This window comes from Salvia hispanica, chromosome 4 (assembly GCF_029641045.1).
Source record: "Salvia hispanica isolate PSC_SH4W2 chromosome 4, Shi_PSC_v1, whole genome shotgun sequence".
In the NCBI taxonomy this organism is placed as follows: Eukaryota; Viridiplantae; Streptophyta; class Magnoliopsida; order Lamiales; family Lamiaceae; genus Salvia; species Salvia hispanica.
The window spans coordinates 36,111,486-36,253,277 of NC_142695.1; the positions used below are offsets into that span (position 1 = coordinate 36,111,486).

Genomic DNA, 141,792 nt, shown 5'->3' on the forward strand with positions numbered 1-141,792 from the left:
GAGGTGAGTTATACTCGGACTGGGATGGTGAATATGGCAGTCTATGTGCCTTTGAAACACAACAAGAATGTCATAAAATAGTACTAGTTTTCATTGAATCAAAAGGCAGATTACATCTGTTGAGAATTGTTTTAACAATTTCAAAAGTAGGATGACCTAGTCTCCTATGCCACAACTCTAGATCTACAACAGAAGATGAACTATTGCTGGAAGAAGAAAAAACAGTTGGGCTGAAGTTGGCGGAGAACACAATAGGTGCTCCTGTTGCTTGATTGAAGGAAGAGTTGGAGCTATCGCTTCTCTTGATTGAATTGGAAACTGGATGATGGAAAAGAAATTGATAGAGACCTTTGTCAAGTGTTCCCCTGAGCACAATTTCCTTGGTGAATTGATCCTTGACAAAACAAAGAGTAGGATGAAATTCAAAAAATACATTATTATCCTTAGCAAACTGAGATACACTTAAGAGATTTTTAGTGATATTTGGGACATGAAGGAGATTTTTGAGGAGAAGTTTCCTAGATATAGATGAGGAATCTGGAGTAAAAGAAGCTTCACCAACATTAGCAATCTTGACACCAATACCATTTCCAAGAATAAGTTTCTTACCTCCTATGTACTCAGCACTAATGTTCAGATTGTTAAGATCATTTGAGACATGATTAGTCGCCCCTGAATCTGGATACCAACAGGTTGAACCACTTGCATCTTAGTTGTATTCTGAATGGTTTCCAGCAGAGTGCACCGAGAGAGGTGGTGAAGAGAGAATCCTTGACTGTACCAGATTTGCAGAGGGGTTTGAGTAGGATTGTTGCTGCTGAAAATTGAACTTGAGCAGGAGCCAAATTTTGTTCAAAACGATGCCAGCATTTATTTGCAGAGTGGTCAGGCTTCTCACAAAGTTGGCATATCACTTTTCCTCTGCCGTAGCTACGTCTACCTCGACCACCTCTACCTCCTCTGCTATAATATCCTCTTCCTCCGTGGGCTTGTGTAGATCCATCTCTTCTTTGAGTAGACTACTGAGTCAGGTTCAACAAAGGCTGAGAACCTTCCATGCTCCCTGTGACAGCTTGATTTCTGGTAGCCTCCATCCTTGACTCGAAGGTAAGAAGCAAGGCACAAACATCCGGAACAGTCCAGGGGTCACTTCTCGAAGAGATGGAGCAAACAACAGGATCATAATCCTGCCCAAGTCCTCCAAGGAGATGAAGAATTTGCTCTTGTTCTGAGATTTTAGCCTACAGATCCCAACAAATCAAAGTTTGTTTTCATCTTTGCAATGTACTTCGACATAGGGAGCGAATCCTTCTTCATGGTATGAATTTGCTGCTTGTATTGCATCATTTTGGCTGTTGAGCAGCTGGAGTAGTTCGATTCCAGAGCATGCCAAATATCTTTTGTGGTTTTCAAACCAACAACATGAACTAGAGAGCTATCGGACAGCGATGAAAGAAGCCATCCAACAAGACGTTGATCTTGCCTTCTCCATGTAAGAAATTCTGGATTTGGAATTGGGGATCCTTCTGTTGGTCCTGATATCATCATCGGCGGGATGCCCGCTCCGTCGGCGAGATAGGACTCCAAACCATAGCCCCAGATCATTATCTCAAATTGCTGATGCCACATGAGAAAATTTGTATCTGTCAACTTCACTGAGATCGGAGGAATTAGGGATAAAATAGGAAAATTAGAGATTTGTGAAGAGAAGTGGCGTTTGAATCGTTGGATTCCGCCATTTTTGGAAACTAAGTTCCAGGATCAAAGTCTCGCTCTAATACCATAAAAAGAAAGAGAACAAGACATAATTGCAGATCAATTCAATGGTAAGCTTTAGCTTGAAGAAGGGGATTTCATTAAGAACTAGATAACAATACATAACATCCCTATATATATCAGCTAGTGAATTCACAACCCTAAAAGCATCTGACAACAAAACTCTATCCAAGTCAATTTTGTTTCTTTATGGCTCGTGCTGCCACGTCTCTCCAGCTTGGAGTGTGGTCCTCACCAACAGCTGGAGTAGCCTTGGATGTTTCTGCTTGGGGAGCAGATCTTTGTACTTGCTTATCCTTCATGTATGGAGCTGCACAAGCATCTTCAGCTATTCCGCTAACATGGCAAGCACGTGTAGCTCGATGCGAAAGGTTTCTGCGGCGGCAAACAAGCATTTGATAACTTCTTCTAGTGGCAGCTCTTTCTCGCTCTCATGTAAATCCGATTTTTCCATCTGCATAGCATGAAATCCATACTTTCGTTTGCTAAAACTGACACATACACCAGGATTGAATGCGCGCAAAATGAGCACTTTGATCATCCTAAATATATCATTGTCTTCCTCATCTTTACTCCCCACTAAACCTTTCGGTCCCATCTCATTTTCTTTCCCATATCTTCAACAATGTTCTTCTCTCCCACAACATCATGAGAACAAGGCACAACTTTCTTTATCAAACCATACTCATCAACATTTTGCAGATTCGTATGACGCTCCTTTGACCTTGAGCTCGTGACAGCAGCTTGCGGAAGACGATTAGAAGCCAACAATGGAGCTTTCTCCGGCAGAGATTGCAAGGGCTGAGAAGGTCCCGGAGCGGAGTAGGGCAGCAGCTTCAAGGGCGGTGGAGGACTCGGCTGCTGTGGCTGGCGATCTGATCTAGGCAGCATTGGCGGCGGTTGGTAGTCTTGGTGGGGCTGCTTTGCGACAATAGTTGCTGGTTGGGGCAGATTCGAATATCGGACGGCAGCTGCAACGGGCGGCGGCGCTACTGAATTGCAGTGGCTCGCCATGCTCGAGCGTTGTAGTAAACCCGACGTCTGAAAAGAAACCATTGTACTTCTCGATGGAGGATATTCTATCTTCCGAAGCGACGGAGAACTATATGGTCGATCAAGATCGGGCTGTTGTGACGATCGGGACTTGCTCACCCGGAAATCAGCGGCATCGACACGAGCGTCCATCCTGTCAAACGTCTCCAATTTTGTGTGAATTGGGTCCTTCGCTGTGGTGGCTGGACCATAATCTGAATATCCTCGCGATGCACGGCGAGGCGGTGGTTCTCAACAAGAGGGCTGTCGCGACTGTGGTAGGTCGTGGCCAATTAAACTATTGATCATACCCGCCTATTAGGTGACGATGTTGTTGAAATCCTGATGGGTGGTGAGAGAAAATATAATTTTATAATTGATGTAAGAGAGAATTTTTTCTAAAAGAGGAAATGTGATATTTTTTGTGGAAAAAACTAAAAATGAAAGGATGACATCTACTATTGGACGGAAGAAGTAGTAGAGTTAGTTCATCAACTTAAATTAAAGACAACGACTAATAATATTTCATTATCATTATTGATGATTATTCAAAATCGTGTACGTCAGAATACATCAAAGGGGCATCTAACCCTCGTGTAATTGATCAATTGCGTACCCAATCCAAACAACATTAAAATGTTAAAATAAGTAAAACAAAAGGAAAGAAAACTGGCCACGTGTCGCGTGGATAGCCGTGGATGTGCAAGCATCGACCAACTTCGAATTTACTTATCCAATATTCCAAGACTAAGTGTCAACCGACGGTCGTCCACCTCTCTCTCTGCAGATGTCGGAATGGGTCTCAAGAATCACAGAAACCTTGATTTCTGCGGCCAGTCTACCCGTCTTCTTATTGCTAGACATTCTCGACGTCGTAATGTGCTTAATCTTCAGACTCCTCGACGGACTCTTGGAAGGTAGAAACTCTTCATGCTACTGTCACTCTGACATAACTCAACCACCAGATTCCGAGAGTCAGCTATCGGAAAGCCTTCATGGGAGAAAAAACATAGTTAGGGAAATGGCAGGGTTGCTCAAATTTCCAGTATTTCTTACTAAAAAGAGGACGGCGCGGGCGAGAAGCACCAATAGATGGTCTGACTGTGGCTGTGAATCTTGCCTTTCATGGATGAATCACAAACAAACTCATTCCACCCTTCATCTTCTTGTCAAACAACCACAAAGAGGTATCAAAGATTTCTTTCTTCCTTTTTCGGAAAATTGTGATGCTTCTGACAATTAGCCATCAAGTGATGATGCACAAGTTTCCCTTTGGCAGATATTAATGTGAGTGAGAATGTGATATTCATACATGGTTTCCTCTCATCGTCTTCGCTTTGGAAAGAGACCGTTTTCCTCAACCTATCCGAACACTCAAGGCGAAACTACAGACTGTTTGCAGTAGATTTACTGGGATTTGGAAGAAGCCCGAAGCCCCAAGATTGCCTGTACACGTTGAGGGATCACGTTGAAATGATCGAGAGATCTGTGATCGTTCCGTTTGAACTGGACTCGTTTCACCTAGTTGCACACTCCATGGGTTGTGTGATTGCACTAGCATTGGCTGCAAAACACTCTGCTTCAGTAAAATCAATCACTTTGGTAGCTCCTGTGAGTTATCCTTCTCCTCTTCTTACACCAGGAAAATCATCTCTGCTGCTCTCTAAGCCCTTGCTATTCTCTTCCTGAGTCACAGCCTTACTTTTCTGCTTCGAGTGGAGATGTTACTGCACAAGCTCTCAAACGCATTGCTGCAAGGCGGGTGTGGCCGCCTTTGCTGTTCTTCTCCGCCTTCATGTCGTGGTACGAGCACTTGGGCAGATGCATGTGCTTCCTCCTGTGCTGGAATCACAGATTGTGGGAGCGGATTCTGATGCTGGTAACACGAAGAAGGTATAATACATAATACATGTGAGCCCACAAGGTGAAATCAAGACTGTTGACTGGTTTTTCTGTTTCCTTCTATATCTAGGGACCTTCACTTTCTGATGACGGATGTGACGCGCCATACTCATCATTCGGCCTGGCACACGATGCACAATGTTGTCTGTGGTGGGGCGAGGTTCTTGGACGGTTACCTGGAGGTGCTGAGGGAAGCCGGGGCTAGGATCCGTGTTGTGCAGGGGAGGAAGGATGAGGTTGTGCCTGTGGAATGCAGCTTGAATTTGAAGATGAAGGATCCAGAGATAGAGCTTCAAATCACACCAAATTCAGATCATAGTAGTGTGATCCTGGGCAGAGCTGAGGAGTTTACTAGGGATTTAGAGAGGTTTTGGGCATCATGATTGAACCAAATTTCTCTTCAAGAAAATTGTTTCAATAACTAACATTACTTTCTGACAAAATTGATAATATTCAGTCGCTTGATGCCCGATGGGCTGCCAAAGTGACTATATGGAGTACAATACAATCACATGCATGTACTGAAATTTGCCTGTTTACAAAATAAATGATTCAAAACAAATAGAAAGATAACTACAATATACTAACTTCATTTCCTTTTATAACTATGCAAGCATGCAGCAGCATATGTTAAAATTGACAACTCGCTGAATTTAACTGCTCTCGCCGTCCTTCTTCAATGGATTATTAGGGATAATAGGAAGATTTCTTCTGTATTGCTGATTTGTCAGCCGCCGTTCGAGGGGCGTTTTCCTCTTGCTCACGACGAATCTGTTAACACCCTTCCGCATTGGCATTATTGAGGGGAAGTCTTCATCTGGGATCTGACTTAGCTCTGAGATATCCTTTATCTGAGCTACACGTTTGAACCACCTTTCGGCTTTCGCTTCCTCTGACATGTCCAGCAGATCTGGTTCTGTGACAGCTGACCCCTCCAAGCTAGGACCGCTCCAGCCAGTCCGGACATTCTCATTTTTAGGCAGCTGAGACGAAGCTCCTCCATGTCCAGCTACGGAAGCATTCCCGTCTCCAGAATATCCACCAGTTTGTGTATTAGTGTTCATGGTGTCAGAAGCGAAAGAATTTTGGACCGTGCCCCCACTATACTGTTTCGAATAATCACCACCAAATTGTGCAGCACTGGTTTCACTAGTATACACAGAGTTCCCTGAGCTCCTTGCTTTTTGATCATTCCTGGAAACAGTACTTGAATCTGCCATTCCAGGCTTTGCATCCAATTTATCAGTCTGTACCATTGATTGAGTAAAAGATGTATCACCAACAGTACTTTCTGGTGAATCTGGACCGCTAGACTGCTCTGTGCCTTTGTTTGCAAAATAGCCAGGAGGGAAGGGAACGAAAGGTACAAAATTAGTATTATTTGCCTGATCCATTGCTACCTGTCTTTTGTACTGTGGAGAAGTAAGTGACCGGTCTTTTTTTTTACCTACCACGAACCGGTTCTCTCCCTTCCGCATTGGCATTATCTCAGGGAAGTCATCATCTGAAACTGCACTTGGGAAATCCTTGGCATTTTGCAGTTCAGCCATCCTCTTGAACCATCTTTCTGACTTTTCAGTTTGCTCTCTCTCACTACTCTGGATGTCAGTCTGACTTGCCGAGTCCTTTGAAAACTGATTATTCCCAGATAAACCCTGAGGCATGCTGCTTATAGATTTCCTGTTCCTGCCATCTGATAAGGCTGTACCGTTAGCTTCTACTGGTACTTTATTTCCATTATCCATCTCCGGAGTTTGATGTCTCCTAGAGGGTGTATCTGGCGGTGGTGGGCCTGGTGGCACAAAAGAAACAGTATTTGCATGGTTGCTCCCTGGATATCGAATTTCTGAAGGTCCTGACAGAGATGGAGAGTTTGACCCAATACTTGGAGAGTTACTATTATTAAACAACAGAGCACCAGGTTTTCGACAGTCACATCTCAAACAAGCTACATTCCTTCCATAATTAAAGAAACTGCATCTGCAACAAAGCACATTGACAATACTCACTCTCAACGAAGAGGTTTGAATTGCTATAAACTGATCCTTCAGCATATACAGAACATTAAATAATGCTTACTGAGGGCATTCCCACTCTCCGCCAGCTAGTTGTCTCTTTGGTCTGGGTTCTTCACATTCAAGACATTTAATGTTTCTAGCAAAATTCATAAAATCACACCTGCAAAAAAAGGATGTTAATAAAAAGGTACTCCAATAACCAAAAAATTATACATATTTTGATGGGAAATTTAAAAACCACAAGGCTAATTTTCCATTTTAAAGCAGAAGATGGTAAACGTCACCGATAGTGGGGTAAATCATAACAAAATCAGATGAAGTAGCAAGATGAGATTTTACATATTTTGCTGTCTTTTTCTTTTAAATTCTTAAAAAATTGACCGCAGATGAATCCTACAAAAATCCCTACCATCTTTTTAATACTCAAAAGAGAATACTGTTAATAAAGCACTTATATCATGATCTAATGAAAGAATAGAGGATGTGCGCACTTCTGACATATCCAGTCGCCTCTCTTCATTTCAATATTTTGTCCATAAGGATTTTTGGCGTGTCTATCACTGCCCGGAAACTGATTTCCTGAAGCAGCCATGTGTCCTGTTGGATCTCCACCACATACTGCAACCATTTCAAGTAACAGATTCCGCACTGATGAATCAACAAGTTCCCTACTATACAGCCCATTTCTCTCAGAGGACGCTGTAGGGTTGCTTGCATAACTTATTATATACTTCATTAGATCAGTCAATCTTGCTTTATCAACTTCTACTACCTGCCATTTAAGAAAACAAAAACTAAATCAACCATTTTCTACTATGACCTAGGAAAAGGAGACAAATAAAGTAAACAATAAGCACTAACTATAATCCACGAGCAGTATAAGATAACATGCTAAATATAATTCTAGTCCACAAGTATGAATGGCTAGCCACCAATGCTTAGACAGACAATTTCTATTGAACAAGCAAAGCATTCTGTATTACATAGGCCACAACAAGAATCAATAAAACGAATCCAGAATGTTAGTAGCAACATAACACAGAGAGCAACTGTAATTCTATAAAACAATTTAGAGCACTAGCATCAGCTGATGAAAAAAGAAAAAGGGTACACTTCACATACATTGCTGCCATCAGTTCCCAAAAAAGCCCTCATCCTTCTTGCCGTGTCAAGTGCACTTTTGAACAAAAATGGAGTTCCATTTGACACAACAGCTTCAATATTCTTCCTCGAAAGCAATCTGTTTCAAATTGTCAAAATCGGACTTTTAGCTGGGAGGGAAAGTGCAAAATCACCATAAACTGCACTACTAAAGTAGTAGCAGCTAATCGCATTTCCGCACCCTAGATTAAACTTATAGTTACAGTCCTCATATACGCAGTAGCCAATCAAATTTGCGCATCAGAATACACGTTTAAATGTGAAAACAGAAGGATAAAAAGAGGAATACACACACCCGATAAGATCTGGTCGGGCACGAGAGAAAGCAAAGCACGCGGCGGCGGCGTTAACAAAATCGTCGCTCAATTTCTCATATACCACAAACGCGTCCTCCGGCGGAATTTTGTCGCCGTGAGGGGCAGAATGTCCATGTTCACTCGATATATAATTGAGAAAATTGGTCCATTCCGGCCACGGGTGGTGGAGGGGCTGCTGCTGCGGCTGAGCCGCGGAAGATTGAAGTGAGTACGTGTGATTGCTCGACTGAGAGTGGAAGCAGCTCGCCGGATGAGGAGTTAGGGTTTTCAATTTGGAAGGAGAAGAGCGTCTGTGGAGACGAAGCGGAGTGATGGAAAGAGAGGAGATACGGCGGTGGAGAAGGATAAGCGATGGGCGGAGGGGTGGGAAAGGGGCGGTGAGGAGTGTCATGAACCTGGTGGCGCCGCCCATGCCGGCGGTGGAGATTGCCGTGATAGAAGACGTGGTTTTGATTACGACTAGCAGGATTTTACTCGGGTTTTAGATTTGCACTCTTCCATCTTCCTTCTATGATAAATTTCACTTTCACCTTTTCATTATTCGGAATTCGCGTTTTTGGCCCCAGAAAAGCCATAAGTAAGACAAAAATAGCAAAATCTATACATATATAAATGGAGAGTTTTGGGGGTATTTATGAAATTATCAACGGGAATTTTGGGGGTATTTTTGAAATTACAATACTTGATGCTAGAATGAAATTCTATTTACAACGCACCAATGGTTGTACATTTAGCAGTGAATAAATAAAGTTGTACTTTCAATTTTATGCTCAATATTTATATAATGTAGATTTTAGTATTTGGTAGAAATTGTTTATAAAATTGTTTATACACGTTATTTGAATACAAAAAAACTACTCCATTATATTGATGAATGTGAAAAGTATTTGCATGATATGAAGAGATTATGATAAGCATTCATAGATTACATGCTTATTTATGTTATTCTCTCCTTCGATGTAAGATTACAATGAAAAATACAAGTTTATTTACCAATGTGATATAAAATTATGCTAAAAAATGATCAAAAACCAATCACATTGTTTTATGCTTCTGCTCCATCATATTATTTGTGTGTCTTGGCTCTCAAAGAAATGATCAAAATGATTGGTCACCATTTTGTATAATTATGAGAAGGCATGTGAACCGTTTTTGCAAATTAATTTAGGCAATACAAAAGGATATGAGTTGTGCTTATACGTAATCATGATGGATATATTTTTTTTTTTAATATAGCTTCAGCATTTTATATGAAAAATTGTCGGATGGAAGTTTAAAAATATGAAAATTAGGCGTTGCATACTAATTGTCCAAAATATAACTCTCATATCAACATTTGTCATGGCATTTTAGCCATTACTCCATATTAATTACTCAAAAAATAACTCCCATCATTATTGTGTGCATCAAATGCACATCTTAGACGTGGTGAATGTGAAAAGTTTGAGAAAAGCCTCATGGTTCATTTTTTGCCTATAAATATGACATTTGATCTATCCACACATACCTACTTCATCTTTTTGTTCTTCCCACGAGTAGCAAGGTTGATACCATGAAACTATTCCACACCTTGCTTGATGATCTACAACTAACGAAAACTAATTCGATTATCAAAGTCCGTTGTATCCATGTCTATGAAGTTGTCGTTCCTAGAGACAAAACCAATATCGTGAGTTTAGAATGTGTGCTTCGTGATCGAATGGTATGTTGTTTTGTGCTTTTTAGTTATGTTTTTGCAAGTTATATGAAATCATTAGCTATGGACTTTTTTTGTATTCAGGGCATAAGGATTCAAGCAACTATTCCACGAATTCTACACGCCAAGATTTGGTGAACTGAACCCATACATCACAAGCAACTATTAATATTCATTGCTAAAAGTTTGAAACACGTTTACAAACAACAAATAATACCAAGCCCTTTCATTTCGTTAAAAGTGGCGATCAAGTGCCAACCAACATTATCAGTTTCAAAAATTCACTAAATTATCAGCCTTTTCTTCTTCCACATATTTAGGGCATTAATTTTCTATACTCCTTCCAACTTCTTTCCCTCTCTATAAATTTTCATGAATTTGTCCACTATGTTCGTCTCAGTTCTCCTTGCCATTGTGCTAGAGTCCTCCATCGTGATTCTGGGAAGAAAACCGGAGACGAGTTAGATGGGTAATGAGTTGGTACTGTTTACATACCTTATGATCAATTCTTTTTTGGATATTGAAACGTTGGGTAGAAGGGAAGAGGAGAAGCTCTGAAACTTAAAAGAAGTCGAAGAACATAAAGAGACTCCAGAGGCGTGGTTGAAGAAGAGACTCAAAACTGCTTATATTTTAGGCTATGAACTTATTATTCGTTCCATGAGTTAAAGGTGGCTGGAATTCAAGGGCATGGACCCAATAAGTTGGGCTTGATATTTAGCTAATGTAATTGGTTAGATTATAGTACTAAGTAATTTGTAAAAATGCATTTTACATACTATTACTGAGTTCCAAGGTTTAATAAATATGTTTTAACGGCCTTAGTATAAATTAATGAAATCTCAGTTAATAATAGTATTATACATTTATGCATCATTATTGTCAATATACTCTTACTGGCATGATCGAGTCTTTTCCATTGTATCAAAAGTTTTAAATATTAGATAATAATATCGTGTAATATTTAATGCACAATAATAATGATGATAATTAATTTTTTTAATTCAATCCAATATGTAATATAACTTAAACCTATATTATTTTTTTAATTTTAATGTTTAAAATGATTTCATTTAAATTTTTATGAGTTATATAAAAGTGGAGTTTAAGAAAATAAAAAGTCATTATGATTTTTTTTGTTACAATTAAGGTAGTGAAAAGGTTTTATTTATATTTGTGATAATTATGAGAAGTAGAGATGAAAAGGTTTTTGAAAATAAATTGACGAGAGGTGGAAGTAAAAAGTTTTTTTGAAAATAAATTGATTACCTATTAAAAGTTTTCAAGTTAAATAGTAGTACATCACTGCTAAAGTACTAATCAAACGTCTGTTAATATTAATTTTTTTTATTATTATTGTAGTAATAATTTGGGGAAGTAGAAATGTCTGTTAATATTAATTTTTTATTATTATTATTGTAGTAATAATTTGGGGAAGTAGAAATGAAAAGGTTTTGGAGGTGAAAAGGTTTTTTTTGGTTCGCGTAATAATGGAGAGAAGTGAAAAGGTTTTAGAAGAGGTGATGAAATGAAAAGATTTTGCAAAGAGATATCAATATTTTTTGTAATATTAAAGTGATAATATAGAGCAGTAGTGATAATATAGAGCAATACAGTAGAAAAATTATTAGAAAGAAAATTTATATTTATTAAAATAAGAAAAAATGGTAGTGATAATATAGAGCAATACAGTAGAAATGTCTAATTTAAGTGATCCAAAATTATGGTTACATAAATTAGTAACATAAACAAAAATATAACGGGCAATAATATGGAGAATGCTTAAATTTGATGAATAGCCTAATAGTTCATCTCAATAACTTAAACCATATACGAGGTACTAATCAAATTAATAATAGTGTAAATACTGAAAAGGACTAAATCCAAATATGTAAAACGAACAGGTTGGAGTTTTGAGGGAAATTATCATTAAATGTCATATAATTGCAATAAAATCACGTCATAAGTAAAGGGAAGTCAGAATGATTTTAAGTTTAGGGTTTAGTTTTGGGGTATTTTTGGAAATGTCATTTTAAATTAGATATTATTATTTACATGAAACTATTTTTTTTTTTGGCTAAATTGTCGTAAATATTTACCTTTGAACAAACGCGAAGAATCTTTACGTAGGGAAGAAAGAATAACGCAGCACATTATTTCAGGGCATAATGAATATGTATATTTTCTTTTACAATCTACCCCATATATTTTATGATTAATAGGCTATTGTATATTTTCTTTTACTAACTAATTTTTCCATAATAAATAAGCCATCATACATTAGTTTCAATTATTTAGTTCATTTCATTTTAATTGATTCTTTTAATTATTTATTTCTTTAAAGTTATTAGATTTATCAAATAGTTAACTTATTTAATAATTTATTAACTTAATGTATTTGATTCATTTTGAGTTTTTATGTTCTTCATAATTTTATTAAATTATTTATTTCCCCCAAATTAAAATAAGTGATCAATAAAGTAAAATCGAACTGGGATGGAGGATAATTTTATTGATGTTTGGCTCATTTGTTGGTCATGATGAGTATATTTTAAAATTAAGGGTTTAGGATTTAAATTTCAAGGTTTGAGTTTTTAGTTTATAGGGTCACTATATTGCAATGAAATGAAGCTCGACTAGAAAGTGTCTCACCAGTGCAATCTTAAATTATAACAGTAGCTTTTGATAAACAATATCTCATTACGAGAAGTAAACAAACATATCTTAATATATTTTTATTATTAAATACATTTTTAATTTTAGTTCAAAATAAAGGATGAGATTAAAAATACGGATGTAACTATAATTTGATAGAACTATAATAAGTCGTGCATAGCACGAGTGTAATACTAGTTAATTTTTAAAATTTCTCTCTTGAGCTTGTTTTTTTAATATATAAACTTTTGAAAATGACATCAATTTTAATATAAAATTGATAAAATAAAATAGGAAGATAAATGAATAAAATAAAAAAGAGAAGATAGAAAAAATCGTGAAATTAGTAGTATTACTTAGTAGACTTAGGGTGTATTTCCTAAATAGAAAGTTTTTATTTATAGGAAATGAAAAAAAAAAAGAAAGAAATTCTATTTTAGAAAACCAGAAAATTCTTAATTAGTTTCACCTAATTTATATAAAGGATTAATTATACAAATTGTTATTAATCTATAATACTTGTACTTATGGATTTTGGGATATTTTGTCTTAAAATATAAAAAAGTGAAAATGAACGAGTATGAGATTATACTTATAAATTTATGGACTAATTAGAATAGTTTTTCATGAATTTGCAAACTTAATAGTTTAAAAGAAGCAATATAATAAAGAGTGAACTACAAAAATAGTCCCTGGACTATGTGTTTATCTCGTCAATGAATCCTGGATTTTAAAAATATCCCAAGATAACCCTGGACTAAGCGTTTATCTCGAAAATGGCCATTTTTCACTGTTTCGTGACGAAAATACCCTTTTTGGGGATTTTGGGGGGTTTGGACAATTTAGTCTTTTTACATTTTAAATCTGATATTATTTCAGTTATGTACTAAATCTGATATTATTTCAAAATTATCATTCTTCTTCCCTTTTGGCATCCTTCACTTTGTTTCTTTATTTCAATATTAGATTTAATTTTATAAAATTTAAATTTAAATTTTGATTTTTAAATATCAATAAATTTTTTAAATTATTAAAATTACTATTAAATAACAAATTAATAGTTTTAATCCATATTTGATAGTGTCTAATATTTAATCAATAAGTTACGACGACGCCTTAGTTTTAATCAATATTTAATAGTTTTAATCATAAATAGATCATATAACACGATTCAGTCAACTTCATTAATATTTTTAGTCAAATTCTCCTATACATTAGATGCATATTTATTTCGGAATGGATCGTGTTATATGATCTATTTATGATTAAAACTATTAAATATTGATTAAATCTAAGGTGTCGTCGTACCTTATTGATTAAATATTAGATACTATCAAATATTGATTAAAACTATTAATTTGTTATTTAATAGTAGTAATTTTAATAATTAAAAAATTTATTGATATTTAAAATCAAAATTTTAAATTTAATTTTATAAAATAAAATCTAATATTGAAATAAAGAAATAAAGTGAAGGATGAGGGAAGAAAAATGATAATTTTAAAATAATATCATATTTAGTACATAGCTGAAATAATATCAGATTTAAAATGTAAAAATACCAAATTGTCCAAACCCTCCAAAATCCCCTAAAAGGGTACTTTCGTCACAAAACCCCTAATAATAATAATAATAATAGTAATGTGCAAGTTTATAGTTTTAAATTATGTGAATAAATGTGACTTTAAATAATTATATGATAAAATAGTATGTTTTCCTGGATATTAGAATAAACAGAACAATATTAAAAAAACATGCTCATCTCACGTTATTCATATTATCAATATAAAATAAATTTTAACATTTTGTGTACAAAATATTGTAATTATCTCACTGTATTTCTCATTTCTATTTCATAGGAGTAGTCCATAATTAAAAATAAGTACAATTAAGAATTAAGATACGATAAATGCGTTGACAGCCACAATCTCCAGCCACACTTGTGTTCTTGTTGTTTCCTTTTTCAAGTACTACTATGAGAAACTACCACTCTCTCTTCTCTATCTACCCAACTTCATCTTCTATCATTGCAGCTGCAGTTGCAGTGCCGTAGAGTAGACACTCCCACTCACTCCCTCCCTCGATTGAGCAGAGAATGTACACGTCACCGTCCTCAGATTAGAAGAAGAAATGGCTGCATTAATCTGTTTTCCTCCATCTCTCTCATCTCTTTCTACGAATACAATTCCCAAATTATCCACTCCATCATCCTTCTCAAACACCAGATGCTTTTTTCCACACAAAGCCCCTTGCCTCTCCAATTTTGTTGCCAGGTACTCTCCACTCTTATACCAACATGTTATCCCTCGATTTTATTTTCCAGTTACCCAGAGCATTTATGGTCAAGTATGATTATGTAACATCGTCGACTATCTTTGTCAAATTAGGGCTTATAATTGGGGCAATTCCGAATATGATGATGATGATAATGGCAAGTATACAAAAGAAGATTATGACAGCATTGAGATTGAAATAGTGAAGACTGGCAACAACAGCCGGAGAATTAGATCAAAAGTAAGGATCCAAGCCAGCCTACAGGCTGTTTGGGATATATTGACTGATTATGAAGGCTTAGCAGACTTCATTCCTGGCCTAGCAGTCAGCAAGTTGCTTGAGAAGACCGATAATTTTGTTCGCCTTTTTCAGGTATTCACTTCATTTCTTACGAATATCAAATTATTTTCCACAAAATTTGCATCATTCACATTGCTTCATATACTTGGAATTATACCTATCATCGTTTATGTTATGTAACAATTGATGCTGCCATCTAACAGATTGGTCAGCAGAATTTAGCTTTTGGGCTCAAATTCGACGCAAAAGGTACTATTGACTGTGTTGAGAAGGATCTTGAAATTCTTCCAATTGGGCAGAGGCGTGATATTGAGTTCAAGATGGTTGAAGGTGATTTCCAGATCTTTCAAGGAAAGTGGTCTGTTGAACAGGTTGATATATGTTTGCATTCATTTTCTATGTGATTCTGACCCTCGTCTCGTTTAGTATAAATTGTGTTATGGTCATCATCAAGTTCGGACATTTCATATGTAATGATTGATTTGGGAGTCTTTACACCTTTCGACTTCTTCATCAGGTGAAGTCTAAGGCTGGAGATTTGCAAAGTCATTCTGTTGATGACATAGAATACCAAACGACACTTGTATATGTTGTTGATGTGAAACCTAAGGTGTGGTTGCCTGTGCGCCTTGTAGAGGGTAGACTCTGCACGGAGATAAGAACAAACCTGTCATGCATACGCGAAGAAGCCGAGAAAGCATTTCAGAGTGCAAATTCTGTTACTATAGAAGATTGATATTTCTGGTGTTTCAGTCTGGTAGTTATACTCTTACTAGTAATTTTCGATATACAAGCCGTGAGTTAGTCGTGGAGCTCTTAAATGGTGTTTTTCTTCCTGTTTTATGCAAGTTTTCATTCAATGGTGTAGGAATCAATGAATTGAGAAATTGATGATGCCTCAGTCATCAAGTTTTGTCTCCAAATAGCTCCAGCATCAGCTGCAGTAAGTTCTAGTTTGGACCTTTTTTCACTGACTCCTTTCTCTGAGGAAATCACTTAATCAATGTGACTCTTCTTGCTGCGCAGGAGTTGGGTCATTGCAAAAAATAAGGGCATGCAGTCGTTGTCTCGTTTTGCTTCGCCTACTAAGGGTTTCGAAGGAAGGAGCTCAGTACATAAGAAGAATGCATTCCTGAACTCTCTTGACCAATTTGACAGTGTTGCCTATTGCATCCTCTCAAAGTTTTACTTTTGTCAATTTTTGGTTTCAGTCATCTACATTGAGATACTATGTTAGAATATGAAATTTCATTGTAAATTCATATACATAAATGGAAAAGAGTGAACTTCAAAAATGGTCCCTGGACTATGGGTTTATCTCGAAAATGGTCCCTGGACTTTAAAAATATCACCAGTAGTCCCTGGACTAAGGGATAATATCAAAAATAGTATTTTGAGACGAAAATGCCCTTTTGAGGGGTTTTGAAGGGTTTGGGCAATTTGGTCTTTTTACACTTTTAACATTTTAAATCTGATATTATTTTAGTTATGTACTAAATCTGATATTATTTCAAAATTATCATTCTTCATCCCTTTTGTCATCCTTCACTTTGTTTCTTTATTTCAATATTAGATTTAATTTTACAAAATTAAATTTTAAATTTCAATTTTTAAATAGCAATAAATTTTTTTAATTAAAACTATTAATTCATGGACACTATAAATATTGATTGAAACTATTAATTTTTGTTATTTAATATAATATTAAGCTGAATTGAAGAAGTACAGAAAAATAATATTAATCGTGATGGAAAAATAAGAGCTATTCTATTTAGCCTTCGTTCGGTTGTTATAATTGCTTGTGATTGAATATTATGAAGTCGACTAAAAAATTTGTATATGAGTATTTTTGTTGAAATTTTCTAGTCATTTTGATTGATTGTTTTCAAATAAATAAACGAAAATTATATTAGTTTTACATTAGACGCATATTTATTTCAGAATAAATCATGTTATATTGTCTATTTATGATTAAAGCTATTAAATATTGATTAAAACTAAGACGTTATATCTTATTGATTAAATATTAGACACTATCAAATATTGATTATGACTAATAATTTTTGTTATTTAATAATTTTTATAATTAAAAAAATTATTGATATTCAAAAACTGAAATTTAAAATTTAATTTTGTAAAATTAAATCTAATATTGAAATAAAGAAACAAAGTGAAGGATGACAAAAGAGAAGAAGAATGATAATTTTGAAATAATATCAGATTTAGTACATAACTAAAATAATATCAGATTTAAAATGTTAAAAGTGTAAAAAGACCAAATTGCCCAAACCCCCAAAACCCCTCAAAAGGGCATTTTCGTCTCAAAATATCGTTTTTGATATTAACCCTTAGTCCAGGGACTACTGGTGATATTTTTAAAGTCCAGGGACCATTTTCGAGATAAACCCATAATCCAGGGACCATTTTTGAAGTTCACTCAATGGAAAATAATTTGTCCAGGCTTTGTGGCGACTTCAACTTTAGTAGAGTTTCGATGTTGAGATGGAAAGTTCAACAGTCATTTAATTAACAAAAATGATGAAAATGTTATTACAAATTAATGACCTACTTTTTCTACTGCATATTTTAAAAATACATCTGTGCTGATAGTATTTTCTGCTACGTTAGATTACCCTCAATATGACAATCTCTACCATATACATAAACTTGAGGTTGAGGTAGTAAAAGAATGTGAAAAAAAGCCCTGCAGGTACAGTCGATGATGCTCCATCTACCACTGGCGCCGCCATGATAAACCGCCTCTGACAGTGCTGCTCGTTGCAATATAGTCCTCAGTCGAATCTGACCCGCTTCCAACAGATTCATCTGAGCTGCTCTCTGTTGACCGGAGATGTATTCTATCTGCATTTTCCACAACCCAATCAGTGAATTCGGGAGATGATGCCAACTCTGCTACAGCCTGCCGTGTGGTTCGCTCTGTGAAATCCTTCCATTCTTCCTGGGAATATTTCTTTTTGTTGGGCGTCTTGTGGAAAGTTGAGTAGTAGTCAACTGAACTGGATGGAGTTGCAACATCTGCAGCAAACAATAAATAGGGCAAATAACTCACTTTTGACAATGTAGGTACGCTACTAGTAAGATATGAAGAATGATCAAATAGAGTTCCATTGTGCCTTTCTAGTTCTACATCCATCCAGCCTTTGGAATTATAGTCAGATGAAACAAAGAAAAACAGATTAAAGCTACTAAGCTCCAACAACAGGTACCTTTCACAGGAGAAAACGTATATGTTGGTGAACCCTTGTAACTTTTCCATAAACTTCCTCGAGGAGTTGTGGTTCCAGACCTTCTCAGGAATTCAGCACGTCTAGTCTGTCTTAATCTTACACCTCTTCTTCTTGGAGGACTCCAGTTTGGTGAAAATGTTGAATCACTGCACCACAAGTGCACGGTTAGAATAAGCTGTGGGTGGATAGAACCAGCAGTAAAAATCATTGTTTTCTTCTCTATTCGAAAGCAAATACATGATCAAAGTCATGGTGATCAAAGGATTGCATAACAATGTCAATGACTAATATGCTACCAAACGTCCATTAAGCCCAACCTTTATAAAGCGTTTATCATGAAAACCTACTAAAAAGCTGATTTGTAAATACAGTCTGTCAAGAAGAAAAATACGTACGTAACTAACTAATAGAAGCCACGCAGTGTTTACCTGAAGCCATGCCAGTTAAAGTAAGTGAAGCAAAAGTAACACCCCAAAAGTGACATCAGCAGTCCCATTACCATTGGAATATCAAGTGAGCTCTGAGATTCAAATAAAAGAAAATTGTTAAAAGCTGGAATCATCTTCCAGAAAAACAGGCAGTATACGACAACAGAAATTTCCAGCTCAAATGCAGAATTATAAAATATGAGACTTAACGTACTAGGCTACCAATAATTACAAAGCTCGAGAAACTGTAAAAAGGAAGATGGCATCAGTGATGTTATACGAGAAGTTAATCTAGCATAATGAAAAGATTATATGGAAAAGTCCAATCAACAAGCTGATTAAATGAACTAGAATATTGAAGTCAGAAAGGTGTCTACTCGTTTACAGAACTCAAATAGTGATAGAAAGTAGTGAAAAGATGATGAGTTGGTTATAACATTATAGCTGATATTATATTATTGTTAAGATTAAAAGTTATCAAATGATTGTTACTTATGTCATATGCTCTGATGTAAAAAAAAGGAGCAACTACTCAATACTGTAGCAGATGCATTGATCAAAAATTTTAGGATAATATAAAATAACCTGGAAAATGAAAGTCACAGCTACTACACGTAGAGCCCATTTCACAAATTGGGCTACGCCAACATCCACACTTCCATCATCAGCAACAACAAATTTCCCAACAAGCCAATAGCCAAATGCAGCCCCAGCCAGTACAAATCCAACTAGCAAAAATACAAGCACCTGTAGACAGAAAAATTCCTGTCAAAATACCTGAAACATATAATCTGGATAACCTAAAATAGTGGGTTCGGTATTTTCATTGAAATCTCTCTTGTGTCGATACCCAAAAGATGTAACATGGCGGGATCTGGATAGATAAACTTACAGCGTTGTGCATCTCTTGATTGATGCCAATGTGGAAAAGAAAGGCATTGACAAATATAGACAATCTGTTCAGCAAAAAGGTCCCTGCTCCAAGCTGAAATACATTTCCTTAGTATCAGATGCAGATAAATGTTTATGCCAAAAGAAAATGAGAGCAAATAGCAATCAGGAATACTTACTGCCAAACCACAAATGGTCTTATAGAAAACATTTTTACCAATTGGCAACAATTTCCTTCCCTGCACAAGAATGAACAATAAGAGACGACCAGAACCTTAGAAACTTCCCTAAAATTTGACAGGTTACTGATAAAAAGGATAATTCAGGCATGAAATGCCTTTTTTAGAACTTACACTAGTGAAGAAGGTACCTGGAAGAGAACGATTATGACAACAAGACAAACTCCAATGGCCATTGAGCTGCTGTAGTAAAATGGAACCCAGCTACTAACAATTGGTGCAAGCAGCAATAAAACGAAACCAATAGCCAGACAAATTAACCGCCATTTATGGAACTCTGCCCATAGGAAACACAAAAACATCAAGAAAATGAGTATAGTGGTATGTGACAGTCACAACCACACACATGATGATGATGAAGACAAAATAGTACTCCTACAATGTGTGGAAGCAAAGTAAGCCTGACCTAATTCGGTGCTGACGGTAACTGAACCAAACAAGTTGTCAACAAACTTCACATCAATGAATCCATCTTCATATGGGGAAATTGCAGTGCTCCATATGCCACTATGGATACCATCCCAGTTATCATTCTCACATTTGCACAATCCAAGTGAAGCATTTCTGCAGAAGATATTACATGTGGGGTTAAGTAGGCATCCGATCAGATTATGGAATAGTTGTCTCAATTTAAACCGACCTGTGTAAACATATTTGAATTTTCTTGTGGGATCTCTCGTGTATGTTATCTGATGGGACCAAAGTGATCCTGTGGGCACTAGAATAACTCCCAAGTTTCAGTCTTGATAGACCAGAAACATTGACACGAGCACAACGCACAATTTCTTTAGATAGAACCGAGTCAATCAGCACTCCAGGAGTGGCATTTACTACTTGACGATTTTCCACGTTACTTCCTGAAAGTACAACAAAAGAATATCAGATAACATTTCATGGATTTTTTATGTAAATATAACCAAAAATCATAGATAACATAACCCTTGAAAATCTACATTAAATTTTCATCAATGGAGAAGTTAAACATGGACATAACTAGCACCTTGAGAGCTATACACAATCCCGATAGCTTTACAGCATCCAGAACTTTATTCAAAACCGTTAAGATATCCAAAACCCTGTTTACCAAAACAGTTCCAAAGCAAAGCAAGAGTGCTTGCCATCTTCCAAAATCAAAGGACGGGCTATATAAATAATGAACTTACTGAACTGAAACAAGAACTGATCCAATCCTAAAACCCATGAAATATTTTCCCCATATCGTAATCTCCTCCAGATCAAAGACGGTGAACTCCCAAAAAGGAACACAAAATAGCAGGAAAATTACAAATAAACAAAGGAAAAAGACAATAACGCAAAGAAATTTAACAAATTGAAACCCCATAATACACCTAATCACCTACACCCATTTTTTCTAGCTTAATTTGCACGCATTATCACAAACTACAAGTTCGCCCCCAACATTACCACTCAGTGACGCGCCGCTGGGAACTAAACCAGTTTCGCAAACCCGTGTCGAACACAATTTCCACAAAACTAAAATAAATACAAAAATAAAAGCGAATTCGGCGAGAAAAAGTTACCGGAGATTGCTTCCACGTCGGCGGCGCCTGAAGCGACGAAGACCGAAGCCAAAATAAGCAGTATGGCGGCGGAAGTGGTACCGGCCATAATTTCTTACTCCTTGGCGACGAAGGAGAAAGGAGAAGAAGATCGGAAGACTCGAATATAAGCGCGCGCTAAATTCCAGACTATTTATTGCTGGATTTGCATACTGTGGGCATTTTGGTAATATTGAGTTCTGCTAGGGTCGGGGAGAAATATAGAAAGTTTGGGGGTAAGGCGGTTGTGTTCTTGGTCGGAGAAGTATTTAAAATTATGAATCGTGGTCAAATTTTGGTATTTCCCACGAACTTTAAAGTTGGTAAATATCACGAACTTTATATTTTGTTTGTTATTTATCATGACAGTCCAAATAAGATATCGTCAGCAAAAATCTTATTATATGTGGGACAACCGTGAAATGTTTATGATATTTTAGATTACTTTTCAGGTTCATGACAAATAGGATAAAAAGCTACGTAGAAAATTACATTGATTTCGTAGTGTCAAGTAGGATAAAAAATGCACGAAAGTTGGTTGGATATGGTGATTGACTTGCCATGGAAAATACCAACAAACAAAATGTAAAGTTGGTGTGATGTTTTAGGTCAATTTTAAAGTTCATGGAAAATATCAAAATTTGACCAAAGTTCATGATTTTAGGGACCATTATCCCTTTTTTATTCTTGGAATTTTTATTCAAAATTTTAAAGAATGAATAGGAAAGATTGCTAAATAAATAAATATGGACTATTTCTATATTTTGTTTTGGGAGGGGGGCGAAATGTTTTGAAGAAAATAAGTATATTTTCTGTTTCCTTTATTCTCCTATTTATATTAAGTCACTTATTGGGTCCAGATAAGGATCTATGGAAAGTTTTGGATATGACATCCCTCAACTAGCTTTTTACTAATTAAATTGAACCCACAATTTAATATAAGCTTATATTTGAATATTACGAGCAACCACTATGGAAGTAATATTGTACTGCCCATCCAAATCCGAAATTATAAATAATCCGGGTTTCCATTGTTTGTCATTCATTTCCCGCGCTTAAGATGTAAACATCCATTAATTAATTAGTGTCTGCTATATACTTAATTAATTAACATCTTATTAATTTCAAGAGTGGACTTAGCAAGAAACACTTATTTATTATTCATAGAGTAATCAAACTCCAACTAGCTAGGTTCCAAATAATAAAGCCTTATTTCGAGCTCCTCTTGAGGACGTTATCAAACGAGACTCACCTCGCGCACGATTCAACATAATAGCAATCATAGCACCGCTAGATATTAATCACCACTACCCAATATACCTGGATGATTGGGTTGTGAAAAAACCCCACCATTTGGTAAATCAAAGTAGTGCATAATCAAATACCTTATGCTCAATATTAATGTACATTGATTAAGAAATAATTATCAAGACCTCGTCTTTCAGTAGATAGCATAAAGACTTGTCTCGCTGTTAGATTCAATTCAGTGCTCTACTACATGAATGTCATCTTATTTCATTAAGGCTTAGAAATATGCAGACTTCATTACAATCTTTCACGATAGGTAGTCTAAGCCTATCTGAGTTGTGAAATTATTGTTTTTCTTTGTTCAGAACTGACCGTGTTACCTTAAAGTGGACGACGCCTACAACCGGTCTACTAAAACAAAGACTTAGACTTTGTTAAGTTACTTATACATTTAAACATGCAATAAACATCCATTAAATGTAAAACATAACAACATTACTACAAAAACAATCTGTTTTATTCCTTGGAAAATAAAATAAGAGTTTTTACAGTATTCAATAACTCGAAAGGTGATTTCTAGTATACAAACTCTAACAATATGTAAAATCATTATGACGATAAAGATTTATTATTACTCCCTCCGTCCACAAACAATAGATCTATTATAGTTCGGCACGAGTTTTAATGTAGAATTGGTAAAGTAAGAGAGATGAGAAGAAAAAGTAGGTAAAGTAAGAGAGATAGGGAGAAAAAGTGAGTAAAGTATGAGAGATAAACTTTTTATTTTTAGAAAGTGATCTATTTTTTGTGGACGTCCCAAAATGACAAAAGTGATCTATTTTTTGTGGACGGAGGAAGTATAATAGAATTGCATCATTTAAAACTACTACTCCCTCCGTCCTAGCCTAAGTGAGATTTATTCCATTTTGGTACGTCCCAACCTAATTGAGACGTTTTTTTTTTGGCAACAATCAACTAACTCCTCTCACCTACTTTATTCTCTCATCTCTCCTACTTTATCCTCTCTCTTAGTTTATTCCTTCTTTTTCTTTCTTACTTTATTATTTCTCTTACTTTATTCTCTTTCTCTTTCTTACTTTACTCTCTCTCTTAGAGCATCTCCAACGTCGGACGTCCCAGCGGGCCTTGGACCGGCGTGTTCGACGTCCGTCGGGGACGTCCGCCACTAGGTGCGGTAGGGATGGTGTCACGCCCGCATTTTCTAAGGATAGAAAATACGGTTGATCGCGACTAGGGGAGGGTTAAAGAAGCGAGAAAGAAAGGGGAAAATAACGAAACTCGACCATAGCTCAAAATAAATGGAATAGCTCGAATAAAATCAGAGTATTATCTCAACAATCAACAACTCCAAATGAAACTATCTTAACGATACACGAACTTAAAAGAAACAACATTCAGCGGAAGCATTCGAGAGAAGAATAATATTATGTACGAAGACATAATATATTCAGAACATTTAAAAGCAAACACAAATCTTCACCAGCTCTACTCAATACCCACCGCGCTCGTCAGAGCTCAACCTGCACATTTTAAAAAAAAAATGCAGGGCTGAGTACTTGATGCGCTCAGTGGACTCATGCCGAAAACATTTTATAAAAAGTATTTATCATGACACCATTGAGTGCCCTCAGGGTTCTAACTTTAAAAATACCCGAGACACTAAACTCATTTCCATTGTAAAATTCGACTTCAGTCATTTTCCCATAGATGTCTACCATATCTGATCCATTGATGACAAGGAATGTGGCCACATTCCAAGTCACTAGACCGGCCGACCCAAAAGACGGCTCACGATCCCCATTGGTGTACACTAGCCTGAGTAGAGACTCACTCCCTAGTCATACCCGAATTCGATTATCCATAGATGGCAAAAGCCACAACAGATAGGTTCCATAGATAAAACAAAACACGGCATGACAAATATTCATTTTCACATAAAAATATACTTAGGGCATTGCCCTTATTTAAAAAGAAAGCTCACCTTGTTCTCTTAAATCCTCAACTCGTCTTTCTGTTCCGTTCTCAAATAGCTTGCAAAAATTCACCCTTTTTATGGAAGAACATAATATGCAAAAATTAGACTTTGCAAAAAGAACTTAATTTAAAAACGATGCATGCATCCTACGTGTGTGTGCTCAAATTATTCTTCGTTCTTTCACAGAGTTGAACATATATATTCTCGCACAATCAGTCCAACGCCTACTCGAAATTATTTCATTAGCCCAGCAGAAGTTACTAAACACAAACTAGCTACAAAACGATTTTAAACAGAAACTTTCCAACCCTATTTGTTTAATCTAAGAGGCTCAACTCATGAAATTTAGATGGCCTAATAGATAAATGAAACTTGCAAAAGGAAAAGAAAGAAAAGTAATTAAAAGACTAAAGCTAAATCTCCCTGCCGTCATGTATATACTCCCTATCCATTGCAAAACAATTAAAAGAAAGAAAAGTAATACTGCAAACTCCCGGCCATCACAAACGCATTTGTCTCACTCTTTTCTTATACCTCACACCCCAAAATCTCTCTCCTACACTACGGCCGCCGCCGTTTCTTACCAAAATTCACGACGACTTCAGCGTCGCTGCTTCTGTCACGCCGTCTCCATCACGCTGCAATCCAGCCGCTGCCCGTGAGACCAATCGATGATGTCCGCCTCCCCCTTTTCCCCTTTAATTCTTCTAAATATCTTTATTTAAATTCTATTTGTTCTGGCAGGGGTTCATGTTGAATTAGTTTCAAACAAAAGGGCCAAAGATTATATCTTGGGAGCAATTACAGATTATTTAAGGAATTATTCAACAAGTTTCAAGGATGAACTAAATTCTCGTGAAGGAACTACCGTGAATGATATGCCGTGGAATTAGGGAAAAGAAAATACCTTTGCTGCAAGGAGGGAACTTAAAATTTGTAGGAAAACAACTTGATGAAACTCTCGGCTCTCCCTCACTCCATCTATTTCTTCTCAACTTGTGGAAGGGTAGAAATCTGCAGTAGATTGGTGGCTTCTCTCTCAGATTTTTAGATGTGGTAGAATCGTGAATTCGTGGGATATGTGTAGGCAAAACTGATAGATATGGTTGGCGGATAGATATAACAAATTTTATAAAGATTGTTTTGTTTGTTGGAGAGATTTTAGGGAGTGGAGATGTTGATGAAACCGTGAGAAGAAAAAAACGGTTCCAAATAAAATTGGGCTGCAAAGAAATAAAGACTTGGTTCTGGGCCTCAAAATGCATTCAAACTAATTTAATGAATTGGGCTTGCAAAAGAATTATTTTCTAAGTCTATATGTAAATTCATTTTCCATCGTCGAAAACACATGTCTCGTTCTTTGGTTTTCCATTCACATCTTTCTCATTGGTCGTAAGTCGAGTCCTTCAAACGTTTATAGAACTTGGGTTTTAATAAAATAAAAAAATTGTACAAAAGATGTCTTTGAGAACAAATAAACAGGTAGAAAAAGTCGGGATGTTACAGATGGACGCGGACGTCCGTAGCGGACAAGGGAGATCCGCGGCATTCGCGGGACGTCCGTCGCGACGGCAGGCGAACGTCCGCCATTGTGGCATACCGACGGACGTCCGCGGCGGACGTCCCGATGCGATTTTTAATTTTTTTTATATTTTTTTTTACAAACTCTATATATACGGCTCGTTGAACTTTATTTCATTCGCACCACTTGTGTTAACAAGTTTCTCTCTCTCTACGTTTCTATTATTATTATGGCAAGTGGTAGTGGTGGTGGTGGTGGTGGTGGTGGTAGTGGTGCGGGTGGTAGCGGTGCTGGTGACTAGCGCCAGATCGTTAGGGATGGGCCGCGGGCTGTTACGTCTAGGGAGATAAATCGGGTGTTACAAGCGGCCATGAAGCAACAACAACAGTCGGCGGTACCTCGACCCATCCGTCGTCGAACTACAGTACCTCGGGACCGCATCGCTGCACACCATCGGTTGTACGCGGACTATTTTGCTCCGGAGCCACGGTATGGGGACAACTTATTCCCCCGACGTTTTAGGATGAGTCATCCTATGTTTCTTCGTATAGTTAGCGCTTTAGAGCGTCGATACGAATATTTCAGGATGAGAGAGGATGCGGTTGGTAAACCCGGCTACACGCCCATTCAGAAGTGCACTGCCGCAATCAGGCAGCTGGCATACGGAGGTGCGGCCGACATGTTCGACGAGTACCTCCACATCGGCGAGTCGACTGCCCGCGAATGTCTGGAGTTTTTTTGTCAAGGCGTTAGGGAGATATTCGGGGATACCTCTTCGGAAGCCTACCCCCCAAGACTGCCAGGATTTGATGACTATGCACGGGAGTCAGCATGGGTTTCCGAGAATGTTGGGCAGCATAGACTGTATGCATTGGGAATGGAAGAACTGCCCATCCGCCTGGAAAGGGTTGTACACAACCGGTTTCAAGAGCAAGAATCCCACGATTGTCCCTAAGGCGGTAGCTGACTACTGGATGTGGATTTGGCATGCATATTTTGGATTAGCCGGTTCGAACAGCGACATCAATGTCCTGCAGTCGTCCCCCCTTTTGAACGACCAAGAACTTGGTGTTGGTCCGGCTGTCAGTTTCGTCGCCAACGGCAACCAGCACAACATGGGTTACTATTTGGCAGATGAGATTTATCCTATGTGGCCCGTCTTCGTGAAGACGATCAGATGCGCAACAGAAGATAGGAAGAATATATTGCGAGTCGTCAGGAGGCAGCGCGCAAGGATGTGGAGCGGGCATTTGGTGTGCTCCAGAGTCGATGGGAGGTATGGAAGGGTCCATCGCGGTTGTGGTATATGGACGGGATCGTTGATGTCATGTACGCATGTATTATCATGCACAACATGATTGTCAAAGATGAAGGTCCATCACTGATTCATTGGGCCAATGACGATGATGATGGTGCCGGCCCAAGCCACGGTGTGGCCACCCCTAGTGGACGTATGGGGGTTACACCATGAAGGGGCCGAACGGGTGCGTGCGTTTGCCGACATGCGCCAACGACAAGCCCATATTCAACTCCGGAACGATATAATTGAAGAGCTATGGTTGCGTCGGGTCATTGTTGATATGTCCACTTTGTTAATTTGTTTAAGTTGTTTGTTTTTTGTTGTTGTTGCTTTTTTTTTAATCTAATGAAATTATTTTTGCACTTTGTCTGTCCGTATGTGATAGGAAATTTTAATTTCGTAAATTGTTTAATTCCATAAATTGTTTAATTTGGTGAATTTGTGAATTTTTTTTATTGCGGAAAGTCCGCGCGGGAAGTCCATGTGATGTACGCAACTGTGCAGTGGGATGTCCTTATGACGTGGCAGTGCTGTGGGAGGTTCTTATGACATGGCAGGAGGTGTTTTTGGAAAGTCCGTCGGGAAGGGCAAGGGACATCCGCCCCCACTGGAGATGCTCTTACTTTACTATCAATAATTTAATTCACTAAACCCCACTACCTAAATTCTTGTGGCAAAATAGAAACGTATCGCTTAGGCCGGGCGGAGGGAGTATTATTCTTTTCTGTCCCACAACATTGGTCATGTTTTGACTCGAAACGAGTTTTTAGAAATGTACAGTAATAGAAAATAAGTTTAAAATATTAATGGAATATGAGTCTTGTTTTTATATACTTATTATTTTTTATAATAAAAGGTGAATAAAAATAAATTAGTAAAATGTGAGGTCCACTATAAAAAAAGGTAATAACAATGAGATAGATGGATATCTATCTATACTACTTAAAAGTGACAGTTTGTTAAAATTACTATAACACCCTTTTTGGAGGGAAAATGAGAAACTGATGTGTAATTATTTCTTTTTAATTGTTATTGAGTTTTTTAATAAAATTGTGCAGATTCTAAACAAAAAGAGAGAGGAAGACACGTCAGACATAGAGGCACAAATATGATTGGACAAAAAATTGGTCCAATGAAACATTAGCTTCTAAGAAGATGGAACATTTGTATAAACACACCATTAACTGAATAGTGAATGTGCATTTTTTGGACTGATTTTTTTTATTTTTGATTGTTGATTGCAGAACTGCAGAGCTCTTGGAATCAGGCAATAGCTCTGACGGTGTCGGCGGCTAGGCAGTGCAAACGATAGCTCCGAACATAGAGAAAGAGAGATGGAGGCTGAACATTTGTGTAGGATTTGTAGGATTATTAATTATGAATTTATGTACATATTGTTTGGGCTTCAGTTAGGCCTTTTTAGGAGTAAAGTGGGTTTAGTGGGTTGGATCTAATGGAGGATTTTAGATTTAAATAATTTGTAATTGTAAATTTTTATTTAAATAGAATTTTAGTTTGGCTGTTGGGTTCTATTATTATGTATTTTAAATTTTTATGTTCAATGGCTTTGTAAATATATTTTTTAAAATTAATTTTTTTATTAACTAATTAAATTTATATATAATTAGTATTGAAGTTATGACAATATAAGTTTAATATTAAATTTGTAATATTAAAAAATAAATATATTGAGGTAGACAAATGATAATATGGTGTCGTGTTAGATTAATTATGAAAATAAACATAATATATTTAGAAGAAATATGTTAGTTGAAACACCTTATTTAGTTACGGTATAAATATTTTTCTAAGTATATTATGAATTGAGGAAATACCCTATTTAAAATAATTTATTTTAGTAACAAGGTTTCGATATTCACTATGTGTTACTCCCTCCGTCCCGTCTCAAGTGAGGCACTTCTTTTGGGCACAGGATTTTAGGTAGTGTTGTTTAGTGTGGTAAGAGGGATTGGTAATAAAGTAGATTAAGTGATGTGATAGATTATTTTTAAACTTTTATTTTACTCTATATATTGGTTCATTTAAAATTATATAGTGGTAATTTTAATTTTAATAATTTAATTTAAAATTTTGAATGCTCTAAATTTACTGATTATAAATCCAAAATTAATTACACCACTTAGCACTCTAAAACTCAAAAATAATCATATGAAATGATGAATTACTTGCAATATTTTAAATTCAGCTATTGTTTTTATGCAACTTGTACTCCAAAACTCAGAATAAAAAATGGAATGATGGATAACAATATTTTTAAATGAGCTGCATGGTTTTTACAGCGCCTATACTCCAAATTCCAAAACTCAATTTAAAGACTGAAATGATTGGCGGCAGATTTGACTTTATTTACGGCAAAAATGGGCGCCACTTTCCCCTCCAAGTTTGAATTTGGTTTTTCCAGAACTCAGATCTGGTTTGAATTCAAGCACAACCTGCCCGCTTCTACTGGAAATTTGTAGCTCAGCCCGCCTGTCTGGGTGTGGTCGCCGGAATGAGGGAGATTGTGGGTTTATCCACCCACCTTCGGGTGGTCGCCGGAAAATATGAAGATAGATGAGAGAGAAGGGTTGGGATGGGGGTGGTCGCCGGAAAATATGGCTTAAAGATGAGAGAGAAGGGTTGGGGTGGGGGTGGTCGCCGGAAAATATGGAAGAAAGATGAGAGAGAAGGGTTGGGTTGGGGTTGGGAGAGAGAGAGAGAAGGGTTGAGGTGGGAAGAGAGAGAGACGGTTGATTGAAATTAAAGTTAATGGTAATAAGGGGGTAATTAGATTTGTAATTAGGTGGTCTAATTTAATGCTTAAAATCTCTAATTTTATCTATAAAAGGAAATGAATCATGTTAGTTGGGACAACTCAAAAAGGAAAGTGAATCACTTGAGGTGGGACGGAGGGAGTATTTATTACTCCCTCCGTCCCGGCTAAGATGACACATTGTTTAGTCGGCACGGGGTTTTAGGAGTTATTGGTTAAAGTGTTTAATTGGAGAGAGAGATGGTGGGTATAGTATTAAAGTAGAGAGATAAAGAAAGATGGATATTTTAATAGGAGTGAGAAAAAGTGGTTGAGTGTATTAATTGGAGAGAGAAAATTACCAAAAAAGGAAATGTGTCATCTTAGTTGGGACAAACTAAAAAGGAAAACGTGTCATCTTAAGCGGGACGGAGGGAGTAGTATTATTTAAAATTATTTAATATTTCTTATTTCAATTCCAAATTATTAATTTAATTATATTTCATTGTCTTCGATCCTATCAATATTTTTTTTGTGTGTAGCTAATGTTGGTAGTTCCGTTCAAAGTCTCATAGTTATAAGTGATGTTGTTCTTGATAACACAATTCATGTATTGTAAATAACATTAATTTACATTCGTCGACTTTAAATCAAGATGGAGGTATTTTTTTATTTATGTATCCAGATTCCTAATATGACATCTATTCCTGGAAGTCCTACATTAGTTGGTGTTCTCTGAAGACTCGAAAAGTACTCACTATGCAGAAAAATATACGGGCATATAATTTAATTTGGATTTTTCATCTTTGATTTTTAGTCGCACTTTTTCCTTTATTTGTATTATATATCTTATTTTAACTAACTCATTCTGTCAAAATCAGGTTAAAACCGTTTAAAAATTGATGGAATTATTAGTGTATGACCAATTATGATCCGAGCTGAAATGTTTAGGATGCAAAAATTCAAAAGATAAAGTATAGGACCAAAACCATGAAATGGGTATATGTTCAGGACCAGTTCTGGCCTTTAGTCTTTATTTTATTTTACTCCACTCATATTATAAAATAAATTGTATAAAATCGTTTTTCGAATGTGAAAATATTTCATTTTAGAGTGGATTTGTGGTGCGTTCTTTTGGTTTAGCTGAGATACATTCTGTTGAGTTTTTGAATAACTTAAAGTGTTCAGGTACACCTAATTATGAATTGTTGCTGAAAGTTGGTACTCATGTGATGATGCTAAGGAATATAGATCACTTGAATGGATTATGTAATGGCACAAGATTGCTAATCACACAATTAGGTGATTATGTTTTGGAGGCACAAGTGTTGGCTGGCCATAATGGTGGGTATAAAGTTTTGATCACTCGAATATCTTTAATTTCTTCTGATCCAAGGTTGCCTTGACTGTGTCGTATGCAATGACAATTAACAAAAGTCAAGGTTAATCTTTGGCTCATGTTGGGTAATTCTTACGAAAACTAGTCTTCAGTCATGGACAATTGTTTGTTGATATATCTAGAGTTACGAGTCATGCAGGTCTGAAGAGAGGGAGAAAACCCAAAAAAAGAGTGTTGTTTACAAACCCAAAATATGATGCAGATTCTAGACAGAGTTTGACACTTTTCATTTTTGTCAGTCCACAAAATGTAGATTCTTATTTGTTGTACAAATATTTTTTTGTTGTTGTTTATAATATTACAAATATTTACTACCTCCGTCCCCTAAATTTTTACATACTTTGACCCAGTACGGGTTTTAAGAAATGTAATGGAAAATTAGTTGAAAAAGTTGGTGGGATGTGGGTCCTACTTTTAAAGTATTAGTTTTATAATAAAATGTGAGTATAAATGAGTTAGTGGAATATGAGGTCCACTACCAAAAATAGTAAAAGTGAAGTGTGTCAAATTTTAAGGGACGGACCAAAATGGTAAATTGTGTCAAAATTTGGTGGACGGAGGTAGTATTTTAATTAGTTCTTATCTGTAAATATATTTTTATACTCATTTATTCTATATTCTTTATTTTAAGTTAATATATCTTCATTATTTAAAAATTTTTTATTATGTGTATAGCACATACGTTAACACCGGTAAAAATAAATAACAAACTTCCTGGGGGCAATATAATAATATCGAATTGTGTATATTGTGTTTCTGAGCGGTTGGACACCCGTTTTAGATCTTCTCTTTTTTTAATCTTTCTCTAAGTAATTTTTTGGTCTTTTCTTTTTTTCTAATATTTTCATTAGCTTGCAGATTTTATATTCACAACAATTTTATAAAAGAATTTATTCTCATGCTTTTAGAATGAAACTGTCATCTTCATTTAAGAAATTGTTCTCCGTTCACCATTCCTTTAAAAGAAATTGTCATCTTTTCTGTTACTATGCATTGTTCCCTATTTAAATGTCCAAGTCAATCTAATTATTTTTGCACCACCCTCAAACCTAAAATCCTGAATTCGCACCCGGTGTGTCTAATTTTTGATGAGAAGGAAATTTTTGATGAGGAAATTTTTCGTCGATATTTTTTGTTATGAGAAGGAAATTTTTGATGATTTATGGTGATTCAATAAGTGAATATATTTATAGGAAAAAAAGTTGTTGTATGAAAAAATTAATGGGATGAATGTGTGGGAATAAGAAAGGGCTGGGAATACAAATATATATAACGAAATCAATATGTATCAACTGTATATACCGATTTAAATAATAGTACTTCCTCCGTCCCATAAATATACGTGCACTTTCCATTTTCGTCCATTCCACAAAAATATATGCATTCCATTTTTAAAAAGTTATCAATTTAATAATTTAGGTCTCACTATTCACTAACACTAACTACAAATCTCCTTCTCTTAATTTATCATACCATTCACCTCTTCTCTCTTACTTTACTAATATTGGCTTAATTCTCGTGTCATCTCCATTGCCCATATTTTTATGGGACGTAGGGGGTATAATTTAATATTTTGGATTAAATCCATAAATATATCCATTAATTTTTAAATTATTTATAAATTTATTTATATTTTTTGGGTATAAAGTATACGAAACGCTACGGTATAACTGTATAGTGTACAGAAGTTTGGTATCTGTCATATACGATATATCAAAGTTCAGTACGATATATCGAAATAACGATACGGTCACGATAGTGATATTCCATACTAAAAGTTTGGTATACCATAATTTGATATATACTGAAACTTTCGATACGGTAACGGTATGAAATTCTACCATATCGATATTTTCAGTAACAGTATGAAATTATTCTCTACATCATTAACTTACTTTACTCTCTCTCAATTTTAACTATTTATTACTCCATCCGTCTCTGAAAATTTGTCACCTATTTTCTTTTTCGTCCGTCCGTAAAAATTAGTCACCTTTCACTTTCACCATTTTTTGTAGTGGATCACGTATTCCACTAACTCATTCTCACTCACATTTTATTATAAAACTAATATAAAAAAATAGGACCCACATACCACTAACTTTTTCAACCCACTTTCTATTATATTTCTTAAAATCCGTGCCGGATCAAATGGTGACAAATTATAGGGACGGAGGGAGTATCATTTTTCTAAAATGAATGTTTAAAATGAAACACCTCTACTAAAGTGAACAGAGAGAGTATTTAAACTATTAACCTTATTATACAATTATTATTTAATTTATATTAATATATTACATTTTAAAATAATAGAATGTCTCGTGCATCTTTTGGTGAAATACTACTAGTTAAACTAAAGCAATACACATATATTACTACTACGCTTGGCAATTTTAATTTACGTAGTCAGAACAAATTAAATGATCATATTCTTATGATGTTTAATTCTATGTCAAACATTTAGATGATTATTATTACGTGCAATACATACAATTTATCGAAGAGAAAAAACATTGGTGGGCCTGTTACTCTATATTTGCAAATAATAGTCAGTAGATTTGAAAAGTACATCCATTTTGTTAAGAAGCTTGGAAATGCGCTCAGCATCTTGCAATGCATGGGTTGTCAGTAGGGTCACGTGGGCCTAACATGGCCCATTACACATTTTGCTTGTGAAATTTTTTAAGTCAAATTTCCATCAAAATTTGCAAATAAATCATTTAATAAAAAAATATCAATATAAATTTTACAAGTAAATGATGTCGGTTTAATGAGGTGTGTGTCACATTTAGTTTTGACGAATATTCCATTCGTGAAACATCATACAACAATATTTGATGTATTTATAATTCATACTTTTTAAAATTTATGTGTAAAACTAAAATACAACTTCGTGTATTTAAGTGCAAATAATCTTATTTTCGATTATCAAATAGTTAAAATCAAACTTTAGCATTTATAAAAAAAAAATTGAAACCATATTAGAGAAATTTTCAATAAAAAGTGGAGTGAACTACAAAAATGGTCCCTGGACTATGGGGTTATCTCATAAATGGTCCCTGGACTTTAAACATATCACCAGCAGTCTCTGGACTAAGGGTTAATATAAAAAACGGTCCTTTTGCACTGTTTCAAGACGAAAATGCCCTTTTGAGGGGTTTGGGGGGCTTTGGGCAATTTGGTCTTTTTATACTTTTAACATTTTAAATCTGATATTATTTCAGTTACGTACTAAATTTAATATTATTTCAAAATTATCATTCTTCTTCCCTTTTGTCATCTTTCACTTTGTTTCTTTATTTCAATATTAGATTTTTTACAAAATTAAATTTTAAATTTCAGTCTTTAAATATCAATAAATTTTTTAAATTGTAAAAATTATTAAATAACAAAAATTAATAGTATAAATAATATTTGATAGTGTCTAATATTTAATCAATAAGACATGACAACGCCTTAGTTTTAATCAATATTTAATAGCTTTAATCATAAATAGATCATATAACACGATTTATTTTGAAATAAATATACATCTAATGTAAGACTAATAAAATTTTCATATATTAATTTGAAAACAATCAAAATTACTAGAAAATTTCAACAAAAATACTCCTATATAAAATTTTTAGTCAACTTCATAATATTCTATCACAATAAGATATGATAGTGTCTTATATTTAATCAATAAGATATGACAACGCCTTAGTTTTAATCAATATTTAATAGCTTTAATCATAAATAGATCATATAACACGATTTATTTTGAAATAAATATACATCTAATGTAAGACTAATATAATTTTCATATATTAATTTGAAAACATTCAAAACTACTAGAAAATTTCAACAAAAATACTCCTATATAAATATTTTAGTCAACTTCATAATATTCTATCACAAGCAATTATAACAACCGAACGGAGGCTAAATAGAATAGCTCTTATTTTTCCATCATGATTAATACTCCCTCCGTCCTAAGGAAGATGACCCCTTTCTTGGGCGGCACGGGATTTTATGCAACTTTATTTTGTGTGTTAAATGGAGAGAGTAAAGTAAGAGAGAGAGGATAAAGTAGAGATAAAGGGGTTTCCATTTTAAGTAATGAGTCATCTTGGTTGGGACAAACCAAAAAGGAAAGTGGGTCATCTTTAATGGGACGGAGGGAGTATTATTTTTTCAATTCAGCTGAACATTATATTAAATAACAAAAATTAATAGTTTTAATCAATAGTCCATGAATTAATAGTTTTAATTAAAAAAATTTATTGATATTTAAAAATCAAAATTTAAAAATTTAAAATTTAAAATTTAATTTTATAAATTAAATCTAATATTGAAATAAAGAAACAAAGTGTAGGATGACAAAAGGGAGAATGATAATTTTGAAATAATATCAGATTTAGTACATAACTGAAATAATATCAGATTTAAAATGTTAAAAGTGTAAAAAGATCAAATTGTCAAAACTCTCCAAAACCCCTCAAAAGGGCATTTTCGTCTCAAAACAGTGTAAAAGGACCTTTTTGATATTAACCCTTAGTCCAGGGACTGCTGGTGATATTTTTAAAGTCCAGGGATCATTTTTATGAGATAACCCCATAGTCCAAGGACCATTTTTGTAGTTCACTCTGAAAAGTGGAACCGAAGTCTTAACCAAAACTGAAAACGAAACAAAATATAGCCACTAAATTCCAGACTATTTATTGCTGGATTTGCGTACTGTGGCAATTTTTGTAATATTTACTTGTGCAGGGGTCGGGGAGAAAATATATAGTTTGGGATTAGGCGGTTGATAATTTTTTTCTATTCTTCAAATTTACTTATTTTCAAAATCCTAAATTTATTTTCATAATTAGAATATCATTAAATGCAAGGATTACCAAGGCAAATAAGGTTAGACAGTTCTAGCTTATGCTAATAGCGTTATGTTAAAATGACAACACCTCTTAAAGTGACACCATATCACCGCGTATCCAGCAATATTATAAACGCTACACAACAATCTATAGATTGTTGTATAGCGTGTTGGATATTGTTGGCCGAGAAAATAATGTTGTATACAGTGTTGTATATTGCTGGCCAAGATTTTTGGAATGATGGTATGGTGTTATTTTAAGATGTGTTGTCATTTTAACGCACCCCTATATATATATATATAGGGATGTACTAAAATGACAACACTTTTTATTATGACACCATACCACCATTCTCAACCATAGGATCTGGAAATCGGACCATTGTCATGCTGCCATGTAGCAACTAATTTCAATTAAAAAAAAAATAGAAAAATAGGGTAAATGGTAATTTTGACATTGGTTATTCTCACCCCCACAATTCACGTTTTTTCCTTATTCAACAAATTTTGTTTTAGATTTCTTCCAAAATCTGGTGATGTTATTCCAGATTTCTTCCAGATTTCTCACCCGCCAAAATCGAGAGATGATATTCACGCGATCCAAATCTGGTGATGATATTCCTCAAGTTCATTAATTCCATCTTCAATTGTCAACAATTTAATTCCAATTGCAACAAATTTTATTCAGTTTCAGCATTTTTGGTTCCACAATTTGCAGTTCCATAACTGATCGAAGACGATTCTGCCTTCTTTCAGCTCCATAATTTTCACCCGACTGCAAATTGCAGACGACATGGCAACTGATTCGATTATCAGTTTTGATTTGGATGGGTTTTCCAGAAGGTGAGCAATTATATGTTGTAGACGTTTAATTTTATGTGTTCGATGATTATTGGTCAATTTTGTTAGGTTCTATCTTTCTTTGATTAGAACTTGTTTAGTTGAGTATGTTCCTATTTGTGTTGAGATTACATGTTATTTGCTATGAATTGAGTGTTTTTTTGTTTATGAGCCTACTGATTATTGTTAAAATTCGTTTTAGTTCGCTTTTGATTAAGTTCTTGTGGTCATATATTGTTTTTTACAAGATTGCTGCATTATATGGTACATGTTGCAGTCCACCATATGGTCAATTGCAGTTTCGGGAAACAGTTCTGCAAGCTGATTGGTGTCCATGAAGGAGAAGGTTGTGAAGTTGATGGCGAAACCATTGCGTCGGTGTGGAAAGTGCGGAGAAATGTGTCCCCGTGACTATAAATTTCGGCAGCCAAAAGGAATAAGAGAACACTTAGTTCGTTTTGAAGTACTTGAAGATTGTAGTCGTATTTGTTTTTACCTTACCAGATTGCAAGTTAAAGTCATGAATATTACATTGTTACCACGTAGTGTTTGCAGTTAACATATTACATTATTGAATTTGTTCATGTTGTTGTAACTCGAAATGATTGCAAATTTGTTCTCACTATATTATTTACTATTGCTTTGTGGTGTGCAGTATTATGTGAATTTACATTAGTACTTGCACGATACAATACAATTAATTGGTAATTTTATACTATTGGTCAAACACTGTATTCCTATTAATTGGTTATTGCATCCTAATGAATTCAATTTTGCAAGCGCTATAATTGCAGCGCAATGCTTCACATATTGTAGTACAAAATAGAAAATATTGTTGTTTATTCTTTGACTACCTTAAGCATCCAAAAGTTATAGAATTACAGGATATCAAACAAGTACGAAACAAAGAACATTCAAATTACATCACCAATATTGGCTACACCAAAATAAAACCGACTTGTTTTAAGTAAGAGTAGTTACCAAATCAAAATATCAATCAAATCATCTACACAAAAAACCAATAAAGAAACCAAACTCTATGTTTGAAGAAGAGAAAAAGTTCAATAATTGGTTACTATTTGTGGTAGTTCGTGACCATCTTCTCAACATCTATTAGTCTTTCTCCTCCTCGAAGTACTTTGATGTAATACTCATGACATAGTCAATTACATGAATGCCGTTGTTGTACAATATTGTTGTATTGTACGGTATTTGCCACAAAGCAGCTGGAAGGATTTTGATTTCTTGTTTGTTAGGTAGCATTTCCATTCGCTGACCTTCGTTCCCATATATGTCTCTATATGACATGAAATGCAAATCTCGTAACATAAAACTGCAAGATTTAGTTTAGTAGCAACACATAAGTTAGACACTTGAATATGGGTGCACTTCATATACAATACTAACAATCATTCAACCAATGATGCACATTACAAAACACACGATGCACTGCAATATTGTAAATGATGCACTGTAATATTTGGTGATAAACAATACTGCAATATTGTAAATGATACACTGCAATATATAACTAGCAATACTGCAATATCAGTATCACATATATAACCAGCACAACTCAGTATAGTTTGGGCATGCAACGAAACAAATTTGTAACAACACTATATATGAAACTAGAATTTTCCAAGATGCACATCACAATACACATGAATGGAAGATAGTGTATAATGATGCCCTGCAATATTTGGTGATAAACAATACTGCAATATTGTAAATGATGTACTGCAATGTATAACTAGCAATACTGCAATATAAGTATATCAAATCAATAAAGCAATGCAGCGGAAATAATAAAGCAAGCGAGCAAACAACAACCAACCAAACTACACTATTCTTATATTTGCAAAAGTGTTTTTAATCAAAGTATATTGTTCTTATGCAGATCATGTCACAAAGTACTGCAATATGGTATGAATTAGTATGCAACATTAGCTATGGTTGAGTTTTCCTACCTAAACCACCAGGTCCTCTCCGACTTGACTTGACTCTCCAGATCCAGTCTCAATTATCTCTATTCCACCATCTGAATTTTTGTTCACTTCCTTGTAAGCAATCGTTTATCAAATAGCAAGAATCGTATATCACATAACAAACAACACATAAACCAAAACAATTTTGAAAAATCGTTGAACACAAATTTGAACTAAGATCGTTAATTAGGGTTTCAGAAATCATGAACTACCAAAAACTTTGGAGATAACTACCAAAAATCAACAATCCACCAAGCGAAAACGCGATACAATTGTAGAACTCGCCGCGATACATAGAAAATTCGACAAAAAACTGAAAAAGAAAACTAAAAGCATAGAGAGGCGAATCGAAATTTTACTTAGGCGTAATCAAAGAAACGTAGTGCCGCTGAACGTACTTCACAATTTTCAAGCAAATCTCTTCGATTCGCCATCAAAATTCAGTTCTACGCACCGATCGTCGGTGAAATTAGAATTTCGACGATTTCTCTTCGAATCGCCGTCGCCATCAACCGCAGTCAACAATCACCAAGTTTTCCCCTTCGAATCGCCGCTGGAAGTTGATTATTCAAGCATGTGAATGGAGAATCTGGATGTGCTTGGGTTTCAGAATGATGGAATGGATTTTGGAGTAGTAAGGATGGAAAGCATCGCGATTGGTAATTGACTCAATTTCCAAATCTGATTCTGATTTCAATTTTAGGAATTGACAAATATACCCCCACCTGTAATATTCAATATGTTAGACTGCAATCCGTATTCTATTTCAACAATTGAATCCTAGGCGTCCATCTTATAGATCTAAGGGCTAGGATTAGTTGTATGTTGTTACTCTAAACATGGTGGCACCCTAATGCTCCTCTATATATATATCATTAATTCAAGTTCAATAATATAGAGGTATCAGGCATACGCATTACGGAAATTAGCTTAGATAATTGCAGTATATAATGATATACTGTGGTATTTAAATAAGTCTCCATGATTTAACATTTTCACTACTAATATATCGCACACAAATTATAAGGCCCAATGTTTTGTGGTTAAATAATTAATGCTCAAGGCCCACCACTTAGTGCTTGTTTGTAGAGGTGTCAAGTGGACCGGGCCAGTCTAGCCCGGACTGGGCCCAATGAGGCCAGATGATAATTAGGCCCAGCCCACCCCTGGCCCAGGATAGGAACGGGTTGTGCCGGGCCTTGTTTTGTTTTGCATATATGAGCCCAGCCTAGCTCGGGCCCAGCTAGCAAGTGGGCTGGGCCTGATCCAAGCCAAGTGTATATATTTTTATAATAAAAGAGAAACAAATGATAGTCTTCATAATTTAATATGCAAAAATTACAAATTCATAAAGCTTAGCTAAATATACCATGTAGCTAAAATATATCATGTTAGATCTACCAATCTAACACTATTTATTATATACATATACGAATAAAAATTTAACTAATTCATTACTATAATTATGGAATTATTTTTGATAGAGATAAACCAATTAACAATTAATCTCTATAATTATGCAAATCTATTTTAATTCTATAATTCACAAATTTGTAAAGAGAGATTAGTTAACTTTTCACATATTAATCTTGAATTCATAAAATACAGTATATACTAAGTATAAGCATATGGGATAGAATTCATAAAATATATACTAAGTGTAATCCTATGGGATAGATTTAATACTAATTAGATAAGTGAGTTTGATAGGGACTCCACGTCACGCATGAGCCAACCGTCATCACCAATTCCGACGAGAAGCTCCGCCATGCCGGACGACGCGGAAGAAGACGTGCCACGCAAGGAAGTCGAGAAAAAGAGTGGAAGGAAAGAAAGGTCCAAAAGGGAAGCTTCCAATCCAGCCGATACAGAGGCTATGTATCACACTAATAAAGGAAGAGAATATCTAGTTTAGTTAATTATTAATGTTTCTTTATTTTGAACGATATCTTTTATGTTTAGAATAGATTTGTGTCAATCTTCTTGGGTTTTCTTCTTGATTCTTTCCCGAGTCGTAAATCCGAATCAAGCAGGGGGAATTCTATATATTATAGAATTCCCATAGATCAAGTATTGAGAATTAAAGTAATAAAAAACACTTTTTCTCAAACCTTGGCTCTCGAAACCCTAGCACTTCAACTAGGTGTGTTTATAATATTTTCCGATCAATCTTCGTCGTACGCGTACGAGAGGTTCTATCGATGCAAAAAGAGCACGCGTACGACGGAGATTGGTCCCAAGCAACTTGTTTGGTGTTCAACCTTTGAATGCTAACGAGAGTGGTTCCAAGCAACTTATTGGTAATGGGTGTATGAGCATGGATAACGGGCACAACGCAAGTGATATGGACGGTATTTTTGTGGATATAAAACCTGCGAATGACAGTCTCATTGACCAACTTATGGCGTCATCACTTTGTGGATATGGACGGTAGTGAGGCATTGAATATTACTTATGGCGTCATCACAACCGACAATATTGAGGACGACGAGTGTGACAAGGAGCACTCTACACCTGTTCAAGCTCTTACCGAGGCTGATTTCTGCACCGATTCACTTTCTCAGTTGAGAATATCACCTCCGGCGGCAGGGAATACGAATGTGTTGCAAAATATAGTGATTGATGTGGCAGCGGATTCTGGTGTTGCTCACGAGAAAATCGTGTCCACGCTGGAATCGGTGGACGATATTATCCCCGGCGCCACACGCGGCCCCAATTATGGAGTTGTTCGTCTTATTAATCTGACACAATCTGTAAAGCATCGACAATATGGGGCACGTCCTACACTTTCCTATGTGAGTACTATGAAATCTTTGCCAAATTAACAATATTTGTTTTGTTTTGGTGGTCGACACTTGTTCATATTGGTGAAAGCACTCATTTGCGATGCCCGATTGACCCCCCGCGCGACGGCGCACTTCTATTGGGCGGAAATCCTATCATGCTTCGAAATTGTGTGGCTGAACCCGACGAAGATTTCATAAAGGTACCGAACGTTGTTCGTCAGCAATGTGATCCATCATACTACACGATTTATATGAGAAAAACAAGTGAATATACTTCTCATGAGGATGAGCATGGGACTCTATGTTTGGTGTGTTCCGTGTTCGAACAAGGTAAGGACCGGTTCTGGTGTTCTAGGGAATTATTCTAAACCCTAGTAATGGGGTATTATTCAAGTTTCAGTTGTTTAAGGTACAAGATTTGCATTCTCTAGACCTCATTGGATTTGGTGTGGTGAGTGTTTATTCTGATGCTTTATGCTACAACAAGTCTGAGTTATTGCTGAAAATAGGCTTTATTTGGGGAGATTATTGCATTCCCAGTTGAACAATGAGACAAAGAGTTGGTATGTTACTTGGTTAGCTCCTTCAAATGAATGTGCTATTTATGAGACTTGGAGGCATTTTGGGAGCTGTAAAACTCAAGCTTTGGAGATGTGTTTTTATTTAAGAAATTCTAGAGATGGATTTCAAGAAAAAGGGGATGATATTTGTGTTCATGGAAATGGAGCTCGAACTATTAGGACGCTAGGGGATAATACCTCAAATTGTGGGAATGCTGGAGGTCCTTTGCCCTTTACAGAAATGGGTGAATTCTGCCACAAGCAAGTTCATCCCACCAATATTTTGAAGTGATTATGGCCGAGTGCGGATGACTTATGGACTACTAATCGGTGTTTTCTGGGATAGTGGTGGTACGCAGACACCAAGATTGTTCCAAGTGTTCCATCCACCGCCTCTACTTTTTCTCCAGCCCTCATATTCGATAGTATATTTTCCCGTTTTATCGCAAAGGAAGATTCCGCCTTTCCAGGATAGAGTAGCAACTGCTATGACTGATCTTCATATGGTAGATGGTGTCGTTCTCTTACCTCCTTTGATCAAGGTCAACCAAAATGCTCTATTAGGTTGTTTTTGTGAGGAATTTCAATATCTCAAAGTAAGGAAATATGGCGAGGGTATCCAAGTTGAAGACAATGTGAAACTCTCCGTCTGTCCATGTGACCAGCACTATCTAGGACACCCCATGGCAGCGATGTTAGATCAATGTTTCTATGGACCTTTTGTTGTCATCTGGTGTAATGGGACAGTAGCCTACTGGTCACAGCTACTACCACGACATTTTTGATACCTTCGCCTTGTGGACAAGGCGATTTTTATGGGAGGGGGAGTTGATAGGGACTCCACGTCATGCCGCCATCACCAATTCTGACGAGCAACTCTGCCATGCCGGATGACGCGGAAGAAGACGTGCCACGCAAGGAAGTCGAGAAGAAGAGTGGAAGGAAAGAAAGGCCCAAAAGGGAAGCTTCCAATCCAGCCGATACAGAGGCTATGTATCACACTAATAAAGGAAGAAATATCTAGTTTAGTTAATTATTAATGTTTCTTTATTTTGAACGATATCTTTTATGTTTAGAATAGATTTGTGTCAATCTTCTTGGGTTTTCTTCTTGATTCTTTCCCGAGTCGTAAGTCCGAATCAAGCAGGGGGAATTCGATATATTATAGAATTCTCATAGATCGAGTCTTGAGAATTAAAGTAATAAAAAACACGTTTTCAAACCTTGGCTATCGAAACCCTAGCACTTCAACTAGGTGTGTTTATCATATTTTCCGATCAATCTCCGTCGTACGCGTGCTCTTTTTGCATCGATAGAACCTCTCGTTCTATCAGAGTCGTACTGGGCCGGGCCTGGGTTTTTAAAACAACCCAATTGGAGCCCGATTAAACTACTAAGGTTATTGATTAGATTATTAATCTCTGACTTAACAAAATATTTGTGTGTTAGCTAAGATATTAAAAAATGAGGCTCATGTTAAATAAACTCAGCCCACTTGGCCCGTGTAAAAAAAGCAATTTTTATTCTAATCAAGTAAAGTTGGTGTATTTGGGCCAATACCCTCAGATAGTGAAATACGGCCCTATTTTGCCTTCTACTCCCTCCGTCCCGGCTAAGATGACACATTCCTTAGCCGACACGAGATTTTAGGAGTAATTGGTTAATGTGTTTAATTAGAGAGAGAAAAGGTGGCTGGAAGTATTAAAAGAAAGAGAAAGAAATGTGAATATTTTAATAGGGGTGAGAAAAAGTGGTTGAGTGTATTAATTGGAGAGAGAAAGTTTCCAAAAAAAGGAAACATGTCATCTTGGTTGGGACAAACTAAAAAGGAAAACGTGTCATCTTAAGCAAGACAGAGGGAGTAATTAAGTAACTAATTTATAATCAATAACAATTTAATTTAATTTAATTGATCAGGAATAATGATGCAAACAAATTTACTTTCAACCTCCAAAAAATCAGAATAATGAATATAGCTTAAATAATCATAAGACGATGTAATAATTAATTCGGATTACCGGAAAGAGGCATCGGCCTTGGAGACGGCCAATCAACTGCGCCATTTATCTACATTTCGTTATGTATATGTTATAAATAAATGTGAAATCAAAATTTAAGATGATAATCCAAAAAATCTATTAAATGTTTTAGCAATTTAGAACATGCTTTGGCAGGAATCTAAATGTTCAAATCAAAAATTGAAAGAAATAATCAAAGTTTCAGAGCTCAATCTAACAAACCAAACTTGCCCTTATTTCAAATAATATTATGCACGATAAAAAGTGAGAAAAAAGAAAAAGAGAGAGAAAAACGGAACAACTCATATGTTGGCTCTCTCTCATACCCTTAGATGGTGTTCGGTTAATAGATTAAAAAGGTGGGAGAGAAGACTGATGGGACAAATTTAATCGCAGGGGTAGGGCCAAGATAAATTGTTGCGAGATTTGTGAGAAATAAATACTATCAAGATGGGCCATGACTAATGTGACGCGCGCCGACGGGCCGAGCGACAAAGCTATCTTAGCAACCGAACGACGGATTATTCGCCGAGAGAGATTAAGTTGGGTGTAGTAGGGGCAACCGAACGACCACTTAATCTCCAAGTTTACTTATACCCTTAAACAGAAAAAAAAGAGAGAGAAACAAACAAAAACAGAAAAAATCATTCAAGAGGGTTTCTTACACCCTTAATCTCCAAGTTTTTTTGTTGGCTCTCTCTTCAAAAAGAACAGCTCCTATGTTGTAACCTAAAATTGGAGGTTAGATAACATTATTCACATAAGAGAGAAAAATGCAGTGTAAAAAGAGGTTTTCTTATACCTCAGGAGGTGGAAGAAGGAAGAGAAAATGGAAAGAAGGATGGAAGAATGAAGAGAAAGACTGATGGCTTCTAATGGAAGTAGGGGTAGGAAATTATACCAAAATACCGGAATACCGGACTTACTGTATCGAAAAAATACCGATAATACCAATTTTTCGGTATACCGTAGTTTTTGGTACGGTATCATATCGTGCCGAAAGATTCAGTACGGTAATGGTATTAGATTTCCTATACCGTTGTATACTGGTATATGCCGGTATATGCTACCAGCATATACCGGCATACCGACACTTTGGTATACCACGGTATACCGGTATACCGATTGATTATTATATATGTAAACATACATATATATGTTATATTTGTACTAAAATTTATAAAGAATGACTGTATGAACAAGATTTGATTGTGATGAAGTTTAATTGCTTTGGATTTTTTGAATTAGTTGAACACTAGAATATTTTTTGAATATTAGAGCCATGTAAGCGTCGCTTGTTAGGATTGTCGGCGTCGGCAACATTAGTGTGATATTGTTCGATTTGGGTCAAGCCCGCACAGATTTGTTTTTGGTTCACTCCCAGAAGGCCTCAAACTAATTGGAATTGGACATGAATTATATACACCTTCCAACTTCCCTCGTATTTCCGATGTGGAATAGGTTTGTACTCAACAAACCTCTCCCTCAAACTGAGACCACATCGAGACACATATATTACGGGCTCGACTCAGACTTGTCAAGATCGTTGGCCCACCTCGAACTTGGGTCTCTCAGACCAGACCCGACGCGCAGTGAAAATATAACCGGTCATAGATCTAAATCTATCTTCTTAGCTTCAAGTACTTCTCCAATCTACTCCTCATTTCCACACTTCCCCACACATTCAGAGCTATAGGTTCCATGTCTTGCATGCATCCTCTCTAGCATAATATTAGATAAAATCAATTAAAATTTTATATTAAATTATACACATAACAAACTACTTACTTGTTCATGTGTTCCTATAATGCCTGATGCACTCGGATCCGTTGTTGAGCCGGTAAACTTTTTGTTTTTACCAATTGCTCGAAACTTAGTTATCTTTCCATATACCACTCGTTCGAACCAGGGTCTGATCTCATCAACGAAATGATAGTTATTAAACTGTAACTGGTTGACCAAATAAGATCATACTAGCCATCGTCTTGGACAGACAAGTTGATAAACCTCCCAAAGTGATGGGAGTTCCTACAGGTGCGTCCAAATCTACAATAAAATATAAAATAAATAATTATAAAATATAAATAATAATGTATAAAACTAAAAATTAAAAAATGTCACTTCAATACTTACTGGCAGTGCAAGTCCATAGTACAAGTAAAAATGGGCACTGACTCCATGCTTCAGATACTCTTTCTCGATAAAAAACTTTAGATAGAGATACATCTTTGAAAAAGACCCAATCCTCCATTATATAATCAGCGTATTCTGCAACCATCTAAAATTGTACGTGTGACTTTAAAAAACATGAAATTTTATAAGCTATTACTAATATTTAATTGAAAAAGTAACTTACCACATTAAATTTTCCCCATTCAGCAATTGGGGCTATTTTAGGTTTATCTCTTGCCATAGCATCCTTGAAATCTTGAGATTTTTCATCTCTAATCTTATGAACCTCGAGTTTGATTTTAGTCATAGACCATGAACATAAAACTTAACTTCCAATTGTTCTATTGGGGAATCCGATACTGAATGAGGCAAACACAAGGAGAATTGCAATTGCATAGGTGCAGTGGTGGGATAATATGTGTCTAAAAAGGATCCGGCGGATCTAGGGAATCATGTTTAGCGCGCAAGGAAGTACCTATCGACTGACAAATAAAAAAAAGTTTTAATTTAACTATTTTAGACTTTAATTTAACTCTATTTTTTCAATTTAATCAAATAATGGAGTATCGAATTGCAGCCCTATATAAAGTGTTAACAACTCGGAAAACAAATATTATAATTAAAAAAGAAAATCATACGATAGATGTCAATAGAGACCGAAATCAATAATCAACAACTAATAACAAAATGTCAATAACTTGTAGTACATGTTAATAACTAAAAAACAACTCTGATTGTTGTTGACATGGCTTGTACGTGTAGTTGAAATGACTTAAATTGTTGTTGACATGTTTTCTATGTGTAGTTGACATGGCTTGTACGTGTAGTTGACATAGTATGTAACATAGTTGACATGGCTTGTACGTGTAGTTGACACGATATGTACGTAGTTGACATGACTTGTATGTGCCGTTGACACGATGTGCACCATAGTTGACATAATTATATTAGTTGTTGACATGTCTAGTATATATAGTTGACATGATTTTTTTTTTATTGCAATTAACCTTAAAAACATGAATTGTAATTGTAATTACCCGTCTAGGCAGGACTGTGGCAGCCTGGACGACCTCATCGTCGAGGAGCATTGAGGCAAGCCTGACTCCAACTTGTATTGAAATGTCAACAACTTATAACCAAATGTCAACAACTTGTATACAGTGTGTACAACTCAGAAAACAAATCTTAAAATTAAAAAAGAAAATCATACAATAGATGTCAATTGAGAGCAAAATCAAATACCAACAACTAATAAGGAAATGTTAATAACTTGTAGTATATGTTAACAACTAAAAAACAACTCTGATCGTTGTTGACATGACTTGTATGTTTAGTTGACATGACTTATAATGTTGTTGACATGTTTTCTACGTGTAGTTGACATGGTTTGTACGTGTAGTTGACATAGTATGTAACATAGTTGGCATGACTTGTACGTGTAATTGACACGATATGTATCGTAGTTGACATGACTTGTATGTGCCGTTGACACGATGTGCACCATAGTTGACATAATTATATTAGTTGTTGGCATGGCTAGTATATATAGTTGACATGATTTTTAATTGTAATTAACCTTAAAAACATGAATTGTAATTGTAATTACCCGTCTAGGCAGGACTGGGGCAGCTGGACGACCTCATCGTCGAGGAGCACGGAGGCAAGCCTGACTCCAACTTGTATTGAAATGTCAACAACTTATAACCAAATGTCAACATCTTGTATAAAGTGTGTACAACTCAGAAGACAAATCTTAAAATTAAAAAAGAAAATCATACAATAGATGTCAATAGAGAGCAAAATCAAATATCAACAACTAATAATAAAATGTAAACAACTAAAAAAAAAACTCTGATTGTTAAAAAAGAACAATTATGTCTACTTTCTGCCACAACTTCTGGCATTATGATCAGTCACTTTATGACACTTTCCACAACGCCTATGAAGTTTATTTGTTTTTTCAATTGCTTTCTCTATGCTCGACTTAATCCTGCTTTTCTTGTCACTTGCACCTCCCTTTGTACTAACCACATTTGGAGCATGTGCAGTTATTTCTTCAAGTACATCAATACCATATATATTCTTGATTGAATCATTTTTATCAACTGATGAAGATCCTGTAGTGTCATCAGTAAAAATTTGAGGACCAATACGCCCAAGCAAATTATCCAAGCAATCAGATGATTTTTATTCTTAAAAGCGCATTGATATAGACCAAAGTAACGTCCATGACACCTGTTACCAATATGTAGTTTGTCATCTTCGTTAGAACCTGCAAACTTATAACATGTCAATATCCTGTATAAATTATATGAACAGTAAATCTGTAACATGTCAACATACTATAGTTTATGTCAACAAAACTGAAATATACAAAACAAGAGTGTTTTTGTTAGATACATTTTTCAGATAAAAAATCCCATGTCAACAACCTATACAACATATGCCAAATAAACTGAAATATAGGAAATAATTCATATACCTTTGTCAGACGCACTTTCATCACTCGTGAGACCATGAACTGCCTTCAACAATTCACTTTTCAGCCACCGGTTACCAACATACTTCTCTGGAATATTGTTGACATCTTTGTTTCTGAGGAGGAAGGAAAGGTGGCTGCATAGATAACCACACCTTACAAATAGTTTACACTCACAATCATATGACTCAGTCTCTATCTCATGTATAACTGTGAAGGTCTTCTTTCTAGCATCAGAAACTTTAAATACCTCGATGTTCTCCAAAGTGGACATGCTAATCATCCGACAACTCTTATCAGCCTCAGAAATCAATTCTTGTAGCACTCTAAATATCCTATCCGTGTATACAGATCTCAATTGCTTCTCAAATGCTAAATCAGTGGCATATTTTGGAAAGATTATAGAATCATAATAGTCAAGCCTTTCAGTTTGATTCCTTTGAGCATTAATGATATTATTATACTGAAGAGTGAAGTCAGCAAAATTAAACAACATCATAAAACCTTACCTAGATATTAATGTTATCTTATTTTCAGCCTGAAAATTTAATCTCAATATTAGTTATCATGCTATATCAAATCCACGCTATAATACGAGTCTATACCATATATTACCATTAAGCTTGGCTTTAATTTATCGTAGTCAGAACTAATTAAATGATCTTACTGTAATTTATAAGTACAATAGTACAACTTGGTGGGCCTGTTACTTCTTATTTATAAATTATAGTCAGTAGATTTGAAAACATTGTGTTCATCCATTTTGTTATCATATTATGAAAACTTGGAAATGTGCCCAGCATCTTGCAATGCATAGGTTGTCAGTAGGGTAACGTAGGCCTAACATAACCCATTGTATTAATTTTCTTGTAAATGTACTAAAACTAAATTCACAAGTAAATATATTTAAAACAAAGATAGCAATGCTTAAATTTCATCACATTGCAGTATTGCACAATATATTTCATCATAAAATAGCATGCCATGCCTTTAAATTCATGAATTTAATTTCGATTTCTGAACATCCGTGACCAAAAGCAAAATATGCCAAAGCTCGCGTATAAATTTTACAAGTAATGATGTCGGTTTAATGAGGTGTGTGTCAAGTATTTAAGTGCAAATAATTTTATTTTCAATTATCAAGTAGTAGTCAAAATCAAACTTTGGCATTTATCAATCATTTTTATTTTCAAACCATATTAGAGAAATTTTGAACAAAAAAGTGGAATTGAAGTTTTAAACCAAAACTGAATACGAAACATATATGCCACTAAAAAGGAAAAGTATTAGTTGTATTGTCCAAAAGAAAGGGAACAAATATTATATCGATATTCAAGGAATTACAATATAGTTTCCTAATGACAATTGAATATAGTACTAATATATGATTCATAATAACAATATAATAACAGTGGGTTTACCATGTACCCAATTTCGCACGCCCCTCTATTGTTATTTATTAAATCAAATCAATAAAACATAGAACTTTTCCGTATTTCCCTCCATCGTAATTAAATGTTGAAACATTAATGTGATATGATTATTTGAACTAAATGAAGGCATATAATTCTGTGAATCGACGCATAAAGGTTTTGCATCCTTCCGTCCGGAATTAATTGTACATAGATTAGTTGTAACATGATTCTGGAATTAATTGTAACATGATTCTGGAATTAAAAGTAGACTTTCAACTAAAAAAAATACTACTCCCTCCGTTTCATAGTAATATGGGCGTTTTTCCATTTCCGTCCGTTCCATAGTAATAGAGTCATTTCTCTTTTTAGTAAAAGTCAACACATTTTTCCACACCCACTTTACTCTCTCTTACTTTTTTCTATCTCCATCTCTCTACCTTTTTCATTTTTCACTTTATTCTCTCTTTACTTAACTCGCCTAACACAATTTTTCTTAATCTCCGTGCCGAAAAGTTTTGCCTCCATCACTATGGAACGGAGGGAGTACTAAATTGTGTTAATCGATGGATAAAGGTTTTGCATATTATTTAAATCAATTTAGTACTCTTTCCTTCTGTCCGGGAGTAAATGTAGAAAGATTAGTGTAGTAATATGATTTAACTTTTAACTAAATTAAAATTAATAATTATGCGAATCGACACAAAAAGGTTTTGCATATTATTTCCAAATTAATTTAATTTAAATTATTCATATTGTTATTTCCAAATTAATTTAATTTAAATTATTCATATTGGACGACACATATATTCAGATCAATTTAATTTAAGTTATTTAATGTCCATATATTATAGTTTTGTCTTCAATTTCAAATTGTTGTGTTTTAATACTAGTATTAATAATGGTTTATTAAGACATATATTCAGTTTTTACATTTAATTTCAACTTTAGTTAATTAAGAACTGAATATTGTATTTGATAATTTTGCAAACGGTATATATAACTTTTTTAACTTCAAGTTTGGTTATAAGTATTGATTACTGGAGTATTAAGTATAATAACTTTATTTTAAAATATACTCAAATTTTGACACTATTTAGCTATATTTAATTTTCTATTTTTCGATGAATCAAGTGCATGTAGTACTTATTTTATTTCTTCTCATTCATGTTTAAATATGGTGTCATTGTATAAAATACGTTCCACACTTTTTTAATTATGTCGAAATTAAGGCACTTTACTTTACTACACTCAAAGTACAAAAACTTAATTTTTTTTTTTTTTTGGTTTCAAGTCTATGGACCACTCTAAAAGAAGCAAGAGTAGATACTTAATTATTTAAAGTCGACACGAGCATAAATATATTTTTTCTATTAATTTTTATACTACTTAGACTTAGATTAAGATAAATAGATCAATTTTTTGAATGGGGAAATGGATTTACCATCCCAATTAGTACTATGGTTTGTAATAAATTTGCATTTAGAAGAAAAACACCAAACATCATTTTCCCTTAAACACTACTTATAAATTGTAATTAAGCAACTAAGCACACTTTAATAAAAATGAGTTATGACTTAAATGTTGAGTAATTTGATCAGAATTGGAGCCAAACATTGCATCCATGATCCATCCCAATTCGGAGTCAACAACGTTTCGTGTCTTTTCCTTTTCTTCAATATTCCGGAATTCTTGTAATAAGAAAATTTAAATACTAATGAAGAGGGGATTAATTCTTTAATTTTTTTTAATCGCAGTTTCAATAAAATTGCAAAAGAGGGCTTGTTTTTTAGAGCTGCTGTTTAGTGATAGGCACGCCTGTCAAGCAACTCATCATCATCATTCCCTCCACTTCTATCTTTCTCTTTTATCACACAGAATTCGCCGTTTCTCGGAATTCTTTTGTTTTTCTTTCAGTATTCTTGAGGACCCATCTTTTTGGGGGATTTTTCGCTTTAGTTGAGTTGTTAGATTGGATCTGTTAGTATTCGTTTCAAGTTGGCTCTTCAAATTCTACAACCAGAGATAAAAAGAAGGTAATTAATTAGCTTAATTGAATCTCTCTCTTTTTCCTCTACTTCATTTGGCGGTTTCAGTGAAGTTATTTGATGTCTGAATGAATGTGGGCGTTTTAATTGATGATAAAAATTGAGTCTTGGTGACCGGGGAAGCTGCTGCGTGATAGTATTAGTAATGATGCATTGGAGACTGTGATATTTGATGTTTTGAGTGTCCGAAATCCGAATGTTAGCTGTTTTGTTTGCTGAATCGATAAGGAAAAAGGTTTGTCTTTACTCGATGTGGAGGCATAAATTCATGATTCAGTGAGTCCCAAAAAATTGGAGAATCGAGAAAGTGGTGGAAAGCATTCGTCTGGTACCAACTCAATTTATAATTTTTTTTGTGTTGTCTTTTTTGATGGGAGTGCAGAAGAATTGATTTAGTTTAGTTTGCATCCTCTGCAAATTGGATTGGGATGAACGTTGTAGCTGAAAATATGGTGTATGGAATATTTCGAGAGTTGTCGACTTATATGATGCGAAAGCACAGAAGCATAGGTCAAGTTTAGTTGATTATGGATTTGTGCAGCATACCTGCAAGGGAAAGCACCGTTAGTTAGCCTATAGAAGAAAACTGTCATTTCAATGTCGGATGTAAGTGTTGTAACTTATGGTGTTGAACACTTATTGAACAGCAGAATCCTTGGTAAGTTTTGAATGCTGCATAGCTGAAGACAGTGTGTTGAGGAGAGTAGCTATTCTCAGCCGATGACAGAAGGGCTTAAAGCTTGGAGAAAGTGCATTAGTTTGTCAATAGATTTTGGATTGAAGCCCACAATCTCTGGCCTTTAGATACTTTCAAAGTAGTCAATTTATTGATTCCTCATTTTGTTATGGGTGAGCCTTTCGAACTTATTTTCATGATTTCCAGAAAAGGCTCTGTGGTTAGCATGAAAGATTTGGACTAAGATCTTATTCGGTATATTTCTGATGACGATTTTGCCATATCTTTTGTATGTTTCGCTGGTTGCTTTGCCTATGTTATTACTATTTTGCTAATAGCTAATTATTATAAAGTTAAATTCAGAATAATCATGTGCTATGTCGTTTGCTAGTTCCAGCACTTCTCATGTTCTTGTTTTGATCAGGCTTCTCAGTAGTTAGTTCTCTAATGCGAGCAAAATCATGCTTTTAGAAGGAAAACTGTCGCGTTTTTCAGTTTCTTAGGTGCCAAACCTTGTAATGCAGTCGTATTCTGCCACTTTGGCTTTTCTGTACATATATTTAGCAGTGACCACAAGCAGATTTTATATTCTTTTTCAGGTTGAGTTTGTGAATCTACAACGTTATACTAGTTGCAGGAACAATATGGCTGTTTCAATGAAAAACTTAGATCCGGCATTCCAGGGTGCCGGACAGAAGGCGTATCCTCATGTTAATGTTTCATTCTCCCCTTAAAATACTTATATTGATTTTGCTAATCTGCAACATTAACAATATGTCCTAGTCTGAATTCCTGTTAAGTTTTCTTCTGTTGAATATCGTATCAAGGCTCTGTACTCGTTTCTTTCCTTAACTTAGTCTAGTGGTACTGAGATATGGCGAATTGAGAATTTTCGTCCTGTTCCAGTCCCAAAATCTTCACACGGGAAATTTTGCACTGGAGATTCCTATGTGATTTTGAAGGTAGTTATGGTTCCTTATCTCACCTCAGAATACCTTAGAGTTCTCTGCATCTCAATTATTTTTATTATCTCAATCCCCATGTCTGTATGCCTGATTGCTCATCTAATTATTATTGTTAAGTGTTTAGCTAAGTTTCTTCATGTCCAATTGGGATCTTTTGCTTTTCTGTGCTATCTAATTATTATTTTCGAATGTTGAGTTATGTTTCTTCATGTCGCTAAGATGCTAGAATGCCTGTTTTCTTTAATTTTACAAAACAAAATAGCTCGTGTATTTGCTTCTGGGAAATAACATTGGCTATATTCTCAATTTTCCCTTGTATTGTTAACCGTAAACCTCAAACACTGGCATGCATATGCATTGGACTGCAAGAAAAATTCTATGTTAGATGATGCTACTTCAGTTTTTATCGAGTTTAATCTTTAAGCTCCTGTGATTGTGATTATGCCTGGCATATCTATTTTGTTCCGACCTGTTGTTCCCTTTCTGCAGACCACAGCCTTAAAAACTGGTGCCCTACACCACGATATTCATTATTGGCTCGGAAAAAGCACCAGTCAGGTAAAGTCTTTATTCTATACTCCTTTACCTCCATTACGGCATTTCCGGACAATATATTTTCTGATTCTTTAAGTATTTTCATCTGCAGGATGAAGCCGGTACTGCAGCGATCAAAACTATCGAGCTAGATGCCGCACTGGGTGGGCGTGCTGCTCAATACCGAGAAGTGCAAGGTCACGAAACAGAGAAGTTCCTTTCTTATTTCAAGCCATGCATAATACCTCAAGAAGGTGGAGTCGCCTCAGGCTTCAAGCACGCCGAGGCCGAAGAACACCAGACTCGTCTGTTTGTATGCAAGGGAAAACACGTTGTTCATGTGAAAGAGGTAACCCACCATCCCTCATCAGCTTATAATCACTAACGACTTTTCTTCTTAGTACGTACATATGCATCACTTTTTTCTTTTGTGATTGAACAGGTGCCTTTTGCTCGATCCTCACTCAACCACGACGACATTTTCATTCTTGATACAAAGTCTAAAATATATCAATTTAATGGCTCTAACTCTTGCATTCAAGAGAGGGCTAAAGCTCTGGAAGTTGTTCAGTACATTAAAGATACTTATCATGATGGAAAATGTGAAATAGCAGCTATCGGTAACTATGCCACTAATTGGTGTTTTCCATAACTGAGTTGTAGACGAATGCTTGATGCTTATTTTCTTTTTGACTGCAGATGACGGGAAATTGATGGCTGATGCTGATACTGGAGAATTTTGGGGATTCTTTGGTGGCTTTGCTCCACTCCCAAAGAAATCCTCCTCCGACGAACCCAAGAGTAACAATGCAGCTCCATCTAAGCTATTCCGGTATTTAATTTCCTCTAATAGCTGTACAATTTTTAATATTTGTCATCTTTAGGTAATTTTTATTTGAAAGTCTATGAAAATAAGCAATCTGCCTTCCGCAACCATAAATTTTTTATCATTGTGTTATGTCAAGGATCGAGAAAGAAGAGAAAATAACTATCGAGGCTGATACCTGGACAAGAGATTTACTGGACACATATTATTGCTATATCCTTGATTGTGGTAGTGAAATCTTTGTTTGGATGGGAAGAAATACTTCTCTTGATCAAAGGAAAGCTGCAAGTAATGTTGTTGATGTAAGTCCAGCTTCTTGACTTGGTTAAGATTTTTCATCTGGACTTGTAATCCAACGCTTACCTAGTACATTTTTATATCCACTTGCAGGAATTACTGAATAGTGAAGATAGACAAAAAATTCACGTGCTTCGTGTGATTGAGGGGTTTGAGACAGTGATGTTTCGCTCAAAGTTTAACTCATGGCCCCAGACGAACAGTGTGGCTGTGTCTGAAGATGGTAGAGGAAAAGTTGCAGGTCAGTGATGTGCATTTACTTAATAGTTAGTACAGAGTATTTGGGTCCTCTTCGTTGGGTTGCTTAACATCATCATGATATTCCAGAATATTTACCTTATTTATTTGTTGAGCTCTTATCATTTGGTTCCGATTTTTATGCGTCTAGCACTTCTGAAGCGGCAAGGGATTAACGTGAAGGGTCTCCTCAAGGCAGAAACGCCCAAGGAAGAACCTCAACCTCATATAGACTGCACCGGGAATTTACAGGTGATTTGCAAACAGACGAGGCGGGTACATTCCGTCTACAATGATCTGTATTTCTTGCTTCAGTGCTTTGAATAATTTGTTACTTTACTGCTTCTGATTTTTCAGGTTTGGCGTGTCGAAGGTGAACAAAAAACTCTTCTCTCAGCTTCTGATCTATCCAAGTTCTACAGTGGAGATTGCTATATTTTCCAATATTCTTATCCTGGTGAAGAGAAAGAAGAGCAACTAATAGGCACCTGGATCGGGAAGCTCAGTGTCGAGGTGGAGCATTCATATAGGCAAAAATATACCAATATCCCGATTATATTATTGATGGAAATTTCAACATATTGAATGTATGTATTTATTAATAGAATTACTGATAATGCAAATCTTGCTCTGTAGGAAGATAGGGCATCGGCGACTTCGCAGGCAACCAAGATGGTCGAGGCTCTCAAATTCCTACCCACTCAGGCACATTACCTTTTCTTAATAATTCTATTATGATTTTACTCGTCAATGCTACTTTCTGTCTCCAACACTCGTATTAACCGTTCAATTTTGTGCTTCACTAGGCTCGCATCTATGAAGGAAGTGAACCAATCCAGTTCTTTGCGATATTTCAGATCTTTATCGTCTTCAAGGTCTGGGAGTTCATCACCATAAACACAGAGACTTATAGTACCTTTTATCCGTATTATTTCTTGTGTAGGCCGTGAAATAATTTTATCTTCATTTTACCAGGGCGGTCTTAGTAAGGGCTACAAGAATTACCTAGCCGAGAAGGAACTTCCTGATGATACATACAAGGAGGAAGGACTCGCATTATTTCGGGTTCAGGGAAGTGGACCTGAAAATATGCAATCAATTCAAGTCGAACCAGTAAGTCCCGTGCTACATTTTCTTTCATGTGCTTTTTTCAGTTTCTACCTCTTCTTTATCCCTGGCCTAGGCGACACACATTCATTTTTTGACTGATTTAGGTGGCTTCTTCATTGAATTCCTCCTACTGCTACATACTGCATAGCGGGCCCACTGTGTTTACATGGTCGGGGAGTCTCACAACACCCGAAGCCCAGGAACTTGTCGAAAGGCAGCTGGATCTTATAAAGGTTTGAAACTTGCATAAGAATGTTTTGTTCAGTTGCATAGAAATTTTTATTGGGTTTTTTGTTTATTGGGAAAAACCTTTTGCAGCCAAACACGCAGTCCAAACTGCAGAAGGAAGGTGCTGAGTCCGAGCAGTTTTGGGACTTGTTAGGCGGAAAGTCAGAATACCCGAGCCAGAAGCTTGCTAGAGAAGCAGAGAGCGATCCTCATCTATTCTCGTGCACCTTGACAAAGGGTATGCTGTCTGGATTTTACAACCGTAGTTTATTTTGGTCCTTGTGAATCCATCTAACTTAATTTGTTTTCTCTTTTCATGATTTCGGCTACTAATGTCAGGAGATCTCAAGGTACACAAAATTTCATGGCTATATAGAGGAAACAAAAATTGAAGTTTGACTAGTATTTTGATGTGTTAATGAGAAACCACTGGATATATGAGAGTCGATCACAAACTATGTTGCAGGTGACGGAGGTGTACAACTTTGACCAGGATGATCTGATGACCGAAGATATATTCATTCTCGACTGCCATGCCGATACTTACGTTTGGGTTGGGCAACAAGTGGACACGAAGAATAAGTTAAATGCTTTAAGTATCGCAGATGTAAGCTGTTACTCGATCATTATGAAGTTTGGATCTTTCTTCTCGTTGTACTGAAAACCATTGATACTTTATTACTTCCTACAGAAATTTGTGGAGCGTGATTTTCTTCATGAGACATTATCACTTCAAGCTCCAGTGTATATTGTTATGGAAGGAGGCGAACCACCATTTTTCACGCGTTTTTTCTCTTGGGACTCCTCAAAATCTGCAGTATGTTATCCCGCTTTATGTAGACACCTTAGTTCGAATTTGCTCTTCGCCTTACACTCACTTAACTTGTATGGTTACAGATGCACGGTAATTCTTTCCAGAGAAAGTTTAGAATCCTTAAGAATGGAGGCGCTCCGCTGTTGGATGTAAGCAGTTTTTCCCTCTCCTTTGGTCTCTTTTTTGCTAATGATGTGGTTTAAGCTATATTAATAGTATTTAAGAGACAAATTTTTTGTTCTTCCCATCACAGAAACCCAAAAGGAGAACTCCGGTCTCGTACGGGGGGAGGTCTGCTGCACCAGAGAAATCACAGCGTTCAAGAAGCATGTCATTTAGCCCCGAGAGAGTTCGTGTACGAGGCAGATCTCCGGCATTCAATGCTCTGGCTGCGAATTTTGAGAACGCCAATGCAAGAAATATGTCAACTCCTCCTCCAATGGTAAGAAAGGTATATCCCAAGTCTGTGACACCTGATTCTGGGAAAAACGCCCCGAGATCGTCATCTATAGCTGCCTTGAGTTCGAGTTTCGAACAACCGCCACCTGCTCGTCAAGTCTTATTACCTCGTTCGAATAAAGGTACGTCTTCTAGAGTTTTTAAGAATCATTGTTGCTTTCTTTCTCCAGAGATGTTGGTTGAAATGTTTCTTCCTTGGCATTGAAGCGAGCCCCGAGGCACCTAAACCTAAGCCCGAGCCACTATCAAGGCAGAACTCCGTAGAACCGAGCCCAAAGACTAAGCCAGAACCCATACAGGAAGATGTGAAGGAAATTGAAGCTGAGGACGAGGAAGGACTCACTGTGTATCCCTATGAGCGTCTCAAGACGACGTCGACCGATCCTGTCTCCGACATTGATCTGACAAAACGAGAGGTATGCTAGAGATGAAAATAATACAGGCTAATCCATCACAAACTTTTTGAGTAGTCTGTTGACAATTTGAAACAAAAAAAAAAACCTACCCCGTCTTTGAAAAATAGAAACTTTTGAAACATGGGTTTTAATGCACAATTGGTAAAGTAAGAGAGAAAAAAATTGGGCAAAGTAAGAAAGGATCAGAAAAGTAGTGGAAGTAGTATTAGCGGATTGTGGGGTCCACTTTCTAAATTAGAAAGTTTACAAAGTTTCTATTTTTAAGGGACGAACCAAAATGGAAATAGTTTCTATTTTTAGGGGACGGAGGCTATTCCACATTGGTGTAAAAAAAGAAATGAAACCACTGTATCACCAATCAGTTTTAGGATGAAACTCTGTGGTAATAGTCAAACAATTTTGAGCTAGTTTGATCATTTACTTACTCGTCTCCTTCCACAGACGTATCTGTCCTCGGCCGAGTTCAAAGAGCAGTTTGGGATGTCGAAGGACGCCTTTTACAAGCTTCCTAAATGGAAACAGAATAAGCTAAAGATGTCGCTCCATTTATTCTGAACACCCTCCCCCGACTTATATGGTTGCAAATTCTTACGGTATTTTTATCTCTCCGTATGCTTGCCAGATGCGGTCTTCGTTTCAGGCGCTGTTGCAATATGCCAATATTTATAGGCGTTTCGAGTTTCTAAGGGGGGACGACTCTGTCGTCTGCGATTCTTCCATGCCTGATATGAATAGTTGGATTTTTCGTGTTTGTGATTTAATTTTTTTGATATTCTTTTCGGTCCCAGGTTTGTTGTGAGCTTGCAGTTTTTATTTTTATTTAGGTTTGTATTTTTTGGGGTAACTTCTTGTTGATTGTGTTTTTCATTATTTTCGGCTATTGATTATGAGGAGAGTGAGTGGTTAGAAACCTTGCAAATGCAGAGTTTTTAAATTTTAGGATATGTAGTGACCAATTATGTCAAGTGTGTACAGTTTTTATGTAAACCACAAATCACTGATTATTTTACTGCCCAATAAAATATGTGTGTTTTCGTTTATTTATGCGATTGAAGTTTATGTTACAGGTTTCTCTTCTCCATCTCCCTATCTGCGCCAACACTTGTGCTGCTTCCACTAACTAATCCATTATTCTATGGTTTCGCTCAATTAGCATGACTAATTATCATATTATTAATTATTCATTTAGAATTAAATTGTGAAACTCAATCTCATAAATCAAACATAAGGAGTACTATATAGTGATGAGATTGTGGTAAATTATTGGAAAAAGATATTTGATCATACTTATAACATGTTCTATAATTTATAGATTTTTTTTATATATTATACTACAACAAAAAATAAGATCACATGTGTATAACAAATATATTGTTGTATTTAATTGAAGAAACCATGTCATTTTTTTCATAAATATATTGATCCTTTAGGATCTACTTTGTAATTGTTTTGATTTATTTGTCTAAACATTTATAAATTCTTTGATTTGAAAATATTTGACTTTAATGTTTTTCCATTACTAGAAAAAAAGATCGACATAAACCAAACTAACGATAAACGATGTTAATTTCAATTAAAAAGTTAGACCACACCTTCTTATTGTATATGTTCAATAATATTGAGTTTTCATAAATTAAATAAAAAATTAGATAAAAGTTAAATAAACATGATATAAATATATTATAATGATAATGTGTAATCTATTTATTTTATTATTACTAGGTGCTTATATTTTGGAAGCAAAAATACTTATAAATGATGGTGTTAGCAATATACTCCCTGTTGATATGTCGATTATCCTAATGATACAAGATTACCTTTTAAGTTTCAACTACATCATTTTCAGTTATTGTATCTCATGTAATCTATCTATACATATATAAAAGACGAGTTTTGATCTTACTTTAAAATATTTATAAATTTTGGATATAAATTTAAATAACTATAAATTTTGGGAAAAATTCATGATTATCATTGCAGTTATTCATGATTATCATTGCAGTTACAGTCATGAAGGTTAATATGGTGTAGACTCTATCATTAAAATACAAGGTTATAATTCATAGTAGGAGTAACGTATATTTAAAGAATTACCATCATTACAAATTAAATACACAAAAGTCATAAGTTTATTGGATGTGAAAGTTTTATTTTATACTATTCCATATTTTATAATATACTATTAAGTATATATAATAAAGGTTTATTGAACAATTAACATTAAAAAAATAGTAAATATTACATCGGATTTGTCTCCATGTTTAATTAATTCATAAACATGCACGCACCATACTTGAATGACAGACAAAAGTAGTGCTATGTCGTAGATCGTTAAGGAATGTTTATTAAGAATATTGACGGCCGCTACACTAATTCAAAAAATTTGTAAACATTTGTAAAAGTAATAAAATAGTGACTGCAACTATGTAATACAACTCATATGAATAGTTATATTATAATAATCCCAATAATTCATAGGAAACATAATTGATTGTTATTTGTAACGGCAATGTTTACGTTTATGATGATTTCTCAATATTTTATGTCTATAAATACGTAGCATTTTTAAGATTATAATTCACTTCTTCATTCTTTCCTCATTGCATCACATTTTTTTTTTAAAAATAAGGAATTCACCTTCCTTAACGATCTACAACATAGTACTATTTTGTCAGTCATTCAAGTATGGTGCGTGCATGTTTACGAATTAATTAAACATGGAGACAAATCCAATGTAATGTCATTGGAATGCATTTTCCACGATCCCATCATGATCTAACACCTAGCAATACCAAATCAGTCATTAGAGTCCGATGTGTGCATCCGGTGATGTAATGGCTCCAAAATTGTTTTTCATTAATAGACCCTAATCCGAAAGGTTGGAAATTTAGTCAACAAAATATTTACTATTCATTTAATTTATAAAAATGAATTGTATTCAAAGAGTCATATTCCAACCGAGAAGAATGCCAAAGAATACTAAATTTCTATAAATTTGACCATTTGGAGCAGTGAAATTCACTCACTCACCATGTTTCACATAGGTTTATATGGATAGAAACTCTCCATTTCGTAGGAACTATAAATATTGGTATTTGGTATCTAAAAATTCACTCACTTACTACTTTATTTTTCATGGATAGGCGTCTGTAGTTCCAGTTGCTCGAGTTCTTGCAAGAGGAAGGGTCGTATCTTAAGAGAGGTCTTTCGAAGGCGAAGAGTGAGCTTCTCAACCATACAAAGTCTCTACCGAAATGAAGATATTCCTAAGGGTGTGTATTATTATTTTTTTGTGTTTGTAGAATATATCCGGCTCGAGTTCTCAACCATAAAAAGCAAGAACTATACACACACAATTTTTTTGGAGAACTGCGGTTCGAAACTGAATCCACAACCGAATCAAATGGACCTTGCATAACACGGGTATGATACTAGTAATTGGATAAAATCGAAGTCAATATCAATCATATGTAGTGAATTAATAGCGAAATGGAAGTAATATAAACTAATTCAAGTACTCAATATAACAATACTAAAAGTCATAGTTATTAACAATACATTAGTACTATTATTTCATTTTGTCATTGTCGAACGTCCATCAATAAACATCTCATTTGTTTTTTACTATTTTTAGTAATGAATCTCATATTCCGTTTACATTATCTCACTCATATTTTATTAAAACTAGTAGTATTATAAAAGTTTGACTCATCTTCCACTATTATTTTCATTCAACTTTCATTAATTTTTTAAAATCCGTGTCAAGTCGAGTTGAGTTTATTATTCATGGATGGAATATGTACTCATCTGGTTACAATATAGTTCATCAGTCACACATCGCACGGGGCCTGAACTAATTCAATACAGGTACAATTAATTTACACACAATCTTCTAAAAATAAACTATATTAAACATTAAAGTTTTGTAATATAATACTCCATTCATATTTAAAAAATAGAAACATTTGAAATGGCACGGATTTTAATGTACAATTGATAAAGTAAGTGAGAAAAATTGGTAAAGTAAGAGAGAGGAAAAGGAAAATGAATAAAGTAAAAGAGAGGAAGAGAAAAAATAGTGAAAGTAAAGTTAGTGGATTGCGGGGTCCATGTCCTAAAATAGAAAAATTATAAAGTTTATATTTTTAAGGAATGACCAAAAATGGAAATAGTTGCTATTTTAAAAAACCAGAGGAGTAGTATACTACTACCTCCGTCCCCCAAATTTTGACACACTTTGACCCGGCACAGGTTTTAAGAAATGTAATAGAAAGTGAATTGAAAAAGCTGGTGGGATGTGGGTCCTACTTTTAAAGTACTCCCTCCGTCCCTGAAAATTTGTCACCTATTTCCTTTTTCATCCATCCCTAAAAATTTGTCACCTTTCACTTTTACCATTTTTGGTAGTGGACCTCATATTCCACTAACTCATTCTCACTCACATTTTATTATAAAACTAATATATAAAAGTAGGACCCACGTACCACTAACTTTTTCAACCCACTTTCTATTACATTTCTTAAAACCCGTGTCGGGTCAAATGGTGACAAATTATGGGGACGGAGGGAGTATTAGTTTATAATAAAATGTGAGTAGGAATGAGTTAGTGGAATATAGGGTTCACTACCAAAATTGGTAAAAAGTGAAGTGTGTCAAAATTTGGGGGACAGACCGAAATAGTAAACTGTGTCAAAATTTGGGGGACGGAGGTAGTAGTAAATTTTAAATATATTTTGTTTTAATATACTACCTACAAAAAGTATTTTATAGGAGTAATACTCCCTCCGTTCCATAGTAACAAAGGCGTTTCTTTTCGGCACGAAGATTAAGAAAAATTGTGTTAGGTGAATTAAGTAAAGGGAATATAACGTGGAAAATAAAAAAGGTAGAGAGATAAAGAGAGAAAAAAGTAAGAGAGAGGAAAGTAGGTGTGGAAAAATGTGTTGACTTTTACTAAAAAGGGAAATGACTTCATTACTATGGAACATACCAAAATGACAAAATGACTCTATTACTATGGAACGGAGGGAGTAGTATTTTATTGGAGTATTTTATAGGAGTATTTTATTGTTTATGCGCATATTGAATATGTACGGAGGTAAATTTCCGGCAGACTGCAATGATTAAAATACAAAGTGTTGAAGTTGAACATGCAACCATCACAGATATTTTCCACTTCCCAAGTTGAGAAGAAATGGAGTCCATGTTAATTGGATATTTCCAGAAACCAACGCTCTCGTTTCCCTTTGTAGCTGAGTTATGGTCGCTTCCTACTGGTACGTCTCAATTTCATCGTTTTTTAATTGACTCTTTTATTGGTTGGCGCCGGCCTCAGATGAATGGGTTTCATGACTTAAAATTCTCACTTTCCCTCCTTTTTTTCAATGTTATGTGCTCTAATTTTGATTTACTATTGATTTCTGTTACATTTCGTTAATGGCGTATGGGCTTTTCTTATCTTGTCCCCTTCTGAAACAAAATCGAAATAAAAATAGATTAATTCCTTTTCTTTTGGAATCTGTGGGATTTTGTTGCCAGAACTAGAATGTTATTACTGCCTATAGAGTCACAATTACTATGGAAACTAAACTTTCAAATTCGGATAGATTCAATAAGAAACTCTGATTTTGAGCTACAATTACTATGTGAAGTTAATTGGTTTCCCTGTAGCAGGGAATAATTTAGTATGCAAAGATTTCAGCACTGTAGAAAGGCTTTATGCCCTACCCGAGAGATTATGTGTGCGGAGGCGAAATTTGATGCACCAACCTGTCAAAAATATAGCTCAAAGAAGAATTACACTGAATCCAAAGGGTGATTCAAAGTATGTAGTAAATTCATCTTCATGGCATTCTCTTGAATCCGAACCTTCTAAGAGCCCTTTGGGTCCAACGCAACAAGCCTTTGATGCTTTCTACAGGTTTTCGCGGCCTCATACGGTTATAGGAACAGTTAGGTTACACGATTCTTGATTTATATTTTACTAGCACACAAGGTTTCATCCTTCAACCTGCTTTTTCTAATTTCGGGTTCTCATAATCTCTTGCCCTGAGCAGGCACTGAGCATCGTTTCAGTTCCCTCCTTGCTGTTGAAAAAGTATCAGATTTTTCTCCATTTTTTTTTGCTAGCTTGCTTGAGGTATGGTGTAGCCTTTGTAGTTAGTCATCAGTATAGCTAGTCTATATATTTCTAACCAGTGCACTATGATGTATCTTGCAGGCTATCATTGCTGCTCTGTTGATGAATATTTATATTGTTGGCTTAAATCAAATATCTGATATAGAAATTGACAAGGTTGGCTTCCAAATATATCATGAAACCATGTCTGCATAATAGAATATTTTTTTCCTTCCTCTATCTGCCAATCCTGGCTTTTGATTTGACAAAAAAGAAAATGAAAGAAGAAGATGATATCTAGATTCTATAGTGTTCACTATTTAACTCTATGGAATAAACCATGTGTTGTTTTGATTGGTAATATGGAGCGAAGGTATGATTTGAAGCAGCCTTGATTAAGTTACAAAGATTAAAGTAGCTATATTTACTTGGATAATATCCATGTCTCTGTTACCCTCTTAGCTCCAAGGATAAGCTTCTTCTAGTTAAATGGGTGGATCTTTCTCTATCAAAGACTGTTCAAACCCAATCGAAGCTCTGGTACTCGTACTTTTATAGGAAAAAATTTGATAATTGCTCAAATCTCAATAAAATTCGTTGGTATTTTCTGTCTTTTGGTTTTGAGCTCACTTGACGATGATACAGAAGGTACAAACTCTAGTTATATCATGTCAGCTATGCCCTTTTTAAGCTTCAAGGATCAGCTTCTTCTCTAAAGGACTGACAGTCATAGTAAATGGGAGGATCATTCTCTATCACGATTGTCAAAATCCCGAGGCTCATGTGCTTGTAGTTTATTAGGATAAAATCTCATATTTGAGGCTCAAATCTCAAATAACATCTTTTATTTTCTATGTTCTAGTTTTTGAGCTCACTATGTGATAATATTAAGTACAAACATAGGTTAAACTAGAACCGTCAATCCTTTTAGACCGCAGAAGCTTGAACTGTGTGTGATGCAAATTTGCAATGTGCTTTTTTCTAATGGTGAAAGTTCAATTAATTCTTTATTCCCTCATCTTAAATAATGTTCGTCATGTTAGATGAAAACTTGACATTTTCCCATGTCAGGTAAACAAACCATACCTTCTGTTGGCATCTGGAGAATATTCGCTCAAAACTGGTGTATTGATTGTATCATCGTTTGGCACCTTGGTGCGTAAATAGATTCAATTTAGTTTGCTTATGTTTAGTACTCTCTCCGTCCATGAAAAAGAGGGCACTTTATGAACGGCACGAGTTTTAATGTAGAATTGGTAAAGTAAGAGAGTAGGGAAAAAAGTAAGAGAGAAGGGAAAAAATGGAATGTGGGGTCCATATTATTAGTAAGAGAGAAGGGAAAAAAGTAAGAGAGAAGTTGTTGAAAACTTTCCTTTTTTGAATGTGCCCTATTTTTTGTAGACGGAGAGAGTATTATTTATGCCATCCAACATCTCGACAGACTAAAATTGCTGCTTTCCCATCCTCAGAGCTTTTGGCTTGGATGGGTTGTTGGTTCATGGCCTTTAGTTTGGGCCCTCTTCATCAGTTTTATGCTAGGAACTGCGTATTCTATTGATGTAAGTTGGTTTTTAATGCACATTTTCCATTCACATGCTTTATAGTATTATGCATATCAGCATACACTCTTTGCAGATACCACTTTTGAGATGGAAAAGATTCGATGCAGTTGTTGCGATGTGCATCTTTGCTTGCGAGCCGTGATCTTGCGATAAGGCTAATTTCATGCATCGGCTATGTGATGAAAAATCGCCATTTACTGGGTCTAACACATTGTTTAAGCTAGGTGTGTGAAGGAATTCGCCAGGTCCAGGAAGAACTGAAGGCAGTGGACCAGCGAAGGAAGGAGGCGAAAAGTGAGCAGAATCAAAGAAGAAAATGGCTAGACGAAGGGAGTCCGAAGCTGAGGGCAAAGAAGACTATTCACACAAAAGAGCCCCTGCTGGACCCACTTCCACGCCTATATAAGGAGGAGCATGCAACACACATGATATAGACGATATAGCATTTAGCTCTCACACACACACACACACTTGGGAAATGGGAATCTTGGGGTAGTATAGTGGTTTCATCTTCGGGAAAATTTGTGCAACACCGTCCTCAAGGAGGGCGAAGATACAATATGTTACTTGTTGTTTATCTATGAATTTTATTTTACATCATGATGGTGTTGATTCTGTGTTGATTTGTGTTGATTCTATGTTTTGAGGAGTTTGTTTCGGAGGTTGATTGTTATTCAATTTGTTGGATGTTTTGCGTACTTGATCTGGGAAATATGAGTTGATCTGTGGTTGTTGTTGTTGATCTGTGGAGAATCGGCGAATCTGTAGTTATGGAGATGATTTTGATCGGAGTTTGTCTCGGATGCTTGGATCCGGAGTGGATTTAGCATCCGAAGTGTGGATCTGAACATGGGAACTGAATTGTGCATGGATTTTGAATTTCTGCTTTCGTTTTTGCTTTACTTCATCTAGGAGATAGAGATCTAAGTTCCTGTTGGGTTTCTCGGCGTTTTTCTGACGTCCGATTTGTTGGTCGCCGTTGAGTTGCTAGCGTTGTTCTGTTTTCATCATATTTCAGTTAAATTCCGATGATGCTTTGCGTTTTGTAGGAGTTAGGCTTAGAGTTGGTTATTTTGCAGCTTTTTGGTAGTACACTTCTATTTCAGGAAAATGGTCTCCACTGCATGCATCGAGTCTGTCTAGCTAGATTAGGTAGCAATATTACTAGATCTAGGAAGTTTGTTGAGATAGTGATGATATAATGCCAAATCTGTGTTACGTGGTTGTTACCGTTTCTTAGATCTAGATATAGTTAAATTTCTTTTCCTTTGTCTAGTATAAGTTCCTCAACCACAAGTTGCGTGGCAGCAGCCATACCACCCAAAAGCCCTTTAAATGCATGATTTCGCGTCTGTCCTCGTGGGATCGATACCTATACTAATTCTAGTATACGCGGGTTGAGGGTTTTGAAGTGATATTCTGTGTGTCCAACGACCGAGATCTTTCAGCGTTCCGCGAGTTCCTAGACCTTGTGATCTAGTGGATTCTCTGGACCCAGGAAGCTTGATATTCCTTATTGTGCACGCAGTTAAAAATATCTCAGTATCATCGTGCAAATAGCTTTCTATTTGCACATCCAGGTGATGATTTTTGTTGCAGTTTTTTCTTTTCATTATGTGATTCTTGATTTGAAAATATGAGCGAGTAATTAGTTTGTTGACTTCTGATATCATAAAAGCCCCCCTCCCCACTCCCCTGCTTGTTTTAACATCATGTATCTATGCTTGTCGCTTCTGTGTCAAGCATGTCCTTTGAGGGTTTTCAGTAGTGTAAACTTTTCATTCCGAACTTCTTCAAATTATGTTGTCTGAAAGGTCATTACTCAGTGAAGTGTTTATCTGTATCTATTTCCCACTATCCATACTCCAAAGTAGGAATTTCAAGCTCTAATTCTAAGGACTGAATATGAAATAGTTCCTTTTTTTACACTTGCTTAAATCTGTGGCCAAATTCAAGTGGACGTTAAGCCTGCTATGCAAATTAGAAATGAATAGAAGGACTTGCACAAAATGATGGACTCTAGTTTCTTACCTCAACTCTGAGGAATAAGGATTAACACAATTTGTGCATTCTTGTGGTGTATTTCCGTATAATTAATTTGTATCATATCATTTCTTTAATTTTCATAGCATTTAATGTCCTTTCCTTTTCCAGACTTATGTGTTTGGATGACCAGGCACCCTAACAAAGCCTGTGATTTTTGCAACTGCATTCATGAGCTTCTTCTCCGTCATCATTGCGCTGTTTAAGGTGAATTTCTCTATGATACTGTTATCTAAGCTGCGAATTATATTGTGGTTCTTTCACATAAGAGCAAGCAACATATGCACGAAATTGTTCTAAATTTTCAAGTGTGGTTTCTCGATCAACAAATGAGACGATACCTGAAGTCTGAACTTATGCATAAGGCATATGTTAGGGAAACTTGTGTATTTCTGATGTGAAACAAGGTTGAATTGCTTTCTATTGGTGATCGCATGCGTGATATTTCTCTGCACTGAAATTTATCTCCCGACTTCCCTATTTCTGTGTATAGGATATACCCGATATTGTTGGGGACAAGATATATGGAATTCAATCATTTACAGTCCGACTTGCCCAAGAGAAGGTTAGTATATGGAATTGTTTCTCGTCCAACCATTAGATACGAGAATTTTCCAGGCTTAACTTTTTTTTTTGAGATCTCTGTGGTAGGTTTTCTGGATCTGTATTTCACTTCTTGAAATGGCATATGCCATTGCATTGTTTGTCGGAATTACATCTTGTTGCACGTGGAGCAAGTGGGTCACGGTAAGCCAACTTTTGCTAACGCTGTTCTTATTATGGGTCGATCATTTGATATGATAATCCAGGAACATGCCAATCTAGACTCAGACTGGTCAAAAGAATCGCAAATGACTACCTACTCATTGCTTTCCCATTGACATTGCTTTTAGGTCATTGGCCATACTGTGTTGGGTTATCTGCTGCGGAGCCGAGCAAAGTCTATTGATTTTAAGAGCAAGGCAGCAATAACATCCTTTTATATGTTCATATGGAAGGTAACCGATCCATTCCTTCTCTTTCTTTAGTGCAGAATGGGCTGACTACGCGCGCTAGCAACTTAAACCAAAACCTTAAAATAAGAGTCCTAACGTAAGAAAGCTTGATATTCGAGTGTGTTATCTAGTTTCAAAACTCAAGATCACACAATCCATGTTTTCGAGCTGTTGTTGAATTTTGTACGATTCTCACAAAACAGGAGTTGATGAGAGCAATTAGTTAAGCTACTATTTGTTTTTTACTCCTTCCTTCAATCTAAGCAGATATGTGACCTCTTCTTCTGCTTTGCAACTCTTTTATGCTGAGTATTTGCTCATTCCTCTGGTCCGGTGATCTTGGGGTCGTCTTTTATGGCGACAGCGGCATTGGCTGAGGCTTGGTAGACTTGATCTTCGTGTGGTTACTAGTCATAGAATATTCATAATTTACTCTGATGCCCTACTTCTCAATTATTTTTTTATGGAATTGGAGGATATTTTCATACATATTTCAATTAGATCACCCCAAAGCAAAGATACCAAAACACCCAATGGCGATTTGAATCCATTTAACAACAAACACTGACTAATGACAAATAATATTGATGCATCGAACAATTTAACAAACGATATGGAGGTTAGATATAACTATCCTTATTAAAATTGATGCAAGTGCGTATACACAAACAATATAATTGACAAACTATCCAGTATAATTCACTTGAGACGACGAACTCCACTGAAAGTTTTTTTTTTTATTTTCAGAAGGAAGAACAGATTCCAAAAAAGGAACAAAAAGTGTTAAAAACTTTCACCCACATCCTTAGTAATTAGTTCCTACTGATCTACTGGTTATTTTGTCAATAATACTACTGCTCCCTCGATTCAATAGTTTGTCAAAAAATCCAATAGTTTGTCAAAAATCAGAGGCATTATTCCAGAGTAATAGTAGATAAAATAAGGAATATTGGTCTCTAAAACTATTAGCTTCGCCCAAAATAAAATTAAGTATTGATATCAAAAATTCTATATTTTAGATACTATTAAATCCCAAACCCTAAATGCTAAGCTACTATCAAATCATAAGAATTTTATATTTTAGCTACTCATAAACATATAAACAAAAATTATAGTTAAAAACAATAACATAAAGAGTCAAAGTCGGTCGATTGAGTCTTAAGTTCTTCAATCTTCTTCTCCTTGCCTTGGACTTCCTATGATTGATCTTTGATAATATATGAATATAGACTAAAACACACATAATTTATACGATTTGCATTCAAAACAACTTAAGAACTCTTTAAAACATAGTATAAATTAGGTGTTTATAACTTACACTTGATCTGGTTTCCAGGTGGTAACTATAATTGTTGTGTACACAGAATGGTTATTGCAAGATTGAAGGGGCCTGGGTGGGGGAGGGCCAATGTTATCTTGGTATACAATGCAGTGTCCTCAACCTCATGTGAAGTTCGCCATATGCTACATCTTCTTGTATGAGAACAAGGTAAGCATCTCTACACTAGCAAATTTCGATCAAAATGCATTATTATTCAGTTTTGATTGGGACACAGCTATACATGTGTAAAAAATTGATTTTAATCTACAGATTATAAATTTGAGTATGATGACGACGAACTAATGACCTATTCCGTGTCAGTTAAAAATGACAATATCACAGGCACATCACATCATCAAGATTGTAAAATGTAAATCATGCAACCTCATAAATTTATTTGTTTGAATTTGCAAATTTACATAATTGTTTGTATAATAATGGAAAGAAGATGCTACAATGAATTTGGAAACCTATCTATAGTAGCCAAAACATTTTAAACAATATTTTTTCTGTTTATTTTGATATTCATGTTGGATGCATCTGGTCGCAACCAGCACTTCAAAAAAATGGAAAATTGTCTGTGTCACATCAAAAAATATTTACTTACTAGTACAAATAAGATTGAAATCAATTAGACTTGCCATATTTTATTAAGAATTTGACAGTTTCCCTTTTTTCTTTACAAATTTCAAAATCTCATCACTGAAACAAAAGCCCTAAAATCGAACAAACCCTAACCCCTCTCTTCTCTCTGTGTTCCTACTCGATCCGCCACCATTAATCCCCAATGAAGAAGAGAAGTCGGGAGCCCAAACCCTTAATTCCAGCTCTCGCCGCCGCCACTGGCCCCACCCTCATCAAGCACTTGGCCTCGTGCAGCACCTCCGTCAGATCTCAATCTCTGCGTCTGCTTCAGTCATGGCTCGCCGCCCAATCGCAGCAGCTCTCCGACTCCGACGTCAAGAAGCTCTGGAAAGGCCTCTTTTACTGCCTCTGGCACGCCGACAAGACCCCCAATCAGGTTGCCCTAATCGATCGTCTCATTTCTCTCTTCCATTCGCTGCAGCCCGCCGTTTCATTGGAGTTTTTCCGCGGGTTTCTGGTCACGCTTCGCCGGGAATGGCCCGGAATTGACCGGCTGCGGTTGGATAAGTTCTACTTGCTCATACGCCGTTTTGTTAAAGCCTTGTTTGGTTTGATGAGGTTGAGGAAGTGGGATTTGGGTGTTTTGAGGGAATATTTTGGGGTTCTTGAGAGTGATGCTTTGTTGGCGGATGATAACTTGCAGGGGAATGGGGTGAATTATCATCTGGCGTCTGTGTTTTTGGAGGAATTAGCGGCTCTTGGATTTCCGGTGCAGAAGGAGGTGGTTGATGTGATTTTGGGGCCATTTTTTGCGGTTTTGATGAGGGGAACTGATAAGATTTTGTTAGGGAAGGTGAAGAGTAACCTATTTGATGAGCTGGTAAAGGCGGGAACTGAACTTTTGTCGAAGAAGAAGTTGGGGGAGGGTTGCGATGAAAGCAAAGGGACTGCTTTGTTGGGTGTGGTTGCTTTGAAGATGTGTTTGTCTGGGAAACTTTATGAGGTTACTTCGTCTGTCGATTGCATTCAGGGAAATAGGAAGGTTGTATTGGGGCTGCATGAGCAGTTTTTGAAGCTGGAGAAGGAATTAGAATCATCTGGTATTGAAATTTGTATACCTGAATACAACGAAGATGATGATACAGAGGTTCCCCAGTTGATACCTGTTGATTTTGAGGATAATGTGGACGGAGGGTCTCAGGAAGGAACTACTGAGGATGTGGTTTGTGATGATCAGTTGGATAATGAAATGGAGAAGAAGAAGAGGAAGAGTAAGAAGGCTAAAAAGGGGAAAGATGGGGATGATAAGAAAAAGAAGAAAAAGAAACGAAAGGGTGTTGAGAATAAATTATCTGATGAAGCTGAACAAAATGGTGATTTGATTAGTGGCTCTGAGAATATGGAATTGGATAGTGGTTCGGGCGATATTCTAAGCAATTGCATGGAGAATGAGTTGAATGAAACCGTGATACTGAATCTTCAGAAACAGTTTGAGAAAGTTGCTGCGGAAATGGATCCTGAAAGTGGTGATGATTCAGATTCATCCCCTGTTCCTGCAATTGCTAAGAAACCTAGTAAGAGAGCAAAGAGGGCAAAGGTGGAACACGAACAGGAGCTTGGTGATGTGAACACTAATGAAACTGCAGATAGTGGAGATCATGCTGATGGAAAGAGTGCGGAGAAGAGTTGCAAGAAGGTTAGGTTTTCCATGAAGAACAACTTGGTTTGGAAGCCACAGACTCCTCTGCCTCCGGAGAGTCTAAGGTTACCTCCATCAGTTACTCCTAGGGGTAGTGCATTGAAGAAGGGGGTGCCCCCAGGACCCGTTGTGGAGATGCCACCTGCCAAGAAAAAGGCCAAGAAGAAGAAAGCTCAAAATAGATTGAAGGCGAGGCCATCAACCATGATCAAGAAGCGGAAGAGGGTGCAACCCAAATCAAGCTGATGGTGTTGCAGGTCGGGAGGATTATGTTCTTCAAGTGATTATTGCAATTTTGTTCGATTTATTTGATTTGACAATTTTGGTTATTCAAATGCATTCTACTGGTTGATTTAAGTGATGGTATTGAAGATAAACTCCTAACTTATAATGACTATTTGCGTGCTCACCTCTGTTGTATTAGACTATTAAGTTCGTTGCACTAACAGTTGATCTTATAAGAACTCATAGCTTGCTTCCAGCATTACTGCTTCCATTCAATTTTTTAGGTAATGGAGTATATACTTGGTTGATGTGCATTTTCTTGGTTGTATTACGATGTAAACATAACTGTTCTCAATGTTCATGAGCATGTTGCCGAATGATCAAAATGTTTACATGAAAAGTTTGTAATCAGAATAAGTATATCCATTGAGCCAATGTAAGGCGAAGGTCTTGAAATTGTTGTCGTCAATGCCTATCTTACCTACTCAGTCATCTTAACTTTGTAAACAACTTTCTTGAAATTTGTCATTTCTGCAGATTATTGTGACCAGCCTGTCTAACTTATGGGATTTCCATTCAGAGCTTCGCCCAGGAACTGAAATAGGAAAAAAAAGATGATAAAATACCTAGTGTTTCAAGAAAACAGTGCCAAAACTATTTTAGAAGATGTATATGTTCTACTTGCTTTATATCACTTTGTTGGTTGATGACTGTATAACCTGTTGAGTTTAATACGAGTTTGGGTGAAAGTGAAATGCCTTTATTAACATGGAACGAAGAGTATTTCTGTAGTGCAATCTTAAATTTTCCAGCTGTGCTGAAAAGATATAGAATTTGTAGAGCACAAAAGTTATGATCATATCACAAGAAGCCAAGCTCTTATGTATCAAAATACTTTAATTCAATAATGGCTACTTTCAATGAAGAATGATGTCTAAGATATTTTCTAAAATTCAAAGAATAAAGCATCAATAAAAAATTCCCATGCTCATAATCCTTTGAAGCTCTTTATGTCTCTCTATGTCTCAGTGCCAAAGCTTCGAACAAAATCCAGCCGGGATTGTCAAACACCTCTTATTCGAAACCATATCAGAGAAAGAATCAACAAGCTGCCCCGCAAGAGACTCGGGATCTTCAACAAACGTATCGATGAATACCTTCACAACGCGTGCCTCCTGTGGCGTTGCTCTCAGGCTGTACCATGTCAAGAATTTCTGGCGAAACCCCATCTCAATATGGCCCTCGCGCTCCAGCCAACGGATCACCTTCACGTAGTACTCAAAGTCCTTGTCTCCTATGCCACTGCATTCCTCATCTCTCCTCTCACCATTCCTTTTCCTTGATGTGCTCCCTGCTTGAGGCTCCGTGTCCCTCTCACCTCTCGTTTTGATGTCTTTCCAGCCAAATTTAGGCCAGCTGCCTCTGCCAGTGTCCTCTTTTGCATTCTCAAACCTGCAGGGAGTGATGGGCAGGCCGGCTTCCGAGCTGGGGACACATTCTAGGCCAGTCCGAGGAGGCGTGTTAGACCCATTGTCAGTGCTCGTGTCCTCAGCCATTTGCACATTTGAAGACTCCTTGTTGCTTTCTTTCACCAATGTGCCTGCCTCTTGTAGGCTGCAGCTGGTCTTTACCATACTGCACTCCTCGTGCAGCAGAGATATTATATCCCCAGCCATCGTCGTTGCCTCCTTCTGGCTCTGATCCGAGACGTTGCTGCAAGGGACAGTATTGTTTGTCTCGTCTTCAACAGAAGAGGGATTAGACAGACTGCTGCAGTTGGTGGTCACTGGGCTCTCACTCCTTTCCACTTCCAAGATTTTAGACTTTGGCACCTCGTCTTGAGTCTGAAACCGAAGTTCACAGAAGCCTGCCTCTTGATCCGTGTCAAGGGCAACAACCTTGAGAACATACTTCGTTGCAGAAGCTAGACCGGAAAGCAAGAACTTAGTGTTTGGTTTAAACAATCTGCAAGTAGGCTCTACAGGATAGTCCGCATCATCAGCTTTCCGATGCCACAAGGTGTATCCATCGACATCTCCCATATCTGAATCGTCCGGATTCAGAATCACCATGAGAGATGAAGCACGGATATCAGCGAACCTGACAAATTCTGGGCCAAGTACATAGCAACCTACTTTGTATAACCATGCATCAGATGGCAACTTGAAAGTATATGGGGGGGGGGGGGGGGGGGAGAGAGAGGGAGAGAGAGAAAGTACCAGAAGACATATCAGAAGCTCTGTTAGACAGCATGAAGTCTAGAGACTCCAAAGCTGAAGCACAAAGTCTCTGAATTTCTGGGCCAGATGATAGCCGGTTCACAATCCCTCGAGCCTTCTTCACAGGTAGACCGGTTAGAGGGCCTACATCTTCTTCGAGCTTTTGCACTGCTTCGTCAATGATGCTGGATAGGTGCTGATAGTGTTTGGTACCAGCAAGAATCTTCTGGCTCAAGGAGAGCCTATAGCACAGTATGTCAACACGCCTCGTATCCCTTGCCAGTACCAGTTGCTTTCTCCAAGAACTGCATAATTTCTTCTTTGGTTTTAGAACTGTTACTCATAAACTAACCCACAAATTCAATTAAAACAGAGAACAGATGCCACGGAAGTTCATAAACGAAGATGCAGATGCCTTGTGAAAACCACAAGCAGACTACTCTTGGAGGAAAGATGACACTGCAAACGATTCTCAGGTAATATTGATATTATAGTGCTGCGTATTCAATCACATAGCACATACCAGCCAACCAAGAAAACGAATAAGAAGCAAGACTATACATTTACCTGAGCAAATCATTCACCTTTCCGCAAGATACACAACAGAAGCTCCCATCGAGCCCCTTATCCTGCCTATCCTGTGAGATGCCAGAACTCTCATGCCGTAAGGCGCATTCAAGATGGCACGACATGCCACAGGACAGACCACGAAATGGAGGGTCCGCGTTGCAAATCAACCACAGGCTGGGGTCCTTGTTGTCATCATACTGATGACAAATGCAGCATGAACACCTCTTGCAGAAGACATCATTGTGATTCATTTTGGCCTTACAAGCTGAGTTCTTACAGCACATGGTATTATTATTTGAATCAATGTCGGTTGTCACAACTGCAGCACTGTTTGCAACAACCAGGTGATTTGGATGATCGGATTTCCTTTGCCTCTTGGGAGTCCTTTCACCGTTTTCTAATGAAGGATCCACTTCGGAAGCATTTGCAGTCCCAGGCTCCTGTGATATCTTTTCACGCACGATTTTCATAAGATTCTCTATTAGTTTCGACTTTGTTAATCCGGTGTACTTCCTTTCTTTCCCGAGCTCTACACAGAGGACCTGCAGTATCTCTTGGCGGCTCCACGCCTGAAACATTTCGGATGCACCCTCTGCCTCTGGCCACTTCGAAACTTCATAGATTAGCTGTCTCTTCTGCTCCATACTTAAACTTCCTGCAGTTTGGTGAATGAAATATCAATGCTGGAGCCCCAAAGCAATAAGAGATAACTAGAAATTGATAATGAAAGACAATAAAAAAGTCAACCACTAAGTGCATCTGCTTTTCAGTCTCTTAATCTATTATCTATACATGAAATGTCTGACAACAGAAAACACAAGACGAAGATCAAAGAATGAAGGAACCGTAGAGTAATCAACAAGAAAGGCCCAAAGTTTATTCCTTGTGTTGCTCATTGAGACTATATACAATGTACTGTACCACATTTGCTTGATTCTCCAACACACCTCTCTTTCCAGATCCACCAAACATCACCACAGTATCGTGTTTACATGGATGTGAAGTCAAAGGATTCCAAATAGAGGGCAACAAACAATTAAGAAATTGATTATTCGAATACTAAAAGTTAGTACAAAATCATACCACAAGTAGTTTAGAAGCACCAAACCTCCATCTTTGACTATGCAATGCACCTCCACAAACTAAAAGTAGGTAACATAATATTTTAAGCAGAAAAGCATCAACTTGTCAAGTAGGAATCCAAGATTTATTCATCGATCTCAGTTAATCTAGCACACTCCAAAATAAAAATAAAAAACAGTGAAAAAATAACAGCTGGAAATTCGTTGGCTTCTTCATCTTCATCACCGATCACTTTCCGTTCTTATTATAAGCAACCTTGGAATTATTGAGAGATGGTGATAAAAGCCAAACACACACACGCAGTAGGTATAATTCATAAATATGTATTAGTTACATTATCTGACAATCAACGGGCAAGCTATCAATAGAAAAAAAAAAAAAAAAAGCAATAATGGAGTGCGTGATGTAGCATGCCTCTCTCTCTCTCTCAAGAAAAAATCGGAAATTCATGAAAACATTTATTCACGGTTGAAATCAGAGTGATGGAACAGATCGGCGGAGAATTGAATGGCTCATTATCTGTAATTATAGAGCAAAGTAGGCTTGGCATAAAAAGTATCGAAAATGCAAAGTGAAGCAATAGCGAATGAAGGGAGAGGAGGAAGAAGAGAAGGATCTATACCTTCCAAAGCAGAAGGCTCCATAGATATAGGCGTATAGCTTAGTTGTTGTTCAACAACACATTCCAAATCCTGAAAACAAAATCGTAGCAAACAAACTCGTGGATACGTTTACGCTCACGCAGCAATGCACAGGCCCCACTCGTAGAGAGAGAGAGAGAGAGGGAGATTGCAATTACCAAGGAAAGGAGAAAAAATGAAGAAAAGATGGGCTGTTAATGGGCTTTTAGCACCGAAACATCATTTATTGTAAGACTAATTTTGTATGCTGCAGAAAGAGAGAGAGAATCAGAGTCAGATAAATGGGAAGATGGAGAAGAGAGAGAGAAAAAGTGAGGTAAAAAATACTGAAATACTAATAATACGACAGGCTAAGCTAAGCAACAGAGGAAAAAAGCGGCTGACTGTATAAATTGGATTTCCCAGTAATTATTTTTCTTATTTTACATTAGTATTTCATGCATAGAAAGTGTTGCTCAATATTATTTTCGAAGCAATGGGATTGAATGATTGAACAATTTCATTATAAACGAGTTGACCTAATTCTACGCGTATATATGAAGCTCAAATAAGTACTCTATAAAATAGTAGTAATGAATTTCAACACATATAATACTCATTAATAGGAATATTGGTATTAAAAACCATAAACAATGGATAAATTATGAGTAGTATTTTTATAATAAAATGGACTTACAGTAAATTATTAGAAGTGTAAGTACAATTTTTCCAACCAGGTTCAAATAGAAAAAATTTCGGCAACTTTTGATGCTACGTGGCTAACTGCGAAATCTATGTGGCTTAATATGAATTATACATGAAATATCGTCTTTTCGATCATAATTCTTGAGTTCGAAGTTGAATACCCCTGCTATGAAAAAATGGACTGAATTGTAAAATCTTAGAGTTATGATTTTAGAGTTCATGATTTTTAAAATTAATGCCCCAATTGATTTTTACTATATGTGTCAGAATTCAGTATTTATTTTATTTTACATCCCTTCCTTCTATTTTGTTGGAAATTTTGAGGGGGGCTGTTTTCTTTGATCCTAAATCATATCCATAGGTTTCGTTATAAAATGAAATTACGTGGTTTATCAATCTTTGCTTTTAATTAGTCAATGTTATAGATATTCGAAACGTGTTCTATTGAGATAAGTATAAGTTTGTTTTTTAGGAAAAGATAAGTAGATTTTTTGAATGGCAAGCAAAACTACAATAGTTCATAATTTAGTAGAAAAATATTCTCTACTGTTTCTTGGTAAATTTCCAATCCTCGTAGCAAACACAAGCCACCAAATTACATCCGAATTTTCCTTTTGATTGTCTTTAAATTTAAGTTTACCAAACATCAACTAGATTTCAATTAATAGTAGTTACCTATATCATGTATTGCGATTTAAGAGAAATTAAGCTTGAATATTTATTAACCAGAGTTGCACATATTAATTGACATGGCCTCACTATTTGGAGCGTGCCACAAATGTTGCAATGATTTTTATTTTAGTTTTGTTTTTAGTGACTTTGCAATTATTTTGTTATGGTAATTCAATAGCACTTTATTTCTTATGTTATCTACAATTAATGGTGTGGGGGCAATTTATATTTGTTATCGAACTGTACTATTCAATCGGCTTAAGCATGGTTGACATGTCAATATGGAGGGGTTTTTTCCATTTCTCCATCCAAAATCTTGATGGGAAATTTTAAGCTATTTGACCTCATCGTATTTTTTACACTACTATATATGCATATTAAATTATGACATAGTTATTGATCCAATAATTTTATATAAGGTCTCAGACTTTGATAATCCCGTATTTGAAAATTAAAATCCACTCATAACTGATGCTTTTCACACACCTTTTCACATTTTTTTTCATCTCACACACACGCACACACAGTGAATACAAAATTATAAAGTAGGAGTATATTATGTCACATAATTTTATTTTTGACATACACCCATTGGTTACTTTCAAAATTACTCGCAATATATCATATTATCAGTTAAATAATATAATATGTTATTATTTCAAAAAATTCTTTTATATTATTCATCATCTATATTAAATTTCGTTACAAAATTCTCTAGTAATTATGGATATGTGAAAATATGAAAAAAAATATTAAATACTACTCCATGTTAATATTCAAGGAATATTGTTATTAATAGTTAAAGAAGCGATATTGCCTTTTTCCAAACAATGTTAGCTCTTTCAAAACTACTGTACTATTTAAAACAGCCATTATATTTTATATGTATTTACAATTTCGATCACTCGTTATCTAATTAATCTATCATTATAATCTCTACTGTCTATGTTGCAGCTTCTAGCAACGTCGACACCAAAAATACACGCACACAAATATTTCTCAATATTATCTACTATTCACAATGGACATGTGAAATTGAAGACCGATGATTTCTCAATATTTCATACTCCACATGCATTTTTGTTAGTTAGTGCATAAAAACGTGACACGTCACACAAATAAGTTTCTAATTCGTCATCGAGTTTCATTACTTATCCTCATTCTGGATACAAATAATTAACATCAGTGTTGACAAATAAATCACTAGTCGGCGCCCAATCACAACCTTTTGTCTTTAATTATTATAATTGTGTTGTATTTCCTGTGGTGTTTAAATCCATGATGATCCATCAATCATACCTCGGTAAGTTTGCTTGCATTGCAATGCATGTGTCCTCGCTTCTTTTCCTGCAATATCTTGTAAAATATTTCCAACTTATATTTATTTATCTTTTAAAATAGAAGAAAATATATGCGTCTCATATTTAGTTTCCTGCAATCTCGACGTTGGCATAATATTTATGTGCATGGACAAAAAAGTACTCGATTTGTCCATAAAAATATATTTTATTTAGCATTTTGAGATATATGTGATCTAAAGTATTCCATTATTTATTTATTTTTCTCTATTTTAGATAAGTGCACCACTATCATTCAATTAATTTATTATCTCATATTCTATTATAAATTCATTATATAAAAGTGTAGTCCACATTCAACTAACTCATTTCGTCATTTTTCTTCATAATTAAAGACAAACAATTTCTTAAAGCTCGTGTCCAGTCAGAATATGACTAGAAATAATGGACGGAGGGAATACTGCGTACGTGTTAATTGAGTTATATTCAGTATTCATTGACATATGTTTCTTGAGTACTCCGTATTTTCTTGGACAATGAAAATAATACGTTTGATATCTTTAATTTTATTTAAGTTCATGCTTTACCTATTTACTCACTCTAATTTTATTATCTTTTATTTTTATTTCCTCTTCATTTAATTATTAAATTAATATTGATTTTTATTACTAGTTTTTATGCAAATATATATACTTTGGTTAGACACTTTTCATTTTGGATGAGTTAATTCATCGGTTTGGTTTGACATTATGGCAACCTTGGTAATAAACAATAATTCCATTTGCACTCTCAAGCTCCTACTCCATTTTAATAAATTTTTGGTTGATTAAGTGTTTTTATAATTTTTTATTTTATTAATTTCTTATATTGTACTAATGTATTTTAGTTTAAAGCCATGTTTGGTTGAAGGGAAAGTAAAGTTGACAAGGAAAATGAATCCCAGGAATATGATTCCTAGTAACTTTACTTTCCTGTGTTTAAAAAATATCAAGATTTTAAATTTATATTTAATTTAAACATCAAACTAAAAACATACTTATTATTTTTTATTTATAAAAAAGAATAATAATATAAAATTCTTAATAAACTATTAATTATAAATTATAATAATTATATTATTATATTTATTATTACAATAGATAGTTTAAATATGAATTATCTATCATAATATAAAATAATACATATAATCATAGTTTGAAATATTATACTCATTTATTATAATAATAATAATAATAACAATAATAATAATAATAATAATAATAATTAGGGGTGTCGAAACGGGTATCCGCGGGTATCCGCACCCGATTTTGCGAGTACCCAAACCCGAAAAATCCAAATTTTACCTACCCGAACCCGACCCGCAAGGCTAAACAGGTATCCCGAATACCCGCATCGGATACCCAAACCCGCAGCTGCGGGTACCCGCACCCGTTGAGTGCATGTTGACTGCAATGAACCACTACAATATTTATATAGATTTTGTCTAATTAATTCTCTCATACATGACCGATGTGGGATTAGCATTGTGGGAGTCATATTCATTCCATACAAGTTCACGTTAATATTTAATTAAATATTGATAAAACTTTAGCTTTACTTATTTTCTTATTTCTTATTTCAATATGAATTAATTAATTAATATATGGACAAATAATGGTGTAAATAATTTCTTTATTTCTTTATGGGAGTATTTCTTATTTCAATATGAATGAATGAATGAATTAATTAACATATGAACAAATAATGGTGTAAATAATTTCTTTATTTTAGCACTATACTCCAGTAATCATAATTCCAAGTAGAAACCCTTTAATAAAAATAATTGTAAATATTCTATGCAAAGGAAATTTCATTAAAATATTGCCAAATAGATATATATATATATATATATATATATATATATATATATATATATATTGCAAATTTTAAAGCTTAATAAGAAATATTCTTAATTAATTTGGTTTACTATGCCGAATTTTTTTTATTTATTTCATAATTCACATTAATGTTGGTTGATTGCTTTTATGATTTTTATCACAAAAATATGTATACGTATATGTATATATGTATGTAATCATAGAAGTGAACAATTGTTTGTGGTTAGAAAATTAAACCATCAATTTTTCTCGGAAACGTTTTGTTTATAATCATCTCTTCCAATGAGTTTCATATTTGCATGAATTTTCAGTTGTCCCACATCGGAGATGGAATGGATGATTGTTTGAGTTTGTGTATTATAAGTATTATAGGGTGAGTGAATGCTAGACAATTGTGTAAATAAAAGGTACAAACATTAATGAAGTTGAGTATTGTGGGTTATTCGGGTATACCCGCTAACGGGTATACCCGATATCCGATATTTTCATGCATACAGTACCCTAAACCCTGAACCCGTACCCGATTTTTTCGGGTAGCGGATATCCGATACCCGGTGGGTATCGGGTTCGGGATTACTCGATACCTGCTACCCGTTTGGTCACCCATAATAATAATATTTCCTTTATCCCGGATAATTCGTGTCACTTTGACCGGACACGGGTTTTAAGAATTATAATGAAAAGTGAGATGAAAAAGTTAGTGGAATGTGGGTCCTACTTTTATATATTAGTTTTATAATAAAATGTGGGTAGGAATGAGTTAGTGGAATACGAGGTCCACTACCAAAAATGGTAAAAGTGAAGTGGAACAAATTATGTGGGACGGGGTTTTAAGAATTGTAATGAAAAGTGAGTTGAAAAAGTTAGTGGAATGTGGGTCCTACCTTTATATATTAGTTTTATAATAAAATGTGGGTAGGAATGAGTTAGTGGAATATGAGGTCCACTACCAAAATTGGTAAAAGTGAAGTGGGACGGGCCGAAATGGAAAATTGGGACGAATTATCTGGGACGGAGGGAGTAATAATTAGTATTATAATTATAATTATAATATTTAAGGATGTTATAAGTGAATAAATTTAATAAATGAAAATTACACTATAACTTTATTGATTTAATTATTAATTTATAAAAATAATAACTATTATTTATCATACATTTTATATTATATAATTATATTTTAAATATTTTATAAATTATTAATTATTATTATGGATTATTATAAAATAAGTTATAATTATGATAATTTTAATCATAGTTATTTATTTTCTAAAATTAAGTAGTATGATTTATATTTTATATTATTTTTAAAACATTCTAAATAATAATAATAATAATAATAATAACTATACTATATTACATTATATATGTAAGAATCCTAAAACTGGAAAAAAGAATAACTAAGAAAAGCTAAGATTCAGAATCCTGGAAAATTGTACTAACTTTCCTTGTTCTCGGATTCTGATTATTTTTCCAGTTTGATTAAAAACTGAAACAAACACAAGAATTTAAAATTTAAGGAATCTGATTACTTTCCCAGACAGAATCCTGACAACCAAACATGGCCTAAGAGGTTTATATTTTTTTTATATAGTGGGATCTTTATTTAAAAAACTTCACTTGGGTCGGTTAATTAAATTTAATTTCTTTCTTTGATTTATTTTTAAATTCTTCAATTACAATAAAAATCATTGAAAAATAAAAAAATTTATTGATATTGCTCGCTATCAACTTATAAACTGTTTCTTTTTTCAATGATTTTTGAAGCAATATTCCAACTGAATTAAATTTAAAATAAATAATAAAGGAAAAATTATTAAATAACAAAAGAAAAGTAATTCTAAAGTCTGTTAGATAAAAATCTAACCAAATTAAAAATAAAAATATCAAAATCTCTTAGATCAAAATACATTAATATAGGGTCCTATTTGAACAAAAAATTATAAAAGGAACCTAATTCTTGAACGGGGTATGGATCATATTTGGGGAGAAGGAAGAGTGTAGATAGATTTAAATTTAATACTAGTAGAAATTATGTATTTGTGTTATATATATGTTGATACTACTACTCGATATAGAGTTTACATATTGTGTAGTAACATGGTATGATTTTTCTATATGGTAGGAAATCAATTTATTCAATCGATACAAATCAATTTATACTGATATTATTTTGTTTTCTTTTATTTAATGATTCCGATCTTCATTCCTTTTCTAACATTTCCCTCAAATTGAATGATGGGATCTCCAAAACTTAACTTGCATAGAATGTTAAAGGTGAAAAATGATGATAAATGTTGTGGCGGGATTTTGGGACTGGCTTTATCAGGTATTGGTGCTGAAATTTTAAAATGCTACGTGATAACTGGAAAATAAGTTGCTTAGAATTTTAAAGCTAATTTTTTTGTCCAGTATTATTGATACTCTAGCATGGTTTCGCCAACACATATAATATAAATATAATTAAAAATAAAATAAATGGACTTTAAAATAACTGTTTGAACCTTTTTAATGATAAATACCATATGAAAAATAAATTTCCATCTTCTGAAATCAGCGAAAATGAGAATTATTTAAGGGCTTCGATCCTCTTCAGTGAATAGAAACAAAAAATACGACCATATACTGTTTCCTTTCTGGTTTTATTTTTATTTCCCTTTTTACGGTTTTATTTTTTATAATTTAAGTAAGTAGACAATAGTATTCTGTAACACTTTCGTACAACAGAGAAAAAGTAACATAGGGAGTATACCAAAAGTGCTTTTAAGAAACCTATTTTAAATATATTCCTGGTTAATTTAATTTCTTATTAGCTACTTATTTTACAATTCTTTTCTGTAACAGTGAATAGAAGCTAGTTTAATGGAGTAATATTGCTAGTAATTTTTAAATATATCAAATTACTATACTTAAATCTTGGTATATACAGTTTAGTGACACGCACAAATAAATTGTGAATAAAAAAACAGTAGAAACATAAAATTTTTCAAAAAGACAATGAAAATCAAGAGAAATATGAAAAAAAAAATCATGTCTAATTCCTGCAAAATTACACCACAATTTATTGTGCAAGGCTTGATCGAAACTCCAAATAATTTTAGATTTGAATGAAACAAAATCAATAGATATACAGATCAAATTGTATATTTAAAAATTAATTTTATGATCGAGATGACTCCATAGATCTACTTTTAATCGGCATTAGTTGCCAAGTTCCATAAAAATACACTTTTTTTTATAGATATTGATTCCAAATGTATACATACTGTAGAATCCCAAAATGATAAAATACAATGAAATGAAAAATACTATCCTAATTAAATGAAAAACAATTCAATATATAAAAAGTAAGTAATTAATTTTTTTATCTATGTTTCTGGGCATTGTAATACGCCAAATTATATACTTTGGGCGTAGAGTTTGAAGGGTTACAAATTCGTTTTACAAAAGACGAATACAAAATTTAATTATTTAACCAAAAATGTGTTAAAATTGATAAGAACTTAATATATAAAACTGAAATAGAATGGAACGATTGAATATACAAATTGTATGACGATGAGCTGTGAGCGTGTGTGTATTCGGCTTTGGAGAGGATTAACGAAGACCAATTTAGTTATGTACAGGGAAAAATTGTAGTACTACTTTATCTTTTATATAGACGTTTTAGTGAAGAAAAATGAAGGTAGTGGACTTCTTTTATTTCTTTATTTCTCAATAAATTTAATTATGAATATATATTGATCCACACTACTTGAATGAAATTACATGATTTCATGAAGTACTTATCATTTCTAACTAAACTACACTAAATTTTGATTAAACAATACGAGTACTATTAATTAAAATTAAGTCTACAAAAATACATTTTAGTCCACATAAAGTATTACTTTTACATTCTAGTCCACATAAAATAGAAAAAAAATTGGGAAAATATATTTTCATTTTTTAATTTTATATCATTTTATGGCTCACAAGTATAAAATGTATAATTTTCAATTAGTTTTTAATACATTAATGTATACTCCTATCATACTTGAATATTTCAATGATAGTCTTTTACATTTTTTTGTAACAAAAGGTATTATTTTATTAGTTGTAATTTTATGTAAAAACTGAAAGCTACAGATAATAAACATATGCTAAAAAGTTTCCTTATCGCAATTTTTATTGTAAATATTATTAAACCACTACACTTACGTATATCAGAAACAATAATTTTTTAAAAAAATAAATATTGAATTTAATTAAGTGTTAGTATATAAATGAAATATGTCTTATTCTAATTAACATATTTACTAAAATAAAAATATAATTATTTTTACGTTAGTATGTTTTACTTTATCCTTATCTACTCAAAAAAAAAAATATATATAAAATACTATGCCGAATAGGAAATGTTTCATATAATATAGTGAGAAGGGAGAAGCACATTTTTTAAAATTGTACACAAGATATGAGTTTTTATTTCTGTTGAATTATTTATAATTTGTAGAAGTATTCATTTAAGTGAATGTGAATAGCAAGGTTGTTAATACTAATTTAAGTAAGTAGACAGTATGTAGTAGTCATTCTGTAACACTTTCGTACAACAGAGAAATAGTAACATATGGAGTATATTAAAAGTGCTTTTAAGAAACCTATTTTAAATATATTCCTTGTAAAATTTAATTTCTTATTAGCTACTACTTACTGTAACAGAGAATAGAAGCTAGTTTAATGGAGTAATATTGCTAGTAATTTTTAAATATATCAAAGTAGTATACTTAAATTAAAAATAAAAAATTCGATATACTAATAAATAAAAATATATAGTATTTGTGCAAATAAATAAATAATTGACGAATTTAAGTTTAGAGTAGTACAGCATATAAAAAAATGGAGTAAAGTATATTAATTAAATACGGAGTAAGAAAAAAAGAGCAAGAATACGGGGTCGTATTTGAGGGTGAATTTTTTGGTGTCAATAAACTCCATTGAATAGCTAAAGCAGCTCTCATTCCATCTGTGGAAAACAGAGTCGCTCCCGACGACGTATCCCTATTATCTCTCCTAAATCGCCTAAACCGAGAGACTCTGAATTTATACTCCACCGACCACTCCATAATTAGAGATTTTTAATTCTTTGATTTTGTAATTTGATTGCATTTGTTTTGGTTGATTACGGAAATATAGTTCGAGAAAATCATGGCACCCTCGTCGCCGCTCGATTTCGTAGCGGCGATCTTAAATGGCGATACTGAGGGTGTGGCCGCGATGGTGCTCACTACTTCCGTCGCGGTGCTCACAGGCTGCATCGTGCTGCTTGCCTGCCGCCGCACCGCCGGATCGGCCGGGAAGAAGCAGCTGCCGCCGCCTAAGCTGGTCGTGCCCAAGCCGGAGGAAGCAGACGACGACAAGACCAAAGTTTCCGTCTTCTTCGGCACACAGACTGGCACAGCTGAAGGTTTTGCAAAAGTAGGAAAATCGTGCATATTTTTGTGGATTTTAACTTTTATTTTGTGGATTTTTGCTGCATGATGTAAACGCTTTTCTATTGCCGGCAACTTTAACTGGTGCTACTTTTTGGGGAAAGACTTAGATTTACTTTTGCCGGCCGAATGATTATTTTAGTGTTGTGTTGTAGGCATTTGTGGAGGAAGCCAAAGCTAGATATCCACAGGCAAAGTTTAAAGTTATTGACTTGGTATGCTCTTGTTTTACTTTTCTATCTCCTATTTTTTTATTGCCTTGTTCTAGTAGTGCAGAATTCTGGTCTTGACTTTTTTGGATGGTGATAGGATGATTACGCTGCCGATGAAGACGAGTACGAGGAGAAGTTGAAGAAGGAGAGTTTAGCATTCTTCTTCCTCGCCTCGTAGGTTCCCTTAATATTTTAACTTGATTGCACAGTGACGGGAAAACGTTAGGATCTCTTCTGTAGAATTGTGATTTAAGTATTAATTTACTTGAGGTTTGGCTGGCTGCAGATATGGAGACGGTGAGCCTACTGACAATGCCGCGAGGTTTTACAAATGGTTTACTGAGGTAGAGCGTCTTAGCAGTGAAGGATGGATTCACTTTCACGATACAATGTTGTATTTGGGATTGATGTTGAGCATTGTTGTTGCAGTTAAAAGATAGGGAGGACTGGCTTAAGAATCTTCAGTATGGAGTGTTTGGTCTTGGGAATAGACAATACGAGCATTTCAACAAGGTATATAACTGCTAGTGGCCAACATTTGTTCAGTTGCTAGTGTCGACCATCCTTAAGTTGTACAATCATGTATATGATGGACTTTTTATTTTTCGCTCTTTAATTGTTATTGACAGATTGCGATAGTGGTAGATGACCTTATCACCGAGCAAGGTATTCTGATTCTGAGAATGTTTTTTCATTTGGATAGTTAATGGTATAATTTTTTTTTATCATGCGAGACACTCGATTAACATTCATGACAATCTCAATTGGTAGATTTATCTCCTGCAAACTATGTTTGGCATTGTTAAGTATATTGAAGCGCTGTATTCCGTTTCTTTACATATTTTAAAAAGTGAAATATTGCCTGAATTCAGGAGGAAAGAAGCTTGTCCCAGTAGGCCTTGGAGATGATGATCAATGCATAGAAGATGACTTTACTGCATGGTAATTAGATCATATAAATTGTTGGAATGATTGGACCTGGACATCTATTATGCATGTGTACGCATGTGTGTGTTTAAGATTCTTTGCTGATACAGGCGTGAATTAGTGTGGCCTGAGTTGGATAAACTGCTCCACAATGAGGATGATGCAACGGTTTCCACTCCATACACCGCTGTGGTTTTGCAGTATCGTGTTGTGCTCCATGACAAACCAGATGAATCAGTTACGGATAATGGCTCACCAAATGGTTATGCCAATGGTAACACTGTTTATGATGCTCAACATCCCTGCAGGTACTTAAAGTTTGCTTCTGTTGTCTTTTCAAAATTTTCTGCTGTAATTTAAGGATTTTTCTTCTAATATCGTTTTGCATCTTTGTTCGTTAAGGGCAAATGTTGCTGTAAAGAAAGAGCTCCATACTCCCGCATCAGATCGTTCTTGCACTCATTTGGAGTTTGACATATCAGGCACAGGACTTGTGTAAGTTTATACTACTATATTTGTTTAGTCTATACGATATTACGTTGCATATTGTAATTTCTTTTTGGCATCAACTTGACTTTTAACTTAGTTCAAGATGAGGTAGTTTAATATTTGCTTACGTACTTATTTATTCCACAGTTATGAAACAGGGGACCATGTTGGTGTCTACTGTGAGAATTTGCTTGAGAATGTCGAGGAAGCAGAAAAATTACTAAACCTGTCTCCACAAACATATTTTTCAGTTCATACCGATAACGAGGATGGCACACCACTCAGTGGAAGCTCCTTGCCACCTCCATTCCGCCCTTGCACTTTGCGAACAGCGCTAACCAAATATGCAGATCTTATGAGTATGCCCAAAAAGGTATATTGGTCACCCCTTTATTGTCCTATTTGCTAATGGATTTGAATTAAGCTCAAACATACACATGTTTTTTCCAGTCTGTGCTAGTTGCATTAGCAGAATATGCTTCCGACCAAAGTGAAGCTGATCGGCTCCGGTATCTTGCATCTCCCGATGGAAAGGTTTTTGAATTGTTCATTCGGTTGACTATTACCTTGTTATTCTACCTTGTAATTTTTTATGTTCCCACATTTTCAGGAGGAATATGCACAGTATGTAGTTGCAAGTCAAAGAAGCCTACTTGAGGTCATGTCTGATTTCCAGTCTGCCAAGCCTCCTCTAGGTGTTTTCTTTGCAGCAGTTGCTCCTCGCCTGCAGCCCAGATTTTATTCTATCTCATCCTCCCCGAAGTGAGTTCCATTTGATATTATTTTGATATAAAAGCTCAAGGCTTGCGCTGCAGTTCTAACTATATCAGCAATAGGCCGTCTTATGAGTTATAAACTGCTCAAATGAAATGTTCCTGGACATAGCGAAATTCTTCCTTGTGTGTTCTTTTCTTTGGATAATTTGTTTTATAAGTATCATCTTAGCTTCTCACCAACTTCTCAACTATCATTCAGAATTGCACCGACTAGAGTTCATGTAACTTGTGCTCTGGTTTACGACAAAACACCAACAGGACGAATCCACAAGGGTATATGCTCTACATGGATAAAGGTATTTTATTAAAGTTAAAATCTACTTCATAAAGTATATCTTCAGCAGCAGAGATGATAATAAGAAATGGATATTAGCTCTTCAAGTTTGGTTGAAAATAACTTTATTGATGAATGATGAATCGTCGTGACATTTCTAATAGCCATTCCAATCGTAATTTGTACCACTTGTTACATGAGCATACGTTCTACTGCCTCATACCTGACAATCTACCTCTTATCAGAATGCTATGCCTTTGGAGGAAAGCAGCGATTGCAGTTGGGCACCAATCTTTATTCGGAACTCTAACTTCAAACTCCCTGCTGATCCTAAACTACCGATAATAATGGTCGGCCCTGGTACCGGTTTGGCTCCGTTTAGGGGTTTCCTTCAGGTTTGTGTGAATGCATTTTGAGCTTAAACCTGCTTTTGAGGCCTAAATTCTGATTTTTCTAACTAGTGTTGTCCGGTATTTTCTACCAATATTTCAGGAAAGGTTAGCTCTAAAGGAATCTGGAGCTGAACTTGGTCCTGCAATTTTATTTTTTGGTTGCAGGAACCGTAAACTGGTCGGTTATCTACTCGGCTATTGTTAACCTCTTGTTCTTTTCTCAAAATGTTTGCCAACTAATAATTCTTTTTTACTTTCTGCAACCCTGCAGGATTTTATTTATGAAGATGAGCTGAACAGCTTTGTCAAAGCTGGAGTGATTTCTGAGCTCATAGTTGCATTTTCACGAGAGGGACCCACCAAGGAATACGTACAGCACAGAATGTCTCAAAGGGTATGCAGTCTTCGTCAAAAAATTGTCTCAAGTTTCACCCAACAATAAAACTTCAAGAGTTAAATTTCACTAACATCTAGGTTAAATCTACTGAATAATAGGCTTCAGACGTGTGGAAAATGATCTCCGATGGAGGCTATGTATACGTCTGTGGTGATGCCAAGGGAATGGCACGTGATGTACACCGAACTCTCCACACAATTGCACAAGAACAGGTTGGTTCCTCCTGAGACTTATGGTTCTGTATTTCTTGGTTATAATGTGGTCCTTGTGTTCCGTCCCTTTCTGTGGGCCGTGAGGTTGGAACTACTTTCATATCCTCTTTATACTTAGCATTTAATACGATTACCTTTCATATTCTTGATTGTGGCAGACACGCCAATGTTGTTCTTTTCATGCATACTCGTTTTGAGGTTGTGTGATATTGACAGCTAACTTAAGGAGTCAGGACTTGTTTTGAGGTTTTTTGGCCCTTTTGAATTTCTGATTTTTTAATTTTCTTTTTGGCTGGGGCATTCAAACTTTTGCTTGGCTATAGTCTATGTGCTAAAGTCGATTCATACAACTTGTTAATTTATCACATTAAGCTCAACTTCCCAAAAAGATCACCAGTGTTAAGCTTATTCATACTTACGTACTCGGTATTACAGGGTTCTCTGAGCAGCTCTGAAGCTGAGGGCAAGGTTAAAAATCTGCAAACGACAGGAAGGTACTTGCGGGATGTCTGGTGATGAGCCCCTCGCCGTGTATGTGTTGACTCGGGTAAAGAAACAAGGTCTTCATTACAGTATTGCTAATTTCTCAACTATAAAGGGAGGTAATCTGCACAGACAACTCCTTGCCTTCAGAAGATTGTTTCTACAAATTTTGTTTTTGTATGTTCTTTTTGTTTCTATTTTTGCCTCTTTAACGATTTCTTTTTTGTTTCGTATAACTAGTAGCTATAGTACAGATGTATGATATGCGATTAATGTCGACTCGATGTTAGATATAGTAACTCTTGATGAGCCACCAAGATGGCTTAGACCAAGGTTTTCTTTTTAATCTTCATTCATGTAGTATCATTTATATTTTTGGGTTAAAATGTTATCTTTCATTTTTCTTTCTTTTTTCTTGTTGATGATTGTATTTGTAACTGCATATAGTTGAAAGGGATCAAATGAAATAAAATACTAGATTTTTCTTTCACTTTTTAAATGTCTATTATGAAATGTTTTATTTCACTTTTACTAATTTTTTCAGCAACTTTAATTTACATTTGTTAATGTTAGTGACAAGTGAAAGGGACATAATTGAGACATTTAGTGATGGATAGGAGAGTTATACAGAATGCTAAGATGCATCTACTTATTTTCGAGGATGTTATTCATGGTCCCATTAAAAATAAATAAATATTTCTGCGTCAATCAATGTAATTTGGTTTTTTACTTTTTTATGAAGTAGATGAGTCGATGACCACTCTTCTGTCAACCGAAAAGTAAGTGAACCAAACTTCAAGAAAAAAAATACTAGGAGTACTACTCATCACCTAAATATTTATCTGTAATAGACGTTACATTTTATTAACTCTTTTCCTTTATATTATTATATTACTCCCTCCGTCCTACAAAAGATGTCACACTTGTGGGACGGCACGAGATTTTAGGAGGTTTTGTTTTGTATGTTAAATGGAGAGAAAAATATATAATTTTTATATTCATGTGAGAGAGAACTTTTTTCAAAAAGGAAAATGTGACATCTTTGTGGGACAAACTAAAAAGGAAATTGTGACATCTTTTATGAGACGGAGGGAGTATATTATAAAATTAATACATAAAAATAAGATTTATATATAACTAACTTTTTCAACTTATCCTTTACATTCTTTAAAATCTTGTCAGATCAAAGAAAGATATATATTGGGAGATAGAGAGAGTAGTATATACTCCATCCGTCCTAAGTTACTTGAGTTATATTCCATTTTGAATTATCCTAAGTTACTTGAGTCATTTGTTTTAGTTAAAAACAAAACATCTAATCTCACGTACTTTATTCTTTCTTTTACTTTACTCTCTCTGATATCTCTTACTTTATTTAACCCACTAAACACAACTTACTTAGATCACGTGCCAAAAAGAAACACCTCAAGTAACGTGAGACGGAGGGAGTACCAAATTTTGGATCGGGACTATGAAATACGTTAACATAATTTGCATACTATATACTCCCACTATAATGATATGAAACAATACTCTCTCCGTTCTGTAAATTTGTCATATTTTTGACTCAACATGAGTTTTAAGAAATGTAATGAAAGTGAGTTAAAAAAGTTAGTGTAACATGAATTCTACTTTTAGTCTTGTACACTCCTTTCGTTCAATAGTAGTAGAGTCATTTTTTCATTTTGGGTGTTCGATATCAGTAGAGTCATTTCCTTCTTAGTATAATATAACACATTTTCTCACTTTTAACTTTTCCCACTCGCTTATTTTATTATCTCTACTTTTTGCTTTCTCTTACTTTATTTTTTTGTTTAATACATTACACACTTTTTTCTTAATCTCCGTACTGGAAAGAAATGCATTCACTACTATGATAATGAAACGGAGGGAGTAATATATTAGTTTTATAATAATATTGAGTAAGCTAGTAGAATATAGGATTATTTCCAAAATTGGTATAGTGAAATGTGATAAATTGTAGGATGAAAAAAAATGGATGAAAAAAAATGGAACTAGGTAACAAATTTTCTAGGAAAGTAGATATTTCAGTATGCTGTATTGAAATCCGATAGGTATTAAAGGTTGGTCATACAAATTATGTATAAAAACAGATTAATATTTAGTCGGTATAAATTTCGGTAAGATATGCGGTAGGATAATTTTTATACATAGCATCCTGTTCCTTTCAGTTCAACCCATCTGTGGTTCCATATTTCAGCATTCAGTAGCAAAAATCACTTGGTATTATGGAACTATATGCCCACCAATATTTACAAAAAAAAAAAAAGAGAAAATTTTGCCATAATCAGAAAAGATTATTACTGCTAATATACAGTAACAGTTATCACTGTTCAACAAATCAAATAACACTTGATCAACAAGACATTTCCTTCATTTCCATAGCTACTATCAAAGTGAGAGACAGAGAGCACGACTAAGGCAAAGGGCAACACGAGCTGCGAAAGAACATGCAAATGGAACTCAAAAAACCAGAAACGAGTGTGCCGATGATCATCCCCATCTAACGATAGCAGAGCCCCATGTAAGGCCAGCTCCAAAACCAGCAGTCGCAATGGTATCACCGGCTCGGACCTTCCCGCTTCTCACAGCCTCGTCCAACGCCAATGGAATCGAGGCAGCACTCGTGTTGCCATAGTTTGCCAAATTGGATATTACTCGCTCTTGGGGAACCTCCAGGCGCGTGGCTACTGCATCGATTATTCTCTGGTTCGCCTGCATTCACCCGTTTATTAGGCCACCTACCAACTGTTCGACATGGTATAGCTATGAATGTCTGGTTTACTTGATGCGGACTACGATAAACAGATTCATACCTGATGCAGAATTAGCCAGTCTATGTCTGACACAGCAAGACCTGCCTTCTCTAGGGCCAGTTCAATCGAATGTGGAACGACACGGACAGCAAAGCGGAAGACCTCTTTACCATTCATCTCGATGAACGAGTAAGAGGAGGAGCCTTTGGGCAGGAGGCCAAGAAGTGAACCGTTTGTGCTCAACTCAGGATCTGTTTTGTCTTCCTTCATGTTGGCTTTTAAGTGCCTGAAAAACACAAGCTACGCTCATTGCGCAACTGGAAAAACACGAAATTGGTTTCTGCAAAGGGCAGGTTTCATTTACCTCTGACCTTCACCATCACTGTGCATGTCGAAAGCAAATAAACCATCTTCTTCACTATCACATGACTGCAGAAAGACGACAGCAATATCATTTTGTCGAATCGAGAGATTATTTTGAGATTGCGAGCAAGAAAGACATGCATGACACACACACCAGCCAAACCTACACAACACATGCATATCTATTAATTGGTTCGATATCAAAAGTAGAGACGTTTATCAGATAGAGACAATCGACACTCTTATATTCTATTTAGTTGCAGAAAAAGGCTTGATAATTTAACTATGGTAGTTCCACGTACATTCACAAAATAAACTTGAACTTAATTTTTACAGAGATCAAGCAAATCCCGATCTTTTGAAATAATATGAAAACAAGTAAGAATATATGAAAAAAAAGAGATAAGAATATATGAAAAAGGGATTAACCTGTAGTAGAACAGCACCAGCAGCATCACCAAACAGGATACATGATCCTCTATCTTTCCAGTCAACGTAGCGGGATAGAGCATCAGCACCAATCACAAGAACATTATTGAAGCCACCCCCTGAATTATTAATACATAAAATTTTATTCGTGTTCACAAAAACTATAGCTAACAAATAAAATTTTCGTCTCTTTCTATATTAGTAGGATTTACCTCGAATATAGCAGGAAGCTGAAACTAGGCCCAACAAGAAGCCGCTGCAGGCAGCCGTGATATCATAAGCCAGCGGATTGTTACCACAGCCAAGCGCTTTTTGAATCTGGAAATAGGTAAAAGCAGAGGAAAATCATAGACAAAAGAACAAAGAAACTTACAAAGATTTCCATAGCATGGTATATTGCTGGAAACATTACCTGAGGAGCACTCCCAAACAAGTCTTCTGGAGTTGAAGTGCACAATAGCACAAGGTCAACGTCATTGGGTTCAACCTCAGCCATCTGGAGAGCTTTCTGCGCAGCCTCTGTAGCCAGAGCTGTCAAGCTGTCTTGTCCTGAAATAGAACTCAAAAAACATAAATCTTGTTTGATAGGTAAATGTGAAATCCACAATGCACAGAATAATATGAAAGGACTTTGCAGCTACAGTAGGTACACTATCTGAGTTTCAATGTCATAATGCTAAATTCATGTTAGATTGCTAATAATCCTAGGAAGCACGGATGACATGTAAATTCCAGAATGTTCATGCTGTCTAGACTCTAGAGACCACAAAGACACCATCGAGATCATGGATCATAATATAAAAAGGTGTCTGAATCTCGCATGCTAACTTGAGACACAGCACCTCAGCCTTCAAGATTTGTTTTTAAAACGAAAATGAATGATAAGCATAGCATCTCAGCCTTCAAGATTCAAATGAGAAAGAAAATAAAAAGCAGCTTTAGAGTAGAAGAAAGTAAATGACAGAGATCCCCTTAATCACATCAGTGTTTTATTGTCCAGCCAAATCCAATGCTGTTAGTGATTTGATCTCAATATGCATGACTTTGTACAGGAGTGATTGAGCATTAAGTGGAAAAACAACTCACGAGAAAGTATTCTCCGATTTCTAATTCCAGTCCGGACAGATATCCATTCATCCGAAGTATCGACAATTTCTGAGAGATTATCATTGGATATTTGAATACTTGGTATTGAAGAGCCACATCCAACTAACTTGCACCCTTTGCTGACAAGTCTTTACAAAGAAGAATCCGCAAAATACATATGAGATATCAATTGAATTTGGAATAGTGAAAAAAGACAACTACAATACCATTATGCATAGTAAATACATTTTAAACGAAAAACAATACTACAGCACATTGCACATAAAAACTAAACTCATATCCACCAAGAGAGAATATGTATATCATAATCGACACAAGCAGCACCAATCAAGATTATTCCATAATTAGCTTTCAAAAATCAGATTGGCTTCTAAACCTCTTGAGATATCGTAGAACATGTTTTCAAATTAGTCTATGGCAGCAGACACCACATAAGACCCTACAAGAATCTCTCCTTTTCTCTCCAAAAAAGTTCATCTCTTATACATATTTATCTTTGCAACATTAGTTTCTTGGGTTATTTTCAATTAAATACTAACAAAAATGATCCAGATTCGAATCAGCCAAAACACTAACCCTACCTCATTCAAAGTTAGCACCAACAACTTCTCACTAACTAGAAACCACCAAATCTCTTCACTGAAGACTCACACTTCCCAAAATCATGAAGCTAAGAATCGAAATATTTGAGCAACTAAAGAAGAATACAAACCCACAAAAAGCAAGCATCAGAAATCTAATCTTTGGAAAGAATAAACTACCTGCGCGATAGCGGTTGAGCAGGGGAAAGCTTCTCTGCGCCCTGCGCCGCACTAAAACACAATGTTCGCCTCGAAACGCCGTCGTAGAACCAAAATGCAGATCGATAAATGCCTAATGGTGGAGAAAATCTCCTCTTCAAACTGGGAACTGTTGGAGCAACCAGCCCAGATGCATTCGCCATCAATTAATTTAATACCAAAAGAATTCGAACCCAAATAATAAAATTCAAGAGACGACGATGAATCCCAGAAAGCAAATTCACTAATCTTTCGAAGAGGAGAAAAGAACCATGTCTCTATCTGTGTATCTATATCATCACATGCAACTGCATGCTGATTCAGTCATTTTCAAGATTGAATCTTTCGACAGTGCTGAATATTGAAATAGGATTTCTGACACTTAATACAGAGTGTTCATCGCATTTTGTAAAATTACTCTTTTGCTCAACCTCGTTATCGCCTTGATTATGCTGAAATTACTACTCCCTCCGTCTCGGAGTATTAGACTCATTTCTTTTGGGCACATGATTTAAGGAATTGATATTTAAATAGTTAAAGTGGAGAGAGTAAAGTATGAGAGAGGGAAAAAGTAGGGGAGAGAAGAGAGAAAAAAGTAGGTGGGGAATAAAATAAGATAGATGCTTTTTGCTAAAAAAGGAAATGAGTCTAATATGTTGGGACATCCCAAAAAGGAAAGTTGGTCTAATACCTTGGGACGGAGGGAGTACTAACTTCTACCCTTCTACTCCCTCCGTCCCGGCTAAGATGATACATTGCTTAGCCGGCACGAGATTTTAGGAGTTAATAGTTAAAGTGTTTAATTGGAGAGAAGGTGGGTGGAAGTATTAAAGTAGAGAGATAAAGAAAGATGAATATTTTAATACGAGTGAGAAAAAGTGATTGAGTGTATTAATTGGAGAGAGAAAGTTACCAAAAAAGGAAATGTGTCATCTTAGTTGGGACAGACTAAAAAGGAAAACGTGTCATCTTAAGCGGGACGGAGGGAGTACTTGTCTTTGTCGTGTTTGCAGTGGAAATGGAAATGACTAATATACCCTTCACTAAATCAGCAGTGGCTCTGTCGCCAAAAGTATATGCGTCACTTTATAAATCAGCAAAAGCTGAGGGACTTGTCTGCAAAAACCATCGCCAGATTCATTCATCTAATCTCCGATCTGCCGACGCAAATATCGTCGGAAAATCACCTAAATCCAGCTCCGAAGACTCCTCCGCCACTCCAATCCTCACATTTCGAATTCAAGATTCTCTCCCCGGGAAAAACCAAAACCCCAACCCCCGATTCTTAGTCTCCCCCAATCTGAACCGATCGATCCACGGATGTCGTGTTTAGCCCTAGCTCTTCAACCAGTAAATGGCCCCGACATACTTCTCCAGACTCGGGAATGGTTTCCTCCTTCCCGCGCGCTCGTGGCTCTCTCCTCCTTCCGCGGCACCCGTCACTCTTTCGCCAAGCAATCCGCCGATTCATCGGCCGATTCGCTCGGCGACGACCCGCTGGCTGCCTCATCCGGTCAGGTGATTGTCGGCGCTGAGTCTCGTTATCGAGTTGTGTACCGTCTAGTTAATTCAATTTACGTGCTAGGTGTTACTACGATTGATGATTTGCATAATAATGTGTTTGAGTGCATCCATATCGTTAATCAAGCGGTTTCGGTGATTGTGACTGCGTGCCGCGGCGTCGATGTGACGCCGGAGAAATTGGGGAAGAAATACGTGGAGGTGTACATGGCTTTGGATATTGTGTTGAGGGGCGTTAGTGGCATTAGGCTTGCGGCGATGCTGGCGTCGATGCACGGCGAGGGTATAGCGAAAATGGTGCATTCGGCTGTTCAGACTGAGAGTAAGATCCGTGGAGCGGATAGCTGGGTTAACGTGGAGCCGCAGGCGGTGGACCATGAGGCTAGCGTGGTGTCGTTTTCGCAGGCATCGTTTGAGCTGCCTGCGGAGACGTTGCAGGCTGGAGATGAGGTGGCTGCCACTTTGGCGATTATCCAACCGGTTGAGGAGAAGGAGTTGCCTAAGGTTGAGGAGACTGAGGTGGAGAAGGATCCGTTTGCGGCTAGTGATAGGATTGGTAAGCCAGAAGAAATGCTGATGGAAGGGTTTAAGAAGGATAAGGATACTGGCCTGTCAGATGTAAGCAAGGCGCTGGCAGGACTCGACGTGACTAGTCTGCCTCCAGCTGCAGCTACTGAGTCCACTCATATTGGCGTGGAAGGGTTCGAAGGGCAGTATGGCGGCATTGAGTTTTCTAATGATGGGTCGACGTTGCCAGAAGATTTTGAAGGTATTAATGATGCCTGGGGTGGCGGATTGGACGCATCTGAGTTTGTGGGTACTAAGAAGATTCCAAAGGACCAGGGGCTTGGTGGTTTGGAGCTTTTGGAGACCAGTGAGCCGCCATCTGCAACTGTCGCTAAAGGTGCTGCTGCTGGGGATAGGATTGAGGATATATTGGTGAAGAAGACTGAAATGAAGGGTCCAGAGATGTATATTGTTGAAGAGATAAGTGCAGAGTTTAGAGAATCATTGCTTGCTAGAGTGGGGTTGATGGGTGTTGTGTACCTTAAGACAGTGCCTTTTAAATCCCCTTCAGACGACAAGGAAACTGAGTTTTCGTTCAAGTTGGAAGGCGCAGAAGGTATTAAGAGATTTGCAGTGGAAGGCTCTAAGGTGAGCAGCCTAGGAAATGGTTTGTTTCATGTGAGGACGGCTACATCAGAGGAACCTATACCCATTGCAAAGTACAGCTTGCAACCTCGTATGACTCCATTGCCTTTGAGGGTTCGACTAGCTAAACGTCTCAGTGGAACGTTACTTTCTATTATGGTGCAGTATGTCTCAAATCCAGACTTGCCAGCTCCCTTGAACAATGTAACGATTGTTCTCAAATTGCCCGTTGACCCGACCCTTTTGAAAGTGACGCCTAAAGCAGTGTTGAACAGGTCCGAGAGAGAACTAAAATGGCATATTGATGAGATTCCACAGAAGGGAAATCCTGGTATACTCAAGGCAAGAATGCCAGTTGATATAGGCGAAGATGATGATGGATCGGAGCTTGATATCGTCGCTTATGTCAAGTTTTCTGCTCAAGGATATAGGTCTTTGTCTGGAATCTCACTAAGACCTGCTTCTGAGGGCAAGACAGAATTCTATGAGACTGACCACAGGTATGAAAGTGGGGTTTATGTGTGCAATTGAGAATGACAACTGGCCTCTGTGTATTGAGTTTGTACCATTTTATCTTATTTGATCAGTTTTTGGTGTATGGAAACTTTCTAGCATTCTTTGTGTGTATGTGTTCTGATTCACTGTTTTATACGACCAGTTGTACCTTTATATCTTTGTTCAAATGCTTGCTTTCAGCAGCTTAAAATGAAACTAAATTGATTTGTATTTCACTGTTCAAGTTGAAGCAATGTGCTGTTTACACATGATTTTATAACACAGTAAAGATATAGAGATGTTTCTGGTGAATATTCTAGGGTAGCTAATTTATTGACTACTCTTTAGCAATGTGCAAAGAATTTGTAGAAACTGTTTCACATTTTGATCAATGTGGGATAAGCTTCTCTTCTTTGGCGAACTTGATCAGTCAACCCTTATAGCCAAGAATCATTTATCGCTAAGGTCATGTTTGGTTGGCAGGATTCTGGCTGGGAAAGTAATCTGATTCCTTAAATTTTAAATTCATGTGTTTGTTTGGATTTTTAATCAAACTGGAAAAGTAATTAGAATCCGAGAACAAGGAAAGTTAGTACAACTTTCCAGGATTCTGAATCCTAGCTTTTCTTAGGTATTCTTTTTTCTAGTTTTAGGATTCTTACATATTTAATGCAAAATAGTATAGTTTTTTTTAATTATTATTATTAGTAATTATAATGTTTTAAAAATAATTTAAAATTATAAATCATACTCCTTAATTTCACTATAGTAAATAATTATAATTAAAATTATCATAATTATAACTATATTTTATAATAATTCATGATAGTAGTTAATAATTTATTAAATAGTTAAAATATAATTATACAATATAACGCGTAATAAATAATAATAATTATATTTTATAAATTAATAATTAATCAACAAAGTCATAGTGCAATTTTAATTTATAAATTTTTTTCAATTATAATATCCATAAATATTATAATTATAATATAATAATTATTATATTTATTATTATAATAAATGAGTATAATACTTCATGTAACTACAGTTATAATTATAATTATATTTTATATATTGTGATGAATAATTCATATTTAAACTATACATCGTAATAAAAACATAATAATATAATTATTATTATTTGTAATTAATAATTTATTAAAATTTTATATTATTATTCTTTTTTATAAATAAAAAAATAATGAGTGTATTTTTAGTTTGGTGTTTAAATCATATATAAATTTAAAATCTTGATATTTTTCAAACACAGGAAAGTAAAGTTACTAGGAATCATATTCTCAGGATTCATTTTCCAAGAAATCATTTTCCTTGCCAACTTTACTTTTCCGCCAACCAAACATGGCCTAAAGGAAAAGATAATCATCTGCATTGTAAATTCAGATAAATAAAAAATCTGAGTTCTTGTACAAAGTCTAAAATGTGTTTACTACTATGTTTTCTAACCTTGCAACTTGGAGGTGTAAAAATTAGAAAATAACTTACAAATATAGGTGCCGTTTGTCATGACACATTATTATATAATTATTCATCTAAGATTAAGTTGTGAGATTATTTTAATTGAAGGGGGTGAATTTTAGTTGGAAAAGGTGCCTGTGACTTGGCTAATTTTAGTTGGAAAAGGTTCCTATGATTTGGATAATTTTAGTTGAAATGGATGACTATGACCTATTATCATAGGATTTTCCATTTAGGAAAAATTATGAGATTCAATTTCTATGAACCAAACATATAAGTAGTATTTAATCATGAGATACAACTTTCGAACGAAACAACCCATAGTGTTTGTTATTACCCCCTCCGTCCCAAGGAAGATGACCCCTTCCTTGAGTGGCACGAGAATTTATGCAAATTTATTTTATGCGTGGTGAAGAGAGTAGAGTAAGAGATGGAGAATAAAGTAGAGAGAAATGTGTTTCCATATATAGTAAAATGGGTAATTTTGGTTGGGACAAACCAAAATGAAAAATGTATCATCTTTTGTGGGACGGAAGGAGTACAAAATAAGGATCCTTTTGAACTACTCCCTTCGTCCCACAAAAGATGTCACACTTTCTCTCTTACATGAATATAAAACTTATATTTACTCTCTCCATTTAACACACAAAACAAAACCTCCTAAAATCCCGTGCCGTCCCACAAGTGTGACATCTTTTGTGGAACGGAGGGAGTACAATATCCTTGTTTATTTAGTTTTTAAAGAGAGTAAAGTACTATTTTGGTCCTAAACATATGGCCAATTTATGATTTTGGTCCAAAACATTCACTTTTTGAAAATCGAATCCAAAACATATGAAAATGCTGTCGAATAGGTCCTTTCTTTGACGGTTTCCGTCAACTGTGACGGTCAACCGTCATTTAGCCCAGTTTTGACCCAATTAGCTGACTACTGTAGTTAATTAGATTTTTTTTTTCGGATTGTTGAATGAAAATTTTGTAAATGTTAAATGAAAATTCTGAAAATTGGGTAGTATAATCGTTTTTTCCAACACTTCATTTCATTCAAATTTCTTCCCCCCTTTCTCCCGCTCCTTCTTCTTCTCCCCTCAAGAACCCTAATTTTTAATCTCCATCTTTGCAACAACCAAACACCTTCGAACATGGGGTGTTCGATGTGCAGTCGGGACTCCGTCGACAGCGACAGCGTTCGTGACTTCAAAGACCTCCGATTTAGCTACGCTTTCTGCTACTGTAAGAAGACTGCGAAGACCTCTAATTGAACCAATAAATGGGCAACAAAATACAATACAAAGTGGTCCTTCATATTCATTTTCTAAGTCGAATTGGTCTCGAACATTTACACGATAAAAAAGGCATTGTTATAGGTACTGAATCTATCTTAACACCAACAAAACTCAAACACAACCACAGCTAGTGTCGAATTACACCAACAAAACTAAAAAATCGGGGTTGCTTTCTAGGGAAGCTCGAGGGTCACCGTCTGAAGAACTAGGGTTCAATGTCCGCCTTGTTTCTTCTTCGACGTGAGAGCTAGGGTTAGAACCCACAAATCCCGACGCCGACGATGACCCTTGTTCGTTGCCTTGTTTGTTTTGCTTCGACGAATCAACTGATGGACCATCTTCGATGTCAGGCGGATGTCCATGTTTGGACTTCCTCTTCCTCGCATATGCTTTTTTCACATCGACGAGATCGTCGATGAAACGGGAGTTAGGGTAGGGCGACTTCCACCTCATGGAAACCAACAATAATCGGTCAGAATCGGGCTGTTCTTGGTCGGAATCCTAAACTAGGGCTCTTGTTCTTAGGAGAGTGAAGAGAGAGAAGATAGAAAAGAGAGAGAGCTACAGCTCATGTCCACTTAGTCATATTTTAGGTGAGTTTTGGAAGAGTTTCTTTACATATTCAAAATATTAAATATTGAATTATTTAGCAAAATAATTAACATAATATTAAGCTACTAATAATCTCATATTAAGTCTAATCGGGTCAAAATTGGGCTAAATGACGGTTGACTGTCACAGTTGACGGAAACCGTAAAAAAAGGACCTATTCAACAACATTTTCATATGTTTTGGACTCGATTTTCAAAAAATGAATGTTTTGGACCAAAATCATAAATTGGTCATATGTTTAAGACCAAAACAGTACTATACTCTTTTAAAGAATAACTCAATGTATATATGGATGTATTGAGATTATAAGATATCCTTTTCTGAAGAAATCACATACCTTATGTAATATAAGCACAATCAATCCACAAATATTGGTTTCAGAAATAGGAGAGAGAGAGAATGATAAAGTTGATTGTAAACTCAAGGCTGTCTAAATCAAACAACCTATCTACAAACAATTATCACAATTAAGGATGTCTTGTCTGCATCAATCAATAAGAAGCATTTACACGCTTTCATTGTGAACTCAAGGCTGAAGAACATCACACCACCACTTTGCACACGACTATACAACAGCCGTCTCAGAAGTTCGTTTTCTGTCCAAGATCGGATGCTGCATGTTTTACAATCTATATTCTCGGAGATATGCCTCTGAGAGGTACCTCAAACTGGGAAATCTCGGACCTCCATGTTTATCCACAGTTGAACTAAAGAAGCCGTCCCTAGCCCATCACTATTCCTACTCCATGACCTGTATGCAGGGTGCAGTCATTGTTTAATTATGTTTTGCTTAAAAGAACAACATGATTCAGTCATGAAATATTCACAATTCACAAAAGGTGTAAGAGTCAAAACAATCTGGTATGTCTGTTTTGCTACAAATTGAAAAAAGTGGTGCTACTATTGCAACGATTTTAAAACATGTCAAAAACCAAAATCAAGTCAATTTTCATCATTTTCTTTAGCAATTAACCCAATTTATTGATAAACACAAGGGGGTTAAGTCCAGGGTTCCATGCACAATTTCAGGAACTTGGTGCAAATTACCCTTTCGGGTCACACACAGATGATTTCCTTCCATCAATGGATAATTAACCTCAGATTCGTCAAACTACCATAGCATACAAAAGTTTTAAAACTGTACACATACCTCTATTAGACATGGTACTTCAGCAAGGCTTAAGTTGAGTGGAGCACGAAGGGGACTGCATGAATAACAGACGAGTCAGTGTGGTTTCTATTATCAAATTTTGCCTCAAACATTTAACTAACTAACAGAATGAAAGCTCTATGCATCTTATACTTTATAAAAGTTAAAATATGTCAATAAAGGGGTTATCGACTTTAATCATGCAAGTAAGGAGCGTCTATTACTAGTTGCTTTTGCCTTCTGCTAAAATATGTCACCTTTTGTATGTTTCCACTGGGATACATTTTATAAGAACAATACGACTAATCATAATTTTATCAAGCTTCGTCGATTACATAGATCCCCTCTTCAAATTTTACACTAGCATTATCAAGTAAGGCTTGGATTGGCTGAGATTAGTTACGGCTTCATGTATGGAGCTAGAGGCGGATGAAGCTTCTATTTAATGGACGACAATACAATATAATATCGTCTAAAGAGTGATGTACATACATTTCCATATTTTCTATGTGTATCATTCAACAGTTTCGCCATGAGCACTATCTATAGAAGTTTATATAAATAACAAGCTCACCAAATAAAAAAATGGTTAGCATCAAAGCGAGTACGAAACGTATGGATTTAACCGGCACCCCTGGTGATAGATGTTGTCTTTGATTTCCCTGGCGTCCGCAAAAGTGCTGCAAGACAGTGAACATATTTCAAGTAATTATAGCATTTCAAAAATATTTGACAGTCAAAATGGCATTGATTTCTATGGAGAACATCCATCTATCTCATAAGAAAATGTTCATATTACTAATAAATAAGGAATGAAAATTCTTTTGTGGTTTGAAGGAAACAGAGCCATTTAAGAACCATGTTAAAAAGACATGCCAAATAAAGCATTCTACAAAATGATATCTTCGACTAGCTCCTTATCATTCTTATAAAGTAAAAAATGAGATATGACCATTGGGACTTACATTATTTATCCAATTTATCAATTTCATTTGAGTGTGGCTTTTCACTTCTTTAGCTCTACAAAATATATCACCCCTTGACTTCCAAATCAAATGTTTTGAACCTTCCTCTTTAGGCATTGCTTCATTTAATTCATTGGTTTCTGTATCATCCATATCAACAACAATCTCCAAAGCGTTTCTGTCTGGCGAACTCCAGGCTTTTAGATTACTAATACTTTGATCAGCTCGGTTGCTGATTTCATTCTCTGTGTCACGAACTTTTCTCTCCTGTAGCTCAGTGGAGCAGTTTATATCCTTAACACCTGCAGGAACTCCTTCCCAACCCTGATTTTTTTGGATTTTGGTACTTACTGGAGAACCAAGACTGTTTAGTTCCTCTATATTACTTTTACAAAGTGAGTTAGTGACTGGTGATCCCACATTTATACGACCATCTTTGATCGTCTGTGATGTCCCTGGAGTTCCGGACAGAAAATGAGCTAAGTCATCAGATTCTTCCTTGTCCAAATCCACCCACTGAAATGGTTTTTTCCCTTCAACTTTCAGTGACACATTCAATGCTGTTTCAACACGATAAATTTGGTCCTCTATGGCAGAAACAAATTCCCTATGCCGGGTGATTGTAATATCATCACCCTTATTTCTGTAGCTTTGACAAACAGCTCTTTCAAACTCTTCCAACTATATAGTAACAAAGAAGATTTCGAGAAATAAAAATTGGATCAGATATATAATGGCATTCAACAATCAAACACTATCACCAAAATGACATTAAATTGTCCAACCAAAACAACAAATAAAAAGGGGAAAATAATCACCATGTAGAATACTTTACGAAATCAACGAAAGATACAAAAACAAAAAAGTATCTGACCTGCCATTTTGCAGTGCGTAAAGCCATCAGCAGCTCTCTATTAAGCTTATCTAAATGCTGTGATACCAACCCTTCTTTCCTTGATTTGAGCCATGCCCTATAAGCCGATTCCATTCTGCCAAAAGAAATAAATAAAATGGAATGCAGTTCTTTACCAGTAATTTTTCTGTTTACTTTATTTTTATCATACAAATAGCAAGAACAATAATGATATACACTTGTTATTCATTTTATAACTAAATCCAGCTCCCTTTCGAGTGAGCAGCCCCTATCCACCCCACCCCAACAGCTGAGCAGAGATACATTGTTCAGAATAGGAAAAGAGAAACTATTTCATGCTTATATCAATGAAAATTTCCACTTATTGTTTTATTCAGTTGTTGAAAAAGAATTTCAACCAACAACAGCTCACCTAACTGAACTAATATTATCTCCAACCAAAACAATTATGTGATTCAGGAAAAATAATTGAAATAAATCAAAGCTAAATAAAGAAGAAGAATATGTATGAGGTAATTTCCAGAATCTGGCTAAAACCAAAACCACAAACCCCATCACAGAAAAATAAAAATGAAAGAAAAGTAAAATCAGTGACAAATTGCGCAAGCATTCAAGAAATAAAGGACTAAACTTTACAAGATACAGTAAAAGATCCCGCAAGATAAACAAAACTCAGATCATTATACCAGTAAAAAAGGAGAAGAAATGGGAAATGGTCGGAATAATTAAGCTGAATTACACACACACACACACTTACATATCGGCAGATTGCTGAACCTCCTCAGCTGCAGAAAAGAAGGTATCTTTTTGCCATAAATCAAAGCTATTTACGACCAACATCTTTCTCTCTCAGCAAAAATTAACAAACAACAGCACCTGCAGAGCAAATTAATAGTATTACGAATGATTGTTTGATTGTGTAGTGTTTGTCTCTTCACAGAATGTCGGAGATTGTCTCCACGCTACTCTTCTTTAACGAGGGGAGGCAGAGAAGAGAGAGAGAGAGACGTATGAAGGATTCTCAGTTCTTTAAGCTTTAGCTTTATCTTTTGTTGAAGCAAGTTCTATCTGCGAAATTATTATTTGGGTGAGTCTCTGTTTATTAATTTATATTTATTGAAAGTGACATTTTTTCGCATTAAATATGTTTTCTTCGAAAAATAGATTAATCCTATCTCTGTTGACTCTTAATATGAAAAAAGGTTCATTTAGATTATAATTAATGCTAATGGTAATAATTAGGTGTAAGCAGCTGTGTTTTCTGAAACATAGTCCTATTGGATGCCAACCTTTTTATCTGCATTTTCGAGTAGATGGATCAGGTGTCTCCAGCGGCGCTCCTCCCTCTCGCCCTTCCCATGCCATGTTAGCACTAGCCCCTCCCATTTCACTGCCACATCACTCGCCCTTCTCACTGCACTAGCCCTTTCCATTCGCCCCTCCCACTAGCCCTTCCCACAATTAAATTAATTTACAATTAAATTAAAATGCACGGAATTAAAATTCGACACAAATACGAACGGGAAATACAAGTGGTGTGAATGAAATGACGTTGGAGGAGCCCTATTTATAGAGTTTTTTTTTTTTTAAAAAAAAAAAACTTAAAATGTCGGACGTCCGAGTGGGACGGGCGACCTTCGCCACAGTGGCGCCCGTCAGGTCGCCCGTCCCCGACGGACGAACGGGAAGGGCACCGTTGGAGACACCCTTACAAGCAGATTTTTTATGGAGAAAAAAGATAAATTTATCTAAAATGTACCTCTTGATTAAATTCTAATTTTATTATTTTAGCGACATAATATAATGACTAATTTATACACTATCATTTTTAAGAATTTTTTTATTAATTTATATTCTGAATTAATTAAAGCAGTATTAACATACATACTATACAATTAAATTACTATATACAATTATAAAATAATTACATAACTATATTTTGTACTAGTAGGAGTACTATATATAATTCAAATATTTTTTTTAAATTAATCATTTTATAGTTTAATTTATTCTTTTAATTTTATTTTTCTGCTATTCTTTCATAGCTTGTTTCTTATTTCGTTAAATTTTCTAAAACAAATCATCATGAGGTATAAATAGTCACAGTAACAGTTGAATCATTTATCTCAATATCTGAAAAATTAAACTATAAAAAAACTAAGAATTACCCTTATCGAAATTACATTATAAAATACTAATGATAAAGTATTTCCCTTTTGTATTATTTCCCTTGTGTTATTTTTCCTAGATCATTTAATATCCAAAAATAGATCGTTATGTGAATATTTTTTATTTTAATTAATTTTAGAGATGAGTATTTTTATATTAATGAAATATTAATCATTATTTCTTCCTTAACTATCTGGAAGGTGATAAGTAAACTGAAAATTCAATTGAAATAGAAATATTCTATTATTTTCGGAAATTATGAAAATGATAAAACTATCTCAATCTCAATTATGTAAATTTATGACTACCTTTTTTGATAATGTAATTGATCATTGGAATCCAATTCTAACGTCTTACTTAAAAATATTTGGATCAGTTGAACGATTTCCAAATGATACATTGTCATCTCATCTATAAGTCAAATTAAAATAAATACAATTTTGCATTAATGAAACATGCAATGTTTGGATTGGAAATTTAATGCATAGTTTGGAGGATGAGTCACACCAGCACCCTGCTTTAACAGTAAACAAATAACAACCATCCAATATCTCAGTCGGTATCTCACTGAGATTTAGTGGTCACGAAAGTTTTAACTAAATTAGAGTGCACATAAAATCCAATTAATATAATTGCTATGGCTAAGACCCCTTTCGAGAATTAGTAGTAAGAGGTATATTTCCACATTTTGGTAGAAACAATAACTCTAGCTCAGTTAATCCGTCCTATGTCTCAATTTAACCCTGTACAAATTTTAAAAAATTATAATAGAAAGTAGGTTGAAAAAATTAGTACTATAATATAAGTCATATTTTTATATAAATTTATATTAGTAATAATAAAATGTGAATAAAAATGAGTTAATGTAATTTAGAGTCCACTTGCTGAAAATGATAAAAATAAAATAAAATAATTAATATGGATCAGAGCAATATGAAAAATTAAGACACTTAGTGGAGGACAAGAGGAATATTTAATGGAGCAGTGCAACAAAAAAAAAATTGCCACTGACTTCATGACAAATTAAACATATCGGAAGATTGATTTATTCATTCCACTGACTTCACATATGAAAATTCTTTATCCAAATTAATCAGACGACAGCCTAAATAATTTTCAGAGTGATATGCTGCAGACGTCATTTTACACATGAAGCAATAAACAAAGCCAAATCAAGCAACCACCACCATGAGAGAGTTGAAATCAAGGGAAGCTAAATCAAGATTACTACTAACAATCTAACATGGCACCTGCTGCTACTACACTCTCTGCTTGCACACACCACATTCTAACATCTTACAGCCTGAATCGCACGATGCCAAGATCGAACACATAATTTTTCTCTGCAAGCTTTTGAACTCCGTTGCAAGCTTAACGTCCCAACCTGCACAAACAAGACGTCTCTATCAAGATCGAGTTTTTAGCACGCAACATCTTGCACGTAGTCAAATGAGAGATACAGGGACGGATCCAGGAATGTAAATAGAAGGGGGCAAAATTATATGTACAGATAATTTGAGAATTTAAGAAGGGGCAAGTATAAAGAAATTTTACAAATTTTGCAAAATTATTAAATAAAATAATATATATCAATATATTTGAGAAGGGGCATTTGCCCCATCTAGTAATACACTACATCCGTCCCTGGAGAGATACCTGTCTTCTTCATTTTCGTCACTGAGAGCTTCCATCATTCCTTCAAACGTGGAGCTCAGTTGCACAATTTCCAAACCAAACATTCTACACTCCCTCTCTCCCTAAAAATTTATCATTTATTTTTATTTTATTTCTTATTAAAAATTTTTCATCTTTCACTTTTACTTTTCATTTTTGACGAAGAAGTCTACAATTCTCATTCAAATTATATTATAAAACTAATAATATCCATATGTCGATCATACATGTAGTAACTCATATAGTGGACGGAAAGAATATAGCATTTCAAACTATTGACATTTTATGAAAAAATGCCTTTCTTGGAATTGCAAATGGATACTGTGGGCCCAATACGATATAACTTATCGCTTTCCACATGTTTGAAATAGCTATCATGAAACAGTAACTTTAATCATTGAGGAATGTTAATAATCCTGCTCACTTGATAGTATCCACTGAAATCAAACACTGAATCTTGATAGCAAAATCAATGGCAGCCTACGCAGCACTTGTTTCTCTCATGAATGATTTGGAGCTCATTCCTAATCAGTAATCACTCCACTCAGTAATCACTCCACCCATTCCTTTTCTTTTGAAATCAAACAGATTACATCTCTTTCCCAAATTGTCAATTTCTTAATCGATTTCCTTGAAACCTCTGATTCTCATGGAGAAGCTGCACAATCATTAGAGAGCCGAATCACATCCGCGACTCATAAAGCTCAAGATGTTGTCGAATCACACGTAGTCGACCAAATCCTAGCTGGCTCTACTCTTGTTGGTGGTAAATCAAGGCTTAATTATTTCTTTCTTGATCTTCAGAAAGCAATCGACGGTATGAACTTTGTCAAAAGGAAGGTGATGCAGTTCAAACCGAAAAGTGACTCAAAAGCGGCGTATTCAGCACCGAATTCATCAGCGCCTCTGAACTCCGGGAAGAATCACATGGTGGGATGTGATGATGTTGTTCTAAGGCTTGTGGAAATGCTCGTTGGAGAACCTTCCAGCCGGAGAGTCATCCCCGTCGTTGGCATACCACTCTCGCTAGAAATGTTTACGAGCATTCACTAATTCACCACCACTTTGATATTCGCCTTTGGGCTGCAATATCTCAAGATTATAGCGTACAAAATATTCTTGTTAAACTATTGTTTGGAGAAAATTCAACCTCCACCACTGGTGGAAATTTTGGGGAATTGGGAACAGAGTTGCATAAAATGTTATGGGGTAGAAGGTATTTGGTTGTGTTAGATGATATGTGGAGTATTGAAGCTTGGGAGGAGATACAAATGTTTTTGCCAGATAATGGCGATGGAAGTTGTGTTATTGTAACAACTCGGTTGTTTAACTTGGCCACTTCTCTGAGTTGTTCCCCTTTCAAGATGAGGTTTTTAGGTAATGATAAAAGTTGGGAGCTGTTTTGTGGAAAGGTGTTTGGAGATGAATATTGCCCTATTGAATTAGAGGAGATTGGGAAAAAGATAGTTGAAAGATGCGGAGGACTTCCACTGTCAATTGTTGTAATTGGGGGGCATCTTAAAAAATCATCTAGGGAGATTGAATATTGGGAGAAAGTTGCTAGTTTCATAAATCCAATTTCGAGTATAGGGGCAGATGCCGATGATCAATGCTTGAAAATAATAAGTTTGAGTTATGAGCACCTCCCTGCTTGGGAGATGCCGCAACTTAGGCATCTCGAGTTCAAGAGATTCTATCTTCCTTATCCTATTCCCAATGATCAAGAAGAAGAATGCATTGTCTTGCGGAACCTACACATACTTAAAGGAGTGGAGAACTTGAGATTGACACACAAGGTTTGCAACAGGATGCCAAACGTCAAAGTATTATCACTATTGTATGATGATGACCATTTCTCTTGTTGTGAAGCAAGCTCATATTATTGCTCTCAAAATCTTGGCCGTTTCAACATACTGGAATCACTAGAGTGTAAATTTGGGAACGGTGTTGTTTTAAGCTTCACATGTCCAACTTCACTTACGGAGTTGTGGTTACAGGATTGCCATCTTCAGTGGGAAGGTCTAAGTATGACAATTGCATCATTGCCTCATCTTCGATCTTTACGATTGGGCAAGCTGGAAGGATCCGAATGGAACCTTGTTGATGAGGAATTTTCCAGTCTTGAGTTTTTGGAGATTTCACGTTGTGAAGATTTGATTTATTGGAATGCAAATAACTCCCATTTTCCAATACTCAAGTTTCTTGATATTTTGGAATTACCCAAATTGGGTGAGATCCCTTTTGATATTGGAGAAGTACCAACACTCGAAGCTTTTAGATTGGAAGGCTGTAGCATGCGTCTTGCCATGTCGGCATGAGGATACTGATGGAACAAGAGAGTCTTGACAATCACCAGCTTCAACTCCATGTGCGTATTCCGACTGTGGAACAAGCAAACAAATTTCGTAAAACGGTGAGAAAACAGGGTCTAACAACCAATAGACTTCATGTTTACACTCGCCGGGATTAAGGCCTCCTGTGTAGTTCGTAACAAGTAGTACGATTTTAGAATAGAATATGACATTGTTCTTGTTTCTGTAACATCTTTGGCAATCTGAAAGAGCACGTTTCGTGTCTGAGCATTCACCATCTAAACAAGAATACTGCTCGCGTGGAGATTTTGCGGCATTTTGTAGTTAAGGGTGGATTTGGCAAATTGGCCGGTCGTTGTGGTTGAGTTTATTGAATACATTGTCTTTGGTTTCACCTTATTCACATGGGAGCAAGATTGAGTGGAGAGCGGCGATGAGCGGTGTGAGCCATCGTCAGTGATGGTGTGAGGTGCGCCGACCTTTTCACCTTTAGGAAAAGTTTGACGGAAGGAAGAAGAAGCGAGTGAGAAAAGAAAATTAGAAAGAAAATGATAGGAAAGATATAGATGCTAATTTTTGTACATCGTCTTGATTTTCCAACTTGATTTAGCCAGAATCCTAAATCGTGAGAAATTGACTAGAAAGTCAAAGTTCATAATCTTTTCATCACATTTCAAGATTTTAGCCACTACTAATAATAACATAAAAATCCTACGGCCTGTCCAATTTACTCATAACTTGCTGACAATGACGGATCCAGGAATTGAATTTCATGGAATCGACAACAATAGAAAATAATAATAAATACTCTCCTCATCCCTCTGTAGAGACATTTCATTTTGAGCACTCGTTTTTAAAAAAATATTATTAATAAATAGTTAAAATGGAGGGAGTTAATAATATAAAGAAAAGTCTTCTCTATATCATTTTCTCTTTTATTTTAATTTTTCTCTACTTTAATTATCATCTTTTTGAAATGAGTGTTGAAAATGAATCGTCTCTACATAGGGACGGAGGGAGTAGTTTCTTTTCTAACTTAATTTTTTGTTTTGAAAGTATTTATTTTTTTAAGATAATCACTTTGATATCAATAATTTAGAATAAATAAATTAATTAAATAAAAGTTATAAATTATTTACGCCATTTAATTAATCAAATTGCTTGAATGAAAATTTAAAATGTCTTTTTTCCTTGTAAATAAGTCTGAACTCTCCATCTCCGTCTCCCTCTCTCTTCTATTCACTTTTATTTCCGGCAAAGGGGGAAGAATTGCGGGGGGAGATTCACCGCTCAGGATCAAAGCGGAGCTCTGTGGGGTCGAAGGTGGAGTTGCACCGAATATCGGAGGTTTAGGAATGGAGTTTCTGGCAACGCTCTTTGGACGAAGGTGGGGTCAGTCGATCCCACCTGGGTCTGTCTCTGTAATCCTAGGGCTAGCTCGAATAGCCCGTCAATCAATTCGAACCAACTCAAACAGACCAGTTGTAATTTGGGATTATAAAGTTCAACCTTTATCCTTAATTTTTATCAACTTACTACTAACTAGTTCTACGAGTATTTAACATAACAAAAAAAAATGGCAGAAAGCACGCACCGTGCAAGACAAAATAATCCTATTTTAGGTGTGAGAGCATCCACAATGGGGCGGACGATGCATCGTCTCCTCCATTGCAGCAACCCGCCCTAAGCCCATTCCTTAGTCCGCGGACTATGCACACATTTTTGCATAGTCCGCCCCATTGCAGGGGGGAGGGACTATAGGGCGGACTATGGACACATTTTTCTTTTTTTTTTCTTTTTTTTTATATTTTCTTCTATATATATCACTAATTTTTTTACTTCATTTCACACATTTCACTTTACTCTCTTCCACATCTCAATTTCTCTCTAAATTCAATAATGAATTCCGACGATTTCCATATTTGCAAGCATAAAATATAAAAAATAAAAATAAATACTAACAATAGGATATGCCTTTAATTTGTGGTGTTTTTATATTTTTATTCTTGCTAATTGATATATTTGCAAACATAAAAAATAGGATTAATGAATTTTTGTAGTGAATAATAAGTAAAATGCTTAGGGCGGACTACAGTCCGCCCCATTGCAAATGGAAGAGGCGGAGGATAAAATGCTGACGTGGTTGTGTATAGGACGGGGCTTAGGGCGTCGTATAGTCCGCCCCATTGTGGATTGCCTGATCATGATAAATTAAACAGTACTGTATCGGAAGATAAATTTATTCATTCCACTGACTTCACATATTAAAATTCTTAATCCAAATTATCAGACGACTGCATAATAATTAATGTATGAGCCTAAATTATCGGACGACTGCAACTAACGCCACGGTATGGCGACAGAGAGTTGAAAATCAAGGGAAGCTAAATCAAGATTACTACTACATGGCACCTGCTGCTACACTCTCTGCTTGCACAGCTCAGATTCAAACATCTTACAGCCCGAATCGCACGATGCCAAGATCGAAGATATAATTTTTCTCTGCAAGCTTTTGAACTCCGTTGCAAGCTTAACGTCCCAACCGGCACTTTCCCTGCACAAAGAAGACGTCTCTATCAAGATCGAGTTTTTAGCACGCAACATCTTGCCTGTAGCCAAATGAGAGATACCTGTCTTCTTCATTTTCATCACTGAGAGCTTCCATCATTCCTTCAAACGTGGAGCTCAGACCACCAAGCACGTCAAGGTCAGCTTCCAAGAGTTCATGCGTCTGAAAACAGTCATGCAGGTGAATGAGAACTGACTAAGATTCTAAGAATTTTTGCAGCAATTTGAGAGTAAGCAATGGAGAAATTACAGAGGTATTTGGTTGGCACGTTGGGTTTCTAGCTCTGCGTAGATGATCCAGCAAAGGAGTCGGCAATCCATAATGAAAGATTTTGTGGTTCTTGGAGAGCCAAGTCCCGCGAACCATGTGAGAGCTCCATTTCGATGCAGGAGGTCCATCCTCAGAATCTTCGTCCTCAGCAGCATCGATATCTGATGTAGAGATGATACAGCAATTGAGTAGCAATTTAATTTCTGTCATCTCCTTCTCAACCAAAAAAAAAAAAAAACTAACATCAGAAAGGTAAACTTAAGGAAAAGTACCAAGTGGAATAATGTCGTAGGGGTTGTCGCCTCGTGGTAAGAAGCCGTAGAAAGTGAGTAGATGAGAACTGGAGAAGTTTCCATAACTAAGAAAACATTGTTCCCCTGAAAAGCATGTCCTTGATAAAGAGAATTTCAAGGAATTTGTACTTGCATCTATCCTGCCATAGTGCATTATGTGTGGGCAAGTCTATCAACAAGAGAAACGAAAAACGAGTTAAGGAACTCCCTCGAGTATCATCTTCCTATTAGAAGAAAGAACCATCTGGAACTCAAGTGATGTTGCGATGGTGACTATATTACCGAATGGTTGAGAAAGCTGGCGACGGGTATCAAGCAAGTCCTTAGCTTTCCATCAGGGAAGATAACCTTCATGCTATTTGAGTACCAGAGCTCACAAGCCCATAAAAATTGTTCCCACGTATACAACTCTGAGGGAAATACACTCGGAAAATGATCTGATAATACTGGAAATAACTCTTCGTATTGCATGCGTAGGTGCTGAAAGAGAAGAAAGTTGCCTCAAAATCTCTAGGTTATGAGAATCTATTCGATATGTTACAGATAAATTCTATCAAAGACGTTCGATTCAAGTTCAACAACTCAATTCAACCAAGCACATACTTTTCGTTCCTTTCCCACATAGTTAGGCCAAAAGCTGCTAACCAAGAACCACCAATTTTGTCACTCTTTCATATTCACAGGCATAGTTCAGCTAAATAGAGCATTAAGTTCTGAAGTCATCGCAAGTCATCGCAGGGTATATATCTATAGTCAAAAAGTCAAAGGATCGTTACCTCTTTGGCTTGTACGATCTCATCTAACAGCAACGTTCCATCTAAAGTCATGACAGCATCAATTCCAAAGCTCAATCCTGAGGTTCAGAAAATGTTCAAATTTTAATTGACATGTTACAATGCTTAAGCAGATTGGAATTAACAGAGATATTGAAGAGAATGTGTCTCCAAGCGTTCAATCAACAGAAAAAGAAGAATGGGTGATACTTCATAGTTCACACCAAAATTTGGAATGATGACACAATGCATACCTGTGTTAAAATTTTCAGGTAGAGTATCAAAGTACAATCTGAATTTGGACTCATTGTTGTGCTTTTCCTTCATGCTCCACAAGAGCAGCATTGTCTCCTCAGAAATCCCATCAATTTTTTGAAAAATAGGAAACTACCTTCAAGATAAGATCGTCAATAAGATGCTGATATATACGTCTGCCAGGACAGGACCAACTTCATGTACAGAAATATAATTACCATGTCAGACTCATGTAAAAACTCGCTGGATATAATGACAGATAAAGGGACCTCAAGAGCGACATCTCCAACTTTTAGGTCCTCATTGGCAATGGCCCCCCTTCCTGCTCCTTCAACACCTAAATTGCAAAAGAATCACAGAAACAGAAAAAGAAGTAAGAGAAACAGACAGAAAAACAACACAAAAGACTTTGTGGTAGTATCAGGTAAATACAATGCTAGTCTTCTCATCATAGAATGGCTAAATAAAATCATAGTATTAAAATGCACTCACAAGCTATATGCAGCTGTGTCTTCATGCCATTCTTGATGGCCCACTCTAATAGTTTATTTTCTTTCTCAACACTGGAATCCCCAACTACTCTCGTCTCTTCGCTAAATTTGTTTCCAACTTCATTGATCCTATTTACAGTTTCCTCTTGTAACTTGCACTTAATATTTTTGATCGTGCAGCTTTCACTGGATACTGCGTTATTGATGGCTTCATGAACAGAATGGAGAGCTTCCAGTTCATTCCTTGGGCTAACACAGTATTCCAGATTAACAACATCTCCACTAAAATAAAGTTCTACCTGAAAGATAAGCATCACAGAAAACAAAGAGAGTTACTTGCAGGAGTTCTCAGTACCAAAACACGATATACCAGGGAGGCTCCAAATGAAAATCTTAAACCCTATGAACTATGATATCAAGAATGTGTGCCTCAAGTAACAGAAAGGTCGACGTTGATGAGGTCTTCTCCTTTGAAAGTTGTTTACTTAGTTTAGCACTGTTGGTAAATTATCAGATTCTCAGTCTCAGTATAAAACCAAATCCGTTCATGACCTAATATAAACCTTTGATTCAACTAGTGGTCACCGGTAATTTCATATATTAGCAATAACAGGCAAATATAATGCCACTTACAGTGTACCCTCAAGCTTCATTTTATCGAGACAATTCATCAATCAGCAATTTCTTACAAAAGTGTGTATCTAAGATAAGTTCCATAAGTTTGAAATGCAGATTACCTCATTCAAGTTTATAACTCTGGCTCGTTTGATCAATAAATTGAACAAGTCATTAAGCTGATCAGGAGTAGAGGAGCTCTTTATACACACCGGACTCTCCACATTGAGACCAATATCCTCCAATAATTTCTATCAATACATAATAAAAGAGTAAATGCAGGAAGGAAAAAACAATAATAACTCTAAGTGGAGATTTGGTAAAGAAAATTATCAAACCTTTTTGTGGAGGAAATGGTCGGTTTCAGGGAGCTGAATAAGCAATCTTAATTCTTCATCGTTCTGGTTCTGCTACAAAAAGGCCCCAATTCCAAACACGCACATATTAAAAGGAAAAGTTAAGCAAGCAGAAAATATTGAAGTGCAATAGCAAGAAGAAATGAATAGCCTATAATGAATTCTTGTATATAATCGACTTAATTGAGGATAGAGAAAAAATAAGGCAATAAGATGAGTTTTGTGCGTGACCTTACAAACTTCCATGGTAGAGGGAAAGAGGAGTGCGGCGGAGACTGAAGCAGAACCTACGGAATTGGAGCGAAAGAGAAAATTGCTTCCCCCGCCTTAAGTAGTATTTTGATTTTAATGCTCACTGTAACGAAGAGTCGCATTAGCACTATCAAATCTCTTTAGTTAATTTTTCGAAGGCGAACTGTATACATGATACCTAAATCTTTCATGCTTGATCTTTAGTATTTTTGGTACATAATTCATATTTTTGGTACCGATGCGATTTCACTAAAAATACTCTCTAAATAGTACTCCATATTTTTTCATTTATGTCATAAGGAATAATTTAAGCATACACAAAACTAGTACCAAGTGATATATCTTTTCTCATTTTCCTCACTCTTTATATTATTATTATTATTCAATATTAATATTATTATTTTGATGTAATAAATTAATAATTAATTTATTTTTTAATATCATTTAAATATATTTAATTATATTTATAATTTTATTTAATTATTATAATATTATTGTTGTTATAATACTAAAAAGTAGTAGTAATTGGTAAATAATGAATCATAGAGTATTATATGATAATAATAATTATTATTATTTTATATTACATTAATAACTAATCTTAATAAAAAATTAAATTGTGAATTGTATTTATAATGATATAAAGAGTTGAAACACTAAAAAGAAAGAAGAAAAATAAAAGAAGGAAAAAGAGGAAACATAAACTAAGGAGAAAAAAGAAAGAAGAAAATGAAGAAAAAAGAAAGAAGAAGAAATTAAAGAAGGAAAAAAGAAAGTAAGAAAGAAAATCAGATATTTGGTACTCCCTCCGTTTCTTCATAGTTGAGTCATTTTATCATTTCGGGAAGTTTCTTTATAATTGAGTCGTTTCCTTATATGGCAACTTTTTCCTCCCTCTTACTTTACTCTCTCTTACTTTATTCTCTCTACATTTTCCTCTCTCTTACTTTTTTATCTATTTTTTAATGCACCCAACATTCATTTCTAAAACTCCGTGCCGAAAAGTTCCACCTCAACTATGAAGAAACGGAGGGAGTACTATTTAATTGAAATTTTCAAAAATATCCTCCATAACAAAAATATCACATGTTTGGTACCTAGGGTTATTTTAGTCACGGGATACCAAAAACGATATAAAATAAAGATCATGTACTACCATTTATGTGAAAAAAGTGAAAGATCAGGTACCATTTATGTAGTTCACTATTTTTCTTATGAGTGAACTACAAAAATAGTCGACTATGCGTTTTTCTCGCAATTGAACCCTGGACTTTAAAAATATCCCCAGACAACCCTGGACTAAGCGTTTATTTCAAAATTGGTCCTTTTTTACTGTTTTGTGACGAAAATACCCTTTTAGGGGGTTTTGGGGGGTTCGGGAAATTTGGTCTTTTTACACTTTAAATCTAATATTATTTCAGTAATGTACTAAATTTGATATTATTTCAAAATTATTATTCTTCTTCCATTTTTTCATCCTTCACTTTGTTTCTTTATTTCAATATTAGATTTAATTTTATAAAATTAAATTTTAAATTTCTATTTTTAAATATAAATAAATTCTTATTAATTATTAAAATTACTATTAAATAACAAATTAATAGTTTTAATCAATATTTGATAGTGTATAATATTTAATCAATAAGGTACGACGACGCCTTAGTTTTAATCAATATTTAATAGTTTTAAGCATAAATAGATCATATAATACGATTTATTCTGAGATAAATAAGCATCTAATGTAAGACTAATATAATTTTCATTTATTAATTTGAAAACAATCAAAATTAACTAGAAAATTTCAACAAAAATTTCCCTATATCAAATTTCCAGTAGTATCAAATTTTTAGTCAACTTCATAATTTTTAATCACAAGCAATTATAACAACCGAACGAAGGGTAAATAGAATAGCTCTTATTTTTCCATCATGAATAATCTGTACTTCTTCAATTCAGCTGAATATTATATTAAATAATAAAAATTAATAGTTTCAATATTTACAGTGTCCATGAATTAATAGTTTTAATTAATAAAATTTTATTAATATTTAACAATTGAAATTTAAAATTTAATTATATAAAATTAAATCTAATATTGAAATAAAGAAACAAAGTGAAGGATGTAAAAATGGAAGAAGAATGATAATTTTGAAATAATATCAGATTTAGTACATCACTGAAATAATATCAGATTTAAAGTGTAAAAGACCAAATTGCCCAAACCCCCAAAAACCCCCTAAAAGGGTATTTGCGTCACGAAACAGTAAAAAATGATCAATTTTGAAATAAATGCTTAGTCCAGGGTTGTCTGGGGATATTTTTAAAGTCCAGGGTTCAATTGCGAGATAAACGCATAGTTCAGAGACTATTTTTGTAATTCACTCTTTTCTTATTTAGGGAAAATGAGTTATGGAGTGTGGGACTATAAATTTTCAATATTTTTAAATTTTTTTCTCAAATAATTAATTTTCTTTAAATAGAAGTTAACGTCTTTGTCGGAAGTGCTACTATTGCCAAAAAAAAAGACGAACGATGTATATTATTACATAATTAATAATTACGCGTCCATTATTACTTATCACTAGTTTCATTTCGGTCCGATCGCCAATACTTGTCTCATTTACTCTTTTGTAATGAAACCTCCCACTAACTCATCTCATATTTTATGATAAAACTAATAGTACAACTCTAATAATAAAAGTATGACACGCATCTCACTAACTTTTTATCACCTACTTTTATTTACATTTCTTAAATTCTGAATCGGATCAACTTATGCCAAGTAATGATAGGTGAACTAGATATATGAAAATGAAATAATCTATCACCCTAACTATATACAATGTGAAAGGAAAAAGTTACAAATACGCCAATTCATAGTATATATCTATAAAAATTTATTATTCCTTCCGTCCACGAAAAATAGAGCATATTTGCCATTTTTGGATGTCTACGGAAAATAGAGCACATATAAAAAAGGAAAGTTTTCAACAATCACCTTCTTACTTTTTTCCCATCTCATACTAATAATATGGACCCCACATTCCACTAATACTACTTTACTCTTACTTTTTTCCCTTCTCATACTAATAATATGGACCTCACATTCCACTAACACTACTTCTCTCATACTTTTTTCCCTTCTTTTTTACTTTACCAATTCCACATTAAAACCCTGTGTTATTCACAATGTATCCTATTTTTGTTGGATGGAGGGAGTAGTTTTTAAACATTAGCGATAGTTCAATAAAATTAAATAAAAATTATTATCTAAACAATTGGATGCTACAATTTAGAAATGAAAATATATAGCAATTCATAAACAGTTTTATTTTGATTGAAATTATCCAGTAGAGAACAATCATAATTAGTGTAATTAAATTAGAAAAACAAAAGTTTAGGGAAAAATAAGAAAATGTCAAAGTTCATGCATTTGTTGATTAATAACGTATATTGATATCTCACCTTTCGGCTTTTACCATGTAGATGGCGTAGTATGCCAAGTGTACTTTCCCTCAGCTATGATTTTGCCAGAAGCTTTTATTGGGCGAAAAATCAACAGAACTCAATAATTGCTTAAATTTAAGAAAAATAATAAAACTTTTAATTGCTTAGATTTAAGAAAAATAATAAGACTTTTTACATACATTTACTACTTGTAAGAAAAAGAATAAAATCAAACAGTTAGATAAATAGAAAAAAAAGGTAAATGCAAGGATTCAAATGTTGAACATATGCATTATTTGATGAGGGATCATGACCCTCTAGGCCTCCACGTGGCTCCACCACTTCAGTGAACCAAACTATGCAAGTGTGAGGAAACACTAAAGATGTACTCCGTCCGCTATTAGGAGTTCCGGTTTATCATTTTAGTCTGTCCGTCATTAGAAGTTTGGGTTCACTAAGTTATAGGTAGACCATACATTCCACTAACTCATTCTCCTCACATTTGATTATTACTCCCTCCGTCCACGAAAATTTGTCGCAGTTTTCCATTTCCGTCCGTCCCCCAAAATTTGTCCCATTTCACTTTTACCATTTTTGGTAGTGGACCCCATATTCCACTAACTCATTCTTACTCACATTTTATTATAAAACTAATACTTTAAAAGTAGGACCCACATCCCACCAACTTTTTCAACTCACTTTCCATTACATTTCTTAAAACCCGTGCCCGGTCAAACTGGGACGAATTTTCGTGGACGGAGGGAGTAATAAATAAAAATGGATCTCACATGTCACTACTTTTTCAGCTCACTTTCCTTCATAGTATTTTTAATCTCGTGCCGAACTTAAACTTAAATGAGGAGTGAGTACATCTCATCATTTTATAATTCAATTATTTTTCTGTCTATAATATGCAAAGACGTGACTTTTGCATGGATGAATAGAAGATGATAGAGCACATCTTCGTACAATTGTAGATCTCTAATACTCTTCGATACTTACTACTACTATATATTGTGATAATTGGAATATTTCAATGATCACATTAGCCGATGACATGTTTCCTACTTTGGGTGTGAGATCCAAATTCTGAAAATTTGACAAGAAATTGTTGATTTCCATATTTTGTGTCTATCTCATGGACAAAATGGATCATTGGAAAAAATAGAACTGACAATCCAAAGACCTTGAGCCAGTTGGGAGCTGAAAAAGAAGAGGTTGATTTAGTGTCTTAGTTCGTGGATTAGAGTATGGTGCCCGAAAACCCCATTTTGAGTCGATTGGACAACTGAAGATGTGAATGACATCAGAAGATTTGAAAACCATAACAATTGCTAATCGAGGACATGATTCTGATTTGATTACTCAATCTTCATTCCAGTAAAGAGAGAATAAATTATGAAAGAGAAAGATTGAGTAAATTCCGAAAGAGAATAAACTTTTTTGCCAAAAAAATAAAATAGCTCAACTAACTTGGGACAATTCAAAAAAGAATGCACTAGCTCATCATTGTGACAGAGTACAAATATTTAGTCTCTCGAGACCGATTATTTTCAGTCAATGGCAATGATGAGGAAGCTGAGAGAGACATACATAAGCAAGACGGGGTAGAGGGCGAGAGCTTTCCTCTGTGGGTTGACAGCGGTGCTGATGAATGGATATGCAGCCCACGAGCTCCACGCTAGTGCGACGCTAGCGACGGCCACCTTGGCTATGACCGGAGGCCTCAGCATGCAGATGAATGCCCCTACATCAAGAGGGGCGATGCAGTAACCTAGAAGGCTCAGGCTCTGAAAGAATATTATATGCCCCCCCTAAATCAACACCACGCCAATTTGATCACTCTACCTAGCTACTTCAAATCTACAAATTACATAACCAAATATGCGTATATAGAGAGAGACATTACCAGAAGCAAAACGTTCATGGTGAGAATCACAGCTCCGGCAGCAAGCATTCCGAAGGCCACCGCAAACACTTGAGACTGCAATATATTTGAACAAATTACTAATTCAACTCATTGGTCCTGTTAGGTTCACAACTTCTTAAATTGATAAATGACAATTATATATGTCAACAACCTACACCATAGATGTCAACATGAAGACATTTCATGTCAACTAAATGTAATTGACATCTACTAAGGGAGTGTTCGGTTTGCAAGATTGTATCCGGGATTAAATTTGTAGTGTATTTGGTTCATGAGATTCAATCTCACAACTCAATTCTAGATGGATAATCATGGGATAATTAGTCTTAGCTAACCCCCTATGACTAAAATAATCACACAATTCAATCTTTTATATCTTGGCAACCGAACACCACCTAAATATATTTGTCATACAAATATCTTTATGTTGATATCTATAATATAGGTTATTGATATAGTTGTTATTTATCAATTTAAGATAGTTATCAACTGATCATATCCCTTGAGGCTTCAACTTATTAAGCTCAATGAAGTTATAAATTTTAGGGAAATGAATTGGAACACCTTCTGAACAGGGGAAGACCAGGAGAGCATGAGGCCGAGGGAGATGATGAAGAAAAAGGGGCCCCACAGATCCCAATCCCTGAGCGCCTTTCCTGGATCCTCTCGATTAGGGTTTGGAAACACAACCAGCTTCAAATTGTTGGCGATCCGCCGTAAATCTCGCTTGATCGTCTCCACCACGGGCTCTGTCAGTGTGTCTGAGCCGCGCGGCGGAGGGGGGATGGAGGAGGGCAGCGGCGGCGGCGGCGGCGACGGGGGGATCGCGGTGATGGGATAGGAATGGATCAGGTCTTCGATGTCGTCGGATTGCGAGCTCAGAGGCAATGCTGATGGAGATGGAGGAGCCTCGTTCTGGGACATCGTCTCCGATGCCTTTGATTTTTTTAGTTTTATTTTCTTATTCTCTGTTTTTTGATTGAAGAAAAATGAATCTCACTCACTGACTACACGCTTGTAAACTAAATTTAGTGATGCAAACATCTTTTCTTGTGTTTGTATAATCCATGAATTTTTAAGGCGTATGGCTATTGATTTTACGCATTAGCTTTTTTCGTCACTGCCATGCAAGATAGGCAATATATTAATCAAAAAATAAAAAAATCTATAGTACTATATAAAAGTGAGACTTGCATTTTACTTATTTTTTCCATTTTCTTTCCTTACGTGTCTTAAAATTTGACAAAGTAAATTATGGACGAAGGAAATATCATTTAAGTTAAAATGTATTTTAAACTTTTAAACATATACTAGTAGGAACTAAGAATCATTGTGGACCATACTGATAATTTATGTTTTGATACATAAAATAAGATTCATAATATTCAACGGATCACACAATTAAAAACGGGAGTGTTTTACTTTTACCAATGGAAAGAGTACAAGAAATTAAAATCCTGGAAAGAATATTTGCTTATTGCCTTGCTGGCCAATTATACAACATACACAATTAAATTTCCTGAAACGAATTCCTTCAAAATTATCATTCATCACTCTAATGTTTGCCAAAAAACAGGTACTGTTTCCCACACCGGGTCAATAAAATTTTAAAGGGCCTCAAGCTCAACGCCTCTTCGGTCGAACATCAAACCTCATAATGTCGAAAATCAGGGCTTTAGAGCAATGGAAAGGCCACATTTTGGAGCGGTGTTGATGGCCTTTGTGTCGTACTCTGCTGAAAATGTTACTAGTGACTTAGGCCTCCATTCCCGTTGGCCTGATATAGCAACCTTACCATCGTCGGAGAATCTTGTCTTCATCGACGTCAAATGATCAATCTTGTGAACGCTTCCCAAACTAAAGCTATTCTTAAAACTGGATAATCTGTGGGTCATCTCAGCAGCAACTTCTGTTCCGGTCAAAGGATTAACCACGTGTGCATAAGAAGCCTTTACGGTTTGTCCCTTGTCAGCCCTATGTAGACAAAAAAAAGTAGATAGATATATCAGTACCATATACTTCCAAGTATATTTTTGTGGAATAGATACAAAAGGGTACATAGAGATTTCAAAATATGAATGTCAAACTTGAACTAGTAGAACCGTTACATACAATAAAACGGCAGCAGAAAAGTCTTGCTTGTTGAAACTCATTCCTGCATTGTATTTAGTAAAAGATGATGAGGAGGTATCGAATCCAATTTCACCGCCAATAGCAATATCCTCGGAGCCTAATGCTGCAGAAACTTCCAATAGAGGACTCGGATTCAAGCCAATACTGGAATTGATGGCAGCATGATTATGAAGGTAATGCACATCAAGCTGAAATAAAATAATCGATTAGCCCATTTATATATCTTTAGATATTAACAAAAAGCTAAACTATTCAAACCATCAGAAATCAAAACATTAGTGGGTTGTTTAAAGTCAGGAAGCAGTTTCAACAATGTAGCTAAAGATAGAAAAAAAAAAAAACAAGACAAATGACTCTGCAATCCCCAGTAGATACTTGATAGAATAACTTCAGGTCCTCCAGTTATCAAAATAACACAGCTCCAACAGTTAAAAGTTAAGATGAGATGGTTCATCTGAACTTTAGAAGTTTTTCAGCATTGCACTTTAGAAAACACTCCATTGGAAGAACAAACTTAGCCTTGCCGCCTTGCCCAATTTCTTACCCGAATAGAAGCAATTACTTTCATCATTCTAAATCTGATCTTTTCATCAAGAAAGCCTTAATATGTATAAAATTTAAAAATACAAAAGCAAAGAAAATTGAAAAGAAACCCAAACGTATATACTAATGATTTATGCACAATAAAACCACCTTAAGTCCTTAGCACCAAAAATATGAAATCTGAGTACCTTCCCAGACTTGTGATCAGGAACATTAAAGCTAACTGCTGCTCTTGTCCCTGGCACTACATCATAAGTCACTTTGGTAGAAACCTGTAAGTACATGTAGTAAGGAATATAGTTTAAAATATAAATATATAGTACTAAATAATAAATTTTCCACTACATATTATCAACCAAAAAATTGCTTTAACTGTAATCAGGCGGAAATATTGCAGATATTACTTCTTACACTAGAGTATGTATCAACTTTAACATCAACAACAGTTTTCCCACTTCTGTACTGTGTGCTTATATCACCCACAAAGATTTGACCCTTCTTTACTCCAGTAGCTGTAAATCCCTGTCGGAGAAGGAATAATAGTTAATACTGTTTAGCAGTTCATAGGAATTTGCATAATACGAATCTTCATGCAAAAGGCCCAAGCGGCTTGTATACTTTGGAGCACAGTTTTCATGTGAAGTCAGTGACTCAGTATAAGGAATTATGCAATTGGAAAACATGTCCATGACTCTTGCTCATAATAGGAGAGAATTTAAAAAATTTCCAAATTGATATCACTCCATTAAAAAAAAAGACAAAGATGCAAGGAATCATGTCAAATAATTGCTTTCACTGCCATGTGTATCAGACTCATGTAAATGCAAATAATAAGCTTTGAATGGATGGGAAGGGTATGATAAGGCAATAAGCAATTGGTAGAAAAAGTTATTGCAATACCATTCCAGTAGAACTTGGGATGGCGAGGGAGAATTTCTGATCATAATTGTAATCTTTAGTCAAGAGATCTGTACCCAAAAATAAACATATTAAGTAAGATTTCATGGCGAAGGCCTTTGCGAATGAAGATATAAGAGCAATTAATTAATGACACGTAAAATCTCCAACTAATTTATATGGAAATTAGCATCTTCAATTTCTTGTTCACCAAATGGTGGTGCTTGACAAACTAGCGTAAAATTTCTTCAGGCATAACAAATTAGACAGTACCAAGATCTCATCTTTGTCTCAAAATAACTATGCAAATAATGAGACATATTCAGGAACTCGTTATCCAGGAGTACATTATTGAGATTAGGAATTTTTACTATAGATACCAAATTTATCCCTGCATGACATGGAATCATATTATAAACAGATAAAGACAACAGATGCTTCAGAACTTTTTATGTATTCAACATAAAGGAAAATCATACAAAACGAAACACTCAAGAAAAAATGAAAATGCAATACACCTCTTGCCCGCTTGCCAATTTCTGAAAAGGGAGCTGGACCGTTGCCCATTGCCTCCAACGCACACAAAAACCAAATGTTCAGCTGCAATTCTGCAAAACATTGAATACAACACCACAGTTACTCTTTTATGAACGCGTATTCCTGCCATATATGTACACCAATGCTCAACAAATGGAGCAACAGAATCATAAAAAGGTCGAGAGGATCAACAACAAGTGCGCTATATATCAGATATCGCATCTGAATTACTTGTAAAAACGAAAAATGGAGAGAAACGAAAAGCGACATTTCAGATTTTCCGATTTCAAGACGAAAAGGGATAGAATTCAGTAAGAGCAAAAGGAGAAAGGTTCGACCACGATCGCCGACTAGCAGCGACCAGAGGCTACGACGCCGATTAGAGTGAGAGGGAGAGCCAAGGGTTTTAGGAGCACTTAAAAACCAGGTCAGAAATTGAAAAAATAAAATCTGATAGACTCACTCGGCTGTGAGCTTGAGACATATGCCACAGACAAAGTAATGTTTGATTTAATAAGTTAAATGGTTATTGGGCTTGAGTTTGGACCTTTTGTTACCCATCCGTTCCATATTAATAGAGACATTTCCTTTTGTCACGGAGTTTAAGAATAGTGTGTTAAATGGTTGATGAAAAAAGTAAGAGAGAATAAAGTAAGAGGATAAAAGAGAGAATAAAGTAGAAGAGAGGATTACTTTTTGCCAAAAATAGAAATGACTCAATTAACTTGAAACTTCCTAAAATAAAAAAATGACTTTATTAACATGGAACAGAGGTAGTATATTTTTTCAGCCATGAGTAGTTCAAATATTTCTCAGGTGTTATGCATAACTAGTCGTTGAAAACAGGGCATCACATAAGGTGATATAGTTGGTTCATTCCGGATAAAAAAATAGAATTCATGTACGGTAGTTGAGTGTGAGTCGTATTTATTTTTAGTTCTTTTAAGATATTTAGTCATTATATTTTGGTTACTTTTTTTTTCTTTCTTATACTGTACTTTCACTCTATTTTTTATTTTTTTTATTCTCTCTCTTATTCTATTTTATCACCAATTTAATCTTTAAATATTAGTACTATTTTTTAAATTTCATATCTAAAAAAATGCTCAATTAACTTGGAACATATGAAGTATTTTACTACTTAGATAAACTTTAGCTACATATTGCAAAAGGTTGTAATGCAAGTAAACTAACCAACATTGTTATAAGGTAGTGATAAAATGCAAATTCATATATTGTACAAATTCCAAACTTTTCAACACAGTGCCAAACACAACATTAACATAATGTCAACACAGTGTAAAATTTCAAGATTTTCATGTCAACATAATGTCAACACGCTATCAACACAATGTCAACACGGTGTCAACCGTTGAAACCGTGTTAAAATTTTCTGTTAATGTTCTTTTGTCATCCGTTGACATTTTTTAACGGTCCAGATCATAGTTTTGAGTTTGTATAATATTTAGAGTTTGCATTTGAAACCATTCACATGTACGAGTATAACATTAAAAGAATTTAACAGTAAGTTCAACATTATGTTTCTATGTACAGAGACATGAGATGTCGGTAAATTGTTGTTTCTTAATTTATGTGGAAAATATTAAGCATGTGATATTAATTAGGCATTGTTTTAACTAATCTCAATTGATCCTAATATTTTAGTCGATGATAATTAATATCTGGTGGTGCTAGGATTATTATTGCACTAAATCGTATGCTGCCGTAAAATCATTATGATAATATACTCAAGAGGAATACATAAAAGTATGCTGACAATTTTTGATACAACATGGATCAGAACGAAAATAATTGGTTTGAGTCAAGCCTTATTGAGTTCATGTCCTTATCAAGTTGTAACATCAAGAACCCGATAATTTCACGTGGGTTCGGGTTGGAAACGGATAACCCATTAAAAAAATAATGTTATTATTCTTATTTTTTTAAAAAAATTATACTTTACTTTTACTCTCTAATTCTTTAATTTTTGCAAATCATGATTAAATCGTGTAAAATGGAATTTTATTGTGTAAATCAAGCTTAATCGTGTAATATCTGGTTTTAATCGTGTAATATTGGGTTCGGATTTTATCATGTTGTTATTGTATAGTGTCAACCCATATTATATCGTATCATTAACGGGTTCGTGTTGGGTGTCAGGTGCGGGTCGTATTCGGGTTTGAAGGTAGTAGGTCGCATTCGTATTCGGGTTGACAGTTTCCTAAATAGGTCTAGTTCGGATTAAACCTTATTGGGTCGGGTTGTTATCAGGTTGACCAGATAATGACCCAACCTGTACGATTTGCCAACCTTACATAAAAGGTTTTATTCTTAGTTGATTGAAATTAATTTCATGAATAATAAATAAGAACATGAACTGGACCACTCCCTGGTAATTAATTAAGAGTCAGCAGCAAACTTAAAATAATAAATGGACATTTAAATATGGTTAAATTCCATTTTTGGTCCCTACATTTGCTCTAAAAAACTTTTTAGTCCTATACATTAAGAGTGTGATGCTTTGGTTGTCTCAAACAATATGTTTTGGGCAGTCTTAACTATTTTCAGTAAAACTAATGGTCAAACGTGTTTGACCAACTTAATAACTTATAGATTAGATCTTCTCTCAGGACATAGACTAGATTTACATAATTGTTATTTCGTTCCAGTTATCTTAAATAATATTATTTCCATTCTGATGTCGGACTTCAAAGTTTTTTCCTTCCATTTTGCAAACAGCAGATGCTCATTTCTCATAATGGATTGTATTATGGAAATGTCTCTCAAAAGAATAGATTATTTGTACTTGAATACAAACGAAATATTCTCATTGTATTGTTAAGTCAAGATTAGTAATATGTTGTTATGTCAAGATTAGTAATATAATCATAGGATTGTATTAAAATGACAACCATATTTAAAATGACAACATACCATCAATGAGGACCTTCAGATTTAGGAGCAGATTCAATCTTAGCCTGCCACGTAGCAAACTTGCTTGCTTATGTATCGCAGATTACTTGATTATCTCTAATTTTGTAACGCAGATTGCTTGGAATTATATGCCGAGTTGCTTGCCTATGTATCACACATTGCTTGTCTATGTATAGCAAATTGCTTGCTTAGATGGTCATTTTAAATATGGTGTCACCATAGTGCTTTGATTTTGTATCGCAGATTGCTTGGAACCATATGACGAGTTGTTTGCCTATGTATCGCAGATTGCATACTACGTTGTTATCAAATTGTCACTTTAAGACCGGTGTCACCCTAACGCATCCCTATAATCAGTGGCGGACGCAGGATTTTGACTTTGGGAGGTCCAACTCTATGATATTTTTTAAATCTTGTTAACATATTGGTTTGGCAAGTTGCTAATGTTCACTTTCCGTTTTGCTAACTTTTTAATATTTGCAGATGAAGTAAATCAGTCTATAGTTATGAGGTTAGCTGCAGTTTTTGTAACGATCTTCTTCTTTTGCTTGCTCCATGCTGCTGTAGCTTTGTTTCTAATAGCTTTTGTTTGATTAACTTTATAGTGGAGAAAGTGGCTCTGGAAAGACTGAGACGGCTAAGATTGCAATGCAGTATTTGGCAGCTCTTGGTGGAGGTGGTGGTGGAATAGAATCTAAAGTCGTGCAAACAAGTTGTATACTGGAGGCTTTTGGTAATGTCAAAATAGCCAGGAACAACAACTCCAGCCGATTTGTGAGTTCTCTCTTAATTTCTTTCCTACTAGTACTTGAAAGGATTCATGTGCTAGTGTTTTGCAATCAATGTAGGAAAACCTTGTTTGGTAACATACCATATCCGTGCAGGGAAAATTAATTGAAATAAACTTCAATGCTGCTGGGACAATATGTTGTGCTAAAATACAGACCTGTAAGAGCATCTCCAATAGCGGCTAGCCCACCGGCTAGCCGATTCGCGTCGCTAGCCGGTCGGCTAGCTAAACCATTGGAATCGGCCAGCGCAATTTCGGCGAGAGAATAGGCGAGCGCTGGCTGATGCGCTGGCCGCCATTGTGGCGTGCCGATCGGCGAGCGATCGGCCAGCGCTATTTTTATTTTTATTTTTTTTAAATTTTTGAAAAACTATATATACGCGATTTTAGTTTCATTTTCATTTGCACCACTTATTTTAACGAGTTTTCTCTCTCCCAAAATTTCTGTACAAGAGCAACATCGAACGATGAGTAACGCGAGTGGTAGCAGTGGTGGTAGTGGTGGTGGTAGTGGTGGGGATGCTGAGGAGTACGAACGGCGGAGCAGCATGCGGTACATGAGAAGGGTCGAATAGCAGGCGGTACCTCGCCTTCCACCCGTTGTCCACCGCCGAGCTGTGATTGATCGGGATCACGTAGCTGCACATCAGCGGCTATATGAAGACTACTTCGTTTCGGACCCGCGGTTTCCCGCAAACATGTTCAGGCGGCGTTTTAGAATGCTGATAAGGCTAATTTCATGCATCGGTTATGTGATGAAAAGTCACCATTTACTGGATCTAACACAAATTTTAAGCCAGGTGTGTGAAGGAATTCGCTAGGTCCAGGAAGTACTGAAGGCAGCGGACCAGCGAAGGAGAGAGACGAAAAGTGAGCAGAATCAAAGAAGAAAATGGCTAGACGAAGGAAGTCCAAAGCAGAGGGCAAAGAAGACCATTCACACGAAAGAGCCCCTGCTGGACCTACTTCCAAGCCTACATAAAGAGGAGCATGCAACACACGAAAGATACATGATTTAGCTCTCAGCTCACACACACACTCACACACTTGGGAGAATGGGGATTTTGGGGTAGTTCAGTGGTTCATCTTTGGAAAATTCGGTTGCAACACCGTCCTCAAGGAGGGCGAAGATACAATTATTACCTTTCAGTTTTTGTTGCGTTTTGATTTCCGTCGAACTTCACCGTTTTGGAAGTCGACTACTCGTTGCTACTTATCGTTATTCTATGAAGTTTATTTTATGTCATGATGGTGTTGATTGGTGTCGATTTACGTTGATTTTATGTTCTAAGGAGTTTTATTTCGAAGGTTGATGTTATTCTCTCTTTGGATGTTTCTGTGCTTGATCTGAGAAATTTGTTGTTGATCTGTGGTGATTCGGCAAATCTGTAGTTATGGAGATGGTTTTTATCGGACTTTGGTTCGGATGCTTGGATCCGGAGTGGATTTAGCATCCGATGTGTGGATCTGAACGGGGGAAACTGAGTTGTGCATGGATTTTGATTTTCTGCATTAGTTTTCATGTTGCTTCGTCTAGTAGCGTAGATCTGCCTTAGTTTTAACTGTTCTTCGTTTTTATTGCTTTTAATTCATTCTGCTTCGTTTCAATTTACGTTCTCACTCTGTTTTTACTGGTTGTTTCATGCCAAAATGTTGGAGAAGATGATGTCGCTGTTAGTTAGTCCCTTAGTTAGTTATTTTGCAGCTTTTTAACCGTACTCTACCTTTTTCAGAAAATGGTCCCCACCTTCAATTGTTTTCCTAGGTCTAGGTAGTTCAGGGAATAGTTCTCTTAGATCTAGTAATTGTCTCGCTTGTTCCAGTTTATATGCATGTTTCCTGTTTCTGCCTAGGTCTAGTTGTTCGCATATCAAATTTCAATTACCAAGTCTAGTTTAAATTCCTCAACCCCAAGTTGCGTGGCAGCAGCCATACCACCCAAAACCCCTTTAAATGCGTACTTTCGCATCTGTCCTCGTGGGATCGATCCCTACTTCCCTATACTAATTTTAGTATACGTGGTTGAGGGTTTTGAAGAGATATTCTGTGTGTCCGACGACCGAGATTTTTCAGCGTTCTGTGAGTTCCTAGACCCTGTGATCTAGTGGATTCTCTGGACCCAGGAAGCTTGACATTCCTTATTGTGCACGCAGTTTAAAAATATCCGAGTATCAAATGGCGCCGTTGCCGGGGATGGATGGCGTAAATTGTTTGCGTGTTTGAGGATTTGGTGTATATAGTTTAATTTCTGTTATTTTGTTTTTCTTGACAGTTTATGAACGCGGGCTCCCATTATGGAAGTTGAGCTAGTTCATCTGGGTCAGGAAACGCCCGATACAAGTGGCAAGTCAAGGAGTCTACATCCACTGTCACTACCAGATCAGGGTTAAGGACAGTAGACCCGTTCCCGTTCGAATCAGAAAGTGAGAAGGAGTGGAACTCATCGGGAGAAGAGGACCCGAAGTCGTCCACAGAAACAGAGCATTCCGTGACCGAGGGTGAGGAAGACGCAAATATGGCACACTTAGTGGATCCCGATCCGGAGATAGGTTCGCTCACCGCGCATCTGGACGGTGAGCCCTGTTGGGGTTTGGTGCCCCTTGCACAGCGGAAGACTTGTACAAAACAAATAAATCAGATATGGATCTATTTGACCGATTATGCGATTAATCAATTCACATGTTAAACAGATAATTGCATGCTAGAACGCAAATAATTCATGCTCTAAGAAAGTAAATCCTAAAACATGAATTCTACGGTTTAGAGTTACCGATTTTGATTCTCCAAAGAATCGTCGATTGCTCGCGCCTTCTCCACGTGATGATCTTCAATACTAGACCACGGATCTTCTCTCTGGTTCCCGAACTGTATCTCGATATCAGGGTGGGCTGATCTTATCAAAATACTAGGACTCGAATAAAGAAGACAGAAGAAATCCTTTTGGGAAAAGGAGTGGAATTCGAAAATTCCTACAGCTGATGGGGCTGATATTTTCGAAAATTTCAGTAATGAAAATTGTGATTATTCTGTCTCCTTTATTCTCCTATTTATATTAAGTTCCTTTTGGGCCCAGACAGGGATCTATGGAAGGTTTTGGATATGGGCTCGCCCAATTAGCTTTTTACTAATTAAATTGAACCCACAATTTAATACAAGCTTATATTGGAATATTACGAGCAGCCACTACAGAAGTAATATTGAACTCTCCCCATCCAAATCCGAAATTACAAGTAATCCGGGTTTCCACTTTTATTATTTATTTCCCGCGCTTAAGATATAAATGTCCATTAATTAATTAATGTCTGCTATGGACTTAATTAATTAATATCTTATTAATTCCAAGAGTGGACTTAGCAAGAATCATTTATTTATTATTCATAGAGTAATAAAACTCCAACTGGCCAGTTTTCCGAATAATAAAACCTTGTTCGAGCTCCTCTTGAGGACATTATCAAACGAGACTCACCTCGTGCACGTTTCAACATAATAGCAATCCTAGCACCGCTAGATATTAATCACCACTACCCAATATATCAGGATTATTGGGTTGCGAAAAACCCGCACCATTTGATAAGTCAAAGTAGTGCATAATCAATACCGTATGCTCAATGCTAACATATGTAGATTAAGAAATAATATTTTATCAAGACCTAGTCTTTCAGTAGATAGCATAAAGACACGTCTTGCTGTTAGATCCGTTCAGTGCTATACCACACCAATGTCAAATTATTTCAGTAAGGCTTAGAAATATGCGGACTGACATTGCAACCTTTCACGATAGGTAGCCAAAGCCTATCTAGGTTGTGAAATTCTTCTTTTTCTTTTGCAAAGCATTGCATAGATCTGACCGTGTTACCTTAAAGTGGACGACGCCCACAACCGGTCTACTAAGCAAAAGACTTAGACTTTGTTTACTTCTTATGCATTTAAATGTTTGTAAAACATCTTATAAATGCACAAGCAAACACAATGTAATAATAATAGTGATTCTATTCGTGCGAGACTGCTCGAATAATACTGAATCAGGTTAAAAGTGGATTATAGAGTTTTACGTATACAAGCAAGATTCTATTCGAGCGAAACTTGCTCGAAACATGCTTTTCAGTATACCAAACCTAACAATCTCCCACTTATACTCAAAACATGCTTTCGAGTATACCCACTGCCAAAAACTCTCCCACTTATACACAAAGCAGGTATTGATTTTAGATATATCGAACTACCATTCATTTCACTAAGTGAAAGAAAAATCTGCTTGGTAGTTCTCTGATTATATCTTTGTCACCATAATGTCTTTGCTGCGTACTTGATCTTTAATTAATATCATCCCCATATGTGATTGCTTAGCTTAATAAACTCGTGTGTCCTTTGAGTTAGCCTTCACTAGAGTAATTAAATATAATACTCATAGGCATACTCAAACTTACGATTAAAGCTATTAGGAAGATATTCCTAAGGTAAACACATAATCAAAGGATAACTTACTCGATCACTGATTAGTAATAAAACTAAGACAGTGTAACCTCAAGGACATTACATGAATGACTGGTAAACTAGAATATAGTTACTAGTCTTTCTCAAGCACTAGGGTATATTCATTACCTCAATCAAAATCCTTTGCCATGGTTATTATGATATATACTTGCTATGCAAAAGCACAACTAATATCAAACTTAGTACACACTATAGCATACATGAGACAACTATCTCCGAAACTAGTCTCATAATTCTTGATCTCACTAAGCGTCAAATGACACTTGACTAGAGACAAGACAATTCCACCTTGAAAGGTATAAACCTTTTCATGGAATTTCTAATGCTTAAATGTTCCAAGCAATGTGTAGATATAGGATTCCTAAGAGAATCTCAACATTCTTTCTAGCAATCTTAAAAGGACTTAGATGCTAAGAATGTAATTAGTTTCTCTTAAATCATTTATCTTTAACTGGGTAGACAACCAGTTTCCTACGCTAGATGCCAATCTTAGTTGTTTGCAACTTTTGTAGATTCATCATTGTAGAGTACCAATAATTCCATATGTAATGCACTTTCAACTTCCTTGTGCTTACAGCACTGTTAAGGACACAAGTCAAATTCCAAATATTTGACAATTTTGATAAAATGCATATACTATGATTTAGATGCTTGCCTAAGACCACGAAGGTCTATATGAGCTTCCAATCATGCGTTTCTTGCCCTTAATTACATATCTATTAGAATGTTCTAGTAGATGATTTCCTCAAGACTTCTATTTATAGAAGGCTGTCTAGACAATCATAATACATATATTCTAATTTATGTAAGTTCTAATAGACAATAGGATCGAATAAATCCTGGCACAACGATAGCGAGAAGATAATTCTCTTTGGGCATAACCCATTGTCATTGTCTAGCCATTTAAGATCCATATTTACACTTGCAAATATACTAGCTCCCACTGACTGACACAGCCTATAGGTAGTTTTGCAAGTCTTGTAAAACATGTTGTCTATCTTAGATTGTAATTTGAAATCTATCACCTTTTCAAAGATGAATATCCAAATGAACCAATACTACATTGTAGTTAAAGGGATTATGTTCAAGTTGATCTAAGACTGAGTCTTACGACACTCTTAGACCCATGAACTTGTTGTGTTCCAGTGGAACGCTCCCACTACGATATGGTTCTTACAATCTTAGGTACTGAAGTTGATTTTATTAGTGCAAAAGTTTCTAATGGTATGACTTCTTGGTAATGTGGAAAATCCGATATCTCTCTCTTTATTTTGAGAGTTATCACGCTGTTAGGCTTGTAGTTCATCTCTTGATCTTCATACAAGAATTATATCTTTGAAGATTACAGAACTTATAACCTTACATCATTTGGGACAAACCTTAAAACATGCCTCAGTACTCAACTCCAATTTCTTGGACACTTTTCCAACACGTGTTGGAACAACATTCCACCTTGAGATGTGCTAGACTAGAGACGCTCTAGTCCACAACTCGTGTTTTGTAGAAGGTACTGATGTTGGTAGTTTCTTTAATGTTTATCCCATCAATGATAAGATTTTAATGAGTACAACTCATCACTTAATCAAACTTGTCTTAGAAAGACTTTGATTCCTTCTTACATAACTATCCCATTCATTAGATGAATGCTTGGATTCGTTAATGGAGATTAGACTCCCACTACTGATCATAACCCTTTGCTCGTCTCCTTATGGTGTAAACCATTAAGACTTGCTAGTCTTTCTATGTTGCACTTCTATAAGTATTCTGAATCTCTTGAAAAATCAAATGATTCTAACTCAAAGTGCATTAAACAGACTTTCTCAACTGTCAAGCTATTTAACGAAATGTTAAAATCTTGATAGTCTAGATCAGTTCGAACAATTTCTAAGTATTTTCTTGGCCTTAAGACTAAGAGCAATAAATACTTTATCATTCAATGATTAAGAAGTTGATGTGTTGTTGAATACTCAACCTTGTCGCAATTATATTATTTTAATACTATGATGCCTTAAGCATCAACCATAAAACAATAGTTGAGCATTAATAGCTCCCACTGCAACAAAAACCTAACTGGATCAAGATCTCTTATTTAGAAGTTGCATTGTCATGTAAGTCATTGTCCTTCTATAAAATAGGTCAATCCAACTCACAAAGCATCTTTTCTCGCTTTAAACAAACATTGATGACAATCCAGGCTCTCCCATTTCCATATCTAGTCTTTTGTTCAAATGAACTAGGACTTAAGAAAAATGCAGCCTTTATGAATTCGTCATCTATCATGTTACTTTCCTCTAATAGTAACACAAAGACTATTATTCTGAAGATTTTCTACTTTTCAGTTAAACCTTCTTATAGTCATTTCTTGTTACTTTAGGCGATGACTTGTGTCAGAAACTATTTAAGTGATCAAAAGATCCTCAAAACATTCTGTCACTTTAGGATATTCCAATCGAATCATCTTGACAGATTCTATTGATATCCATCTTTCATTGTCATTAACCAAGACTTGTCGAGCTACTTAAAGGAAAATAGCTTGACCTTATTCCTCAAAGAGTTTGTCAAGTACATGCATAATGCATTCTTGAACATTCTTCGTGGAATTATGTCGAGGAAATGGAGGACATGAATCATTTGAGTATAAACTTCAAGCTTTCAGCTATGAGAATCTTATCCACTTTCGTTTTCGGTCTACATAATTTAGGCATTCGAGTTTACTTTCTATAAGGATCGCAGACAAATATTAAAAGACATTATGAAGATTTGGCAAATAAACTTATTATCACATACTCATGCTCAATACATAATCACAAATAACCACAAAACAATTATGTATCTTACAACTGCAAAATTAATAAATTGTATCCTCCTCTGGAGGTTAATACGCATTAAAATTTTTGACAATTTTACTGGTCACAACACCGACGCATCAATAGCTTCCTCCTCTGGAGGTTGACACGCCTAATGCTGCCTAAGCACGACCATCAGATTTAGCATTACAGAATTTTATTTCTACAACACACTCCCATAACAATGTTCATGTGTTGATAACAAAATCAAGCTATCTCATAAATTCTGATTGAACCCTGAAACTCGCAGTTCCTTAGGATTATTGTCCCCACTCTGCAGGTGGCAATAATATTGGGAACCACTTTCTAGTTCATTCTATTTATTATGTGAGAAGTCCACCCTTATGAACTTACTGTTTTCGTAGGATTATTGTCCCTACTCTGTAGGTGGCGATAATATTAGAAAATCAGCTTCACAAAATTTTGCAGTCCAACCGATGGAGACCATATACAACGCACTTGTTGTAATCATCACTTAGATATTTTTATATGGTTTTTGCATAATTATCACATAAGCAGATAAAACAGATAATCCACTTAAAATAGATAAACACCAAATAAACAGATAAATCCATTTAATGCATGGCATTTAAACACACAGGATAATTATCGAAAATTATTTAATCTAGTCAAGGGAGAAACAATTAAATAATTAATTTTTATATTGGATCATAATTATCCAATTACTGATAGGATTTATCAAGATAGAGTTAACTATCTAAATCCATTTAGGATTATTCAAGATTTTATTTCGATAAAATCAATCCTACAATTCAAGATAACGTTGATCTAAGATTATCATTATTTAAATCGTACTAGGATACTACTAGATAGAATCAGTTCCATCATTATCCATAAGATAAAAATAAAATCCTATCAACCAAGATTTATACAAATCTTTATTCTGTTTAGAATAGACATCCAGAATATATTAAACATTTCTTAGGATTTCTTAGATAAATAAATTTATCTAAATTCAATTAAATAAGGATTTCTTATATATCATCTTTATCCTAATCTATCTAGGATATAAATCCATAAGATAAGGATAAATTGGATTAATACTTATTTTAATCCATCTAAGATTTGTCTTAATAGAATTAAATCTATTCAAATCTATAGGAATAAATAAATTAATATAAATGTTTATCCTAATTCATCTAGGATTTATCTTGGAATAAATCCATACAAATCCATAGAATAAGATAATATTATATTATAATCATTCAAATCTATCCAAGATTTATCAAGGAACAAATCCATATAAATCTATAAGATAAGAATAAAATATTATATTATCATTATTCAAATCCATCTAGAATTTATCTATGAATAAATTCATATAAACTCATAGGATAAGAATAAAATAATATTATATTTATCTAAATCCAACTAGGATTTGTCTAGGATATATCCACATTAATCCATAGGATATAAATAAAAATTAAATTGTCATTATCCAAATTTAACTAGGATTCATCTAGGAATTAAATCCCTACAAATCCATAAAATAAGAATAAAATCTATAATTAATCCATGATTTAATACAAAATCAAATCTTATAT

General features: G+C 35.3%; 14 protein-coding genes, 1 long non-coding RNA gene and 3 pseudogenes across 27 annotated transcripts; 9 read left to right on the forward strand and 9 right to left on the reverse strand.

Annotated features, from left to right (window-relative positions):
- Positions 1-3,548: 3,548 nt before the first annotated feature.
- On the forward strand, positions 3,549-5,237 carry LOC125194003 (alpha/beta-Hydrolases superfamily protein). The gene is made up of 4 exons (XM_048091994.2): positions 3,549-3,995; positions 4,088-4,419; positions 4,505-4,701; positions 4,781-5,237. The coding sequence occupies exons 1-4, from the start codon at positions 3,596-3,598 to the stop codon at positions 5,091-5,093; spliced, it is 1,242 nt and encodes a 413-aa protein (XP_047947951.2). The 5' UTR covers positions 3,549-3,595; the 3' UTR covers positions 5,094-5,237.
- Positions 5,200-8,731, reverse strand: VAR3 (zinc finger (Ran-binding) family protein). Its single transcript, XM_048091993.2, has 5 exons — positions 8,185-8,731; positions 7,851-7,968; positions 7,220-7,500; positions 6,790-6,888; positions 5,200-6,690 (listed from the first exon to the last, which is right to left on the reverse strand). The coding sequence occupies exons 1-5, from the start codon at positions 8,616-8,618 to the stop codon at positions 5,364-5,366; spliced, it is 2,259 nt and encodes a 752-aa protein (XP_047947950.1). The 5' UTR covers positions 8,619-8,731; the 3' UTR covers positions 5,200-5,363.
- A 5,756-nt stretch (positions 8,732-14,487) lies between these two features.
- Positions 14,488-16,482, forward strand: LOC125197358 (Polyketide cyclase / dehydrase and lipid transport protein). 3 transcript variants are annotated; one of them, XM_089070269.1, is made up of 6 exons: positions 14,488-14,830; positions 14,945-15,203; positions 15,335-15,502; positions 15,649-15,888; positions 15,981-16,074; positions 16,158-16,482. In XM_089070269.1, exons 1-4 carry the CDS (start codon positions 14,688-14,690, stop codon positions 15,865-15,867), a joined length of 789 nt encoding a protein of 262 aa, XP_088926395.1. In that variant the 5' UTR covers positions 14,488-14,687; the 3' UTR covers positions 15,868-15,888; positions 15,981-16,074; positions 16,158-16,482. The 3 variants fall into 3 exon arrangements, with proteins under 3 accessions (XP_088926395.1, XP_088926396.1, XP_088926394.1); XM_089070270.1 differs by having other exon boundaries at positions 16,000-16,074; XM_089070268.1 differs by having other exon boundaries at positions 15,649-16,074.
- Positions 16,483-17,628: 1,146 nt separating this feature from the next.
- Positions 17,629-21,694, reverse strand: LOC125199317 (uncharacterized). The gene is made up of 10 exons (XM_048097376.2): positions 21,479-21,694; positions 20,578-20,794; positions 20,344-20,501; positions 20,069-20,214; positions 19,878-19,937; positions 19,700-19,792; positions 19,393-19,554; positions 18,808-18,899; positions 18,359-18,525; positions 17,629-18,167 (listed from the first exon to the last, which is right to left on the reverse strand). Exons 1-10 carry the CDS (start codon positions 21,564-21,566, stop codon positions 17,863-17,865), a joined length of 1,488 nt encoding a protein of 495 aa, XP_047953333.1. The 5' UTR covers positions 21,567-21,694; the 3' UTR covers positions 17,629-17,862.
- Positions 21,695-24,054: 2,360 nt separating this feature from the next.
- On the reverse strand, positions 24,055-25,911 carry LOC125197331 (uncharacterized). Its single transcript, XR_007172046.2, has 3 exons — positions 25,648-25,911; positions 24,747-24,811; positions 24,055-24,285 (listed from the first exon to the last, which is right to left on the reverse strand). It is a non-coding gene; the product is annotated as an uncharacterized LOC125197331 (long non-coding RNA).
- Positions 25,912-26,491: 580 nt separating this feature from the next.
- LOC148928559 (uncharacterized) lies at positions 26,492-27,217 on the forward strand (annotated as a pseudogene).
- A 25,400-nt stretch (positions 27,218-52,617) lies between these two features.
- Positions 52,618-60,470, forward strand: LOC125195964 (villin-4-like). 4 transcript variants are annotated; one of them, XM_089057212.1, is made up of 24 exons: positions 52,618-52,856; positions 53,969-54,047; positions 54,144-54,244; positions 54,407-54,506; positions 54,999-55,067; positions 55,156-55,392; positions 55,486-55,663; positions 55,743-55,875; positions 56,009-56,171; positions 56,260-56,407; positions 56,555-56,679; positions 56,761-56,916; positions 57,040-57,108; positions 57,210-57,278; positions 57,379-57,516; positions 57,618-57,746; positions 57,832-57,979; positions 58,081-58,091; positions 58,208-58,348; positions 58,433-58,558; positions 58,639-58,704; positions 58,809-59,136; positions 59,222-59,430; positions 59,872-60,470. In XM_089057212.1, the coding sequence occupies exons 3-24, from the start codon at positions 54,189-54,191 to the stop codon at positions 59,983-59,985; spliced, it is 2,913 nt and encodes a 970-aa protein (XP_088913338.1). In that variant the 5' UTR covers positions 52,618-52,856; positions 53,969-54,047; positions 54,144-54,188; the 3' UTR covers positions 59,986-60,470. The 4 variants fall into 4 exon arrangements, with proteins under 4 accessions (XP_088913338.1, XP_088913339.1, XP_088913337.1 ...); XM_089057213.1 differs by lacking the exon at positions 53,969-54,047 and having other exon boundaries at positions 54,125-54,244; XM_089057211.1 differs by lacking the exon at positions 53,969-54,047.
- A 4,060-nt stretch (positions 60,471-64,530) lies between these two features.
- Positions 64,531-70,602, forward strand: LOC125192917 (homogentisate phytyltransferase 1, chloroplastic-like; annotated as a pseudogene). The gene is made up of 11 exons (XR_016128894.1): positions 64,531-64,706; positions 65,101-65,381; positions 65,487-65,569; positions 65,651-65,725; positions 66,620-66,703; positions 67,018-67,107; positions 67,184-67,241; positions 69,287-69,360; positions 69,647-69,718; positions 69,805-69,900; positions 70,047-70,602. The product of XR_016128894.1 is annotated as a homogentisate phytyltransferase 1, chloroplastic-like (transcript).
- Positions 70,603-72,109: 1,507 nt separating this feature from the next.
- Positions 72,110-74,747, forward strand: LOC125196833 (uncharacterized). Its single transcript, XM_048095483.2, has 2 exons — positions 72,110-74,010; positions 74,516-74,747. The coding sequence occupies exon 1, from the start codon at positions 72,257-72,259 to the stop codon at positions 73,997-73,999; it is 1,743 nt and encodes a 580-aa protein (XP_047951440.1). The 5' UTR covers positions 72,110-72,256; the 3' UTR covers positions 74,000-74,010; positions 74,516-74,747.
- An 81-nt stretch (positions 74,748-74,828) lies between these two features.
- LOC125196832 (VIN3-like protein 2) lies at positions 74,829-78,779 on the reverse strand. Of its 6 annotated transcripts, XM_089069772.1 has the most exons (5): positions 78,473-78,779; positions 78,265-78,369; positions 76,765-77,422; positions 76,198-76,502; positions 74,829-76,112 (listed from the first exon to the last, which is right to left on the reverse strand). In XM_089069772.1, exons 3-5 carry the CDS (start codon positions 77,409-77,411, stop codon positions 75,004-75,006), a joined length of 2,061 nt encoding a protein of 686 aa, XP_088925898.1. In that variant the 5' UTR covers positions 77,412-77,422; positions 78,265-78,369; positions 78,473-78,779; the 3' UTR covers positions 74,829-75,003. The 6 variants fall into 6 exon arrangements, with proteins under 6 accessions (XP_088925898.1, XP_047951439.1, XP_088925894.1 ...); XM_048095482.2 differs by lacking the exon at positions 78,265-78,369; XM_089069768.1 differs by lacking the exon at positions 78,265-78,369 and having other exon boundaries at positions 74,829-76,109; positions 78,473-78,778.
- Positions 78,780-88,008: 9,229 nt separating this feature from the next.
- LOC125199316 (NADPH--cytochrome P450 reductase-like) lies at positions 88,009-93,063 on the forward strand. Its single transcript, XM_089056264.1, has 18 exons — positions 88,009-88,479; positions 88,649-88,708; positions 88,803-88,879; positions 88,992-89,049; positions 89,135-89,218; positions 89,335-89,371; positions 89,578-89,647; positions 89,743-89,940; positions 90,035-90,127; positions 90,269-90,494; positions 90,572-90,655; positions 90,732-90,883; positions 91,097-91,193; positions 91,417-91,566; positions 91,664-91,741; positions 91,835-91,957; positions 92,059-92,172; positions 92,608-93,063. Exons 1-18 carry the CDS (start codon positions 88,210-88,212, stop codon positions 92,686-92,688), a joined length of 2,052 nt encoding a protein of 683 aa, XP_088912390.1. The 5' UTR covers positions 88,009-88,209; the 3' UTR covers positions 92,689-93,063.
- A 1,864-nt stretch (positions 93,064-94,927) lies between these two features.
- LOC125199315 (beta-ketoacyl-[acyl-carrier-protein] synthase III A, chloroplastic-like) lies at positions 94,928-98,552 on the reverse strand. Its single transcript, XM_048097374.2, has 8 exons — positions 98,093-98,552; positions 97,311-97,459; positions 96,637-96,773; positions 96,437-96,542; positions 96,225-96,343; positions 95,797-95,861; positions 95,493-95,718; positions 94,928-95,391 (listed from the first exon to the last, which is right to left on the reverse strand). The coding sequence occupies exons 1-8, from the start codon at positions 98,272-98,274 to the stop codon at positions 95,170-95,172; spliced, it is 1,206 nt and encodes a 401-aa protein (XP_047953331.2). The 5' UTR covers positions 98,275-98,552; the 3' UTR covers positions 94,928-95,169.
- A 653-nt stretch (positions 98,553-99,205) lies between these two features.
- On the forward strand, positions 99,206-101,509 carry LOC148928560 (uncharacterized). Its single transcript, XM_089069540.1, has one exon. The coding sequence runs from the start codon at positions 99,431-99,433 to the stop codon at positions 101,312-101,314; it is 1,884 nt and encodes a 627-aa protein (XP_088925666.1). The 5' UTR covers positions 99,206-99,430; the 3' UTR covers positions 101,315-101,509.
- Positions 101,510-104,974: 3,465 nt separating this feature from the next.
- LOC125196894 (uncharacterized) lies at positions 104,975-108,712 on the reverse strand. The gene is made up of 6 exons (XM_048095554.2): positions 108,405-108,712; positions 107,648-107,762; positions 106,774-107,454; positions 106,383-106,488; positions 105,809-105,863; positions 104,975-105,409 (listed from the first exon to the last, which is right to left on the reverse strand). The coding sequence occupies exons 1-5, from the start codon at positions 108,485-108,487 to the stop codon at positions 105,838-105,840; spliced, it is 1,011 nt and encodes a 336-aa protein (XP_047951511.2). The 5' UTR covers positions 108,488-108,712; the 3' UTR covers positions 104,975-105,409; positions 105,809-105,837.
- A 3,241-nt stretch (positions 108,713-111,953) lies between these two features.
- Positions 111,954-114,065, forward strand: LOC125197167 (putative disease resistance protein RGA4; annotated as a pseudogene).
- Positions 114,066-116,024: 1,959 nt separating this feature from the next.
- Positions 116,025-119,750, reverse strand: LOC125192873 (SET domain-containing protein). Its single transcript, XM_048090543.2, has 12 exons — positions 119,656-119,750; positions 119,407-119,475; positions 119,191-119,319; positions 118,455-118,752; positions 118,181-118,299; positions 117,962-118,094; positions 117,711-117,787; positions 117,217-117,414; positions 116,914-117,103; positions 116,621-116,802; positions 116,433-116,533; positions 116,025-116,356 (listed from the first exon to the last, which is right to left on the reverse strand). The coding sequence occupies exons 1-12, from the start codon at positions 119,668-119,670 to the stop codon at positions 116,221-116,223; spliced, it is 1,647 nt and encodes a 548-aa protein (XP_047946500.2). The 5' UTR covers positions 119,671-119,750; the 3' UTR covers positions 116,025-116,220.
- Positions 119,751-124,498: 4,748 nt separating this feature from the next.
- Positions 124,499-126,059, reverse strand: LOC125191986 (protein YIP4a-like). Its single transcript, XM_048089437.2, has 3 exons — positions 125,618-126,059; positions 125,033-125,107; positions 124,499-124,937 (listed from the first exon to the last, which is right to left on the reverse strand). The coding sequence occupies exons 1-3, from the start codon at positions 125,975-125,977 to the stop codon at positions 124,677-124,679; spliced, it is 696 nt and encodes a 231-aa protein (XP_047945394.1). The 5' UTR covers positions 125,978-126,059; the 3' UTR covers positions 124,499-124,676.
- A 395-nt stretch (positions 126,060-126,454) lies between these two features.
- On the reverse strand, positions 126,455-129,637 carry LOC125193134 (mitochondrial outer membrane protein porin 4-like). 2 transcript variants are annotated; one of them, XM_048090875.2, is made up of 7 exons: positions 129,502-129,637; positions 129,145-129,234; positions 128,630-128,697; positions 128,141-128,251; positions 127,918-128,001; positions 127,166-127,374; positions 126,455-127,027 (listed from the first exon to the last, which is right to left on the reverse strand). In XM_048090875.2, the coding sequence occupies exons 2-7, from the start codon at positions 129,191-129,193 to the stop codon at positions 126,721-126,723; spliced, it is 828 nt and encodes a 275-aa protein (XP_047946832.1). In that variant the 5' UTR covers positions 129,194-129,234; positions 129,502-129,637; the 3' UTR covers positions 126,455-126,720. The 2 variants fall into 2 exon arrangements, with proteins under 2 accessions (XP_047946832.1, XP_047946833.1); XM_048090876.2 differs by having other exon boundaries at positions 129,505-129,571.
- Between the last annotated feature and the right edge of the window lie 12,155 nt (positions 129,638-141,792).

Coding starts and splice junctions, on each gene's coding strand:
- LOC125194003 (XM_048091994.2), top strand. CDS start 3,596: ATGTCGGAATGGGTCTCAAGAATCACAGAAACCTTGATTTCTGCGGCC. Junction 3,996..4,087: donor TGTCAAACAACCACAAAGAG/GTATCAAAGATT, acceptor TCCCTTTGGCAG/ATATTAATGTGAGTGAGAAT. Junction 4,420..4,504: donor CAATCACTTTGGTAGCTCCT/GTGAGTTATCCT, acceptor CCTGAGTCACAG/CCTTACTTTTCTGCTTCGAG.
- VAR3 (XM_048091993.2), bottom strand. CDS start 8,618: ATGGGCGGCGCCACCAGGTTCATGACACTCCTCACCGCCCCTTTCCCA. Junction 7,969..8,184: donor GCCCGACCAGATCTTATCGG/GTGTGTGTATTC, acceptor AATTTGAAACAG/ATTGCTTTCGAGGAAGAATA. Junction 6,889..7,219: donor GGCGACTGGATATGTCAGAA/GTGCGCACATCC, acceptor CTTTTTTTGCAG/GTGTGATTTTATGAATTTTG.
- LOC125197358 (XM_089070268.1), top strand. CDS start 14,688: ATGGCTGCATTAATCTGTTTTCCTCCATCTCTCTCATCTCTTTCTACG. Junction 14,831..14,944: donor CTCTCCAATTTTGTTGCCAG/GTACTCTCCACT, acceptor TTGTCAAATTAG/GGCTTATAATTGGGGCAATT. Junction 15,503..15,648: donor GAAAGTGGTCTGTTGAACAG/GTTGATATATGT, acceptor CTTCTTCATCAG/GTGAAGTCTAAGGCTGGAGA.
- LOC125199317 (XM_048097376.2), bottom strand. CDS start 21,566: ATGGCCGGTACCACTTCCGCCGCCATACTGCTTATTTTGGCTTCGGTC. Junction 18,900..19,392: donor CTGTGACTTTCATTTTCCAG/GTTATTTTATAT, acceptor TTTGAATCTCAG/AGCTCACTTGATATTCCAAT. Junction 18,526..18,807: donor TTTAACTGGCATGGCTTCAG/GTAAACACTGCG, acceptor CTTGTGGTGCAG/TGATTCAACATTTTCACCAA.
- LOC125195964 (XM_089057212.1), top strand. CDS start 54,189: ATGGCTGTTTCAATGAAAAACTTAGATCCGGCATTCCAGGGTGCCGGA. Junction 55,876..56,008: donor GCTCCATCTAAGCTATTCCG/GTATTTAATTTC, acceptor TGTTATGTCAAG/GATCGAGAAAGAAGAGAAAA. Junction 59,431..59,871: donor TTGATCTGACAAAACGAGAG/GTATGCTAGAGA, acceptor CTCCTTCCACAG/ACGTATCTGTCCTCGGCCGA.
- LOC125196833 (XM_048095483.2), top strand. CDS start 72,257: ATGAAGAAGAGAAGTCGGGAGCCCAAACCCTTAATTCCAGCTCTCGCC.
- LOC125196832 (XM_048095482.2), bottom strand. CDS start 78,494: ATGGAGCCTTCTGCTTTGGAAG. Junction 77,423..78,472: donor GGAGCCTTCTGCTTTGGAAG/GTATAGATCCTT, acceptor ACCAAACTGCAG/GAAGTTTAAGTATGGAGCAG. Junction 76,503..76,764: donor AAGGTGAATGATTTGCTCAG/GTAAATGTATAG, acceptor GAAATTATGCAG/TTCTTGGAGAAAGCAACTGG.
- LOC125199316 (XM_089056264.1), top strand. CDS start 88,210: ATGGCACCCTCGTCGCCGCTCGATTTCGTAGCGGCGATCTTAAATGGC. Junction 91,958..92,058: donor AGCACAGAATGTCTCAAAGG/GTATGCAGTCTT, acceptor ACTGAATAATAG/GCTTCAGACGTGTGGAAAAT. Junction 92,173..92,607: donor ACACAATTGCACAAGAACAG/GTTGGTTCCTCC, acceptor TCGGTATTACAG/GGTTCTCTGAGCAGCTCTGA.
- LOC125199315 (XM_048097374.2), bottom strand. CDS start 98,274: ATGGCGAATGCATCTGGGCTGGTTGCTCCAACAGTTCCCAGTTTGAAG. Junction 96,543..96,636: donor TGTTTGGGAGTGCTCCTCAG/GTAATGTTTCCA, acceptor ACCTATTTCCAG/ATTCAAAAAGCGCTTGGCTG. Junction 95,862..96,224: donor CTGGTGCTGTTCTACTACAG/GTTAATCCCTTT, acceptor GTCTTTCTGCAG/TCATGTGATAGTGAAGAAGA.
- LOC148928560 (XM_089069540.1), top strand. CDS start 99,431: ATGTCGTGTTTAGCCCTAGCTCTTCAACCAGTAAATGGCCCCGACATA.
- LOC125196894 (XM_048095554.2), bottom strand. CDS start 108,487: ATGTTGGTCGTAAATAGCTTTGATTTATGGCAAAAAGATACCTTCTTT. Junction 107,763..108,404: donor GTTCAGCAATCTGCCGATAT/GTAAGTGTGTGT, acceptor TTCTTTTGGCAG/AATGGAATCGGCTTATAGGG. Junction 106,489..106,773: donor TGATAAATTGGATAAATAAT/GTAAGTCCCAAT, acceptor ACTGTCTTGCAG/CACTTTTGCGGACGCCAGGG.
- LOC125192873 (XM_048090543.2), bottom strand. Junction 118,300..118,454: donor GACACAGCTGCATATAGCTT/GTGAGTGCATTT, acceptor TTTGCAATTTAG/GTGTTGAAGGAGCAGGAAGG. Junction 116,803..116,913: donor CTACGACATTATTCCACTTG/GTACTTTTCCTT, acceptor TCTCTACATCAG/ATATCGATGCTGCTGAGGAC.
- LOC125191986 (XM_048089437.2), bottom strand. CDS start 125,977: ATGTCCCAGAACGAGGCTCCTCCATCTCCATCAGCATTGCCTCTGAGC. Junction 125,108..125,617: donor GGTCTTCCCCTGTTCAGAAG/GTGTTCCAATTC, acceptor AATATATTGCAG/TCTCAAGTGTTTGCGGTGGC. Junction 124,938..125,032: donor CCATGAACGTTTTGCTTCTG/GTAATGTCTCTC, acceptor GTGTTGATTTAG/GGGGGGCATATAATATTCTT.
- LOC125193134 (XM_048090875.2), bottom strand. CDS start 129,193: ATGGGCAACGGTCCAGCTCCCTTTTCAGAAATTGGCAAGCGGGCAAGA. Junction 128,252..128,629: donor TCCCAAGTTCTACTGGAATG/GTATTGCAATAA, acceptor CTTCTCCGACAG/GGATTTACAGCTACTGGAGT. Junction 128,002..128,140: donor AAGTTGATACATACTCTAGT/GTAAGAAGTAAT, acceptor ATGTACTTACAG/GTTTCTACCAAAGTGACTTA.